This window comes from Acanthochromis polyacanthus, chromosome 2 (genome assembly GCF_021347895.1).
Source record: "Acanthochromis polyacanthus isolate Apoly-LR-REF ecotype Palm Island chromosome 2, KAUST_Apoly_ChrSc, whole genome shotgun sequence".
NCBI classification, from domain to species: Eukaryota; Metazoa; Chordata; class Actinopteri; family Pomacentridae; genus Acanthochromis; species Acanthochromis polyacanthus.
In genome coordinates, this window is record NC_067114.1 from 44,412,970 (window position 1) to 44,525,007 (window position 112,038).

At 39.5% G+C, this 112,038-nt stretch overlaps 4 protein-coding genes and 1 long non-coding RNA gene across 5 annotated transcripts; 2 read left to right on the top strand and 3 right to left on the bottom strand.

Moving 5' to 3' along the window:
• Nucleotides 1–1,867: 1,867 nt before the first annotated feature.
• Nucleotides 1,868–7,116, bottom strand: LOC110959304 (uncharacterized). Its single transcript, XR_002596219.2, has 2 exons — nucleotides 6,518–7,116; nucleotides 1,868–3,831 (listed from the first exon to the last, which is right to left on the bottom strand). It is a non-coding gene; the product is annotated as an uncharacterized LOC110959304 (long non-coding RNA).
• Nucleotides 7,117–19,854: 12,738 nt separating this feature from the next.
• Nucleotides 19,855–43,684, bottom strand: ttc17 (tetratricopeptide repeat domain 17). The gene is made up of 25 exons (XM_022206110.2): nucleotides 43,482–43,684; nucleotides 42,812–42,901; nucleotides 42,475–42,644; nucleotides 42,194–42,305; nucleotides 40,218–40,349; nucleotides 39,716–39,825; nucleotides 39,477–39,624; nucleotides 37,282–37,421; nucleotides 36,711–36,871; nucleotides 36,176–36,288; nucleotides 35,866–36,015; nucleotides 34,733–34,848; nucleotides 34,421–34,577; nucleotides 34,172–34,243; nucleotides 33,742–33,966; nucleotides 29,864–30,080; nucleotides 26,642–26,761; nucleotides 25,977–26,272; nucleotides 24,963–25,116; nucleotides 24,755–24,875; nucleotides 24,357–24,516; nucleotides 23,830–23,913; nucleotides 22,369–22,488; nucleotides 21,849–21,992; nucleotides 19,855–20,951 (listed from the first exon to the last, which is right to left on the bottom strand). The coding sequence occupies exons 1-25, from the start codon at nucleotides 43,650–43,652 to the stop codon at nucleotides 20,820–20,822; spliced, it is 3,615 nt and encodes a 1,204-aa protein (XP_022061802.1). The 5' UTR covers nucleotides 43,653–43,684; the 3' UTR covers nucleotides 19,855–20,819.
• Nucleotides 43,685–43,766: 82 nt separating this feature from the next.
• Nucleotides 43,767–57,030, top strand: traf6 (TNF receptor-associated factor 6). The gene is made up of 8 exons (XM_022206109.2): nucleotides 43,767–43,824; nucleotides 46,030–46,352; nucleotides 46,561–46,711; nucleotides 47,315–47,473; nucleotides 49,569–49,640; nucleotides 49,938–50,015; nucleotides 50,110–50,427; nucleotides 54,151–57,030. Exons 2-8 carry the CDS (start codon nucleotides 46,030–46,032, stop codon nucleotides 54,754–54,756), a joined length of 1,707 nt encoding a protein of 568 aa, XP_022061801.1. The 5' UTR covers nucleotides 43,767–43,824; the 3' UTR covers nucleotides 54,757–57,030.
• Nucleotides 57,031–57,082: 52 nt separating this feature from the next.
• Nucleotides 57,083–102,050, bottom strand: trpm5 (transient receptor potential cation channel, subfamily M, member 5). The gene is given in 28 exon segments (XM_022206108.2): nucleotides 57,083–57,307; nucleotides 58,860–58,950; nucleotides 59,061–59,133; nucleotides 60,297–60,414; nucleotides 60,417–60,428; nucleotides 60,660–60,838; nucleotides 62,016–62,184; nucleotides 62,346–62,520; nucleotides 62,607–62,739; nucleotides 63,505–63,623; nucleotides 68,326–68,584; nucleotides 69,686–69,787; nucleotides 71,487–71,599; nucleotides 72,307–72,452; nucleotides 72,644–72,767; nucleotides 75,037–75,180; nucleotides 78,265–78,612; nucleotides 80,110–80,228; nucleotides 80,391–80,490; nucleotides 82,108–82,293; nucleotides 83,462–83,526; nucleotides 85,095–85,272; nucleotides 86,697–86,863; nucleotides 88,878–89,058; nucleotides 89,131–89,284; nucleotides 92,359–92,426; nucleotides 96,400–98,451; nucleotides 101,930–102,050. Coding segments are annotated over 27 exon segments (3,690 nt in total). The 5' UTR covers nucleotides 96,427–98,451; nucleotides 101,930–102,050; the 3' UTR covers nucleotides 57,083–57,167.
• Nucleotides 102,051–102,060: 10 nt separating this feature from the next.
• On the top strand, nucleotides 102,061–103,265 carry cdkn1ca (cyclin-dependent kinase inhibitor 1Ca). The gene is made up of 2 exons (XM_022206112.2): nucleotides 102,061–102,585; nucleotides 102,676–103,265. Exons 1-2 carry the CDS (start codon nucleotides 102,189–102,191, stop codon nucleotides 102,768–102,770), a joined length of 492 nt encoding a protein of 163 aa, XP_022061804.1. The 5' UTR covers nucleotides 102,061–102,188; the 3' UTR covers nucleotides 102,771–103,265.
• Nucleotides 103,266–112,038: the final 8,773 nt, after the last annotated feature.

Below are 112,038 nucleotides of genomic sequence, written 5' to 3' on the forward strand. Positions count from 1 at the left end.
GTGCCATGAAAATAGCTTCAATTCACCTTTGTATGGATAATTTAAATCTGTAGAACACACCTGGAGGAGATAACACCATTCTACTGAAGGATAATTCCTCATTTGGTGCTTAGATGATGATAATTGAGATTTTGTAACATGTCAATTGAAAATTGTATACCACTCCTATCATTCTCATTCTCATTAAACCATTCAGTGACACCAGGACAGATGCATTGTTATTATAGGACAGGAATATTTTATTATAAATAAAAGCAATCATTCAGGACAACCTTACATTGATCTTTTCTCAAAGTAGATCCATAAAATGGCAGAAAAAACATCTCCCACACCATAAGAGAACCACCAAATCCCCTCACTAGGGATGCTAAAGGTTTCTAGCTGTGCAACAATAATACTTTAATTGATCATTGATGGTGTATTGATGCTGCAGCCCGTTGATTTGATCCCACTGATGTGAGCAGCTTTGTAGACTGTTAATGATTAACCTTGCAGCCTTTTCTTTCCAATCAGTTTCTTTAAATTTGGTTAAAACATCTTACTGTAAAATGCAACTGAAAAAATTCAATAAAAAATTCCAGATTTTAGGGTTTTTGTTGTAATTTAATCCCACTTAATTTCCTATAACTGCGATGGAGGTTTTCTCTACATCTTACACTCACTCTTTATTTGACTTTACACCTGTGCTTTGTATTTGTGGATTCTGTATTTATAATTCTAAAAACCTGGCATTAAATTTAACTATTAATCTTGAAATTCTTCATGTTATTCATCTTAATACTGCTTTTAATGGAAACAGTGCATGCAGTGCAGGACACACATTGTAGGAAATGTATGTTTTGGTTTAATAATCATGCATATTCTGAAAATATACCTACAGAATGAGGAGAAAGCTGCTAACACAACACACTGGGAATTTGTAGGAATTATACTGAATATGTAGGCACGTTTTTAAGTTCCTGGATGGATCTGAAAACAGATCTGTGCAGGATTTTTGCATTTTGTGACGCAAAATGTTGGAATAATTTCACTTTTCACTCGACTGCATGTACGAAAGGTGCTTTTAATCGACTATATGTTGTTTTGTTTCTGTCATTTTTACTTCTTGTTGCATCATAGAAGACTCAAGACGTAATTAAATCCAACTTAGCATCCACACACACACATCAACACACACTCGCATACGGAGAACACGATTCAGCCAAGTGGAGCAGACAGCAGTGGTCCATAATGTGAGTGTGAGTGTTACATAAGAGCATTGCATCTAAAAATAGAAATGCAGCAATTGTAAACAGGAGTCTAAACTGTTGGCTCTAAGCTTTCAAAGGAACCTGAATGAACTTTAGATCAAAGCGGCTGCTCGGACGTGAATGGACCGGCAGCTGATCGAGAACCACGAGAGCCTGCAGGCGGAACACGGCCGGCCTGGAGTCCATGTGAGCTGAATGAGGCGGAGGAACGGGCAGAACTGCTCACCCAGGAACGGTCTTGTGGAAAAACGTGCAGAAAATGTTGCTTCAGACATCTGCATTAAAAGCATATGGATGTTTTTTGTGATCATTAAAACGTGTTGCACTAAAAGCAGCAGCTCTTTTCAGGATGTTTTTATTTTTCTGTCATTTTGGTGAATGGATTTTACTGAAAAACAGACGTAAAGTTGAACATTCTTTCACAGTGAGAGGAACCTGTCAAAACACACACATGTATGAAAGTGTTGCATGAATGTGCACAAAAATTCATGCAGCACGTGTGATACGTTCATTATAATTTACACATATTAAGCTCTTCTCTTAGTGGATTCTGCAGGAAAACTTTATTCAGCATCTGTTACATTTAACTCACACTCACAAAGGAAAACAACAACACGTCATCTTTGCAGGCTTTTATTCATATTTATTTCCATGAGCTATTTTACAGCAAAACCATCACAGAGCTGACAAGCAGTTCTTTAAAAATTACACACAAGGAGGACACACGATATAAGATTTCACAGGGCTTTTATTAGATCAGAGCAAAAGCATCATTAATATTAAAACACGCAGCACCTTCAGAAGGAAAACAGCAAAAAACAAACCAGATATTCACTCATAATCTGAGGAAATGAGGTGAAGTTAGGATAAAGACTGAGATTTTATGAGACATTTAACAAATCTGAGACGCAAAACAAGGCAAAAGTGAGACAAAATGTGAAATTAAGTGAAAATAATTGTAAGAAATTGACAGATCAGAGAGCAGAAATGGAAAAAAAAAAGAAATAAAAATATAAAAGGAAATGCAACACAGGGACACATACACACATCAGCATCTCACGACAATAAAGACGCAGACTGACTCCGTGCACACAGCTGAGAGAAAAAAAAAAACAAATCCAACAGCAAAATGAAAGTTGAGCTAAATGAGTCATTCAGGGGAGTTTTATATTTTAATAATTCTGCTTTTCGAAGAGTTTAGAAGTCGACGTGTGTCTGATTTACTCCAGGTCAAGATTCATTCATTCATTCAACCTTCAGGTTCACTCCAGAGATCACTGATCATCTGGATAGTTTCACTCTTTTTCCTGGAGAAGAAACGTTTAATGTGTGTTTTTCTAGTGCTTGATTATTTTGCGTAAAACGTTTCTCTCTGATGCAAACGCAGGAGCTGAACCTGGGGCTTTCTGCTGTTTGGTGACACTTTAAGATCTCAGCAAATAAACACACACTCATGACACATGCTGCACATTTACACTGCAGCATGTAAATGATAAAAACAAATGATTGCACACACGTCTGCAAAACTCACACTAATGCACACTGACTGCAGCTGCAAAACTTGCTCTCTGTGTCTTAAAATAAAGATTTAAACGAGTCAGTGCCACAACTAAACAGTGAAACTATTGTTAGAGAGATGCCTCAGCATATTTAGAAGCATTATTTCTGTGTAATTTCTTCGTCTTTGTCCAAACAAATCATGTGTTGATTTGCAATCAAAGGACGAACATGACGGCAATGACACGCAGCATCTTTGCTCTGTGAATCTAAACTCTACATGCATTTTCCTTTAAGACGTTTTAAATCTGACTGTTTTTCAGTTTATCTTTTCACTATTTCTGTCTCTTTACTATGTTTTTGTCACCATTTGCACAAATCACAAAGCAGGGAACCACAGAAACTAGATTTTACGTCTCCTTTAAGATAAACTGACTAAAAAGTTGGGAATTACAGGAAAAAGGAGGTTTTAAACATCTTAGAGTTGCTGGACCAGAGCTGAAGGAGGGTTCCAGACCTCAGTAACAACAAAATGTTTAAGACAAAAGCCGGTTTCAGTCGATCACATTTCAAAAGAAGCCATGATTTATCACCACGGGTTTTGCAAAGAATCTCTGATTCTGTGCAACAATCTGAGGACAGATGTGTGGAAGTTAGCAGCTGATGTTCACAAGTCTGCTCCGAATGTTTGATGTGACGTCGTGTTGTGACACTTTTTATTGTTTCAGTGCTGAACGTGAGTCAGCGGTGGTGATTTGGGCTCATAAACAGCTTGGAAAAAAGAGTAAATAAAATGAATTCAGCTTGTTTTGGAATTCTAATAAAGTGCTGTGACTGAGAACAATAAGAAAGAGGAAGAAAGATGAAGGAAAGAAGAGTTTAAATACAACAAATCTCAGGATGAAACATGAGATGTGAGTTTGTCCACACTGAACGTACACATCAGCAGCTGTTGTTATTAAATATGACGTAAAGCCACATTTACTTTCCTTTTTACAGACTTGTCCACTCACTCAGTGACTTCCACCGCTGACCTCGCTGTGTCTCTGTCACTGCTGCGTCTCCCAGTTTGTGACGTAGAAACCTGAGAGTTCAAAAGACACAGGCACACACAGAAAAGAAAGGAAAAACAACATGAGAAAAGCTGAAGCAAACTTAATACTACAGCAGAGAGAGATTATTTTTTATTTTCTTTCTACGTCGTGCCTCAGAAGGATCTGAGCTTACTGGTGGTATTTGGTGAGTGTGATGGAGAAATGTTGCAAATAGAAAATACAAGGAATAAACGAGACAAAGCATGACGGAAATCTACATGTTGCAAGAATAGAAACAGGAATTCTTCATTTTCCAGCTTGCACTAAGTTCACAGAAGCAAAAAAAAAAAGAGAAAAAATGTGCATTTTTAAAAAAGCAAGCGACTGAAGTTGAACAAAACGTCGAGCTGAGCACACATCAGCACAATTATTTCTAGCTTCTGATTTCATATCAGGCGTCTTTGCAGAAATCTCAAAATCCTCATTTAAGGCTGCACATTTGAGTGAATTTTCAAAATAAATTAAATCTGTGATGGAGATGAACAAAAATCTTGGAAAATATTCAACAGGAGCTACTTTTATAACAGGAATCCCCCAGAACTGATTCAGTATTTCTCACTGACACGACTGCGTCCAATATTCAGAGTACGTCACTGATGTTTACTCAGCAGAGAATCACAAGAACCCAGACCAGAGCTGCTAGGATTTTAGCAGCATTTTGCAATTTAAAAGAAAAAAAAAAAGTAGAAATAGATTGAATCACAGATTAAATAAAGGATGATGCTAAATGATGGTGGTGCAGAAGAACTGAATAATCGATGCAAAACTCTCCCTGTAGATTGTAACTAAGACGTGTGTACAGTGTCATTAGAAGCCCTACACATGTTTATTTATAGCACAAACACAATGAGATTATTGCACAAACAACCTGCTGGATGAGTGAACTCTGCCATGTGTGAAGAAGATGCACATGTGTGTGTTCACTTCATGATGCACCACAGCTGGAGACGCTTAATGATTCATATGTAAATCCATTTAAACGTGTTACATCATGTGTGTGTGTGTGTGTGTGTGTGTGTGTGTGTGTGTGTGTGTGTGTGTGTGTGTGTGTGTGTGTGTGTGTGTGTGTGTATGGACACTTGTACACTTTGTGGGTGCAGACCTTCGGTGGTGGAACAACACTCCTCAGACCGAACGTCGTGTTTTATCCTCCACAAATGCTTTTTGGGGTAAGGGCTTCCCAGATTCATGTATGCACAGCAAGCCCAGACCGCAAAAAGATTCGTGACGGACAAGCTCCCCAAATCCACTCCGCTCCACGACTTCCTCGGGGGGTCTTCATCCTCAAAGTGTTTTCACGTCTATTTCAAAGAAACGACGCTCGGGAGGGTGCTTTTACCTTTTCTTTCTTTTCGTATTCTTAAATTTCTTTTCTGGTTGCTCGGGCTGTTTGGAGACGCAGCTAAAGCAGAAGTGAAACGCTCAGGATTTTGGCATTGCTTTGCAGCAACACGCAGCCTTGTTATTAAAAAGAGCGGCGGTGAGGAGAGGCGGCATCTCATCGCCGTTACAGACTTTAACACGCAGCAGAGGGATGGACGCGATCTGATTGGACGGCACGAGGCGTCATCCGCCAATAGCGACGCGAAGGAAAAGAGCACCTAAGCAGGAGGCCGAAGCACCTGACAGCTTCATGACATCCGCCGTGGACAGCAGCGACTCCGAATTAACCCACGGCAGCTGGAAACACCCGAGAAAACATCGCGATCGGTGCGTTTTTTCCCGGTTCCATAAACCCGTGGATGCGCTTTTACGCACGGGGGAAATTACGCATCGGAGCCGGTTTCCATTAATAATAAAGTTTTTCTTTATTTGCAAAGGGTTAATTTGGCTCCAAACCTCCAGCTGCCGAAGCAAAAGGGGGCCCCACCCTCCGCTCCGTTTTCGCTGGGCCGTCCAGCCTCTCATTGGCTGGACGCGTCTCCCAGCCGGTCACGATTCCCCCCATCTGTCTCGAGCGCACCGGAGCCAGACGCCACTGACGCAGCACGCGCCTTACTCACTTTTAGCAGTCACGACTCGAGACTCATCGTGCAACAAAAGGAGGAAGAACAAAAAGGACAAAAACCTGCAAACAAGAAGCATCGAATCGTTAAAAAAGACAGAAAGAAAAAAAAATCTCCACAAGCAGCTGAATGTACCGGAGCTGCTCGCCCTTCAGCGTCTGCACGACAACAAAAAAACACCGAAATGTGCAGATTCTGAAACCCCGAAGCATTAAATGTGGAATATAGTGCAATTAAAGTGAGCAGAAAAGCCCACAGTGGGGATGTGAGGGTGTAGAATAAAGGAAAAGAGCATCTTGAGACACTTCAGCACCACAACAAGAGGACAGCTCCTCCTTCGCTCCACAAAAACCACCTTCAGCTGCAAAGAATCCCACAAAACCTGCCTGAATGTGAACAAAACCACCACAAACCACCAATCTGTGCACACAGGCAACATCCACCCTTCTTAACCGGGGTGATCCCCGCGTAGCTGCACCGGTTCCCTCCAAGCATGGTGCAAAAAAAAAAAAAAAAAAACAGCAGAAATCCACACAAAACACTCATGACATCGCGTTTTCTCCCCCCTCCTCTCTGTCCATATCTGCAGATACAGTTTTATAAAAGCATTTCAAGCAAAAGAGCAGAAAAGAGGAGAAACAGGTGCAGCTGGAGGGAAGCTTTAACTCACCGTTTGTGGCAGCGGAGCCTCCTTTTCTTTAAAAAAACAAAAAAAGCAAAAAACACGCAAAGTGGCAGGAAAAAAAGGCTCTTTCTCGTATAAATTCTGCTCCGGCTTGCCGCTTTTCTTCACTGTACTCTTGAATGGTGTGCCTTTTATAGGAGTGATGCCCCCTATCTATTTCTGGATCACGATCCAACCCCGTTTCTATTTTTAGCCGCCGCGCGTGATGAAAAAAGAAAAGCTCGCAGAGGTTCCTTGGAGGAATTTCGAGCGTGCGGCGTTTGAGAACCGGCTCCCGCCTCTCCCCTTCCTCCCTCTCTTACTTCCCTCTCTCTTGCTCTCTCTGTCTCTCATGCGCGTGCACGACAGCATCTCCCCCCTTTCTTTAAAAATAAAATAAGGACGCTGTGGAAAGAAGAATTTTTTTTTTTAAAGTGCACGGATATATTTAAAACGGAGCGATGAAAGTGTGCAGAATTGGGCTTTTTATTAATTCATGATTTGCTGCTGCTGCTGCTGCTGCTGCGCGCACTCACGCACGCATTTACGCGCCCCCTCCCACCCCTCACCCCTTGTCAGAATGTAAATGTCTTAAAAACGCGCACACTGGAGTATAATTCTACACCTCACTGGCACATGATGGTATTTTTACCCGCCCTGGATGCGTTTTTTCCCTCCAAACGACAAAAAAAAAAACACACACACACACACAAATGGAAAAATAAAACCCACTTCCTTCTCCTGCGGGCTGCGTCAGTCACCAGGCATTGACGTCAGGTGGAGAATCTCCCACTTTGAAGGTGGAAGCAGGAGCCTCCGTTGCCTATAATTTGACTTTAAAAAAAGAAAAAAACACCACAAGACCCAATGAAACATGATTGGGGATGTAAAAAAACAAGGACAGGCTTCAACAAACTGGACATAATATAGCTTTGCAGCTGTTTCATGTCATTGGGAGTAAAGAAACGGTCACCATTAGACAAAAGCAGATTTTTTACGCATTTTCCACCCCCTTTGTGAAGCACATTTCTAAGCTTAAGGTTTTGCAAAACGTGCGTAAAAGTGGCTCCGGGTTTGGGTCAGAGCGGAACCACCGGCGGTGCGCCGCTGCAGAGGTGGAAGGCTGCAGCGGTCGGGCTCAGTCCTGCAGACTCCCCCTGCACAGGGCAGAATGCTGAAACGCGTAGTAACGGAGCGGCGCTTGGCCGACCGATGATGCTATTTTTAACTCCCATACTCAACATGCCTGGCGCTGCGGGTTTCTCTGCTCAAGGTAGCTTTACTACTGTACGGGAGGCAAAATACAAACACAGGACGGCTTCCAGGCGCAGAGACGGAGGGCTGGAGGTGGATTCCCTGCACACACACAAAAAAGAACACACAACACAGACAGAAATAATCCTCCTCTAATGATCAGATGTGTCTTATTTATGCCCTCATCGGTGCATCTGTTGAAGAATGAGGCTGGCTCATTCATTAAACCCGCAACCTGTAGGATTTTCACGGCATTACATGTGCAGCAGATTCAATTTTTATTCCATTTTTCACGTGTTTTATTTAAATATTTCGTATTTTTAAAAAAGAAAATTATTTCCCATCCATGCAGATGTGGTTTCTCATGAAAACAAACTATCAGGTCCATTTAAAAGCCATAATTCAGATACATCCTGTACACCAGTGTGATCTGTTCAGGCTGCAGAGAATCTTCTGTGGTAGTAGATAGAAGGAAAATGTAATATTAATCTCTGATATAGTCATTTTTTGTTGTAAATATCAAACATTTGCTGATTCTTGCAGCTGAAATGTGAACATGTGCTGCTGTATTTCAAACAGAAAGAGGAGTTACAATGTCTGTTTTGTCTATTTTAGACTAAATGATGGCTCAAATCAGAAAACCATCAACTAATTTATCTAGGCTGATAATATTTGTTAGATGCTGCACTAACAGTAAGGAATGTCTGATTAATGAAAAGGTCATTTGAATGATGTAGGTACGTAGAGGGCCACACCAGGCAGATTCAGGGAATTTAGGGTTGTTTTTCCTCTCCAGCTTCATAAAAGTCTCAATGAAGGACAGCGACCTGTCAAAAAATGGATCAGAACCACAGTCCACCTGTGTTCTAACAGGATTTTGACTGGAACATAGAAACAAAATCACATCACTCCTGTTTCAGCTTCTTTACACTGGCTCCTGGTATGGTTTTGGAGACATTTTAGGATTTCACTGGTCAGTTTTAAGGTCCTTCGTGGCCTCTAAGCTTTATATGCTTCAGTACACACTTTGAGATTCTCAGGGGGTCATGAGGTCATACGTTTGTTCAAGGGGCCAAAAGGAGACAAAACGATTGCAGTCGAAGCCTAGAGGCTCTCTAAGTCTCTTCCTCAAATGTATTTTAATCTAAAAGTCTTTCATGTATTTGAGCTTTAACTTCCTTTGAGCCGTTTTTCTTTACATTTTCCAACACCATGATGTTTTAATTAATAACTTATGACTTACGGGTTTTATTGTGCTGCTTGGTGAAGCATGTTGCATTTTGAAATTTGAAAGGAAATGACCTGTCCTGTAAATAAAGATCAGATTTGATTGTTTCTTTGGTCGAGTGATGCTTGAAGCGTCAGGTTTTGCTGTGCTGACTGAATTATTTGCTCCAAAGTTTATGGCCCTGGACTAGCTAAAGCTACTGGACGGGTGAATCTGCAGCTCTCTGATTGATAACAGACGGTTTATAGTGATGAGGTGATTGTACACAAGTTCAGCAAACAACAACTGCTGCCATTGTAGCTTCATCTTCTGTGATAAAATGATCAGTTGTTTGGTCGATATGATGTCTGAAAATGGAAAAGTGTTTCCCAAAGCCCAAGATGTCATCTTCAAATGTTTTTTTTCTCCACAACTCAAAGATACTCAGTTACTGTCAAAGAGGAATAAAGAAATCAAAATCAAAACAAACTCACATTTTAGAAGGCCAATTTAGAGAATTTTGACTTTTTCTTCTTAAAACACAACTCAAACTGATTGATCAATTGTCAGAATAGTTGCAGAATAAATTAATAGTTGAAAACATACAAAACCAATAATCATACTTACGGTTTTCAATTGTAAATTAACCTAATGTCTGCATAAAAGAGCACACAGACAAAAGGTTTAAATTATGCAGTTTTAAATCCAGAACCTGAAGCAGTTATTGAAGAAAGTTTCAGAAAATTACACTGAGAGGAAAAAGAGAAATGCTGCAAAATTTAAAAATGACTAGAACTATGATTTAAATTGTTTTAGAGTCAGCAAGACAAAACAGAGGAGGGAAATCAAACTTGGCTTCACTTAAACTCACAACTGCACATGGCAAGGGCAAGATATATTTCCTGTATATTTACAGGAACTGGGGGAAACTTGCTTGTTTTGATCTCATATTAGACATGGAAACCACACGCAGATATCAGCAGGTTTCATGTTGACCTACATGTGAAAAACACTCACCTTTGTAAAGTTCTTTATGTTGTTTTTTCTATCCGTCATTCACCTGTATGAACAGAACTGCAGGTTTAGAGCAGCATGTTGAGGAAAAAGTTCATCGCCTGTGTAGATTCTCAGTCATCCAGGTCATTTTAGCTTCTTGGAGATGTCTGAAGAACGTCGTCTTCAAGGACCTAAAACAGAAGTCCAGCCGCTTTAAACTGAAGCTTCTCAGGAAGACTGATGGAACCTCAGTGGAGCTGTCCGTGGTTCTGAAGGAACCAGCCAATAGAAACAGGAGGCTCAGTCAGTGTCAGTTCAGGAAATACCTTGCTCCACCATCTCAGATTTGTTCACTTATGTGTTAAGACCCAAAACTGACTTCTGTAATACAATCTGGCTGAATCTGGAAAGTTCTTACCAATGAGTCCACATCATCGTTTCATCAAAACAGAGAAAAACTGGATCCAGGTCTTGTCAAACTTTCCACACATCAAATTGTACTGATGCTAGAGCCTTATAAGTTGAAGAAATGTCGACCAAAGACTATTTTTAGTAGGAAATCTTATCCAAAACATCCATATGTGGACAAAATTGTTGGTACCCCTCAGTTAAAGAAGGAAAAACCCACAATTCTCACTGAAATCACTTGAAACTCACAAAAGTAACAATAAATAAAAATTTATTGAAAATTAAATAATCAAAATCAGCCATCACTTTTGAATTGTTGATTAACATAATTATTTAAAAAAACAAACTAATGAAATAGGGCTGGACAAAAATGATGGTACCCATAACTTAATATTTTGTTGCACAACCTTTTGAGGCAATCACTGCAATTAAACGATTTCTGTATTTGTCAATGAGCGTTCTGCAGCTGTCAACAGGTATTTTGGCCCACTCCTCATGAGCAAACAGCTCCAGTTGTCTCAGGTTTGATGGGTGTCTTCTCCAAATGGCATGTTTCAGCTCCTTCCACATATGTTCAATGGGATTCAGATCTGGGCTCATAGAAGGCCACTTTAGAATAGTCCAACGCTTTTCTCTCAGCCATTCTTGGGTGTTTTTGGCTGTGTGTTTTGGATCGTTGTCCTGTTGGAAGACCCATGACCTGCGACTGAGACCAAGCTTTCTGACACTAGGCAGCACATTTCTCTCCAGAATGCCTTGATAGTCTTCAGATTTCATCGTACCTTGCACACTTTCAAGACACCCTGTGCCAGATGCAGCAAAGCAGCCCCAAAACATTACTGAGCCTCCTCCATGTTTCACCGTAGGGACAGTGTTCTTTTCTTCGTATGCTTGGTTTTTGAGTCTATGAACATAGAGTTGATGTGCCTTACCAAAAAGCTCCAGTTTGGTCTCATCTGTCCAAAGGACATTCTCCCAGAAGCTTTGTGGCTTGTCAACATGCATTTTTGCAAATTCCAGTCTCACTTTTTTATGAGTTTTTTTCAGCAGTGGTGTCCTCCTTGGTCGTCTCCCATGAAGTCCACTTTGGCTCAAACAACGACGAATGGTGCGATCTGACACTGATGTACCTTGGCCTTGGAGTTCACCTTTAATTTCTTTGGAGGTTGCTCTGGGCTCTTTGGATGCAATTCGAACGATCCGTCTCTTCAATTTGTCATCAATTTTCCTCTTGCGGCCACGTCCAGGGAGGTTGGCTACTGTCCCGTGGGTCTTGAACTTCTGAATAATATGAGCCACTGTTGTCACAGGAACTTCAAGCTGTTTAGAGATGGTCTTATAGCCTTTACCTTTAAGATGTTTGTCTATCATTTTTTTTCGGATGTCCTGGGACAATTCTCTCCTTCGCTTTCTGTTGTCCATGTTCAGTGTGGTACACACCTTTTCACCAAACAGCAGGGTGACTACTTGTCTCCCTTTAAATAGGCAGACTGACTGATTATGAGTTTGGAAACACCTGTGATGTCAATTAAATGACACACCTGAGTTAATCATGTCACTCTGGTCAAATAGTTTTCAATCTTTTATAGAGGTACCATCATTTTTGTCCAGCCCTATTTCATTAGTTTGTTTTTTAAAATAATTATGTTAATCAACAATTCAAAAGTAATGGCTGTTTTTGATTATTTAATTTTCAATAAATTTTTATTTATTGTTACTTTTGTGAGTTTCAAGTGATTTCAGTGAGAATTGTGGGTTTTTCCTTCTTTAACTGAGGGGTACCAACAATTTTGTCCACGTGTGTATATAGTGCCTTGTGAAAGTATTCGGCCCCCTTGAACTTTTCAACCTTTCGCCACATTTCAGGCTTCAAACATAAAGATATAAAATTTTATTTTTTTGTCAAGAATCAACAACAATTGGGACACAATCGTGAAGTGGAATGAAATTTATTGGATATTTTAAACTTTTTTAACAAATAAAAACCTGAAAAGTGGGGTGTGCAATATTATTGGGCCCCTTTACTTTCAGTGAAGCAAACTCACTCCAGAAGTTCAGTGAGGATCTCTGAATGATCCAATGTTGTCCTAAATGACTGATGATGATAAATAGAATCCACCTGTGTGTAATCAAGTCTCCGTATAAATGCACCTGCTCTGTGATAGTCTCAGGGTTCTGTTTAAAGTGCAGAGAGCATCATGAAGACCAAGGAACACACCAGGCAGGTCCCAGATACTGTTGTGGAGAAGTTTAAAGCCGGATTTGGATACAAAAAGATTTCCCAAGCTTTAAACATCTCAAGGAGCACTGTGCAAGCAATCATATTGAAATGGAAGGAGTATCAGACCACTGCAAATCTACCAAGACCCGGCCGTCCCTCTAAACTTTCACCTGGAACAAGGAGAAGACTGATCAGAGATGCAGCCAAGAGGCCCATGATCACTCTGGATGAACTGCAGAGATCTACAGCTGAGGTGGGAGAGTCTGTCCATAGGACAACAATCAGTCGTACACTGCACAAATCTGGCCTTTATGGAAAGGTGGCAAGAAGAAAGTCATTTCTCAAAGATATCCATAAAAAGTCTCGTTTGAAGTTTGCCACAAGCCACCTGGGAGACACACCAAACATGTGGAAGAAGGTGCTCTGGTCAGATGAAACCAAAATCCAACTTTTTGGCCACAATGCAAAACAATGATTGGCGTAAAAGCAACACAGCTCATCACCCTGAACACACCATCCCCACTGTCAAACATGGTGGTGGCAGCCTCATGGTTTGGGCCTGCTTTTCTTCAGCAGGGACAGGGAAGATGGTTCAAATTGATGGGAAGATGAATGGAGCCAAATACAGGACCATTCTGGAAGAAAACCTGTTGGAGTCTGCAAAAGATCTGAGACTGGGACGGAGATTTATCTTCCAACAGGACAATGATCCAAAACATAAAGCCAAATCTACAATGGAATGGTTCACAAATAAACGTATCCAGGTGTTAGAATGGCCAAGTCAAAGTCCAGACCTGAATCCAATCGAGAATCTGTGGGCAGAGCTGAAGACTGCTGTTCACAAACGCTCTCCATCCAACCTCACTGAGCTCGAGCTGTTTTGCAAGGAAGAATGGGCAAGAATTTCAGTCTCTCGATGTACAAAACTGATAGAGACATACCCCAAGTGACTTGCAGCTGTAATTGCAGCAAAAGGTGGCGCTACAAAGTATTAATGCAAGGGGGCCGAATAATATTACACGCCCCACTTTTCAGGTTTTTATTTGTTAAAAAAGTTTAAAATATCCAATAAATTTCGTTCCACTTCACGATTGTGTCCCACTTGTTGTTGATTCTTGACAAAAAATTAAAATTTTATATCTTTATGTTTGAAGCCTGAAATGTGGCGAAAGGTTGAAAAGTTCAAGGGGGCCGAATACTTTCACAAGGCACTATATATGTATATATATATATATATATATATATATGTACACACACTTTGAGGAACTTTCTGGGGACACAATATCATTGTTGGAAAATTCTGTAATTTCTTCCATTTTCAAGTGCCAATAATTATTCATTATTGATATTTTGGACAACTGAGTAATTCTGAACAGTTTTCAAGTCACAGTGGACATTCTCTCTTATTTTGGACAAAACTGTAATAAATTTGGACAAATATACATTTTTGCATATCTTTTGAGTAATTTCGGACAAATTTAAAGTCAGAATATCCTTAAAAAAAATGGAACCTTGTCTTGTCATATTTGCCAAACATCAAATTCTACTGACATTAGAGCCACAAAAGTTGGTGAAATGTCAACCAATGGCTGTATTTGAGTAGGAAATATGGATCCATCCACTTATATACTGTGAGAGGAACTTTCTGGGGCTCCAATATCAGCCTCGGTTGAAAAATTGATACTTTCTTCTATTTTCAAGGCCACTAATTTAAAAATTAGCATGCATGTGGAAGCTGCCATGCAAGGCGCTAACCACGACCCATCAGGAGCAATTAGGGATTCAGTATCTTGCTCAGAGGATCAAACCAGGAACCGTCCAGTTACAAGACGGCCACTCTACCCACTGAGCCATGCCGCCCTTCCCAGGTGAGATGCTTTTCGATGGTGAAAATGAAAGAACTTCCAGGACTGAAAACACATAAAATTCTCAAAATTCAGCAAACAATATGCCAAAGAGCTTAGGTTTGTGTTCCAGATAACAAGTATGGAAATTCTGAACAAAATCTGTGATGGTGGAGCAAAACTGCTGACTGACCCAGGACTGAGAAACATAATTTAAAGCAAAAATATCAAACATCTGCTAGTTCCAGCTTCTCACATGTGCAGATTTGCAGCTGTTCTTTGTCAGTCGTATAGACTGGGATATTCCAATATGATTTTTGTCTCTATTTTTAAACTAAATGATGAATTATTTGGGAAAATCATCAACAAATTAACCTACAAAGTAAATAACTGTTGGTTCCACAGTTAAAAACAGTAACTTCATTAACTAAAACTGGCTCACACTGCAGGAAACGTAAAAGTAAAGAGAACATGGGGCATGTTGAAGAGACTTTGGTGTTAATTTCAGTGAAAATTATGGTCCCCATACGTCAGAAACCTTCTTATCATACTAAAGTGGAATAAAGACACCGAGAAAACCTCTTGTGAATACAGTAAAGCAGAACATAACAGAAGTTCTATGACTGAAGTCAACCAGTGCAGATGAATTCCAGCCAAAACATAAAGAGGAAAATGGTGGAGAAAACAGTTTTTTCCCGCCTCACCATTGACCTTTCCTCGCTTTCACTTTGGACTTTCAGATCTGAAGATAAACATCTTCAAACACCCAGAGACCGACACTTTATTCTGCATATAAAAACCACTACAATGATGTTTTCTGATCTATGGAGACCTAATACATACGTTTCACACATAAAATATCAGTGTAAAATAATATCCGTACTGTTTACTTAACATGCTTTATTTTGTAAATGTGTTCTATTGACTTAGTTTTTGGAACATCGCTTAAATGAGAAATTATTCAAAATTGCCTCACTTAGGGTGAAAACTTACATTTAGATAGACTGCATTAAAAATGTAGGCATCACAGTGGGAACTCAATGCATCAAAAGTCAGTATTTAGATTGATATCTAATATATTTTTCACGATTTCTATGTTAGCCTTCATTTGTGATCATTCAGTCCTTCTTTACATGGAAAAAAACGCTAATTTCTGGAGTGATTTTCAGTTTTATTGCTGCTCTCGAAGGGCTGTGTTGCTCCGTTAAAACACCTCAAAAGTGTTCTCACTTTTTCCTTCTTTAGAGACTTGTGATTTCATGCTCTGGATGTTTCCCATGCTGGGATATTCCTCTTTTGCACTCATGCAGCCCCATATCATCACATTCTGTGGTGGCTCTAGTCAGGTTTAAAGCAGTCATGCTGGACTCCATCTGATCTGAACTAATTTACCTTCACCTGACCAAAGAATGTGCTCACATTGCTCATCAGGTTTCTCTTCTTTAATAAGCGCCGTTTTGTAGTTTTGCTCTGAACCAAAAGCAAAGTTCTGTTTCTTGGATGCAGTCCATGAAATGATGACATTTTAGCATCTCAGCTGCAAGAGAAACTCAGATTTCTGTTGATACACCAACCCTGAGACACCGTTGTTGAGCTAGATTGTGAAAGCAGTGCACTTTTCGTGGCACCCATTTTAGGATGCAGCCCTGATTAGTGGCACTACGTTTGTTTTTCACCTCCTGATTACTACTGCAACTGTGTTTTAATGATTTTTAGTTTCTCGCTGATCTTCCTGTATCCTTTTCCGTCTTTGTGAAATCTTACAATCAGATTTTTCTTCTGGCAATTCTTTGCGGTGCCATGATGTAAGCATGCAGGTAGACACAATCATCAGTCAAAATCTGAGGAAGTTTCACTCATTTTTAGTTTCTCGCTGATCTTCTCGTATCCTTTTCTGTCTTTGTTAAGCTACAGAGTCACAATTTTTTGGTTCTTCTGGTGATTCTTGTCCTTGTAGAGCCATGATGTAAGCATTCAGACACAATCCATCGGTCCAAATATGAGGAAGTTTCACTTTTTTTCATTTCTCACTGATCTTCCTGTATCCTTTTCCATCTCTGTTAAGTCTCACAGTCAGATTTTTTTCAGTTCTTCTGGTGATTCTTTTATTGTGGAGTGATGATGTAAGCATGCAAACAGAAGAAAGTTCTGAAAATCACATTTTCCAGTTTTCTTTCTTTTGCTGCATTTAGTATCTTCATGGGGCATAAATTTTCCAATGTAATATTTGTAAAGTGTTTGCTTTTGATTGCTCATAGACTGAAATACTGCAGGTGTAAACTTAGAAACTACAGTTATTAGCCGGTGCTGCAATTTTGAATCATCTGACAATAAAACTACATTGCACAGAGGTACATTTGCTTCTATTTGATCTGCCTAATTATGTGCTATTACATTTGTTGAATCAATCAATCAGTGCAGGTGTGTTTTTTTCACATCCTACGATAACACAACACACACAAACGTTCAAAGGAATCATTCTTGCCCCCGTGTGCTGAAATCTTGATCCACTCTTAAGTCTCTGCGCCTTTAAAACAGTCATCTCCTTTCATGTCCGTGTGGGAAATTCACTATTATTATGTAATATCTTGCAGCAACATCCATTCAGTGTTACTATATTCAGCTGTGGCGAGCCAAATATATCCACATACTGCGAGAACAGTTTTCAACGTGGAAACGGGCATCAAAAGTTTAGCAGGCAGAACAAATGTCCCGCTTGTCCGGGCGTCTCAAAATCAAACGTAAAGAACTTTCCAACATCTGTTTGGCAACAAGTTTGGGTTGCACACGAAGGAATATCACTCTGAAGAACATGCTTTTGCACATTTTCAGTCTAATCTGAGCTTACATGCAACTGAAATAGAAGACTGCAAGTTAGCAGCTCTATATCAATTTTAGTGGCATCTCTGTGATGTAGCTCAACCATCATGGATGCTGTAAGTTCAAGCGTGGATACATGGGATGGAAAATGTTCAATCGATATTTAACATGGATGCTCGACTGCAGATTTATTATGTATAAACGTTTGCCTTAAATGGAGCGCATTATTCAGAAGCGTGAAAAAGGTGCACAGAAGTTTAGCTAATGCAACAACAAAATTAGCCGCCGCCGCCGCAGCTGCAGCAGACTTGACAAAGGACTCCCAGCGAGTATACTATGGCTCTGGAAACGCTCAATGGGAACGGAGCATCACACACACCCCATTCAATGCAGTGTCTCTGTGGTGTGCCAACTCACATGCCTATTACATAACAGGGCTCCTACTCCCAGGCCTGACGCCCCTGACAAATCCATGCACGCTTTGCTGCACATGAGCTATTTATACACCGCGCCCAAGACGGGGCTGGTCAAAAATACCACTTCAGTCAATTATTCATTGAGAAACATTCCAAAACAGAGCAAGGGGGGAATGGGTTTGGCTGCACAGGAATAGACAGAGCAAAGGAGGGGGCTAACAATAAATAGCATCCATTAGCGATGCAGCAGCAGCAGCTCGTTTGTCCTCAGCGGTTGCAGAGCGCGAAGGAGATGGGCGGGAAAATGCCCTCTCATGTGTTGTATTTATAGGAGTGTGTGCATACACTCCAGCTCCTCTGCAACCATCTTGTTCCTTTACAGGAGGCTAAAAATAGCAGGCTGCACTGTGCTGGAGCCATTTTTAGATCGTGTAATTTAAAGGGTGGGGGGGAGAAAAAAGACAAGAAAAAAAAACGCTGTTTCACACGGATACTATGACGATGCGCCGTTCCATCGCTGCTCAGCGCTGCATTCACTAAATTATAGATTGATAAACAGCTCTGAATTGAAAGGATTTAATTTGTCACTCAAATGCATTGCTTTTTTTTAAGAAGGCTAATTATTATCAATTTCAGGTTTACGGTTAGCAAACTGTACAAGCTTCTAATAAAATGATTCAATTTTGTTTCCGTCTACAATCACAAACATTAACCGTTAGCTCCAGTTATTTCTGTAGATGGAGAGAAGTTTTTGCAGCTAATTTTTATTTAAAAAAGAAATCTGGCAGCAATTTTGGTCCATAATTATTCATCAAAGTTCTTTTTTAAGCCAAAATTTACATTAAATGTGAGTATTTTCCTCAATGCTTCAGTTAAATGTAAGTTCTCAGGAAAAAAGAAAAATAATCAAGGATTGGACGCCTTAAAGCACCTTTAACTGAAGCATTTTTGAATATTTCCTCCTTATATATGATCACAAACTCAACATTTTACCACAGAAACAAATACAGGTGCACCTCTTACCTTGTGTTTTTATGTTTTCTTCTTTCTTCCCGCTGCTGCCAAACGCTTTCTTGAAAGGAATCCAGGATTTGTCGGGTTTCTCTGCAGAATTTTGTAAGTTTTTGACTTATTATGTGAATTATGGAGTAATGACAGCCATTTCTCATCATTTTATCAGCAAAACAAGCAATCTACTTGCAAAAAAACATGACGATTAAACCTACTGATTGTGAAATAATAGATGAAGGGACAACAGAGTGAAATTAAGCTGAATTAAAATGATTTACAAAGAGGTTTTTTTGGTAATATATGCTGAACTTCATCACTCATTTTATTTCAGTAATATGCACTCACTAAAGAAATCTACACTGTTGTCACTTTCTGTGCAGTCTAAGATCCAAAACTGTTCATTAATTATCTTAAGGAGGACTTGTTTGTGTAGTTTTTGGTGACTTGAGCAAAATAGAAAATGTATTCACTCAAAAAATTGCGAAATTATTTTGCTTTCGGTATCTTAAATGTAATGTGACGACTTGCAACAACTAAAATTGACTCTTATTTGATTCCCCCTGGCTCTGAGCTGCTGTTACTGTGCCTCACATCGACATTAAGGTGCATTTAAAGCAAAACAACAACACGGATTATTCCAGAAACACTGCGGAGAAGAGGCATTTATCTCACCGAGTCAAATGTGCAAATGTTAAAACGTCATATTTGATGTAAAATATATGATCTTAACGACAAATATCACAAATATCTGCACTCGTTTTAGAAAATATCAAGCTAGAATGACAAAATACGTAGAAAATATATGAATATTTATGTGTTTGGGCTGGATAATGGAGCTACAGCATTAAATATACAAGCCATAAATCATTTATTACAGATAAGATGGCGTGGCTGTTTGTCCTAAATATGTGAAATATTCTAAGCTATGCTGAAAGTTTTGTCTTTAATCATCAAATCTGCATTCAACAGGGGCCATTATACAGAGAAGGCTGATAAAAAGTCAGACAGTGCCACCTGTAGGCCAGTTTGAAAATGTTTACCTATAAAAAAAACATGCAGTGAGTTTATGATAGTAATATTATTATTATACAGAATACTAGAACGTCTACGGTTTAATTTCGTCTCCAGGATCCAAACACACAAAGAAGTGATGCAGAGAAACAAAGTGAAATCCACACACTGCCTTTAATACTGTACATTTAATACAGATTCCTCTTTAGATTTATTATTTTTTTCTTATAGATGGTCAATGGTAAATCCATTTTTTCTGCCTCATGATTTCCATAAGTTAAGAAGCAAATGTAATAGCATATTTTTCATTTTACTCTCTTTCGTATTTAAATTAGCGTGGCGCAAAAACAAAACAAAAATCAAACAGTTTGCAGGTCCCATATAAATAGGAATGATATAGAAAAACAAAACAAAATAAAAGTGCAATATCTGAGAATTCCCATCCGTTTTAAGAAGCAGAAATATCGTTTGTTGCTCAATTCAAACTCGTTTAACCTCCGAGTTGAGAAGCTCATTCCTTACCATCTCAGCAAAAAAAATAAAAACAGTAAATACTGTTTATCGCGTCCTTTTTAATTAAAATCCCCTGATTAAGTTACATTAAAACATGGCACCGCTTCAGTCTGTTACCGTCCTTGAGAACAATGTCCTGCTTTTATTTTGAAAGCCACCTACTCAAAGCAGAATGTTAAAATGTCTTCAAGAGCAGAAGAGATTCTTCCAATTACCAGAAACTGAAATTAAAACATTGCTTTAGAATTAGCAGAAACTTGAGAACATTTCTCAGTTTTTCACTTCCCCTTCCCTTTTTTTGTTTTTGCAAGTTATGCAAACCGTGACTGTTCTTAACTGTTCGATAACAAAAGGTCCAGCGTTTGAAACACAAGCTTCTGGGCGAGATCATCTACAGTTGTAGCCTAATTTCTTGGGGGTGGGTTAGACCTCGAAGAAATGAAATACAAAGGACCTAGATTGAGCTAGATATGAACCTTGACACCTCACCACGTTCAAGTTTCTTACACCTTTACCTTGCTGCTGTGTGTGGTATTGAGATGAGTGTGCGCGTGTCTGAGCGTTTATCTGATGTGTGCGTGGTCGCCGGGCGCTCTGGTCGAGTGTTTCAGGGCTGACGGCGTTCCCTCTTGGTGAGCAGGTAACACTGGATGGTTCTCAGTCGGTCTTTGGCGGGGGCGAACTCCGGCTGCAGCTTCAGGGTGGACTCGTACCAGCGCATGGCTTTCTCAAACTCCTCCTGTCGACGGGACAAAAATAAAGACACTTGGATCACTCTTTCATGGAGAAGATGGCTGGTTCACGCTCCTGAATTCCTGGGATCTTTCTGCATGGAGTTTGCATGTTCTCCCTGTGCATGTGTGGGTTTTCTACGGGTTCTCGGTCTTCCTCCCACAATCCGAAAACATGCTCAAATTAATTGGAAATTCTATTGGGGCTTTTCCACTAGCACCTACTCGGCTCGACTTGGTTTGTGAGGTTCACCATTAGGACGTAGCATCTGGTACCAGCTACTATTTTAGCACCTACTCTGCTGGGGTTCCAAGAGAGCTGAGTGGAGCCAATAATGTGACGTCTACAGAGTGCAGGCCTCTGATTGGACAGGGAGTGACGACACACGAGAGAGACTCCTTCACGAAAACCAAACACGTCACTTAAAAAAAAAAACTGGCAACAGCAACGGTGCACATTGCTCTTCATGGCAAACAAAAAGCCATAGACTGAGCAGCAAGTACACCATTCATGTCTGATGTGCTGCGTTTGTGCCGCACACAAAAGACGTTAAGGGACTTCCAGGCCACCGTGCTATGACGACTCCACCCACAATGAGGTGAACTAACTGTAAAGGTAAATGACCTAAACCGAGTCGAGTCGAGGCAGGTCCTGTCATAAAGAGCTTGTAGTAAAAGTGCCTGATTTTCTCAGTGTTTACAAGTTGGATTGTTAATCAGCCATGCCTTACACTGTCTCCTAAAACAGACAAAGATGAAGCTTTCTCTGATAGCTGTAAGTAAAGTATTCCAGTTCATGCAACCTTTAACAGACAAGGCATGCTGTGCAAAGGAGGACTTCCTAAATTTTACTAAACAATCCCCCCTGGTGGCTGAAGACACAACGACTGAGCGTGTTGTCGTACCATCGCTATGTAGACGTTGGCGAGGGTGAAGTGGTTCACCACGAAGTGCGGGGCGATTTCTACGGCCATGCGGGCAACTGTGAGGGCGTCCTCCCAGAGCCGGGCGTTCTGGAAGATGTTGGCCAGGCTGATGAGCGGCACGTCCTACGTTCAAGAGGGAAAAAAATACTCGGAATCAGAAAAAGATAGGTCAAGGAAGAAGTCCTGTATGAAGACATAAAAACAAGCTTCAGCCATACTGCATGTGTTACAGGTGATCTATGAACATAAATTGTAATACTGTACATGAGTATAAAGAAGTGCACATTATACGTTTTCAAATTACAAAACACAACCAGATATGTTAATAGAAAAGAATATCCTTTACAGCAGCAAAGTGACAGTAAGAAAGCAAGAAAACACAACTATAAATTACATAGGTGAGGTAAACACACTGAATATACAACAAAAATAACACAAGGATACAGAGAACACAGATCAAAGATTATTTCCACGTGTTAAGTGTTGGTGTCTGACTTACCTTCATGTGATGGGGGGCGTAGTTGAGCGCCTGTCGCAGGCAGTCGATGGCTCTCTTGCCCTGACCTTTCACCCTCCAGTACAGAGCGGCCATGCTGGATAACACCCAGGACGTCTGATTCTGCAGGTTTGGAGGGTAGAAAAGAGAGGAATGAAAGGTGGAACTAAGACTTAACAGGCAGAGTGTTACTAGTGTGGCAGCCAGGTGTGAAAACAGCTGGGTGTTAATGACACACTCTGAAGCTGTGTCGTCGTTTTACTATTTCATCAATTTTAATTAAAAAAAAAGATAATATAACCCTTTACGAGTCCCACAGTGTGAAGATTTGCAGTGTTACAGCAGCAAAGACAACGCAAAGCAGCAGAAAAATAATATTACTGGACAAATCAGTGGTATTTCAACAGATTGTACGCAAGTAGAAAACTAACAAAATAGCATATATTCTAGTGGATACACAAAAAATGCTCACAGGGTTTTTAAAGAGGCTGTGGTATTTCAGAACATCTATTGCAAATGTATTGAACACCACTGTTATGAGAACAGATCAAGGTTTGGTTCGCTAATGCTACACAGGCTAACGTGAAACAGCTGTCTCCCACATCAATCCAACCTTGTTGAATAGACATAAAAGTCTAAAAGGTGCTCTTGCCTTCACTTTGTCTTTATTGTTTGTGATTATTCAAAGAAAGCCTGAAGAGATACTTCGTAAAGCTCAGACAAGGCAGACTGAACCAGCAGGAGTGATTAAATTGTGGCTTCAGAACAGCTTCACAGAGTTGGCTAATGAGCAAATGCTTGCAAAACTTAACGTATTTCTAAACAAGACGACATGGTCATCAATATCCCCCGCCACACGTGATGTCTATATCCAAAATAGTGATCAAGGGCCATAACTCTGTTAAATATTATCGCACAGGTCTCATTTTCGAACTTGATCAAGGTGTCCATGGTGTGAAGCTACACACTAAATTTGGTCATCCTAGCTGTAATAGTTTCTGCGAAAAGCTGCCCCCTTCATGTCGGACGGACGGACGGACAGACGGAGGCATGGACGGATACACGGACGGACGGACGGACACATGGACGCACGGACGCATGCACGGAAGCACGCACGCACGGACGGACGGACGGACGGAAGCACGGACGGAGGCACGGAAGCACGGACGGACGGACGGCGGTCAAACCAATATCCCCCTTTTCCACTTTGTGGAGGCGGGGGATAATAAAGTGTGACGCAATCTGCAAACATGTACTGTACATAAACATTGATATTATAATTGCAGTTCACTGGTGCATGGTGAGCAGCTGCTGCAAAAAAATACAACAAAAAATTGGATCTACACTCCAAGTGGGAAATAGATCTGCCTGGATCGAGAATATACAAAAATTCTTTGCTGCAGTGCATTCCAGACTAATTGTTTTAACGGAAACATTTCTCTTAAACTGTCGGGAACCACGTACCTTCTCTAGAACTTTAGCAATCCGTGTGCCAACCTGCTCAAAGGACTGGGGGGAGAACTTATCTTTACCGAGGTTCTGCAGAACCTGTGGGTTAGAAAAAGAAGAAACACTGTTAGCTAAAAGGTGGAGTTGTGCTGATTATCGAATAAAAATAATAATAGCAGCCTCAGAGTCAAATAGAACATTTTTTCTGTAAAACAAAACAGTGATTTTCAAATCAAAATCAAACCAAATCCTGTTCTTGAGCATGCATCATCTACATTTGTTACAAGTTCTTAACCTCTGATTCTGCACTCTATTAAATTTAACTACTTGTTTTGTAGTTCTAATTTAAGTTCTTACTTTTAAAATTTAACAGGCATCCTTTATGGAAGTGCATGTATGGAGCTGAAACTCTTCTGAATGAGAACAATACCCTTCCACATTAGTTCTGACGTGATTCTGCGTATTTTTGCTGCAATCCCGTTACTGGAATCCCACATTCTGCATTTGAATTCTGGTAATCTGTTGCTCCCGCCTCGGCCTACCTCACGCAGTTGGCTCTCCCCGGTGTAGTGGATGGCGCCACGGTTGGCCACCCCAGCCAGGTGGTCCAGGGTGTGCATGCTGGCAGCGAGGTTGGCGTTGCATAAAGGTTCGGCCGCTGGCTCCTGGAGCGGAGTGGCGAAGTCTATGTGCTCTGTGATGCTGAAAGAAAGCAGCGATGGGAACATAAAAGACCAGAAACTATCTTCACTGAATTTCAGTTGTTGGTACGCTCGGTAATGAGGCAGCAATGCTTTCTTTTTTCCTTTTGTTTTTTACTGTTCCCGATGTTTATTGTTTACCTTGCAGGAATTTAATTGATTCAGCAATAAGAGGCACAGACACACTTTTAACTTGGATTTGTTAGATGTAAGATAACAAAAATGCCTGACAGACTTACTCAATGTTCTTGGCAGAAACAGCCAACCAGGTGCTAGCTACAGTGGTGAGGTCCACCCTCCGGGTCCGCTGACACTCCTCTGGTCCTGGCCAACCTAGACTTGTGTAGTCTCTCCAGCGACCTGCCCAAAAAAACACAAACACGTCTCACTCAGCCGCTCGTTCTCTGTTCATGCTGTCAGGAAGTAAACTGTAGGAGTGTGTGGTACCTGAAGGACCTGGTGACGGGATAGTCGGACCGCTGATCTCCAGCACAGAATGACCTGCAGACAGCGACTCCCCGTTCTGGCCGTCGTCAGAGATGGAAACACTTTCTGACCCGTCCACCTTCGCCTTCCTGACCCGCTTCACCTGGAAAGTGATCTGGAGACGACGACAAGAAGCACTTCAGCCCCACAGTCCTACCCACGTACGACAAGGTTTGGTGATTATTACCGAGTCGTCCGAACCCCGAACGGTTTCTGCTCCATTTTTATGGCAATTCAAGTCCTGCATCTTTACAGAAACGCCACAACTACGGCTAGAAGTAAAGGGAACTCAAAATATTCCAAGAAATTCAGCTTTCACTTTCTTTTGTGTACTGCAAGAAAATAAAAGCTGAATTTATTGGATTATATGTTTGACAAAAATATGTAACAATCTGGAATCAACATGCACAACAGTTATGAAGTCCCTACAGTTAATACCAATACTAGGGGGGGGGGGGGACTGTAGCTCTACATAACAGAGATATTTTACTGCTAACATTTCTATGTGCTCTATGAAAGCACAGCCTTTAGTTCAGCCGAAAAGTCCTTAAACGTGTTTATAAGTCCACTGATCATCAGTCATTGCTTCTCAAATGTCTTGAGGAGTGCAGGATTTTTAATTTTTATAGAATCTGGTCAGAAAAAGCTCTTTATTCTGGGCATTTTTTGTCAGTGAGACATGTAGACTAAAGTGATTTAGATGAAAGATCACACTGTTTGGCTTTGGCATGTCACAGATGCATAGTTAGGATAAGATGTACGTATAAACACAGAATGCTAAATAAAGTATAAGTAGTTCAAGGGGCCACTTGAAAGTTGAAAAATTTGACCTGTAAGCTGTTAAAAAGTCTCAACGATTCTTCCCATTCTGCAGCTTCTTTCCTGACATATGAGGTAGTTTTAGCAGCAGTTTGTTTTGGGGATCAGAGGGTTGAACTCATTTCTGTTATCAGAATAATGAGCTTCCACACTCACCCACTCTGCTCCCTCGTCGTCCTCACAGTTTCCAAAACAAGGCCCGCTGCCGGCTCGGGCCCCCATCACCCGGTCGTTCTTCAGCACCCGGATGCCTCTCAGGTCCCCTCGCTTCCCTCCGACGTCCAGCGCTCCCTCGAATGCTCCCATCAGGTCCTCCTTCAGCTGCCACTCCTCCTCCTTCTCCACTCCTCCTTCTCCGAAGGAAGCCGTCATCTTAGGAGCTCCGGAGGCGGACGGAGACGCCTGCTGCTGTCCAGCTGCCTCACCGGAGCCATTACTGTCCAAGATCACCTCTGCAGGGTGGGAAGAAGAGATAGGAAGTGAGTAAGTTTAAAGCGAGGCTGAGCGACTGGAGCAACCTGATCAGACTCATTTTATTAGAGTAGAAATTAAGTCAACTGACACATGAGACTCATGCAGATAGTTGTTAATTACATTTTGAGAGAAAATATTATGTTATACTATTACAGGACATCACTGAGTTAATAAAGTAGATTCAGCTCCAGACACCGAGGAAAAAGTAGGAAGTATTTCATTATCGTGTGCGTTTGTGGTGGATAGAGCACACATTTTTTTGAATTTCTGAATGATTTCTTTGGATCTTAACTATTTCGTGACTGTTTTTTATTGCCAATGAGGGCGTCATTAATTCTGATTCTTACTCTCAAAGAGCAGGGTGTCCTCCATGGCAGACAGGGCTGGTGCATCCTGCTTCTCTTCACTGCCCTCCCATTCCTCCAGCTGTATGCCAAGCTCATCCTCAGCCACGCAGGCGGCGCCGTCTGGTTTCAACACAAATTTAGGTTCAATTATTGCTGCTCATGCATTCAGAGAAACGCACTCACGCTCAAATGATCGATAAAAAAAAAAAAAAAAATCACACGAATACAAATCATTTTTAAAAAAAGACATTTGACAGAAATGTTAACCAAGAAAAAAAGAAAATCCACACTTTCTTCACACATACTCGTAATTTCATTGTAGATAAGTTACTGGGGAAGGTTGGATAGTAAAGTTAAAGTCCCTGATATAGAGGCTGAGTCAACACCTGAAGATGATATTTATGATGCTCTGATCAAATAATTACAGAAATACAGCAACGAGTGCAGCAACTTGCCACCTTAACGGTCAGAAAACTTAATTTTCCAGCTGGAATATCTGACTAGACAAAGATTGGTTCTTCTTTATTGAATTAAGCATTAATTGGCTCCTACAGTTCCACTCTGGTCATTAATTAAACCTTGAAAAACTCATCTCTGTGTATTTAAGTTACACTTTTAGAGAAAAATCCCTCTTCACTTTAAAATAACAGACAGAACTGTCTAAATTAGCATGAATGTGACCGAAGCATGACAGATTTTGCAATTCCTTCCAGGACAGAAAGTTTCATTTGGTATTTAATTAGATAACTGTGTTTGTTTCTTGAAACAAGCAAATCAGTCCTTTCCGTTTTGATGTCTTTACACTCTGCTGACTCCACGGACTGACTCTGGCAAACCTCAGATCTTCTTCAACTTGGAAACTCATGCGATTGTTGCAGCAGTGTATGGTCCTTTTTGATGCACTGGTGCGTTTATTGCAATTGTTTACGCATTAATTATAAAAATCACAATAAGCCTGAGGTGTGGATTTCTTGTGGAAGGTCACTTTCCGTTACATATTTCACATTAAGCCGGTCCTACTGTGTAGATGCTCATTTTGACGGTGTGTTTAAGTGTTTACATGCTGGGCTCGCTTCGCATGTAGCACAGCTTGGACACATCAAACAGAAGAAGCAAAAGGAGGCAATAAATGTCATTTTTCATATTTGAGCAAGACTGTTAATCTATGTGATATGTTCCTCTACAACCACTAAAAAGATATTATTGCCACATATTTTACTGCAGTAAACCCCGAAAAGATCAAGAATGTGGGCACAGCTGCAGCCATCACAGAATCCAATATGCTAAAAGTTTATTGTGTGTGTGTGTATTTCAACCTTTGCCCAAACTTAAGGTGGGAGTGTGTGTGTGTTTTGTAAGTGCTCATGACCTCATGTACTTGGTGTACTTTATGGGAGCAATATTTAGCTTTACAGAGTAAAAATATAGTCCCTTCTAAATTTGGCATCAGCTATTTTCTGCTGCTTAAATTATTGAGTGGCAAAATTTCTCCACTTCAAAGCACTTTTCTCTTCTCTCCCACTCATATGAATAAAGGAAAGGTGCAGTTTTCTGTGTTCACATCTGAAGGATACGGCTCGTTTTTTTCACAGCAGCTCTTGCAGCTTCGAGGGGACAATGTGGAGGTTTTGTGAGTGTAGGGACCGTGGCTAATTATCCGTTTAGTCGGACAACACAAAAATAAATATTAGCAGGCTTTGAAAAATTGGCTTGAGAGGTGACTAAAAAAAGACAGCAGAGGAATAATTTAGAGGCATCAATTACTAATAAATGATATGCAGTAAATCATACCATAATGGTACATATCCATACATATATATATATATATATATATATATATATTCATCTTGCTTTGCATATTGTCTTTATTATACATTTATTATACTTTAGTAATTCTCGTCCTGTTCTTACAGCCTCATCTGTATCTAACTGCTAGCCTTGCCGTGCTAGACCCAGCTCTGAAGACACAAGGGTCTAGGAACTCTCGACAGGGAGGGAGGCGGGCTAAAAGGTTGTCTTTAAAATCACTCTGCAGCAATTGGGTAGGTATACAACCAATCAGCGCAACGAATAGGCTGACGTAGTTCCTAGAGCGCCGGAAATCAGAGGATGCGGGAGTTCGGTGAAGCCTTCTTTATACAGTCAATGGGTGAAGCTCAAGTATATTACTGACATGTTAACAGAAAGATTATTCAGAGTTGGTGTTAATGGAGCTCAACGACTGTTGTCGTTTTTGTTGTCGACCCTGGCAGAGAATTAAATTTGTTGCCGTGGGTTGTCTAGCACGGCTAGGCTAGTTGTTTCCGGTTGTTTCTGTCAGAATCGTCGCGCCTCTGTCGTCACTTAGTTACGCCCGCCTTCTGACTCTACACTTCATGGTGATTCGTCCACCAGTTTTAGGAGAATCCAACCTCGAGCCTTATGGAGGGTAACTAGACCCTTGTGTCTTCAGAGCTGGGCTAGGCTATCTAACTGCTGTAACATGTAAATTTCCCAGAGAAGAATCACTAAAGCTTATCTTATCTTATTTGCAGAGTAGAACAAACATTCTTTCATTAAACATGAGTGGAAATTCTTAATGTTTTCGATAAAATTCAACTAATTTATAGGGTGACAGATTCGGCTTAATTGCATTTTGGTGTATTATGAACAACACTGAAATCATAAAAGCAAATTAAAATGGAAAACAGCAAACTTACATAGTGTTTTTTTTTTTTTTTACTTTACGTTGTGCTTTTCAGTGCCCGATGGTAGCAGAATTACTAAAAAGATGCTCTCCTGCAGTCAGGAGCAAATTGGGGTTTAGTGTATTGACCAAGGACACCTTGACTGAGTAGCTGCCCACAAATTCGCCAATATATAATATGAAATACATCAAATGTGAACTGCTTTATGGAGCAAATATAGGCCAAGGAGTCGTTCTTCCATTCTGTCAACCTGTGTGACAAACAGCTCAGATTTCAGTTTTTGTTTAAGATGGAGAGATTAACCGATTATTAGAAGCTATTAGAAAGCTTCAGAAGACTTCAATCTCTCCCTGTGTAGAATTTTGGACCCCAAAACATGACATCTTATTTTTAATGCAAATCCTTCTTTAAATAACCTCACTGCTGGTGTTCTGAATCAGCTCAGGTAGCAATACTATCTGAAATCTCAAAAAATAACCTACAAATGGACACAAATATGCAGTAAATTCATCCTGTGTGCGTTTGATTTACTCACCTGAGCAGGGCTGTCGCTGCGACAGATTGTACAGGAAGGGGTAGAACTGGAGGCAACGCAGCAGAGGGAGGCTGGCGCGACACTGTTGGCAGCCGGCGAAGGAGGCGAAGGAGGAGGAGGAAAGGGCCGTCCCCAGGATGTGGCGGAACAAGGCCAGAGCGCCCGTCACGTTGCCCTGGGCCAAGTGCACGCTGACCAGGCTGAGCAGGGCGTGAGGCTGGGGGAGGAAGACCAAACAAAGCAGCACAGGTGAGCTTTACCAGATAAAAGAACAAAGCATTTCTGCAGTTTGTGGTAAATGAAGGGAGGCAAATATTAATATATTGTCATTACTTAGACCAGCGGTGTCAAACATGTGAACCGTGGGCCAAAACCGGCCCTCCAGAGGGTCCAATACGGCCCGCAGGACGACTTTGTAAAGGGTAAAATTTACAGAGACGACATTAACTGCAAACTGTAAATTATAAACTTAAAATAATTTCTAGACAAGGTGTTTTGATCATAAAGAAAAATACTTTATTGTTGAATGTTCTTTTGTCATTTTGTGTCTTGTTTTTGTTGTTTTTTGCCTTTTCTTGTCTGATTTTTGTCGTTCGTCTCATGTTTTTGTCATTTTGTGGGGTTTTTTGTCTCGCTTGTGTTGTTTGGCTATTTTTGTCTTTTTGTTTCCTTTTTTGTCTTTTTTTGTCTTGTTTTTGTCGCTTTATTAGTTTTTTGATCAATCTTTTTGTCCCTTTGTTTTGTTTCGTGTTGTTCATCTCATTTTTTGTCATTTTGTTTCTCATTTTTGTCATTTTATGCGTTCTTTTCGTTTCCTTTTTTAATTTTTTGGTGTCATTTGTGTAATATTTTGTTTTGTTTTTGTCTATTTATTGTCGCTTTATTAGTTAACCCTTTAAGCTTCAGTCAATTCCAGCCGTTTTCAGTACAAAAAATCGCTAATATTCTATTTTTAAATAAAAAAAATTACGAAAAATACGGGGAATATTGGACGCGCATCGGGAGGTGCATTTCCTTGAAAACGACCGATTCGGGGATTTTATACCGACTTCAGGACATGTTTTGGACAAAATAGTTTACTGGCTTGTGTCATCTGATGTAAAAGGTTGGATTATGGCCGTTTTTTGTGGAATCTTTTTTTTTGTGTGTAATAATAAACCCGGAAATGTGAGTCGCGCTGTGTGCTTTGAAGCCGTGTATAGAGAACGGATGGATGAATATTTGTTTTTGTCGGACAAATGTGTTTTTCTCACCCGCTGTGGTAATCGCATCTGAAAGTGGTTTATACCGGCGGATTCATGAGAATCTAAGCTTTCCATCGGCGTATAGTGTTTGTATAATCGTGTTTGCAGCCGTCGGACATTCCTGAAATTCCTATGCAAATTAGTAGGTGTACCGCCGGCAGTACACTGAAGCTTAAAGGGTTAAATTATCAATCTTTTTGTCCCTTTTGTTTTGTTTCGTGTTGTTCATCTCATTTTTTGTCATTTTGTTTCTCATTTTTGTCATTTCGTGCGTTCTTTTCGTTTCCTTTTTTAATTTTTTGGTGTCATTTGTGTAATATTTTGTTTTTGTCTATTTATTGTTGCTTTATTAGTTAATTTATCAATCTTTGTCTCTTTTGTTTTGTTTCGTGTTGTTCATCTCATTTTTTGTCATTTTGTTTCTTACTTTTGTCATTTTGTGCGTTCTTTTCATTTCCTTTTTTAATTTTTTGGTGTCATTTGTGTAATATTTTGTCTTGTTTTTGTCTATTGTTGCTTTATTAGTTTTTTTATCAATCTTTTGATTTGTTTCATGTTGTTCATCTCATTTTTTGTCATTTTGTTTCTCACTTTTGTCTTTTTGTGTCTCATTTTTGCAATTTTGTCTCTTTTTTGTAATCTTTTGTCTTGCTTTTGTTGCTTTTTGTCTGACTTGTTGTTTTGATCATAAAGGAAAACACTATATCATTTGGATCCAAGTACCTGTGACTAAACATTTTTTGTCTTTTTGCAGATAAACTGTGATCTGTAAGTTGCATAATGTTGTTGAAATTGAACTTTTTTTCTTAAGACATTTCAGGTTGTTCATGATCTTTAGTAAAAAGATAATTTCTTAAATGTGAACATTTTCAGAAAGTTTTTGAACTAAATCAACGGAAAAAAACTGGAGTTGTGGTTATTATGCTGTGATTTACTGTTCCGGCCCACTTGACATCAACTTGGAACCTGAACTAAGATAAGTTTGACATCCCTGACTAGACACTTTACCAGGTTATTCTACCTGTGGTTCCCGGATCGGTGCATCATCAGCATTCACTGCATGCACACACCCCCTTTTAGCTCTACGACTCCCTGTTTTGTTCGAGGCTTGATTTAACAAGATGTTGGAAATGTTCCTTATTGATTTTAGTCCATGCTGACTCGATCGCATCTTGCAGATCCTGCACTTTTTTTTTTTTTTGGGCACACATTCTTGCTTTAAATTTTCCCAAGGTGCTATTTGTGGAGGGACGTGCAGGCCACAGGAGAAGGCTGAATTCATATGTTCCTGGAAGCACCAAGAGATGATGAATGCTTCTGTGAGACAGTGCAATATACCGCTGGAAAGTGTACGTGTGGCCATTAAAAATCGCATTTAGTCAGCAAGGTTTGTGCATGACGAGGCATTAAAATGTTGCTTAACTAGTATTATCTGAACTAGAACAGCTGATAATGACTTTAGACCTTTAATTTAGTGTAATATTTTGTGGTAAAATGGTAGAAATAGAAATGTTTTTCATTCATTCTCAGGCATAAGTTTCTATTTTTGCATCCAGGAAGAGCACAAGAAGAGTAAGATGACCCCACTGGCCTTATTAGATCATAACTGATGCAAGTACATTAGGATCAAGTTTGTTAATGAGTGTTGACATGCTAGTTATTCGTGTCAACTAATACAAGTTTAAAGCACAGGTAAACTTACTGTACGCTGTAGAATCATTACAGTTCAACTCTAAAATGATAAAACCCTGCAGGTTTGTGTCTTTACTAGTGGTGGATGTGATTAAAAATTAATCTAATTAATTAGAGATTCACAATTAATTAATCGCATTGTCAAATTTATTATTGATTTAACCAGGCAAATTAGTTGAGAACTAGTTCTCATTTTCGATAACGACCTGGTCAAGAGGCAAATAGCAACATTTGACACAATAAGCAAAGTTTTTCAGTTTAAATATATTTTGTTTGATGACTGAATTACTGAATAGACATATACATGAACTTAAACAACAAAATTTTTTGTTTCATTTCTATTTATCTGCATTTTTCATCTGTCTGCTACATTCACAGATTACTGCAAACTCAAAGTGCAATTACAGTGATTATATTCAACATTTTAAGACTTTCTGAAAACTCAGGCACTTTCAATGTCTTCTAAAATGGTCTATTATGGGATGGCTGCACTGTTTGTCGGTACCAGGACTGTTGTAGCTACATTAGCTCTGGAGCTAACAGCAACATGTTTTGCATTGAGGCGATACCGTCGGCTTGAAGTGCTGCAGTGATAACAAAACTCTTGTGCAACTTGCACACAACCACGCATTCATCTAAGCTGACATTGGGAAGATTTTTAAGGGAAAACCTTCTGCCCAACAAGCTCGATGTGGTCTCGTCTTCCTTCACCGTTCACCAAACTTTCTTTACATTACTCAGTGTCTTCTGTGCATCTTCTTCACAGCTGGCAAACAGACTTTAGGTTCATTACCGCCACCTACTGGGCTGCTGTAGTGTGTGCATCAGTGTTACCAGTGTGTCAGAAATTAGGGAAGTGAGAAAGGTGTGATTACTTTTTACTGCGTAATTTGTTCTGGAATCAATTCATCGAAAAGACGGCGTTAAAGTCCCAGTCTTTACCTCTGATGCATTGACTGCCAACGCGTGCTCCAGCAGCGTTTGTGCGTTGGTGGTCAAGCCGTGGTGCAGCAGCAGGTTAGCAGCATTGGTGAGGGGCAGATGGCGATGGGAAGGCGGAGTCAAGCTCAACGCTTGGCGTAGGAACTGCAGGGCTCGGCTGCCGTTGCCTTTGGCCCTCCAAAATAAAGCAGCCTCGTTGTAGACCTGCCAGCGTGGCATAGAGTCCTGCGTATGGAAACAAATATCTCTTACCTCTACAAACAAATGGCTTGAGAGAGAATGATAGAAATCAAATTTGAGATGCGTAAAACTTAAAGAAGGTCAGAGAGTGTCAGCTCTCGTGTTCCATTTGGGCTTTTCAGTATTTTTACACCGGGTAGTGAGATAGATTACAGCGCTACAAAAGCAGAGGAGTGAGCATCTCTCTTACTTGTTTCACAGCTTCAGCTATTCTGTGGCCGATTTGCTCCAGAGTCCATCCTCCGCTGCGTAACTGCAGTATCTGCAAACAAACACAGCGACATTCATGATTTCATTTTCTCCTGCACGCACACAAACACACCGAGTAAAAGTATGTTTACAGCTGCAAACAGACTGCACATGGAATTCATTCATGGTTCTCATTTTCTTATGCAAATATCTGTTCCTCACGCACATAAATAAACAGGAAGACAGGTACCTGGGAGGCAAATGGGTCTGGCAGCTCCTTTTCTTCCAGTGGCCAGTCTAGTGAGGCCGGCAGCAGGGCTGGATATGGCTGGGGGACGGGACTACAGTCTGGTAAAGCTGCTGTCAGGGAAGGAGAGCTGCTTCCATAGAGGAGAGCTGCCACTGGGCTGAGGAAACACGGTTAGATAGGTTGAACAAGTCAGTTTCTGGAAGTATAAGCGTTCACATTTACCCTCAAATTTATACTCTCTGCTTTTAGGTATTCTGCAGTTCAGAGGATAATTCTGAAGAACATATATGTACCCACAAAATGCACACTGACCTGAGGCCCTGTGTTTCAGGCGGAAGGTAGTAAGTTGGTAGCAGGTGAGCAGCAGGAACACTTGGATATTCGCGGTCACAGTCGGCCCTCTGAGGCCACAACACCCTCTGGATGTCCTGAAGCAAAAACACACTCAGAGTTAGTAACTCTGATTCTTCAAAACAACCCCATGGTCTAATATTCAGGTTATCGTGAGTTTACAGGTAAGCGAGACACTTTCCAGGAATTAGAGAGCTTTCAATTACTATACAGCTCTGGAAATAATTACTGGACTGCTGTGACCTCAGTTTTCTGCCTGTTCCTTCATGTGTGTTGTAATGAAAAGCTGTTTTGCGAATTTAAAGGTGGTTGGCCAGTCCCTCTCTCACAGGGAACATTGGACGCGCATTGCGAGGTGTATTTCCTTGAAAACGACCGATTCGTGGATTTTATACCGACTTCAGGACAAGTTTTGGACAAAATAGTTTACTGGCTTGTGTCATCTGGATGTAAAAGGTTGGATTATGGCCGTTTTTGTGAATTATTTTCATCTGTGTGTAATAATGAACCCGGAAATGTGAGTCGCGCTGTGTGCGTTGAAGCCGTGTATAGAGAACGGATGGATGAATATTCGTTTTTGTCGGACAAATGTGTTTATATTACCCGCTGTGGTAATCACATCTGAAAGTGGTTTATACCGGCGGATTCATGAGAATCTAAGCGTTCCATCGGCGTATAGTGTTTGTATAATCGCGTTTGCAGTTTCAGACATTTAGCAAATTGCTTATGCAGATCTCAAAGTGTACCGCGGGCGGGACACTGAAGCGCGACGGGTTAAATTATTATTTGTTATGTGCGCAATGACCAGTCTGTAGAAAATTGTCTTGCTTGAAACCGGTCCGTGATGCAAAGAAAGGTTGCTCAACTACAATGAAACTGAATAAACTAAATAAAATGAATAAACTAAAATTCAAACTAAATTCCCAAAGTTGACGGTCTGTTGTGTAGACAGCAGGTCTAATAATCGTTTCCAAAACTGTAATTATGGCTACTTAATTGGTAAAATACTTTTGTGTTCTTCATTGTTTTCAGTTGTAATGCAGCAGTTTCTCTACAGTTGCTGTACAATGTGAATTACTGCTTCGGTTTCTTGCCTGTGTGTAATCCTGGTTGCCCCACAGGGCAGCAGCAGGGTCCTGGTCCCCGGACACAGAGGGATGGAGCTGGGGGTTCGCTGCTGTCTGGTTGGAGTTGCGCTCTGATACGAGTGCCACACTGGTTGCCACTGACACCTCCTCTCCAAACTATAAAAAAGCAGGAACAGAGGAAGTGAAACCGAAGCGAGATGCAGCGTTGCCTTGGAGGAAAGAAAAGAACGCGGTAGAAATAAAGAAAACCCCTTCATTGAGTAGACGTGTCCAAATACTTGGCTGGTACCGTTTGTCCTGCATTGAAGAAACTCACTTGGACGTAGTGGACGTGTTCAAACAGATCGCCCCGGTGATAGCGCACCGGCAGGTCAAAGGGGCAGTAGAGGCTACGCTGCTGTTGACCCAGCCGACACATCTGATGGTTCCCTGAAACACACATCACCCACAACACTCAGCTGCTGAACAACGCTGCAGAATCAACCAAAACGCATGAAGATTAAAGCTAGAATAAGAAGACAGCATCTTGTGCAAAACCTCGCTTCCTCACAAGTTCCATTCAGTCACATTTACCTCCACAGCAATGCAACTTCTGCTTTGTGTAGCCAATATATAAACTTCTTGGAACTGATAGACATCCCTTCACGCTCTCGTCTAGTATAGAATATCACAACCAGCACAAGTCGCCAAGTTACTTCTCGAGCAGCTAAACCAATTAACTTCAGGAAAGAATTTAATATACTGTAGAAACAATCCTAGAAGACAGAAGCAATCAGCTGAATTATGGGATTACACTACTTGCACAATTGTCCCATCATGTTCTGGTCTAGCTACTGTGCGTGGCATCCTACCAAGTTGGGCTTCTTTGGCCATCTGGGTTTCGTGGATAATGTTGCGCAGGATCTGCTCCTCCTGCAGCAGCTTGTGTTTGTCCAGTGCCTCCTGCTGGCGAAGGTAGTGGTCGTGCTGCTTCTGGTACTCCTTCAGCTCATTCAGAGTCCGCTGCAGGGATCTATAAATACAGGAAAAAGATGAGGAAGGGAAATAAAGGACAGCTGGCAGACGTGCATAGCTGGATATCTGCAAAAAAAGAAAAAAATCCTGTCTGTGCTGTGTCAGCTCTGGGTATCTTTCTCCTTACTTCTATACTGTTTGCACCATTTCTCTTCATGAAAACCGAAGCTAGCCAATCACAGCTCCAGGTATTCTAAACTGCTTATCAGCTTACAAGCCCATTTGTGAAGAAAAAGAAAGAGAAAACAGCAGCTCACAGTTTCTTATTTGCGTCTCCCAGCTTGGTGAGGTCTTGGTACGACAGTGAATCTTACCTTTATGTAATATTTTGATTTTGTGTGCACTACAGGGTAACTCCCGGGGAAAAAAATTGAAGCGCAGGAGCGTGTGTTTCGAGTGCTTGCCTACCTGTGCTGGGCTTCCAGGCGCTGCTCCAGCTTTTGCTGACAGAGCACAGCGTGTTTCCTCCTCAGGGCCTGCTCAAAGCCTGGCTGGGCCTGCAGTGCCTGCTCGTAGCACAGCACCGAGTGGTTGTATTCCCCAAGCATCTGCTCGGACAGCAACAGAAGAGGAGGAGAATAAAGAGCACGGACACGGCAGAGGTCAAACTCTCATTTGTTTCATGTAGAAATCAAGCTGTGACAACACCACAAACAATAAACAGACTAAAAATATGCACAAAGCAGTACACATTGGCATAAAGCTCTGGGGACTCCAACAGAAGAGCTATATATAAACGAGCTTGGTAAAATGCTGGTGATTTAATTAAGTCCCCTGGCAACCAGAGCAGTTCTTTTACAAGTCTTGGCTGGCGATGCGCTGAACAATCGAAACAGCATTTTCCTTAAATATTGACCAATAAGAAGAGATGTTGCTGATGGCTCCGTCTCTCTCTGAAACTCAACCGCACATTGAGATAGCAAAAACTTTCACCGATAAACACGTTTCTCCTCTGAGCTACTGCCTCAACAGGAGATACAGCAGCAGAAAGTTGGAGTAGGTCAGTGTTTCCCACACACAGACTTGACTTAGGCAGGCTGCCCAGGTAGATTAACAGTTGCCAAAGTATATCTGGCAGCCCATTTTATCGTTTATTATTTTTACTTTTCACGAGTCCAAAGGGACAATCCTGGACGTATTTGTGGTGGTGGGTCATGACAGCCATCGATATGGATTTTTAAAGGATTTCATAGTTGAGTTGCTCTCTCTCTCTCTCTCTCTCAAAAACACTGATAGTAAATTTTAAAAAGTCAGTAACACTCCCTGCTCTCTGTGCACACTCGCAATCAGAGCATGTACAGGAGGAAGGACTATTTTTGGCTTTTCCCCATAGAAAGCATGGCTGGCTGAACCTCTAAACAGAATCAAACTCATGATTTTTTTGTAACATAAATGCCTCTGCACAGATTCAAGTTAACTGTGATAAGTCTGTCTATCTATGCTCTTCACACTGCTGTCAATCTCAGGACCCAACTCTTATTAGGTTATTAGCAAACATGGAAGACTCTTTGTGCTGCTCTTTTCAGATTTATAGTCTTGCTTGTTGCATTCTGCAGAATTAGAGAATGGTCTGCTGCACTTCATTATCATTCTGCTATAGAGGGAAAAACACCGTGGGTTGTTTTATTTCTTTAAGTCAATCACAGACAAACTTACTGAAAAACAGCCAAGCCACTGAACTGCACGATCCAAATTCTCCGCAAAACTTGAAATTTTCAGTGCGATAAACTGCACTAAAAGAAGTGGCTGTTGGTATTTCCCGTAGTCTGGTGGATTATTTTGAAAACAAGAAGGGAAATATGAAAAAAGCTTACACTCAAAGCTGAATCAGACTAAAGAAGGCCTCACTGTGGTATGAAAAACGTGTTTATACTACCCAACCCTGGCTTGTAGCTGCTAACTAGCCTTTATTGTCTGGACCAAAGGTACAGAGAAGCCGTCTTAATGTGGCGTGAACCTGGCCTATTTGTTTTCTCTGGAACAACAAACATGCATATCATTTGGATTATTGCTACACTGGAATTTGGGCTCATCTACGGACTCTTTATGGCTGATTTGTGCTAACTCGATCATCCCTGCTGGCACATATTTAACAGTGGCCGCCTGTTAGCATTACTTCCTTATAGACGGCATTTGCATTATTTAATAATTAATTCGAGAAAGCCTGGGTGTTCCTCGTTCTGCATGCAAATACCCACCGCACCCTATTAGCTACTGAAAGCACAAGAACTTCATTCTGTAGGAAACACTGGTGGTAGTAGAGAGACAACAGGAACAAAAACTCTGTACTAGTCTCCTAATTACCTATTTTTTTTTTCTTACCAACATCTAGGAGTTTGAATTTGTTTGTAAGAACAAGTTGACAGTAAAAAAAAGAGGATAAACATTTCTCTTAAAATGAATCTATTTGACAGTGAAGTTCACTGGATAATTTTGCTTCAAACTGTTTTCAATAATAGACCCTAAAAGTCAAAGAAAATAATTCTATTTGTAGAGTGTACAGTACAGCTAAAATCAGAAAACAAAACCTATCGACTAGATGTTAAGCCTGAGGTGTAAAGACACAAGTTTCACCGCATTGGAAAGACTTCTTTTCAACTCACAGCATAAATGTTGCCTAAGGTGTAGTGGCTGGTGAAGAGGTCTGAGGTAAGGTCGAGGGCGGCGTGGGCGAGGATGGCAGCGTCTGCTGAGAAATGGGCGCGGTGCAGGATGTTGGCCATGTTGACCAGAGCTACATCCTTATGCTGCCTGTGAGAACACACAAGCACACCTGTGAGGGAACTCGCGCAATAAAAACAGGACAATAGTGCAGAAAGCCTCCCGACCGGGCTGACCGTACCTCGGGGAGAAATGTAGTGCACGAACCACACAGTCCACCGCCCTCTGAGGCTCGTTCTTCATACGCCAGTAAAACGACGCCATGTTGTACAGCACCCAGGATGACGAATTCTGCAACACAGAACCGTAAAGTCATGTTTTCTTATGTCTTCGAAAGATTAATTGCTGATCATTAGGCCTCTGTGGAACGCAGTGGAAAAGGAGCTCACTCGCTGAAGCGCTGAATGTGTCTGGGCTTGTACTGACAGTGACAAATACTTTGTTGTCATAAACCCATCAGAAATGTGTGCAGTTTTAAATATAGGTGTATTAGCTGCACACATTTCTGATGCTGACTGACAAGTAGATAAATACACCCACATGCATATGTACACAAAACTCCAAAGACACAGCTCTGCACTAGTAATTATTTCTATAAAATAAAAACCCTCTTCTCGTTTTTTCTTCTGCACACATTCCACAGAACACACCACAGCTATTTGTACAGTTTACAGGGACCTTACCCTCAGTAAGCCTTGATGGATGCGATGGCCCACTTCGTCGACACTGTGACCCAGCTTATGAGACAATGAACTAAAAATGGGATCCTCCTTAGAAAGAATCGGAGAGGTCAAGTTTGCCCTCTCCTGCACACCCTAGAATAGACAAAAGGTGGGAGTTAACCACATGGAAATTCAGCAGGTCAAACACAAAGGCTGAAATCTATGTTGTGCACGCAAAAAGCAGCACACAAGCACCAAGACTGAGGGAAATACTCAACTAGACAAACACCATACCAAATTCCAAAGCACATACTGTCTTCTGTCGCTGCATAGAAAACAAATATGATGCGGCGGTGACCACCCACACTGAGCTAACCCGACAGGCAATTCGTGCATGGCTCAAAGAAATGCAGTGAAGGAATCTGGGCATCCCAAAATATCAACTTTATTCATTTATTTCTTGCCCCATAAAACAACAATTCCTTTTAATCTTTCCCCGAGGGCCCCGTTTCTAAAATCATGTTGTTGTACTCGAACTGAACCCTTAAGAGAAAAGCTGTTCTCGAGATCCAGAGACACAGATTACAGCCGCTTGCAGATCTCCATAGAGACATTTTCTATTGCTAAAATGGTCACTGAATACATATGTCTGGATATATGGCTCTGAGGGAAATGTACCTTTAAATATCATACAATATCTAAGGTTGAAAAACTGCAACAAAAAGGAAGGATAGTTCTGAGCTATTCAGATTAAATGTATTGACGCGCAGCTGATTACACTCTGGGTCTTTAGATTGCCTTTTCCATTAAGCTCTTGGGGTCATTACAAAGGATAATTACAACACTTGCTTTACTTGCTCTTGATGCTTCGGTAACCATGTAACCGAAACTGATCTAGATGCGACTGCTTTAGCCGTTAGTGCGCTAATTAACAGGACAAATCTGCACAGGCGCTAACAAATGATGACAGTTACATCCATACTGTGCAAGTACATCTTGATAATCAGTACATGTAAGCTTGTGACTACTTTATGTGAGCCACATATTTATTTTCCAGTGAAATTGTAAACAGCGCACTGCTGCAGAAAAGCATGTCAGCTCTGCCAAACTAAAGATTAAATTCAACAGTATGCTTATATTTGATGAATAAAAATGGCTGAAAGCATATTTAAACAAGAACTGTACTGCAGCACGTTTAGAAATAAAACTAAGGGCACCCAGGTAGCTCATCTGGTTAAGAAGGCAACCCATAAACAGGGGCTGTAGTCCCCAATGCAGCGGCCTGGATTCGATTCCAGCTCATGGCCCTTTGCTGCAGATTTCCCCCCATTCTTCTCCCTACTTTCCTGTCTGCCTCTCTACATTAACTGTCTAATAAAACCAACAACAGGCCAAAACATACCTTGAAAGAAAAGAAACAATATTAAGGCCAACTCATAGTCTTTGCATTCAAACAAAGGGCACTCGTGGATGTTTTTTAAAAGCTGGCTGTGGCTTTTTACAGGATACAGCAGCTTGTTACAGATTCAGCTGTAGCACCGCGCAAGTAATAACTCCTGAGGTGTGCCAAATGCTATGCAAAAGTCTGCAGGTGGAATTTATTGCCTTCCTGTCCCAAAGCTCACTTGGGCAGACGTAGCGCAAGGATTTCTGGAAAATTTAGAACTTCGCACAGTGTGTGGGTGCCACTAAACAAATCAAAGTAATTCAATTACAGCTCTTTAAAAGATGAATTATAAAAGGCAAATGTCCTTGCACAGCCTCTGCTTAAAAAGAGCAGTAATTTTATGTGTGTTTTCATTGCATACAGTCAGTACAGATGACAAAATTTACATCACGCTTATGGACACGTGAAAAATAAACCTTCCCATCTTAAATACATACACTTACATCAGATTCATTTTAACAAAACTTTCAATTACTGATGAAAAAGAGAGCTAGATGCACCTCATTATTGTGAATCACCCCATCAATTGACAAATTCAGCCTCTACTCACCCTGAGATGCTGGAAAGCATGGATACTATAAGGTAGCTCAAACAATTTGGCACAGTCAGGCTTTTCTAGATCTGGAGGCAAAGCAGACCGAGAATCCACGTAGTCTTCAGGGCTGCAAGGAGGAGAAAAAAATTACTTTAACGTGGCAATTATATCACAAATCTGCACAAAAATCTTGTCGAAAGACACCTGCAGGAACTGGAACAGAGTGTATAGCGTGTGCTCTCACAACAACATATAAATTAAAACAAAAATGTTGGCATGTTTTATTTACAGCTCACCTGATGTCTTTGCTTTCCAAGGAGATATAAGTGCCGTCGTACAGATCCAGGTCTCCCAGTGGAACCTTCGCCATTACACAGTCTGCATCCTCTTTGTAATGTCTCTGCTCCAGACCTGTATCTCTGTCCTCATTCTCCTCAATATGGATCTTCTGGGCCACTAGCTGCTTCTGCTCAACAATTACCAGGGACAGAAAAACAGTGAGGACTGGGAAAAACAAGAGTTTGACACTTGACAGAGCATGTAACGCAAAGTAATGAATACTGCAGTGACAGGATGTGTTACTGCTAACGGTTGTTTGTCAAAATTCAAACGGAACAAGTGTAATCTACACACCTCCAGCTTCTTGAGGTAGTTAACACGGGTCTCTTGTCTCATAAAGATTACAACATCGTGTGGATGTTTCAGATTCAAAGGAGAGTCCACCTGAAACGAAAACAGTGGCATGCTTTTCTAGTCTCACTCAATGCAAAACAGATTCAGGCGGCAGTCTAATCAACAGACGTGATAGCATCTTAAAGCTCGATTTATCTAACTTTACTATTTCAGATGTGCAGCTTTTTCTAGTCAAGCACTGACACATAAACACGGGGTTTCTTCATTAAAGAGAGCAGCAGTTTGTTGGCAGCTGGCACTAACCGACACTGACGTTACACCTGGCTTATTTATTTATTATAATTTTGAGGCAGACGTTTACAAAGGACTGAAATTATTTGCTCATTTTGAACTCGACCTGTCAAACACATAGATAAGGCAGCGTTAAGTTAACTAGTTTGATTAGGCTAGGAGCTTTAGCCAAACAAAATGCACCTTAATGCCAACAGTAGTTTCTCTTTATGCGCAACGCTACCGACGACTGCAAAACGAGCAGTGTTGAGTTGGAATAAACACAACAATCACGTTAGTAAACAACGAAACATACTGGTTAATGCTAAGGAAAATTGTTAGCTTCCCGAGCTAGCCACCTCACGTACGCGTTAGCAGGTCAATGAGCTAACTGTCATACTTGTTGTTGGATCTTCCCATCCTCCGTGACAACCCAGTGTGTCGTAGCTCCGCCGGAGTCCACTATAAGTATGCAGAGAAGGATGAAAAGCTTCCCCTGAAACGCCGTTTTTCGCGAATAGTTGACACGGCAGGGCAAAGACTCAGGACAGATTTTCCTGAGATCCGCCATCTTTTTCTGTCTGTTCTCGGCTCCCGCGGTAGTGACGCACTCCGGCAGGAAGGCGGCGCTGCGGCCCTGCGGCGAAACTGCATCTTCACCGAGACAACTTCAGTGACGTATGGAAAAAAAAAAACAGGAAACGTTACAGAAACGAAAAGTTGGGGACGTTTTCAAGGCAAAGGTGGGTATATTACGAGAATAATTTCTACTTTAACAGCCACGGACACACTTAAAAGTTATTTTTTCTTGACGGACACCTGTGTTTTCTACTTGCTTTTGGTTAGTATATTTCTTTTTTTAAACAGATTTTCAGTGCAGCCAGGCTCGAAGTTACAGTTCCGCATCCAGGGGCATGACTGCTCCATCAAGTGACAACATTAGAACACTTCTGTATGCAGGAGGTTAGCTAGCTGTAATTTCTCTAATATTTAATATTTTTCATAACATGTCAGTCATAGATGTTTAGTCAGAACATCTAAGAGTAATGTGAATTAGGAAAACTTAAAGAGTTAAAGGTTCCCAAGTTGGTGTAATGTCAGCTTTTAGGTTTAGTGCTAATGCTAATAGCTAGTAATCTGTTGTACTACACTGTATTAGATTAAATTTTACTGTCTTTGCAGTAAGTACAAGTACACAGACACATCTAGGAGCAGAAAAGAAGTAGTAAAAGTGCAGTACAATTGGAAATTAGCAGTTTGAATGTGCTAAGATGCATAAAATATGAACAGATGTGTGAATATCCAAGATGAATGGGTAATGTATGATACAGTAATAACAGAATGGACAATCACAAAGTCAGTGGATAGCAGTATTATTATTAGTATTTTATGTCAGCAGCTGGATGTAGTTAATAAATTAACATTAGCTGCTTTGTTTTTGTGAGTTGTGCCAAGCCGCTGTTATTTCAATGATAGTTTAAATTAGCAGCCGCTGAGAGAAATGTGCCTTCCAGTGGAGATATATTAAGGTTAACATCACACAGTGGGTTTTTCTGCATTAAATATAATAGTAAAATAGATGAATTGAAAAGTAGTGGTGATATTTTACAGATGTTCGTGTAAATATAGTTCTGAACCCTCAGTGTGTATGCATATGTGTTCTTTTATTTTTATTATTCTTACTATTATTATAGTTATTATTTTTTACCATCATGATCAAGTTCAAAATTCAGGATTCAAGATTCAACACTGCGTTGTTATGTAGTTCATCGGAATTAGCTCTTGTGACTTCACAAGAGAAACAAAACAGAAACCTTGGTATCCTGTAACTCAGGGATGTGATTTTTCCGCGAATTCGCGGAATTCCGCTTTTTTCAGTGATGGGAATTTACCGCGGATCCGCGGATTTCATTTATTTGAATGCTGATTTCACAAGTTTGAACACTTTATTGTCGCTGATACTCCCGCGCGATGGTAACGACGTTAACGATAGCTTGTTAACGACGATTGTAAACGGCCCAGCGATTGGAAGTCGCTGCGCCGCCGCCGCACCCCCACCCCCGGCCACCCCCCGGCGTCAACAACTTTCTGCTAAAATCAGAACTTGCTAATCCCATCCCTGGTAACCTCTCCCCACTGAGACACAAGTCAACTGTTCAGAGATTAATAAACACAGTGGAACAATATGACCTTTATGCATTAAACGAGAAAGTGAATGTCGTTGTAGAGCTTCTTTTAAGTCACATTTTAAGCAAAAGAACCACATATTCGTACGTCACAGGCTGTCATTTGTGAAGATTTCCTGATTTATTTGTCTTATAAAATGGAAAACCTGATATGCTTGGGTTCTTGCCTGTTGACCAGACAAAGCAAGCCTTTCGGAGACATCGCCTTGGATAATTTTTTTCCAATCTGTTCTGTTGGATGAAATAGGCATTTGACAAATGAATTGGCTAATTACAGTTTAGGTGTATAACATTCCCAAAAGGAATGCTGTCATAAACCAGTTAGCTACTGTTAGTTATCATTTTGGTATTTGTTTATTTAAACAAGGGAGGAAGTTGAAAAGGTGTTCATTTGACGGGAGGAAGTTTTAACGTTATTACTGGGGGGAGAAGAATATCTATAAAATCCTTCATCCGTTTTTAGTGTAACCTATTAGTGTGAATTGAAGTAAGTTATGGTTGTTTTTGCTCTGTGATTTTTGATGAGACACCACTTCTTTCCGGCTGTTTCGTTGAACTTGAGCGTCACACAGTTATCTAGAAGTTAGGATGTTTCCAACACCTGCGTGAGTCACACTAACGCTGAAAACGTTTTAGAAATTTAAGGCCTGACTCAGTTGGTTTTTTTTCAATGATGCACCGTTGTTGGAAGGACGTTAGAGATGAATTACTGCTGAATGTTTTTTGAAAACTAATAAATCTTGTGCTTTTTTGCCTCTACAGATGGCTTGCTTTGAAAGCAATAAGGGGAGTTTGGAGGAGGACAGCTATGAGGGAGCGGTCGGCGGAGGGCTGTCCAGCTGCGCCTTGATGATGAAGAAGGAAGAAGAATCCCTCCTCAGCCCTTCAGAGAGCCCCGGCACCTTCATCAGCAGCTCCTCCAATAGCCTCCAGGCTGCTGCCCCTCTTCAGGGCTACGACGTGGAGTTTGACCCACCCTTAGAGAGCAAATACGAGTGCCCCATCTGCCTCATGGCCCTGAGGAATGCCATCCAAACGCGCTGTGGTCACCGTTTCTGCAAGAGCTGCATCGAGAAGTCTATTCGGTACGATGCAGATTTATAATATAATTACAAACACCGGCTTTATGGTGCATTCTTGTTACTTCTGTTAAGTTGCTGAGTCATAATTAAAGAAATAAATCCCCTCTTTGTCTAAATGATGCAACATTTCGCCGACACTAGTTTCACTGCCCAAATGGAAAGCACCACGCATCAGCTGATTAATCTTAATGTTCTGTCTCTTGCTAAACAGCGACACGGGACAGAGGTGCCCTGTGGACAACGAAATGCTGTCAGAAGATCAGCTTTTTCCTGATAACTTTGCCAAAAGGGAGATCCTATCGCTAACTGTTCGCTGTCCAAACTCTGGCTGCGCCGAGAAAATGGAGCTCCGACATTTAGAGGTTAGAATTCTAACAGTGTGACAACAGACGGCTGTGATTTGGAATGCAGCTCCACCAGGAACAAGGAAAAGTTAATCAGCCACTGTTAGAAAATGACCCCAGGTTGTTTGTTTTAAATGATATTCAAGTCCTTGTAATTACTTAGATGTGTTTACGATAGCGTATGAATCCCTAAATTATCACAAAACTAATTATAATTACTGCATTGTTGACCTGCTGAACATATAATTAAATGCACAATTAAATTTCCTGCAATGATAAGAGATGTCAACAAAAACTGAACTTCCTCAATTCAATGACTTCCAAAGAAAACTAGTAACAATTCTTTTGACTGTTCCAACTTTTCCTCACATAGTTGGCTCTTAGTCATGAATGTTTTAGCTTTATTTCTAGTGACAAGTGGGAACATGTTGTGCTTCATCTACCTTCAGTAGAACTAAGGAGATTGTTGGTGACAAATCATTGCAGAATCTGACAAACTCACTTCCCAAATGTGAAGCAAGAAACCAGGCATTTCTGTGGCTGTCTCGTTTGTTTTCCTTGCGGCTGATGCGTCTAAAACTGCATCGACTGCATTGTTTTCATACATTGTTTTCCTTCCAGATTCATTTGGAGCAGTGTCAGTTCGCCACGGCGCCTTGCTCACAGTGCCAGCAGTCGGTGAGAAAGAGCCACCTAGAGGAGCACACAACTGTTGAGTGCCAGAGAAGACCTGTGTCGTGCCCAGATTGTGTGGCGTCTTTTGTTTATGAGGAGAGAGAGGTACTGCTGTTTTCTCCCTCGCTTACGTAACTCACCTTCCTGGCATTTTCAGGATAGTTCCCAAAGCAAAATTGCATAACGGCATTGTGCATGAGTGAGGGTTAGCCTCCTAAGAATCTGCACTGAAATATAAAAGCGCTTGCAATTTGTGCTTTTTGTCTGACTTGGAGAAAAGGTTTAAAAAAAAAAAATCGCATTTCTGTTGTTATGTTTAGAGAAGGGTTGACAACTCTCAAGCACTGAGTTAGACCCAAGTCAAGTCAGATGTGGTTCTAAAGCACAATGACCAGTAAACAGACACTCCTTTAACTCCCTGAAATGCAGCTTTATTCAAATGCCACAGCAACAAAAGAAATAAGAGAATGGGCTGTTGGCTGCCACCTAAAGCTGTAGACCAGGGCTGTCAAACATACGGCCCACAGGGCAAAAGCGCCTCACCAGAATGTTCAATCAGGCCCACAGGACAACTTTACAACAACATAGAAGAAGACCACAGTATTTTCCAATAGCATGATGAAACAAAGCAATATGATTTGGTTGCTACAGAACCATAAAAACCATAAAAACCATGAATCCATAATGCAGCACAGATGAATCAGTAACATTTGAATAAGGCATTTTGGAACAACGGGAAAATAAAACAGTGCTAGGAGTCAAAGGCTCGTCTGAATAAGTGAGTTTTTAGCCTGGACTTGAACAGCAACGGGTCGGTGAGAATGCGACGTTCCAGTGGAAGTGCGTTCCAGAGTCTCGGAGTGGCAACAGCAAATGATCGATCACCCTATTGCTTGTACCAGGACCTTGGCACGTCCAGCACCATCTGAGGGAGGGCTCTGCTGGGGCGGTGGATGGTTTAAAGCTCAGATAAATATGAAGGAGCAAGACCATGAAGAGCTTTGAAAACAAATGTTAAAATCTTAAACTCAATGCAATGATTGACCGGGAGCCAATGTAGGGCAGAGAGGATGGGCGTGATGTGATGACTGTGTGATACCGAAATAAAATGCATTAAAGTAGAACTGATAACAGCGTGAATGGCTTTGGCCAGGTCGTGTTGGGAAAGAAAGGCTTGACTTTAGTGAGGAGACGCAGCTGGGAAAAGCTCACCTCGACAACAGAAGCAATATGTAAAGTGTAAAAATTACAGAAATTCTTTCACTAAAAGTAGCTGCTGTTTTAAATTTGTCCACTGTAGTGCCACAGCTTTTATGTATTTTTATGTATAAATTTTATACAATTGCAAGGCAGGGGGACAACATAGCCTTCTGCCTTAATAGCTCCCATTTAGCTTGTTTGGTGTGATGGTCAGGATCAGTACACAGATGTAGAAATTAATGTAAATTCATTTCTAGAGCTTGACAAGCTGGTTTGATCATAAAGTAAAATATTGTATTGTTCAGATCCAGATACCTGAGACTGAATATTTTGTGACTTTGTAGAAAAACTGATCTGTAAGTCGTAACGTGTAACTGATAAAGTGAGGCATAATGTTAATTTCACTGTTTTTCTTTTAAAATTTCAGTTTGGTTATAATGTTGTGCAAAAAGATGGTTTCAGAATTGTACTTTTTAACACTTTAATACAAAAAAAAATGGAGTTGTGGGTTTTTATGCTGTGACTTTACTGGTCTGACCCACTTGAGATCAAATCGGGCTGAATGTGACCCCTGAACTGAAATGAGTTTGACTCCCCTGCCGTAGACAGACGTTTGAGCGTCCACGACTCCACCGTTTGTCAGCTGACAAGTCATATCAGACTGACAATCTGTACATGATGCTTTGGAGGTTGAGCAACAGGATCTTGTCTCTCTTTATGACCTTTAACTTCTGTAAGTCCTTCTAAAAGATTAGGAAAATGTTCCAAAAGCAGCATCAACAAGCTCATTAACTCTGTTACAGATGTGTGATTCATTACAGATTTGTTATTTCCCGTTTACGACCCCACTCTCCATCTGGACAGCATTATTTCCTATATACTCAGATGTTTCACAACCTCTATCCTGCAGCAACAAATACTGACAGAATGTACAGGATTTAATAAACCGTGACCTGCTGCGTTTATACTTTTATTCAGTATAGTTTTGTTGCTTTTTCAGCTTCACGAGCAGCAGTGTCCCTTTGCCAGCGTGAAGTGCCAGTACTGTGAGATGGATCTCATCAGAGACCAGGTGAGGAATCAGTGTTTTTATTGCTCTGAACTGATACTCAGTTAAGCTAACTTCTGTCCACAAGAACTTCTCTTTTGTTGAACCAATAGGGAACCGTTCCACACTCGATCAGAGCACATACCACGTAGCTGATGTGGACAAAAACAAGCACAAACGCTGCTATTTTCATGATTTTCTGTTGAGATTCCCTTATGTTTGTCCACCATTATATAGCAACAACTAACATAGAAATAATGTTTAAAACCTGATTTGATGCGTTTTGTTTCATTTTTCTGTTTTGTTTCATTTTTCTTTCAGATGGAGTCTCACTGTGACACAGATTGCCCAAAAGCACCCATCGCCTGTAACTTTAGCATCTTTGGATGTAAAGAAAGGGTAGGTGGACAGGCTCAAAGATGTTATACACTGCTTTACTGATGACCTGGTTTGCTGTAACGGTGTTTTAAAGAAAGCCGTTTTCCCCGTGCAGATGCAGCGCCACAACCTGGCTCAGCACATGCAGGAGTTCACTCAGATGCACATGCGCTACATGGCGGAGTTTTTGCGCGGCCTCAGCCTCAACGGCACCACACCCAAGCCGCTGTGGCCGCTCGGACCTGCCGTTTCCGCCGAGGATCAGGGCGCCGCTGCACCGGTATCGGCCTGCGGCGGACCCAGAGGGCCCACGAGCTGCAGCAGCAACTGCACTCAGCCCAGCGAGGAGATGCAGAGGCTCCGAGAGATGGACGGACGGCTGGTGAAGCAGGACCACCAGCTGCGGGAGCTCATCATCCTAAAGGAAACACAGGTAAGCTGTGGCCAAGTGCATCAAAGAAATAAGACGTGTATTTGTGTGTAAATTTGCCAGAAGAGTCGGCATCTTTTGTAGCCACATGATCCTGTCCTAACCTTTAGCTTTGATGATGTAATACACAAATGGATCTGTATTCTCACAGCAGATTAGTCATTTTCTCAAGACACTGGGATTAAATGAGGAGCTGAAGTCTTGCTTTTAAATGTCAGATGCAAACAAGAGAATACAACCTTAATGCTTTCGCTCAGTTTGTATCACACATAAAGGAATGCTCCTATAGTGCTGCTTTAGTTGTCTGTATTTGTAAAATTTGAGGAGTTTCCAAAGTTAAGGGGGATCAGGGGGTGGAATGTAAAACTTGGCTTGTAGAAACACATACTGTAGTTCTGTTAACACGTTCAGATATTTTTCTACAGAGCAACAGTTGTGTCTTTTTTAAAATTATTTCCCTGAGGCCTGTACTACAACGCAAGTTCACCATGCCCAGCATATTGTTTCATTTTATGGCTGCTCTAAACCGAACAACCACAGTCGGGCTAAGCGGTCACACAGAGCTTATGGGTTTCTTAACCTGGATAGAAGTGCATTTACATTAAAGTGCACCTATAATGGTAAAAAAAATATGAGGAATTTCCAAATACAATACTGACTACAAGCTATGAAATGTAGCACAGATGTAGCCCCCAAAGCAGGATGGAGAACATGTGGAGAAATTATTAGATCTGACCAGAATTATAACTATATTCTATTGTTGCTCAATTTTGTTTAAATATTCTAGCTCGTAAGAGACCCTTTAAGCTTCAGTCAATTCCAGCCATTTTCAGTACAAAAAAATCGCTAATATTCTATTTGTAAATAAAAAATATGACGAGAAATACAGGGAATATTGGACGCGCATTGCAAGGTGCATTTCCTTGAAAACGACCGATTTGTGGATTTTATACCGACTTCAAGACATGTTTTGGACAAAATATTTTACTGGCTTGTTTCGTCTGGATGTCCAAGGTTGGATTATGGCCGTTTTTTGTGAAATATTTTCATCTGTGTGTAATAATGAACCCGGAAATGTCAGTCGCACTGTGTACGTTGAAGCCGTGTATAGAGAACGGATGGATGGATATTTGTTGTTTGTCGGACAAATGTGTTTATATTACCCGCTGTGGTAATCACATCTGAAAGTGGTTTATACCGGCGGATTCATGAGAATCTAAGCTTTCCATCGGTGTATAGTGTTTGTATAATCGCGTTTGCAGCCTTCGGACATTCTTTAAATTCCTATGCAAATTAATAAGTGTACCGCCGGCGGTACACTGAAGTTTAACGGGTTAAATTTATTCTTTCAGCTGCAAACCGGCGGTGTTAGACAGTCTTGTGAGCAAGTAAAATATTAACATGAAAACATAATTCAAAGCACTAAGAAACTTGATTAGCTTCTTGTGTAAAAGGCAAAGTGTGTCCAACTTTCCATAGTTCTCAAGAAGAATAAACAACCAACATATGTATTTTAAGTTATAATACAGGCCTTTAAAGAGCACAACTGCTGCAGCCAAAGTCAGAAAGGAAAGCTGCAAAAAACAGCAGACTGTGAGTATATGCTGATCAATATCACTGTCCTACTGTGCATAAGTAGCTCAGATATCGTTTGGGTTAATTCTGTAAAAATCAACAGTTTCATGGTGATGGATGAATTTCTTAATCTCACATCGAAGTGGTTTTTTTAGCTTTTTTCCTTCAGCGGCAACCTTGACGGTGGTAAACGGATATGGCAGCGAGTGGAGAACAAATATAAAAAGATAATTCAAATCGATAAGTGGGCTTAGTGCAGATCTTCTGAGGTCAACAAGCAGGCTGTAAGGCTTTAGTGTCTTAATCAGTTTCTGTTTTAGGATTATGTCGTTCCATAAAGGCATGTAGAACAATGAAATGGTTTTAAAATCGCTTGCAGCGCTGACCTTCCACTTTCACTGTCTGAGCTCCAGGGAATCTTCTCGGAATGTTGATGTTATTTTCCAAGGAATGAATTGATCAGTAGGTGGGGTTTTATTGATGTTGAACAGGAGGTCTGTACTATGAAGCAGGATTAGTGATGCACGGTGAGCCTAAAGTCAGAGTTTCAGTCTCACAAAGGTGGATTTTTACCTTTCAGCTGTGGAGCTAACCTGGTCAGGAGCAGGTTATGCTCAGAGTTTTGGGTTTGAATCAGCTGGAAGAAGCATCTCCTATTTTCCTTATGATGTATGAGTGATAGATTCTCAGCTGTGGGAATATTTCATGACTGTAAATACCGTACATTAGGGATTCCACTGAATGAAGCCGTGCGGTTCCACGTATTCACTGATGCAGAAACTGGTCCTGATCTACTGTCCAGTCCGTTTACATGCTGGTGCTGCAGCAAATGGAACACTGATTAGAAAATTAAGTATTCCATTGCCGTTTATTACAGAGAATATTCAGTGAGTTACATTAGTTTCACTTTGATTTGACTAAAAAGGAAAGTGATATCCTGCATTATGAGACCGTGTCAGAACTAAATGGACTTCAGCACAATATTTGATGCTGAATGTTTGATTATAATAAATTTGGCAGCTATAATGGGCCGCTTTCCTAAATAAGCGGCTGCATCAATCGGTAAACTAAACATATTAACAGTTTTCTACCAGCATTTCTGTCTTGTACGTCATCATTTTTTATATTCCTCATTGCTCTCCATTAAAACAACCTGTTGACTGAAGCAGCCGAACACAATCTTTTATTTTGTGCAGAATAGTGTGAAATGCTTCCTTTTATGCAAACAGAGTTAAAGAAAGTTAAAGCCCACCTTCATGATACCGGTTAACTGTGGCTGCAAATTTTTGGAGTTTTTTTTTTTTTAATCAAGCTCAGTTATACAAAGAAAACAGGATTTGTCAATTTTGTGTACTTGCCTCCGTATTTTTCATAGTACATCCCTCTGAAGTACACCTGAAGTTACCTCACTAACTTTAAACCCTGATTTGTAGTAGAAGCCTACAATATCCTGTTTGTTGAGAGAAGCTTTTCTCTACATCAGGGTGTCCAACTCATTTTAGTTCAACACAGTCCGATTTGATCTCAGGTGGGCCCAACCAGTAAAATTATAACCAATAGATAACCACAACTTAGTGCAAAAAGAGCAAAATTCTGTACACGTTCACATTTAATGAACCATCTTTTTGCAAAAAATTGTGAACAAACTGAAATTTCTTAAGAAAAGTAAGTTCAATGTCAACAACATTGTGCCTCAGTTTATCATTTACACATCACAACTGAAAGATCAGTGTCTACAAAGACAGAACATTCAATCACAGGAATCTGGAACGGAATGTAGTATTCTAGTGTGTGAACAAAACAACTTTTCAAGATCCAGAAATAGTTTTAAATTTACATTGATTTCCACAACTGGAGGAATCCTGATTACCACTCGAAAACAGATAAATGGGAACTATGAAGGAAGAAGTTTGAGTTATCCTCCTGCTTTGTAAATGTGTCAGATTTATCCATGAAAAATACATAAAGTTGTGGCATTGCAGTGGACAAATTTAAAAGCAATTACTCTTATCGAAAGATTGCAGTTAATGTCCTATCTGTAATTTTTACACTTTGGCCGTATGTTTGACACCCCTCCTCTACATTTTAGATCTTTCCAGTACATTCTTGAAGGCAGTGTTTTGACATTATCACACCCTTTCTTTTTCCCAGGCTGGCCAGCTTGCAGAGCTCAGGCGCAGGGTTTCCATGCTGGAGGAGACGGTGAAGGAGCTGGAGGCCCAGCAGTGTCACGGCATCTTCATCTGGCGCCTCCGAGGCTTCTCTGCCCACCTGAGGAACCAAGAAGCGGGCCTCCCCGTGGTCGAGCACAGCCCCGGCTTCTACACCGGCCGCCCCGGCTACAAGCTGTGCCTCCGTTTGCACCTGCAGACCCCCAACGCCCCGCGCTGCTCCAACTACATCTCCCTCTTCGTCCACACCATGCAGGGGGCGTTCGACGGGCAGCTGACGTGGCCGTTTCAAGGGACCATCCGGCTGGCCATCCTGGACCAGGGCCCCGAGTGTCTGCATCACATGGAGGTGATGGAGACGAAGCCGGACCTGCAGGCCTTCCAGAAACCCACCAACCAGCGCAACCCCAAAGGATTCGGCTACGTCACCTTCATGCACCTGCACCAGCTGAGTCAGAGGGCGTTCGTTAAAGACGACACGCTGCTCATCCGCTGTGAGGTGACGCCGCGTTTTGACAGTACGGTTCACCGCGACGGGCCGACGGTGCAGCCTCGAGGACCCGAAGCGTCGCTTTCAAGGGACTAACGTCAAAGTCATTTCTCTGGACGCCTCGTCACACGTACAGTCTTCTGGAGCTTCAGTTCATTTTGGAGGAGGAAAACTGACTAAACCATTTACTTTTTGGAAATTGCAATAGTAGTATTTATTTGTTTTCCAGACTTTTAAATATCAGTCATTTTTTTATTTTTGATGTAAACAGCTTTGGAAATAATTATTAGACCACTTTTTTTTTTTTGCACTTTTTGGTGACATTATTAAATCGCCATCTTGCAATTCTCTTCTATTCAGCATAGCTGATTATTTAGTTTATCTGTTGACTTTACATATGCAGCTCATGCACAGAATGTTCTATCACATTTTAAACATTTTTATTGTATGTATTGAATTATTTCAAGATATTTTTATGTCTTGATGATCCTGCAATTAGTTACCTGCTAGTATAAAATTCTAAAGAAAACAGCAGGTGGTCTAGTAATCATTTCCAAAGCAGCTCAATGTTTTTAATTTTTCCAATCTATGTACTCTCCCACACGGTACCATCAATCACCAAAGCCTCGTATGTTCAAAATATGTAAATATTCAGTGTTTAATCAGCTCAGCAGACTGAAAATCACTACAAGAATTTGCTCTCTTGTTGTGGTTGTTGGAGACAGCGTAGAATGTCGTAAGGTACCCTGAGGAGTTTTTGTCCACTGGGGGCGCCGTGTAGCAACGTTTTAAAGAGCAGATCGCATTGTATGCCATTTTATCTCATCTTGTACAAGCATGCACAAGGAGACGGAGACGTGGGGATGTGCAGGAATGGTAGCGTAGGTTGAAAGTGAATTGCTTGATGATGCTGTAGACATGCTGCTAAACAAGGCCGCTCATTCCTCCATATGGCACTGCCAGAAATGCAGCCTTGTTTATTAGATATTGATGATCAGAAAACACGGCAACATAGAATGTCGCCATTATAGATGCACCCACAAACAAAATGACCTCGTGCTAAGCACAGGCATGTGCATGACCTAAATATGTAGTGGGCGGCAAGAATTGATGAAACACCCCCACAATTTAATCAATTGTTTCTTGTATCATTTCTGATGGATAAGTCCTGATAAGTCCACAGTGGTGGATTTGTAGTAGGATTTAAATCATGTGATCGTCAACAGGCAGCTGATGTAGTGTTCACTTGTTGTCATGGTTACACTGACATTGTGCCGCTACGTTGCAATGATACAGTAATCTTTAAAAACATCCATGGATCCAGACTATAAGCCGCATCACTGCCAAAATATAATCAGGTGGTCCTTGTGTCATTTCTGACCTTCACTGAAAATTTCATCCAAATCCGTTTGTCCGCTTTTGAGTAATGTTGCTGACAGACAGATGTCGATCGTTGCATAACTCCGCCACTTTCCTTGGCAGCATAATTATGTTATTAAATCACAATTTAAGACCATATAAAGACCAGATGGAACAAAAACCTGCGGAAAAGCTGTAATTTTAGCATTCCACTCCTGTGTGAGGAGTTTCCATGTGCAAAAAACACGGAAGCCTGAAGAACCCGTTTTCCCTGCAGCAGAATCAACTGAAGGTCCATCAGAAGCGATCGGACATTCTTTGGTTTCGCTGTTTGACACTGGACTCATGGAGGCAAACAACCTTCTAATATTACAGCAACAAGGTGAAGAATGAGATGAGAAGTTGATTTAGAGTTTTTGGAACGTTTCAGTGCATTCGTTGGGCGTCTTGTTGGGAAACACTGACTTACCAGTTTACTCAAAAACTCCCCAGGATATCTCTTCAGAAAGGTCATTGTGATGAATAGAATTAGTAAAATTTTGTGTGCTGTTTCTACTCAGTGTTTCATGCTTAACTACTTCTGACTGGATTGCTCTTCAAGCATCACTGTGGCTAATGTAGCAAAAAATAGTCTTGTAAACATGGAGGACACTCTGCTTACCGGGTTTGATTTTTACCAGATAAAGACTCATCACCGAGTTGCTGTTGAAACTTTTGTGCCTTTTAGACAAATTCCTGCTAAATGTGACCAATATTCTCAACATAAATGTCATTGTCACTTGTCTGTACTTCTAAGCAAAATGCTGCCTTTGTGTAATTAATATGCTGTATTTCTTAGTCTGATTTTGCCATTTGTCACATTGGATTGTTGTGAGGCCATTTAAAGAGATTTGATTGTGTAAAGCATGTCACACTGAATGCAGTTAAAGGTAATGACTGTATGGATCGTTGTTTTTAATCACGTGATCATGAAAAAAAGGCTGAAATTAAAGCTAAGATCTTTTAATCTCAGCCACTGTAGCGTTTTGTGACACTGAAAATGAAAACAATCTGCCAAAATACATAAATACAACACAGTTTTTATTCATTTAAATTAAATGTCAAACCTCTACCATTAGCTGTCTGTGTGCTACTGGCTATCATCGCTTTTATTCATCGATATAAGGAAACTTTTTGCTAGCTCCGTATCCTGGGTGACCTGGTTTGTCCTCGTCCTCTTCTTGTTTGGCTTCTGCTTGACTCTGAGGTGCATCTGAGCTGCCGGCCGCCTTCAAGCCCGTCAGAGATGCTGAAATTTGAAGCCGTGTTGAGGTTAAATTAGAAACACATGCAGCAGCAGAAGCTTGTACAGGGGGTCCTCAAACTACGGCATTTCGTCGTTACGTCGGAATTGATTACGGACAGGTCCTCTGTTTACGACGTCCTCAAACTACGGCATTTCGTCTTTACGTCGGAATCGATTACGGACAGGTTCTCTGTTTACGACGTCCTCAAACTACGGCATTTCGTCTTTACGTCGGAATCGATTACGGACAGGTTCTCTGTTTACGACGTCCTCAAACTACGGCATTTCGTCTTTACGTCGGAATCGATTACGGACAGGTTCTCTGTTTACGACGTCCTCAAACTACGGCATTTCGTCTTTACGTCGGAATCGATTACGGACAGGTCCTCTGTTTACGACGTCCTCAAACTACGGCATTTCGTCTTTACGTCGGAATCGATTACGGACAGGTCCTTTGTTTACAACGTACGGTGTTTCGTCGTTACATCAGAACTGGTTACGTGGAACTAGTTGACAAACAGAATGGATGAATACGTCGTCACGCGGCGCTATAAGATGGCTTTGTTTCCATTCTCCGGTTGTAGCCACCTTGGATTGTGCTACCTTCGCTAACTTTCTGGCCTTCATTATGGCTCCCAAACATAAGTCGGACTCTTCTGATGCTTCAAAGAAAAGAAAAGCCATCTTCATGGAACTGAAATTAGATATAATAAAACACTCGGAACAGGGTGAAACGCCGACGAGCATCAGCCGGTTGCAAAGGGACATTATTAGATCAAGTTGTAAAAACAGTAGGGCTGATTGGAATAGCAATTTCTGGGCTCCGGGTATTTGGGCACAATTATGACAAATATCCGGTTCATTCTAGGGGAGGGAGGGATGTAGAGGAGGGACGGCAAGGTGTTCATTGTGGAAGTCCGACAGCGTTAGCATGGCTATCTCCGTCTTCGCATTTTGTCTTCTGTTTACAAACACGGGCAAACTGAAATGTGACGTCAGAGTTGGTAGGTCTACGCGGTACAGCCGGCTATTTGGCAAATCCAAAGTAACGCAGACCCCAGAGGTCATTGCATTCCACAAGACTGTGATAGACTAATGCTTAATGACAGGAAAGCAGCTACTCGGAGGCAGCGACGGCGACACGGGGTTTCCAAGTATTCAGATCTCAAAATTAATATTCGAATACCAACAGAGTGACCGAATGTTCAGACATTTGAGTCCAGCCCTAAAAAATAGTGCAATATATTCAGTTATTCTGTTGTTACTGTTGTCATAGTATGTTCTGTTGTCTTCTTGTAAAATGACTTATACATGAAAGTCGTTGGTATTCATGACTTCCCCAAAGAACTGATCGATAGATATTGTGATGCACATAACGGCTTTGTTTACATTTTCGCCAAAGTTCCCACTTGCGGTGAAAATCTACTTACATCAGGATGCAGGAACGGAACTCCGATGTAAGTTGAGGACCCCCTGTAGATTCAGTATCTACTGTGTTTATGTCTGTTGTGTTTTTGGTTTATTTAGGCTTTACTGTTGGCGATTTTTGACTCACTTGGAGCTCTTGGGGCGTCTTTTCCACATTTGAGCGTGCTCTGAGCGAAGCACTCCGCCATCCAGGACAGCACCTCTCCACAGTACCTCACCTGGAGACAAAGCCGGAAATAACTCATGCAAATTGTCAGGTTACTTGCACATGAGGTTTTTATCTCGAAATAGACTTAAGGGAAGGTTGAGGACATTTTTCCGGTTTTACCTGAGCTTCCATCGCTGCCAGTCGCCTCTCTTGGTCCTTGAATCCACCGACAATCTTCAGCAGGCTCTGGACCCTTGATTAGAAAAAGAAATCATGTTCAACCATGCAATAGTATGTACTTTTAAAATTATATGTGGCATAAGAGGTGTAGGGCTGGAACGATTCCTGGAGTTACTCCAATACTTCCATTATTAAAATTCCTCGAGGCAAAATTCTCTGAATCAAGGCTTCGTTTCGTTTATTCCACTACATAGGTCACTGAATGGACCCAGACTTCATCCTAGACAGACCTATAGTCAATAAATAAGGGGATTTTAAATGTGACAGACGCTTCTATTTTAACCGGTGCAGCTTTTCTACTGTTTATGGTGCTGGTTTATCAGATCAGAGGCTGAACTACGAAGACAGTTTGACATAATCAGACCTTTTTGTGGGAGTCAACTTGACAAAAACTAAAACCTCAGAGTTAATAGCTATAAAGATGTTTTTTAACTTTCAAGGTTAATTCAGAATTTCTGCTTCAAACTCGTCACACAATCAGGAGCGTTTAACATCATTTTGCTTGTTTCCCAATAAATGAATCGATCATCAACAGGCTGTTTTAATGGAGAACAATGAGAAAAACAAAAATGTTTGATAAAAAGCTGCGACTGGAAATTATGTCAGACAAGAATGCTGGTAGAAAAAACTTTACTGATCAATGCAGCTGATTATTGATAACAGACAGCTGCACAATAAACCTATCAGCCTTCATATATTCAAACATGATATTGTGTTAAAGTGCATGTAGGTCTGACACCGTCTCATAATGAAGGAAATCACTTTAGTTACTGATTGCATATTCTCTAATAAATACTAGTAAACGGATCAGTTTTCTTATTTGTCTTCTATCAGCTGCAGTAGCAGCAGTTTAAACAGACCAAACATAAAAACAGATTTATGGGATTTCTGCATCACCAACTAGATACATGTGGGGTTCTCATGGATTTAATTTTATTTAAATACTCCTGTACTATACTATATATGTAGAAAAGCCTTGTACTATAATACTATATATGTACTATACACTAATCGATTGAATGCTCAGTTACTAAAGGAATCAATAGCTACAGCCCTACAGAGGTGTAAACATGCTGTGTGCTGGTTCTGGGCCCCTTGTGTGCACTGAGATTGTAGCCAACTGTGATTCTAATCTGAATATGTGAGGATTTTTAGGAAATATTTCTGATTGATTACTTGGAAGAGGTGCTCTTGAGCCTCTCCTCGCTGCTCTCCCAGTGCTGGCGCTCCAGCTTGGCCAGGTAGTTCTCTTTCTGCACCGTCTCCCAGGTTATCAGCCTCTGGTCCAGCCCACCGGCAGCTCCCTCTCTGGCAACACACACACAAGGAGGCAGTCCAATCTCAATAAAGCTAACAGGCAATTTCCATGGAGAGAGTAGGTGAGGGGCAGAGATAAGCTCGCTGTGTGTTTGCCTGCGTTTCATTTCATTTTAATTCACCCAGACAAGCTGCAGGGAACTATTGCAGTGTCTGCTTGAGATGGAATAGAACATCTTAACAGTGGAAATATGGTGAAACATGCGAGTGGAAGCTTCAGACCGAGATGCTCCTGCTTGGACTCGGGCTGTTTGACGAGGCTGAGGAGGATCTGGGAGAGGTGGCTGATGATGATGAAGGGTGGAGCCAGCGCTGGTCTGCTGTGGTATTCCACGATCAGGTTGTATCTCTGGAACTTCCAGAAGATGTCCGTGTTGCCCTGAACTACCTGGAAGGTGTAGCTGCAGGTAAGAGGGGGAAATCGGTTTGTGCATTTACATTTTACACTGAAGAAAAAGCCTCAACAGCCTCATCAGTGTGACAGAATTAGTGTGTTTGAGAGAGACTTAAAACAACCCCAATCTAATTTTATTTGGCTTTTTGTTGTCAACATTTTCTGATGCTGCCTGTATCTTTAGTGTAAACGTGGACTTTGTCTGAATGCAGCTGTGTGGCGTCTTCCACTGTGCACCTCTTCTGCATCTATTTATATAAGCTTTGTTTTCTTACAAAAAATGAATAAAACAACCTGCTAATAATAGCACTTTTCTGTAGGATTAAACTTGATTTGTATTATAACATTATTCAAACGCATTTATCCGTGCTTTCATAATTTTTAAGCTTCATTAAACATTAAAATGCCAATAAATGCTGGAAAAAAAATGGGGAAAAAATAGCAAATATCTGCAAAAGAATGAGATTTCTAGCTAAATTAAACACAATTACAAAAACTAAAAATGGTTACGAGTTGTAAAAAAAAAAAATATTCAGAAGTGTTCACAACAAACACTTTTCATCCGTTTGATTTCTAACACTGAAGACGTAAACACATTTTTTCTGTGATTTTACAAGATATCTGTAACTTAAACAGACGTTCCCTGTATAATATGTAAAATAGCAGAAAAAAAACGTTTTGAAGCCTTCATTTACATGATTTTTACTTCAAATAATGGAAAATATTAATTTTTTTATCAATTATTAATAAGTAATTTAATGCTGAACTATTTGAAAAATCATTCACCATTTGTAAAAACAGACTTGATGTAGATGTTATTTTTGGAGCCGTTTTTTTTTTTAGGTTTAACACATGAATTAGTTTTTTTTCTGTGATTTTACTCGATATCTATATAAAAGGGGAAAAAATTGTAAAATATCTGTTAAAAATGATTTACCACTTTTTTAAAAAAATTAATAGACATATTTCTTATTTCAAACAGCTGTAAAAACCCATAAAATTATAATTAAAAAATACTAGTCATCTGTAATTTAACAAAACTGGGGAAATCTGTAGAAATTAAATAAATGAAATAGTAAATAATTCTAAAGTTAATTTTAAAAAAGCACTTTAACAAATCATTCCAGTTTTTTTACAGCACAGACATACAGTATGTCCGGTTTCGTGGACGGTCAGCCTCTGACCTGAACATGGCGATGAGGAGGTTGAGCAGCAGGACGTTGGTGACGAGGAGGAAGATGACCAGCAGCAGGATGACCAGCCAGTTGGCGTAGACGTTGGGACACGGCGGCCGCAGGCCCATGATAATCTCCTCTGAGTCATCGGTGCAGTTAATTTCAGGCATGCGAGCAGCTGCGCTCCATTTAGAGAAAGAATAAGATCAGAAGAAGCAGCATTCGGGTCAATAGAGAGCCATCCCTCAAACAACATTATGCATGACAATTACACTGTTTTTACACAGCTTAAAGGTTCCATCTTCTGCACATGATGTAAATACAGATATTCATGTTCACCATCTATCTCTTCCAGGGGGATCTGTCCAAAAATGTGCAGGTATGGTCGGTACAGAGCTCTACGAAACACCCAGTCGATCCTCGGGTCATTGGGGTGGAGAAGAGCCTGGGTGGCGACTCCGTAAGCGATGAGCCAAACGCTCAGGAAGAAGAGGAAGAAGAACACGTCTTTCATCTGTAAAACATGAGGTTCTCTTCATCTTTAGCCATCGACACGTGTAAAATCTCCTGAATCTGAATGTTTAGGATTCAGTTTGTCACCATTCTTTCCACTATGATGATCTTGGGTCCGAGCTGCTTGTTGATGGCGAAGATGTGGATGAGACGTAGAGTAAAAACCATGAAATCTATCGCCAGAACCGTCCTTCCTGCCTCGTAGGTGTCATCAACCATCCTGGAATTTATTAGCATTATTTCACTCCATTACTTTGTTAGCCCTTTACACTATCAAGCCATTCCAAGTCAGAATCACCAAATTTTTGAGCAATTTCTGCTTTAAGATCTCTAATTTTCCTGATTTCTGTTTTTTAAATCATAAACTATGCATATGTATGAAGATATTTGTGAAATGTTAGCTTTACATGTCAAATACTTTCGGGGGGAGGGTTTCCGCGTAGACCAATTGTTTTACATGTTTTTCGACAATATTTCAGGAACTATTAAAGATAAAACCCTGAATTCTTTACTGTTATTTCTCATCATACTACTGACTCAGCATGTGCATATTGGACAAGTGGCTAAATAAATTATCTCCGATTCTGGGCGAGTTGAAATACGGGGGGAAAAAAAAAAAAAAAAAAAAACACGTTAGGCTGTCAAGAAAAGTCTAATCTTTGAAAACAAAGTCAGACTTCAGCCCACTCATATTCAGAGAATGTTTGATCTATCCATCTAATATTGCAGATTCTGAATTAGTGGTGCAATGAGAAAAAAACCTGAAAATTTCAGGCTTTTGTCTTTAATAGTTCCTGAGTTATTGTAGTTCAAATAACCTTAAATTTTTACGGAAACTTTAAATCAATCCAAAACTTCAGATGCCATTTTAAAAGTCTATAGATTATGATTTTAAAAAGTTTGAAGCAAATCAGAGATGTTAGAGCAGAACGGCCTTGAAGATTGAAGATGTACAGAAATATTTGTGTCGTTTAGTAATAATTACCTGCATGAAACCCCGACAACAAACAGCGAGATTGCGACCATGTCACACTTGTTCCAGTTGTCCTCGACGTAGAGTTTGAATTTTTTCAAGATGCTAATCTCTTCATCGGTGAAGAAGCTCTGTGTCACAAAAATATTCAGTGCGTTACGATAACAGACTTATTTTGACACTTTTAAATAATCTAATAGAAAATCTGTCATTTCCTGTGTTTACCAGCCCTCTGCCTGACAAATGACAGATGCAAAATGACTGAAATCAGAGAATGTCCAAAATGTGACAGAAAAATGACCAAATTGGGACAAAAACAACAAGGTGACATCAAATGACCACAAAGATATAAAATTAATCTGAGGTACAAAACGACCAAAATCAAACACAAAGAGAAAATGGCAACAAAAACATGCAAAATAAACAGTATGAGACAAAAAAAGCCACATTTGGACAAAAATACCCATAAAATGGCAACAAAGAGCTGCAAAATGACTATAATCGGATGCAAAATGTTCCAAAGTTGCGCCAAGCAACCAAAATGAAACTAAAAGCAATATAAAAAATGCAAAATGATGACAAAGACTGACCCAGTGGCAACAAAGAGCTGCAAAATGACCAAAATGTGACAGAAAATGAATATAATGGAACAAAAACAAACAATAAAGTGACATGAAATGACCACAAAAGTAACAGTGTGAGACACAAAATGGGACCAAAATCAACCACAAAGAGACAAAATGACAACAAAAACATGCAAAATTAGCAATATGACACAAAAAAGCCAAATTCGGACAAAAACATCCATAAAGACATGTAAAATGACAACAGAGATGCAAAATGACCAAAATGTGACAGAAAACGACCAGAGGCAGAATGGCAACAAAAACATGCAAAATAGTACGAGACACAAAAAAGCCAAACTTGGATAAAAACACCCATGAAGACATGTAGAATCACAACAAAGAGGTGCAAAATGTCTCAAATCGGATGCAAAATGTTCAAAAGTTGCCACAAAACAACCAAAATGGAACTAAAAGCAACTATAAAAAGATGCAAAATGAGGACAAAGACTGACCAAATGGAAACAAAGATGCAAAATGACTAAAGTCAGACACAAAATGTGACAGAAAGTTTGTACACTGGAGCTCTGTTCACATGCAGGGCTGAAAGCACGCCGCTGTAGAGGCAACGCTCCAACCCTCAGCGCTGTGAAACGTCTCCTACGGCTCCAGTGGAAGGTCGAGCCATCTCCTGATGAACGGGGCACCTGTAAGTGCATCAAGGACCGGAGCTCCGTCCCTCGGTGGCACCGTTGGCCTGACAACAAGCCGAGGGCAGCGTGGCGCTCTCAGAAAGTGGCAGACTGCTGCGTAAGCCTCGGCTGCCTTTCTACAAATGCCAACATGACAAGCAAATACTCTCTACTGTAAATAAGCAGCGACCTACACGGCCTCCACCTGGGATCACACAGTCCTCTGAATACAGCGCATAAATCAGCTCTTTCACAGCCAGCGTGACAGCAGTAGAGAGTTTGAGGCAGACTTTAAACAGCCCAGATCTAATTTTATTTGGCTTTTTGCATTTTCAGCATTAAAACTGAAAAGCCTGATTTTGTTTTTAATGGACCACTGTGCACCTTTCTGCATCCATTTATAGAGGAAACGTCTTAAGTTAAGGAAAAGAGAAATTTCCGGTATTATGAGTAAATGTATTTTCTTAAAAGATAGATGGATTCTTTTAAAAAGATCCAGAATTTTATAGAATTTTTCCTAGTCAGTTATTTTTAAACCAATTAACTTACAGAAATAGACCAAATTAACACCGAACATAAAATCACAAAAAAATAAAGTAGAAATAATAAATAAAATAGTACATGTTTTTTTAAAGACGGATGGATTCTTTTTTTTTTTAATCTTTAAAAATTGTTATCATTTTTAATCAGTAAACTACAGAAAGACTAAATTAGCACTTTTAATAAATAACAGAAATATAAAATAAAACAAAATAAAAGTAAAAACTCAAAATTCAGGTTTGATGAGTAAATGTTTTTTGAAAGATGATTCTTTTAAAAAAATCTATAATTTTAAATAATTGTTTCCTTTAAAATAGTTTTGCTTAACCAATAAATGTACAAAAATAGACTAAATTAACACTAACAAAAAACTAAAATAAAATAGCAAAATAAAATAAAATATAAAATAACTCAAATTTCAGGTATTATGAGTAAATTTCTTTTAAGACAGAAAAAAAATCTGTAATTTCATGGAATTTTTAATTAATGCACATTTTTATGATTTTGTAATGCATAAAAATATCAATTAACTTACACAAATAGACCAAATTAACACATTCAACATTAAAAAATGAAGATCTCTACAAGGCCTTACTGTTTATTTATGTTACTGTTTCTAATCGTAATTATAATCTTTAGTATTTGCTGAATAACTGCCGTTTCACATTTTTTCCCCAAACGTAAATGTGAATATTTTATAGCTCGGCACACTAACATTACAGATCTGTCAAATATGTAAGATTTTCTGCAATTTTTTATATAAACTGATCTTTGAAGTAGATATTTGCAATTTGAACTAGAATTACTGATTTTACAACTGTATTTTGACCTTTAACACACATTTTTTGTTGTTTTTTTGGCACTTTTCTATAGTATTTAACTTGATTGTTTGCATTGTAACATTATTCAACCACATTTATCAATTTTCATAATTTTTAAGCTTCATTAAACATTCAAATGTCTAAAAAAATACCCATCATGCAAAATTAATGTTACTAACTAGCACTTTTTTAAATGAGATGATTATTTTCTGGTATTTAACAGTAGTTTTTGGTACTTTAGCCACTGGAATATGACCATTTTTTCCTGTTTCTTTAAAAAAAATGTGGCTTGACAGATGGCCTCTTCTACTGTCATAACTTTGTGAGCATCTTCTCCATCCCATCTCCCATCTCATCTATCAGGAGTAAAAAGCTGGTAAAGCTGCAGCCTCTACAGGAACGGGGCCCCTGTGTCATCGTCTTCCTTCAGGCCGATTCAAACGCCCTGAAGCGATGCCTTTGAAGGCTCAGGGCCTCGCTGGGCTTGGGAACACGCCAGAGCCGCCTGTAGCACTGAGCTGCTTTTTCCGGAAACCTGTGCCACAGTTCTGCTCAGCTCAGGGACTTTCTAAAACAGCGAGCGGAGGGAAAACGGCGGCGAGGGCCCGTCTCATCTGGGGGCTTTGGTGCCCAGGGGAGGAAAGGCTCAACGGGATCAGTCCAACGAGGGATCATGCTAATCATGGCTGACCTGGCTCAATGGGAGGGAGTCAGGCAGACGAGTGGAGGGCTCCTGCATCCTCAAAACCCCAGAGAGAAGCAGCTCTGTGCAGGAATTCACATCCCACTCAAATGTGTCTGAGTTGTCAGGCCTGGAACGCTTCTAATAAAAGTGCCACCGCTTCAGAGTAAGTGTCAGCATGTGTAGATGCAGAGATGTGGATTCTTAATGAGGAAGTCAAATAGCTGGCATGACAACTTCAACAAGAAAATCTCTAAAGAAAACTGGAGCGTGCCAATGCTGTAACCCACACAAAATCCACACTGAGCTTTGTATCATTTCTGGAATATTTTACGGTCTACATTTTAGTGTCAAAGTGGTCTAACCCACAATCCAAGCATAGCGTTTTATTGTTAGACGATTCTTGAGAACACAAAACTTTGATCCCATTTTTCTCATAAACTACAGGAAGTGGGTCAGACCTCTCCGCTTCCAAACCCTTCAACTATACTTAAGGTATAGTCTATATCAGTAAATTTTATTTTAAAAATCCAGCATGTTTCACAAACACTGATTTTAACATTCATGAGCTTTTAATTTGAAAGTGCATCAATCAGCCAATCAGCTGTGAGTCACCGGTTGGTCGCAGTCAGCAGACTAAGGATTAGACTCTCAAACACACTGTCACAGCTCAAAAACTATAAGTTGTTTCGAAATAATTCTTTCACTGTGTGAAGCACAATCTTGTTCAGCGTAAGCAGGTATATTTTCAAGTCCATACGGTGTATTATGCAGATTTGGTGGCAGGTTAAAGAGACCTTCCATTTCTGATTTTTGAGCTCCAATTTAATGGGAGTCAATGAGAGTTTTGGTTGCATACTCTGGGCTCTAAGGTGATTAACTAAAGAAAAAGAAGTCTCACAGCAATGAGACTCACACTGGGTAAAAGAGGACAAAAATACCTACATTTCTATGTACAAGTTGTTCATGTAGAGTAGAAATTGAAAGGAGGAGATAAAATCAATATCAATTTTTTTAAAAATGTGGTTGGTCACTTTAGCTCAAGAAAACTTCTGGATTCTCCACAAAAAAACAAAAAACAAACTGCGACTGCATAAAATCTGTAAAAGATATCAAAACATGGATTTAGTGGCATATATTTTACAGCCTCATGAACCATTTAAAGTTCAAATGAAGTTTTTAGTGTAAAACATGCCGGCGCTACAGGGTTCCAAAGATGGCTGCGTTTTGGCAGTTGTCTGTCTACTCCCTATTCATTTCAACAGAAAATTTTAACATAGTTTTGCGTAAAAATCGTCCAACAAATAAAAAGAAGACATAGGACACCATTCCTGATCGAGCTGCATGTTTTCATAAGTAACTTATACGGGTTTTGTCAAAGCTGTGGGACGAGTCAAAAATTGTGTCGGAAGAACCTAAAATAAGAATAAGCCCCTTAATAAGTAAGCAAAATAAATGTGCTTCGATGCTTATGCATTGGTTTACTTAATTATGTTAAAAACAAGAAGGGAGTCAGTAAGAACAGACGCTTCCACCTGTCGAAGTTCCTCCAGCACCAAGGTGAAGACCCAGAAGTAGAGCATGATCTCTGCGGCTCCGGGGCCGAAGGGCGGCGGCGGGCGGAAGTCCAGCAGGAGGACGTAGGTGAAGAGGCAGAGGAAGGCGAAGTACATGATGACGTTACCGAGGAAGACGGTGACGGGAGCGCTCCAGAAACGACGCCAGCGACGGAGCAAGAAACGCCACCAGACCGAGGCACAGCTCTGAGCTGCTGGGCCTCCAGGAGGAGAATCCCTGGAAAACAAAGAGCAGAAAACACACTCAGACTGTTTTTAAACACAAAATATAACTAGAATGATGGAGATTACAGACCAGGTTCTTTAATGCAGCACTTTTTATTCATATTATAGAACAGAATTAATTTATTGTCATTGCACAGTTAAATTATTCAGCTATCCTGTCAGTGCATTCACACAAGATATCTGCATATCTAAAATATAACATTTGGTTGAAACATAGAAAATATGAAAAGTGTCCGTAAAAGCAGGCTATTCTTTTAAATACAGCTTATCTGATATATTAGGAATTATTACATTTTTTTTTTAAAGTGATGTGGAACTTCTGAATGTTGCACATTGCTAATTATGTACAAATATATGGCTTAAGCAGTGCAAAAATTACATACAAGGTGCAAAATTCTACCCATTTATTTATCTTGTTTATAGATATATACTATTACAATTCTTTTGTCATCGCACAGTTTAGAACCAAATTATTCAGCAATCCTGCATTCACACAGACATTTTTAAAAGTACAATAAGAAATGTCCAAATAATTGTAACATCTAGTCGAAAAAATGTATGAGTAAGTGTGTCTATGAAAGCAGCAAGATAGTTTATTCTTTTAAATACAGCTTCTTTTTTATATTAGGAAGTATAAAAACAGTCAAACTGACATTTCACTTTTAGATGTTGCACATTGCTGAACATGTATGAAAACACATGGCTTAAGTAGTGAAAAAATTACATACAAAGTGCAAAATGTTATCTATTTTTATTTTATACATATTATTTATATGTTGCAATATATTTTTTAAAGTTTCTGTGTTTGTTTCCAGTGTCTCTCAGTCTAGAAGTCAAATTCCCCTGGAGGACAATAAAACTGAGGCTGCAATTAAAATCTAAATCACCGAAACGGGTCTGACTTTTACACTTCAGTTGAGTTTATCAGAGGACAGCTTTATTGTCAGTATACGCTGCTCAGTAATGGCGTACTATATATTTAAGAGAAGATAATGAGAAGCAGAGATTTCGCAGTAAAACAAATAAAAGAATGAAATGGACTGAAGTGAATTGAACTATAATTTAACCAAGACAGTTTTGATGGTAAACTCACAGAGGGTCGTCGTCGTCAGTTAGCAGCAAAGCCTTTTCTGTATCCAGACTGTCCAGTTCTGCAAACTGCTGGTTACTGTTTCGATTATCATGCTCCTCGTCACTGAAAAACACATTAAAGTGTCAGTACACAGCAAGAAGATATAGAGTAAACTGGGGTGACACACCTTCTATACCATAATTCCCTTCCTGAACAATTACATTTAATTCTAGATCTTTTCTTGGATGACAGTGGCCTTGCAAATCTTTAAATAGCAGTGAATCAAGTACTAAGACATAAAAGATGTTTTTTAAGTATGTTAATCTAAAATTTTGACAAAACAAGCCTGTGTGATTATGAAAATAAGAATATACATACACAACCTGCTGTTTACTCTTTCTGTAAAGGTAGACCTTTTGAAGGAAGATGCCCTCTGTGGACATCAATGAAATAGAATACTCTAGCCGTGCTAATGATAGAGTTTTGATAAATTGTGTGCACTCTTTTTTTTTTTTTTCTCTGCAAATCCACTCAAAAATGACACCAACCACCCATGGCGTCACTACTTAAGCTTCATGCAATTTTTTTTTTTGCACTCTCAAATAATGCAATAACGTAATCGCTAACCAGCAATTTTTTTTTTTAAAAAAAGCGTCATCTGTCTAAAAGGCAAACTAGGCAACTTTATGTCCATTTTTATGCTATATTAACTTGATGTATAACTAGCTAATTGGCTAACTTTATGTTAAACAAATCACATTATGCCATATTAGCTTGCTGTAACACTAGCTAACTTTATGTTAAGCTATTGATGTTCTGCTATATTTTACTGTAACACTAGCTAACTACCTGATTAAGTTACATTAGCTTGCTGTAGCACCAACTAAGCTGCTGACTTCATGTTGAACTAACAAAGATATGCTATATTTGCTTGAGTTAGCATTAGCCAACTTCCTGAGTTTATGTTTTATGAATACCTTTTTGAATGAAATTACCTTGTTTTAGCACTAGCTGACTTTGTGTGAAACTAATTACCTTATGCTATATACTATTGTTGCAGCCTTAGTTAACTATATGATGTCATTTTAAAGTAATAATGTTTTGCTACATTAGCTTGCTGTAGCCCCAGAAAGCTAGCTAAATTTATGTTAAACTGACAACCTTATGTTATATTAGCTTGCTGGATTACTTGCTGTATAGCTGCCATTTTTAAACCAACAGCATTGTGTTACATTAGCTTGCTGTAGCACTAGGTAACTAGCTGACTTCATGGTAAACAAATATTATGCTATATTAGCTTTCTGTAACACTAGCTAACTACCTATATTAGCTTGCTGTAGCACCAGCTAGCTAGCTTGAATTCCTGGAGTAGGCTAAGCATCCTACATGTTATGTTCAACATGCATAATGAAGTTGCAAGTTTTCTCCAAGGCTGTACAATTCTAAAGTAATTGGCAAAGAAAATAAATACAAAAATTTCTATAAGTGTAATTTCATATTTTTGCAGTAAGAGCAACATCAAAGTTTGCGATTACGTTAATCAAAATGCACACGAAACAAGCCAGTATTTCCCAAAATGATCATCAAAATTGCATCTTCCCTGGACATGGTGGAAGATTTGACATTTAGTTCAAAAATAATAAAGTTGTAGTCCATTATGATTTAATTATCTTGTAACTTATCATACTTCCTGTGTAGTAACTAACCAAAAATCTACATTTTTGACCAAAAAACTACTGTTGGATCAAGAACTTTTGCTATAGTGTAATAATATTGTGAAAGCAAATAGGGATTGTTCTTTAGGGGACATTTATCAGATCACCTGAACTTTATGAGGTTGGTCCAGATCAGTGGTGGACAGAAGAAGGACACCACCAGTTTTGAGATGGCTGTGTCTGTCGTCATGGCTCCCCACCAGATCTTTGTGAGCAGAGCCTGCAGGAAAAATGTAGTTGTGCATCATTTTCCAGACAAGAGTTTGACAACACCAGCAAACTAACCTAACATCTGAATGACGTTCACCACAAGGGGACACCAGAGGCCTTAGAATATTTCTGCCTTACTGTCTTCAGGCCACATTGATGGGAGGAACACATAAAGAGTTGCCTCAGTGAGATAACAGAAAAGAAATCTTATTTTACATAACATGTGGCCGTGTTTTTCTGTTTTGACTGCAGTCTGGGAGGAGATTTCTTACATGAAATGAAACCTGATGCTTAATCAGAGGCCTGTTAGTGGAATCCACATTACGCATGTACTGAATCCTAATTACCAATTCCCCGTTTTTTTTTTAAACAAAAGGCACATTATTCAAAATATGTGCTTTAAATAAAATATTACTCCTCTGTGTGCTAACTGTCCCCACTGACACTGAATACTAATTAACTCAGCGATGACTTTGTAATGACAAGGACGTCTGTTCTGTCGGAGGGATATTTCCGCAGAATTGTGCACTGAATGGAGTTTAATGGTGTACTTTTTAATAACCGCAGGGTGACATGGCGGCTCAGTGAAGTAGGCGGCAGGAATAATATCTCTATGTGGAGTTCGCAGTGAATTTAATGCGGCCGCTCCAAATTAAACGTCTGAGATAATCTGTGAATTGGAGCCAAAGCGAGCATATGGACGTGTCTCCTTGTTACCTGAACTCCATCGTGGGCAAAGAAAGATTTGGCATCTGCTTCGGTTGCCAAGTTGAGGACCGTAGATTTGCTCCAGCAGTGTGTTCTCCTCACTAACAAAGCATAAGCCCTGTCTTCGCTGTTGGAGTAACACTCTCCGAAGACATCTGCCGCAATAAGAACAGTAGGTTGCACGGAGTCAGCCGCTTGGCCAAGAATTCTTACACTCACATTTTATTCCCTTCCAGTGGCTCTGCTCAAGAAAGAGCTGATTCGAGATTAGCAGATGCACCTCTTGTTATGTTTGACCTTTACTTTTCTTACTTTTCTCTCGCCATCCAACGGTTTATGTACTCACCAAGGGCGAACTGCTCATACTTGGCCTCCTTCATGCTGCGTGCAGACTCGGCCTCAGATTCCAGTCGTGCCATCTCTTTCAGAATCTTACAACCCGCCAGTGCTGCCGCAACCGCCTCGGGGCCCTGAAGGATTAAAAGAAAGCTGTAGCCAAGAAATGGGCCTGAAAGAGGGATCTAGCTCAGAATTTTAGAGAGCTGCATCTTTTGCATCTAAATGTCTCCACTGTGAGCATCAGAGTGCAGGAGACATATTCCTTCCCTGCAAGTATCTAAAGGCCAGGTGTTGACAGTATATATCTTACATCTTTTGCGCAGTGTGCAACAAATGTCTGATGATTGTGTGAATGCACAGTCAGACAAACCATTAGCTTTAAAGGTACACTGAGAAATGTGCAAAAATATATGTTGTATATGTTTATATGCTGATTTTACAGATGTTTTTCCTTGCATTTTTGAAATTCCCGCACAAATACACGATCAAGTTGCACATCTAATGTAAAATAACTTAAAACAGATATCAGGAATACACAAGATTTTTATGCAATGTTGCATAGAAAAACAAAATTTAACTGTTTATTTTTGTCACTACAGTCATCACTATTTGTTTAATAATGATGGCTCGACTTTTTTCCCCAAACAATGAAAAATTAACACTCAGCTCTTGCAACTGAAATACTAGTTTCACAACATTATTTTGGCTTTTTTTTTTTTTTTTTACATAAAAGATAATAAACTACCAATGGAGCTTGACTTGTATGCGGTATTACCCATTATGCAACACTGGGGCAAAACTGTACTTTAACTGTGGATTATTTACTAATTATTGTTTTACTGGGACTTGGTGTCCCAGTCAATGTATTATTTTCCATTTTTTACAGTGTACCCTGTCAAATAAAACACCTATCGGTCAACTGGAGTATGTTAACAGGGTATAAACTAATATTCGTTTTGGTGAAACTGGCTTTTACCATCGAGGTGGAAAAAAACTTCTCATCTCTCGGAGTTTTTGATTCCAGTCTCATTTACCAGTTAATTTAGGCCTACAAGGTATTTTGCCGTTATTCCTCCCAGACTCCATTTTCAGTTCATTTCAATATCATATGAAAAATAGGAGATAATTTATGACTTTTACTTTGGGGCACATTCTGTGCTGCATGGATTTTGAATATTAATCATTGGTGGCTCCATTTATGATAGTTTTGATCACTGTTGTATTCTTTGCATTGGTCAGAGCTAATTTCAAATCGCTATAGTTCCAAAAGTTTTGCATTTTTGTCTTGGAGAATGAAAAAAAAAATTGAGTTCACAGGAGCCTAATACATCCAATATAGTCTTATTTCATACTGGTATATGATTATACCACATTATGTTGATTATATGGCACCATCATGTTCTACAGCCACTAGATGAGGCCTAGTTATTGGTTCTATACCTGATATCAGACCTTCATTGCACCGACATGATGAATGTATTTGAAGAGCAGCATACTGATGCACAAAGCTCTCCATGTGAAGTTTCCCTCTCTGCAGACCTCTCTGGTGTAAATCATTAGTGATTTGTGTCCATCACTCTGTATAATGTCACTCCTGGATCCCTCTCTTTATATGTACATATCAAGTATGTGAGATCTCTCCATCTTTCACATACAGTCGGAGGATTCTGCTAGCATAAGCTAGCCCGTGAGGATCATTTGTGACGAGTGCTTCGGCGTGAGAGACACTTCAAACAATCAAATTATGAATCCAGATACCAGGGCTGGAGTCAGAGCACTGAAACAATTTGCAGTAGTGAGATGCACACACACTGAATGCAATTACCATAATTTCAGATAATGTTTGAAATAAGACGCAGGAGAAGGAAGGTGGCCGCTCGTCAGATTGCAGTAATTGGCTGCCTTAGGTCAGAGAAGGGCAATAAAAAAAAAAAATCTGAAAAAGGTGCCTTGAAAAGATGTCGAAAACAAAGAGCAATTATCACTGATTGGTGTCATTTTAAACTAGCCCTGGTGCAGGAAGCCTCATCTCAGGGTACATTTCTCATTAACTTTCTCAGGACTTTACAGCTGGACTGCCTCACTGCCTCGGCGAGTAGCATGACCTTCATTTGAATAATGTTCTTGGAGATAAGATAGTTCACCTCGGTTCTTGATAAATATGCCGTTTGCTGAGCTCTTTTATCTGGAGTGACATTTTCATGTGGCAGGACTGGCCTGCTCTCACACCGAATCCAGAATACAAACTATCACATCATAGAATTCAGCTCTTTCCAGTTGGGTTTCTTTTCTTTTTTTTTTCCACCCATTTCCAGGCGCATGTAGATTGTTGCCGACTGAAGCGCACGATGCTGTGGGAGTGTACGAGCTGGACCAACTAAAGAAGCTGACATGACTGACCATGGCCCAGAAGTAGTTGGCCATCTGCTGTCGGTTCTGAAGGACGGCCCAGAGGAATAAATCTCTCCAAGGATGTTCGCAGCGCTCCTCTAACTCAGCCAAGTTCTTCTGGTTGTGGAACAATCGACCCTTTGCTGGCTTCTCCTGGAGGACACAGATAACACACTGAATGTATACCGAACAAAAAGTCTCATTTTACCACAGGGGAATGTAAGCATTCGTTGTTCAAACATCTTTTCCAGAAGAAGATGCCGTGTGAGTTGGTGGAAATTATTAGAAAACCGGTGGAGGTGTGGACATTTCACTGAAAGGCCAACATCCAGCATGCAAACAGACAGTTCTTGTCTTTTTCTTGTCATCTGTGGCATCGTGTCATTTGAATAAATCTGCATTTCAACAAGACTTTCTAGTGTCTGTGTCACGCCGTCTGATCATAGTGATTAGCTTGCACATTAACTCAGAGGTTCAGAACTTCTCACCAGTCGAACAGCTCTAAAATCTTTCACGCACAATTGACTAAACGTCTACCAGCACCATTTGCACATTATTTTGGATGCAATTCACAAAACATGTGTGAGCTACTGGATACCTTAAATTTCCCCAAGAATAACAAATAAAAATATGTTTTCAAATTGTTTATATCAAATTAAAAGTGTAAGATGCATCCCGTTATATGAATAAATGTGCTTTTTAATGAGACTTTCTAGTGTCTGTTTCACGCCGTCTGATCATTGTGATTAGCTGGTACATTAACTCAGGGGTCGACATTTTGTCACCAGTTGAATGAGTCAAAAATCTTTCATGCACAATTGAGTAAATACCTTCTATCAGCACAGTGTGCACATTATTTTACATGTTTTTTTTAAAAATCTTAAACACAACATGTCTGCTATTGGATACCTTAAAATTCCCCAAGAATAATGCATCAGCAAAAATACGTTTATATCAATTTGAAAGTGTAAAAATGCATCGTGTCATTTGAATAAATCTGCATTTTAACTACATTTTCTAGTGTCTGAACGGGTAGCACTATGTGATCATCATGATTAGCTGCTACATTAATTCATCACCAGTGAAACATTTTGTGCACAATTAAAAGTTCTTCTACCTGCACGATTTGCACATTATTTTGCATAATTCTTCCCCTATATTTCTTAATGTTAACATGTCTGAGCTACTGTATGCCTTGAATTTCCCCAATAATAAAGCATAAGTAAAAACATTGTAAAAGAATGTTTTCAATTTGTTTCTATCAAATTGAAAATGTCAGAATGCATCATGTCATTTCAATAAATTCCATTTTAGTGAGACTTTCTAGTGTACTGGTAATGTTATCTGATTATTTTCCCTAAAAGCGACCCCTGATTAGCTGGTACAATTGGCTAAACGTCCTCTACTAGCATATGTTGCATATTATTTTTCCTAAATATAACGTGTGAAATACACGCCTTGAATTTCCCCAGAATTGCATATCAGTAAAAATATGAATAAACCTTTTACTTCTCACCTTTTCAATCTGGTTCCATCATATTGAAAATATAAGAACACTCATGTTATTTAAATAAACCTGCATTTTAATGACACTTTTTAATGTGTGTGCACTGGTCATACTATACTATCAGTATGACCAGTGGAAAAAAGCATTTTAGTGCACATTTTTCACATTACTTTCCCTATTTTTCTTAATTCTAACATGTATGAGCTACCATATTTGAATTGAATTTCCCCCAAGAATAACACGTTTTCAATTTGTTTCCATCAAATTGAAAATGTAAAAAGTCATCTGTCATTTGAATAAGTCTACATTTTAACCAGACTTTCTCTTGTCTGTGCTCTGGTCACACCTATCTGATCATAGTGATTAGCTGGTACATTAACCCAGCGGTTCAGAATTTGCCACCAGTTGAACAGCTCTAAAGCACATTATTTTGCATGCTATTTTTTTTTTTTTAAAAAGCAACATGTATGAGCTACAAGATACTTCAGATCCCCCCACCAGAATAAAGTGTCAGTAAAAATATTGGAAATGTTTTACTACTTACATTTTCATTTTGTTTCCATCCTTGTCTCCTATTTGGTCTGTATAAACACAGCCTGCAGTTCAGCTGAAATTAACACGGATTTTTGTTACACGACTGTTGTTTGCAGCAGAATTTTATTTATTTATTTAGATTTTTGTCATTTTTTAAAATCGAGACATCTAGAATAATGTTATTTTAAAGAAAAATCATGGTTTTGTGTTTGGATTCAGTTAATATTCCTAAAAACAACAAAGAGCACACCACAGACAAATAGCCTAAGACAGCTGGAAAGTTTAAAATCAGACGGTTGTGATCGTTTTTATCTGCATTGATTTGGTAAATGGTTTAATTTAAACCCCTCCATCCATCTATCCGCATATCTAAATTTAACCTTTCTAGCAACACAAATGACCATCTGCATGCTGTGTTCATATTTTTGTTCAGCGTATTAGACATGTGTAGGTTATTGGGGTTGTTGCACACAGTCTAGAGAACATGCAAACCTTACATGAGTCACAAAATTTATGGCGGTCATTACTGCAAAAGCAATTACTTCCTCTGCCAAGGAAGCCGTTTTTGTGATTGTCTGTCCATCAGACGGAATATGCAACCGAGCAGACCTTCAGCCAAAAGCAATTTGATTGTCAGGATGATCACTTTTTCCCAGCTTCGCCACATGATACGAAGAAAACACACTGCGCTACATGTAATGTCATTTCTTAGGATGGAACAGCAGGTTTGTTTTCTCATGATAATCCATCTTTTACTTTCGTTAATTACGGGGAGAAACAGTGACATGATCGGAGAGACAGAAGGGCGGCGTTACCTAAAAAATGTGGCTTTACTGGTTAGAAGTTATGTCTTACTTCGACTAGTGCAGGATCCAGTGCCATTAAAGTCACCATTAAGGATTCACTGTCTACCAGAAAGTGAGTTCACCATGAAGTCTTGTCACTTTGCTGCATCTTTCAGGCCTTTAACTGTTTCAAACGTAACAGTCAGAGAAAAGAGAATGTTCTGTGTTCACAACACAGTCAGATTCTAAGACTGTGACAAGCCTGGGTCACAAACAGACGTTTCTTCATTTTAAAGTGCCGAGACTAAAGGAACGAGAGTGACAGCGAGAGACAACACAAGGTGGAACTCGTTTTGTTCCGAGCGGCATTTATGATTTAAAGGAGCATTTGAGGCAGCATCTGTCACTCACTGTAGGAATCTTCTGGTAGAAGCCTTTGCAGGAGTCATGGAGGAAGTCTTTCAGCACTTTGGCGACTTCGTAGAGGGTGAATCGGGGTTTTCGGTCCCCCGTCTCGGGAGGATGGTGACCCGGTGGACCTGGAGTCCTGGCGGCTCCGAGAAGAAGCTGCTTCTCCTCGTACTTCTTGAGGAGCAGGTTGTGAAGGAGGCTTTTCTCCGACACCGACCAGTACAGCTCCTGAAGGCGGCCGTAGGTGAGGAACTCGCCCAGGTTCACACCGTTGTCCACGAAGAGACGCACAAAGTCTGGTTTGTCGTTGATCAGAGCATCCATCATCACCTCTTCAAGGTCACACGCCTGCAAGGATCATAGTAGTTAAATTACCTTTCTAATTTTCAGAGATAGATTAGATAGTTCATTTCAAGGTATCCAGTAGCTGAATGTGGTGCATCTAAGAAAAATAAGGAAACTAATGCGATTGTGCTGGTCCATGAAATATGGTGCAAAAACTGCTGGCATTTACAATAAAAAACAAAGCATATTAATGGAATTCTTTAGTACTACTGCATGCACTCTGGCTTGTAACTCTTGTTTTTATGCCGCCTACTGAGTCATGACAGGTCAATAAGTCCCTTTCATACTCAGTGAATACAAATGTTGAAAGATTTACAGCCACAGCAGCTGCAGGATGACTGCAATAAGAATAGATAGCACAGAGAGCGAGATAGCACATCTAACTGGATAGCTAGCTAGATAGCATAGTAAGACAGTATGGAGAGGTAGCTAGATAGATTGCGTAGATGGATAGCACAGACAGCTGGGAAGCTAGATAGCATAGATAACTGGATAGAGAGCTAGATAGATAGCATAGACAGATAGCTACATAGATAGCACAGAAAGCTAGTCAGCATAGATAACTGGATAGCTAGCTAGCTAGATAGCATAGTATACATAGGTAGCCAGACAGATAGCATAGATGGATAGCACAGATAACTAGATAGATAGCACAGAAAGCCAGAGAGCATAGACAGATAGCAAAGAGATATCATAGATAGTATAGACAGCTTAGATAGCACAGAAAGCTAGACAGCAAGCATAAAAAGCCAGCTAGGTAGCATAGATAGATAGCATAGATAGATAAATAGCATAGGTAGCACAGACAGACACTTTATTTATCCCCTATAAGAAATTAAAAATATCCAGTAGCTCTCACATTAAATAAGGAATCTAATCTGAGGAGCAAAATTGCTGGTTTTTACAATTAAAAAAAGGACAATTAAAAAGTTAAAGTGAAGTATATAAATGGAAATCTGTTTAGTACTATTGCAAGCACTCTGGCTTGCAACTCTTGTTTTTATGCTGCCTACCGAGTCATGACAGGTCAATAAGTCCCTTTCATACTCACTGAATACAAATGTTGAAAAAGATTTACAGCCACAGTAGCTGCAGGATGACTACTGTGTTGATACCAGTGAAGTTTTATGCAGATAACCACATTGCTCTGAGCATAAATCCCACATCTAGAGCCCTGAGGTTGACATTAATTGATAAATGCATATTAATTAGCAGCCTGTTAGCAGGCTTTCATTAAGCTACTACCACTTGAATTTGGCTTTAAACCAATTAATGCATGAATCTGACTTTAAATTATGTTAAATATGAAGCTGATGCAACACCATTATGTCACTAAATAATGTTTGCAGCTTCAGAGGTTTGTCTACATCAGTAAATCAAAGTTTTTACCTTCCAGTTATGCTTCTAATTAAGTGTTAGAGTGAACTGCTGACATGATTGTCAGGTTTGTTAACTAGAGTCTGACAAACCTCTAATCATATTACAGCGGATTTCACTCACCTTCCACTCCACGTCTCCATTAAAGATGTCACTCTTGGCGATGTCCGCTCTGTTCCAGGCCACAGCCAGCTTTAATTCATCTAAGAAGTCCTGAGCTTCCTGACTTTGGCTCTTACAAGCTGATAAACACACAAAATGTCAACAGGTTCACCCCCTACAAAGTGCTCCAAATGTCAAGGCTCTCCCTCATTGAGGCTGTCTGGTTGGAGAACCTGTAATTGCACAACCTTGAGGGTGGAAATTGCAAGTTTCGACCACATCTCTGACAAGAAGTACTTTACCCTTAACTAAAGCCTTGAGGATGACGGTGTCCAGCTCGGAGCTCTCCTGCTCAGGGTCGTGGACGGTGAGGAGGTGTCCATGGTCGAGTATCTTCTGGATCTGATCAGCGGGATGACAACACGTGAAAATTTTAATCAGTAATGCTGTGCTTTGTACAATAAAAATAACTTGGCTGTGCACGTCAGCTCGATTAAAACACGTTTCATTACTGGTATCTTTCCCTCCTCCTTCCCAGCCTTAATTAGGCCATCACATACACAGTATTTTTTGAAGATAACACTGGAAAAAATTCCCACATTAGCTTCCCCTCACAATCTTTCCCAGTGTGCCCCATTTTTCTGGCAAAGCCCTGCGATGTGCATATCTGTGCACGTGCTGCCTCCATGCTGTGCACATCGCTCTCACCAGCTTGACCCAGTTACTGATGTCTGTGCTGTGGTGGGCGTTTGGAAAGGTGTCCAGCAGCAGCTCACCGGGTCTGCTGGGATATGCTGTCGGTATCCCAGCAGCCCCGGTCCATCAGCGTGACCAGGATGTCGGCCACGCCTGTTTCCCTTCTACTTATCAGTTAGACATCAATAAAGAATTATATCGATCAATGAGAGCCTGTAATCTCCTCAGTTATGGCTCCGCTTATGCAAATAAATCAGAGACTTTGATGAGCAGAGATCAGTTTTGAAAGAAAATTGTTTCTCTGTGTAAATAAATTTGACTCGAGTCGAATTCTTCGGCTTTAGCCAGAAATTTTTAAGGTGACGATCAAAAACAAAATAATTTTGTTGCTTCAAGTAGGTTTTCTGTTGCTTTGTTCATGTTTTGGCTCTTTAGGAATATTTATTACTTAAAGATTTGTAGCATAAACAATCAATAACCTAATAACCTATAATAACCTATAATTCTTTTTAAAAATTCTCCACGTTAAACAGATTTTTTTGTCTTGTGCTGAATTATTGTAATTAAGAATGATTTTCAACTGACATTTTTTTATTGAAATTTGGTTGCTCTTTATTTTTCATGTTTTTCAAAAAAAAAAACTCCACATTATTTAACAGAGTTTTTATCTTATGCGATTTATTATTGTAATTTGGAACAGATATTTATAAACCGACAAATTATAACAACATTTTGCTGCTCTTTATATATTTTTTCACTTTTTAAAAACATTTTTCTACACTATTTAGGAGAATTTCGTGTTACATGTTTAATTATAATTAGGAACACATTTTTCAATTGGCAGTTTTTTTATTAAAATTTGGTTGATCTTTATGCATTTATTGTTTCAGTTTCTAAAAAATATTTTTTTTCCACATTATTTAACAGAATTTTGTCTTGTCTGCTTAATTATAATTAAAATTTGGTTGCTCTTTATTTCTTCATTTTTTAAAAACATGCTTTCCACATTAATTAAGAGAATTTTTGTGTGCTTAATTATGATCACAAAGACATTTTTTCAGTTGATAATTTTAAAAAAAAAAAGGTAGCTCCAGTTACATTACCTTTCATATTACAACTTCTTTCCCTAGAACAATTAATTAAAGAACAACATTTCTGGTAGTTAACTTTCCCCCTAGAGAAGTAATTGTACATTTCAAAGCAAATACAGCACAGATGCATTATTTAAATTTAATTCTGAACTGAAAAGCTGTTATACATACTGGTCTCTTCACTTTATTTAAAATGAATTTTTTTCTATCTGTGCTGCCTCCATGCTCTCACCAGCTTGACCCAGCTACTGATGTCTGTGCTGTGGTGGGCGTTTGGAAAGGTGTCCAGCAGCAGCTCGTGGACGCTGTCGGTATCCCAGCAGCCCCGGTCCATCAGCGTGACCAGGATGTCGGCCACGCCTCCGGAGCCCGCCAGGATCAGCCACGGAGTCGAATTGCCGATGCCTTTGTACATCCTCTGCAGGAAGGAGACACCATGTTCAGATGGATTCTCTGCTCGAGTTTAGCTGAAAAGTTTCCCTTCAACTTCTCAACTAAACATCAACAGAGAATTGTATTGATCAGTGACAGCTGCAGCCTGTAATCTCCTCAGTTATGGCTCCGCTTGATGATCGAAGATTAGCTTTGAAAGAAAATTGTTTCTCTGTGTACACTGCCGTTCAAGAGTTTGGGGTTGCTTGAAAATTTCATTTTTGAAAGAGAAGCAGCTTTTTTCAATGAAGATGACATTGGATTAATCTGAAATCCAGTCTAGACATTGTTAATGTGGTAAATGACTATTGGAGCTGGAAACAGCTGTACTTTAATGGAACTCAAACTGCTTTACATGAAGAGACAAAAAGAGTCTGAAAAAAGACATTAAAAATGCAGAACTCAAATCTGACTAAATGCTAGCATCAATAAATCTCAGACTCATTTGTGTCATTCTGTCTGATTTTGAAATTTTAAAAAAAATCCCCAAAAGATGCAAAATTACCACAAAAACATGTAAAATCACCTCAAAAAGATGCAAAATCACTACAAAAAGATGCAAAATCACCTCAAAAAGATGTAAAACTACCATAGAAAGATGCAAAATCACCTCAAAAAGATGCAAAATCACCTCAAAAAGATGCAAAATCACCTCAAAAAGATGCAAAATCACCTCAAAAAGATGCAAAATCACTACAAAAAGATGCAAAATCACTACAAAAAGATGCAAAACTACCATAGAAAGATGCAAAGTGACTAAAAAGTTGACAAATTAAGATAGAAAGATGCAAAATTACCACATAAAAGGACATAAATCAACAAAAACTCAAACAAAAATTAATTTTACATCCATCCAGGTGTCACAATCTAAACTCTAAATGTGGAACATCTCCATAGGGGTACAGAGGAACATTTCCAGCAACCATCACTTCTGTGTTCTAATGCTACATTGTGTTAGCTAATGGTGATGAAAGGCTCATTGATGATTAGAAAACTTTTGAGCAGTTATGTTAGCACATGAATAAAAGCGTGAGTTTTCATGGAAAACATGAAATTGTCTGGATGACCTCAAACTTTTGAAAAGTACTGTAAATAAGTTCAAAAGTGCATTTCAAAGGTCTTTCTCAGTTTATTTATAGCAAAATAAAGTCTACCTTTAGTATCCGGGGTTCTCCGTGGCACAGCAGACACAAAACGGGGATCTCGAAACTTCCTGAGCCTGCAAGCAGCAAAAAGTATGGTCACAATAATAATAATAGATAGCGTTAACATGCCACATTATCATCACTCTGGCATTATATCATCGTGTGAATAGTGCTTCAGGTGATTATTGAAAAAAAATGTCATTTTTCACAGGTTGCTTTTGCTTCCGACTCGTGAAAAACTGTAGTGTGATGTTATAGTTTCATAAAACCACACAGTTTAACAAATTAACTACACGGAAAAAATGAAAAAAAATAACATGCATGGTGTTGTTCCCTTGTTTTCCTCACACGTGTTAATGAGTCCATTAAAAGTGAGAAACTTTGCACATTGGTGGCTTTAAAAAGCACAAAGACACAAACTGCAAAGAGGATTCTGAACAAAGGTGGAGATTCTGATAACCAGTAATTTAACTCTGTGGAATCCATTTGTCAGAAATGAGATTTTAATTCTTAGTGCACTTTGCTGTCACATTTATTTCATTTTAAATGCAGGAGTTTAACATTTAATTTAATAACTTTAAACTATGTTACTGGTGTTGCTACTTAAGCAAAGACCACTGTAGCAGAACACAATTTTTTTTAAATTAAACTTAAATTAAACCTCGCAGTTTAGTCAGAAGAGAGCGCCCCCTGTAGAAAGTTCTAAAGTATACCTCCAACAACTGTACAGTTCATCTTGAGTTATATTTGATTATTAACAACATGATGATGAAAAATGTGATGCCACGTGTACCAAATTTTAAAATATGGTTTTGTTATTACTGCTTGAGTAAATCCCTCTGTAGCTGAACATAGTTTTCAGATAAAACTTTAGCTTTTAATGGTGCAACACCAGATTTCACTGCTGATATGCACCATTTGATTGTTTTCTGAAAATGCTTAATAGATAAGGTTGGAAAGAAATAAAGAAAATTCAAGTTGTTAAGCCAATTCCATTAAGTTACTGCAAGTTCAATTTAGTTTTAATCAATTAATGCATGCATTTGAGGTGAAACTAGACACAATATTAAGTTGATGCAACATTATTTTGTCACCGAACCCATAAAAACACTTGCAGCTTTATATGAATCCTAATTTAGTGAATTTTTATCTTGCAATTATGCATTTTGCATATATGCAATTATGCAAACATGCATTTTGCATTTATTTTGCACAAACAATTACCAAATTTAGTTGCAAATCACAAAACCTATTCTATTCTGTTCAGTGATGCATTTAAAGAAAACAGAAAGCTGATTTGTAGTAAACAATAATAACTTATGATTTTCTTCACCTTGAACTCAAGACAAAGAAAAATGTCAGTGTTAAATCAATTTCAATAAATTACAACTTAAATTTAGTTTTAAATCTACTAATACATTTGAGTTGAAATTATACACAACATTAAGCTGATGCAACATTATTTTGTGATTTAACCCATCAACATAACATCTGCAGATCAGAAAATCTGAATTTTTATCTCGCAATAACGCTTTTAATAAAGTTTTAGAGTGACTACTGACATGAACTAAACCTGTAAAGCAGTGAAATGTTTAGGAGTCATATTTCATTATTATCTACATGATGATAAAAGATGTTTTACCTCCATATCCGGTGCGCTGCAGAGAGATGTGCTTGAGCAGCTTCACCCTCATCTCGCTGGTGGCCCCGGGTCTGTTGGGATCCTCCTCCACCAGAACAAAGTGAGAGTGGTGGCTGTCCAGGGAGTAGACCGAGCCATGGGGCAGGTCCTGGGGCTTGTACACCGCCGGCTCGTCCACCTGGAAGAAAAAGAACATGTGAGAGACATTTGCTCATAGACGAGTCACTCCAGGATTGGAGGATATTTAACATCCCGACCATCAAATTTCAAATAATCCATGTACAAAATGAGCCTGTCCTCATTGAAAAAACGACCACATAGGTCGTCTGTACATGCCCGTATTACGACCGAGTGTTACGTTTTGACGTTAAGTGACCTCTAGCGGTTGAGTAAATATCGACACTCTGGTGTCTCAGCTGAAACATCACCATGAACAAACTTTTATCTAACACTAACCCTAACTTAAACCATAACTCTAAACCAGTGTTGGGAAAGTGAGGAAAAAGCCGTTTTGCGAGGAAAAAGCCGTTTCGTGAATTAAATCCCGTAATGCCTTCCTATCTCCCATAGGGGCGCTAACGTAAATACGCTCTCGTGTCGTATTCCGGGGCACGTTACATACGACCTGTGTGGTCGCATGAGTTCGAGGACTTGTACAAAATTCTAAAACATGCAGTTGTGTAAATGTACTTGTCCTGAGACCAAACCGGGGGGGGGGGGGGGGGGGGGGACTATGAGAAAAGAATGTTTGAAAATATTTTTAATAATACCAAATAAGTCTGCAGTTCCCCCTCAAATGCCATTTTTCTCTTGTCCCACACCCCGATGACCAAATTGAATCTCAAATAAAACAGTTAAAACAGAATTTAAATCTCCTTATTTTGGCTTTTTTTTTCCCCACTGATGTCTCTTGTAATTGTGGGAGCATTTTTTAAAATCAAGATCTTTTGATAAAACTCGGTAGCCACCTAAAAATTCAAGATGGCGGCCATTTTTCAAGATGGCCGCCACTGAATAAACAGATGCTGCAATTCACAACAAAATCGCAAAGAATTGTCCTATTTGAATGATCTTAGTGTTAAAACAAGCATTTGACTATGTAGAATGCAAATTTGGAACCATGTACGTACCTACCGAGGAAGAAACATCATCAAACAGTTTTCCTAAAGAATGGGTAGAGCAAAGCTAAGTCCTCTTCTATTTTCCATCTTTTCATCACATTGTCAGCCTTGATTGAACGTCTCACTCTACCTCATATTATCAGGATCAGACTCATTCTTTGGACTGTTTTCCATCAGTCAGTTTGTCCTCTTGGTCAGCAGTAACAGCTAGCTAAATATCTAGCTTCTACTGCTGACAAAAAGCTAACATTAGCATGGATTAGCAACCCTGTTACTGTGATTAGAGTAGGGTTAGCAAACCGCAAATAAAATATGGAATAAAAATGCTACTAATGATGCATAAGCTGAGCCAATCAAGCCTTTGATAGTTTATTATCCATTATTGATGAATGTATGCAGCAGGAAATTGTAAAGGAGTTTATTTTTCACACTTTGAAGCCCAAATGTCCTCCAGTTCTTTGTTGTCGGCTTGAGAACAAACCTTGGCAGTGAGCAGCGCCTCTCGGTTGTGGATCATGTTCCAGGGGGCGATGCCAATGGCCACGACGCGAACCTTTGAGGAGGTGCTGGCCAGCGAGTGATCTCGCACCGCCTGGCCCAAGTGTTTGGTGATGCCAAACCGAAGGCCGTTGGTTAGAATCCAGGCCCCTGCAGACGTATAGGAGAGTGTACATTAAAGTGTGCATGAACTGGGAGGGACTTTCTACATTTAAAAACAAGTAATGCAGCAGTTAGTTTCAATCTTTAAGTTAAAGCAACTTTTAATACAATTATGTTCAACCAACAAGCTACACTAAGTTAGCTGAATTAGCTTGTCCTCTTTAACCAAAGGAGTCTTAAATTTAATCAAGCATACACACAAGTCTTCAAGTTAAATATTCATAAAACTAAGTTATTTACACAAGTCTTTCCATGTTATTTACATGTTAAGATTTTTAAGATGCCAAAAAATAAATAAAAATGAAGTTGCTCCAATTAGATTTTCTGTTTTTGTTTGTTTTAGTTGTTTGTGTTTTAATTATTTAATGATTAGTAGCATAAACACAGTCTTTAGGTTGAAAATGAAAGTTTTCCCCACATTATCTAATAGAACTTTCACGCATTGTATGTTTAATTATAATCCTGGACATATATTGTTAAGTTGAGAAATTAATTAGAAATTTGGTTGCTTTTTCTTATTTCCATGTTTTGGTTCATGTAATTGGTTTAAAGAAGAATTTTTCCACCTTATGTCTTAAAAGCAAAACCACCACAAACTGAACGTGCCCCACAGATGTACATGGTTATATTTTTGACTTTTCTACTTGCGTTTTAGCAAATATTTTTGTTCTAATTTTATAGATTTTGTAACTGTAACATCAGCAATATCCTCTCTGGATCAATAAAATATTTTTAATTTTGATTCTGATATTTTAAATAAACATCTCAAAAAGCCTGTAGCTGTGCACATTTGACATTTGAAACTATCATTTTTAAACTGAAGGATAGAGCAGCAAATTTCACTACTAAATATGAGTATATTATTGGTAACATTACATTTGAAAATGTTCCCAGATTAACTGCTGTCTGAAATTGCCCAGGTTCCGTACATTCAGTAGGCGGGACTTGAACTCTTGCACGTGAAGTAAGGAAACATTTTCTGCTATTTTAATTTTGTTCTAAATCAATTAGTGGATAAATCTGAGTTCAAATTGCACAAAATAATAAGTGGATGCAACATCATAATGTCATCTAACCCATAACAACACAGCATTACAGTTTTAAATAACTCAATTTGAATTTTTGTCTTCAGATTTTGCAAATATGCAATTATGCAAATGTTCATTGTATTTTGCATTAAAGGGTCGCCAAATTTTGTTGCAAACATTCTACTCAGTTATGCATTTAAATAAGCATTAAAATGCATCACTGATATGTGTTGAGCTGAAGCTGTGAGAGTTATTTTTGATGATAAATATGTTACAAATCAGCACAAACACCAAGAAAAGGCTAAATTCTGACCCTCTTCTCTGGGTCACATGCTTCTAGTAATTCTGTCTCCAGCCAGCAGAGGGCAGCAGTGAGTTCCTCCCTTTGATTAAAAAGCACTGAGGCCTGTTTCACCCAGGCGGGAACTAACCGTGAAGTCACCCGTTGGTTTCAATGCTGAGAAAATGAAGCCCGGATTTTGCTACTTCCTGGTCGCTATTTTGGATTTTTTGGAGCCAGTGACGTAAAAAGCGTCAAACAGGCTGGACCGGAGAACAACTAGGGGCAGGACCAGTCTATGGGCGGGCCAGACTGAAGACAGACTGATGAGAGCCCTAAAGGATCTGTCAATCATTCCAGACAAGACTGTCTATCAAGTATAGCCACGCCCCCTGGCTCCGCCAACTTTAACGATTTATTTAAAATTCGGTATTGATTTATTTTAAGATCGGCCACCTGATCTCTCATTTTGACCATGAAAACTAACGGGAAAAAAATCCTGAGCTGTAGAACATCAGTCTATCAAATTTTATTTTTTTATTTTTTTATTTTTTAAATTTTTTATTTTTTTGGAGCCAACCCTAGCGGACGGCGTGATATTGCAAGTTTTTGACACTTCGGGTGAGCTTCATTTTTGGAGCCAGATGCTACCATCTTTATATACAGTCTATGGTTTCACCGTCTTGTCTCTGACCTGTGCTCTGTGCCGCCTTCACCAGCCCTTTCCTCAGAGTGTCCCTGAGCCACGGCTTCATCTGGGCCAGCTCGTCTCCGCCCACCACCGCCACCACCAGGTGAGGAGGCGCCAGGCCCCACTCCTCCGTCAGCATCTGGTAGATCAGCACCGGATCCGTGTTGCTGCGAACCCTCATGAACTGAAACCAAATCCAGACAAGTGTCAGAGTTCTTCTGTAACCTCCTGTCTTCATTCTGCCTCTCACTCTCACCTTTCCTCTGGTCTTGGTGGAACCCAGGAAGTCGATGTCTCCGACTCGCCCGGCCGCCCAGTGGCTCTTCTCCTTCATCCTGCTGGCCAGACCTCTGGCTACGTTCTCCAGAGTCTCGTCCACCGTGGAGCAGCACGAACATCCCAGCAGGACGCTAAAATTAGCACATATAAAGTTTCTCATCAGAAGATCACCTGGAGCGTCACAGTAACAAACTTCCTGCTTCTTCTTGCTCTCCTGTAGAGCAGCAAACATGTTTGTGGACATTTTATGCTGCATTTTTACAGTTTCTACATTTAAATTAACTAAAGCAACAGTTAAAGTATCTTCTGCTGAAATTATGTCCAACAAACAAGCTACATTGAGTTACCTGAGCTGGCTTTTCCTCGACAATCAAAAGTTTAATTATTTTTTAATGACTATAACACAAGTCTTCAAGTTGATTACTCATAAAAATTTGGTTATTCAAACTAATCTTGTTACATTTTTTTAAAGGATTTTTAGGAGTCATGTACCTAATTAACACAATTATGGGCAAAAGTTTTTAAGATGATTTTTTTTTTAATTAATCTGCTCCAATTAAACTTTCTAGAATTTTTTTGATTATTATTTGTTTTTAAATATATTTTTCTTGTCTGTTTTTGCTCTTTAGGTATTTTTTAATTTTATATGAACACAAGTTTAGATGTCAAATAAAAGTATCAATTCAAATTAAGTTACCCCAATTAGGTTTTCTTCATTTTTTTAACTAAATTGGCTTATTAATAATTGATTGATGACAAACTCACATCCTTTAATTACTGTTTGTGTTTTAGCTCTTTATATATTCTTAATTATTTAATAATTGGTAACATATCCTAAAGTTAATTACCAATTTCTTTTTTAAAAACTCACATTTAAAATTATTTGTGTGCTACTTGCTTAATAATGGTGATCATAAGTTTATACGCTGACAAAAATGTAAATATTCGGTTGCTCCAGTTACAATATCTTCCATAGTTTTTTTTTTTTCTCCACATTTTCATTCATTTAATAGATTTGAAGAAGAATTAATTCAAAAACAAAATTTTGGAGACCTAATTTTTGCTTTAGAGCTGCAAATGTGTATTCCAAAGCAGAAACACCACAATTTCCATTTTCCTACAAATTATAAATGAACATGAAAAGTCCTCTAGCAGCCAGATGGGACTGTGCAGAAATAGGAGCTTATATCTGCCAAAATTCATTGTTTTCTTCTGCTTGCTTATTTTGTTTGCTTATTATTTAGTGAGAATTTTCAAAGCCCAGTGAAGAAAAAATGAACAAGACTGACTAAAGTCCCCACATGGATGTTTCTAAATCCATTTAGATCCAAACTCCTGACCCCTGAGGCGTGAAATTATTCCATGCAAACTTCCCCAAACACCACACCCATTTCTGTGTACACGACTGGCCACCTGGTTTGCACTTTCAGAGCATTTTTTTTGCCTTCAATTGTAAAAATATTTCCTCATGACAGACATTTAGCTTAGCTGAAAGTTACAAAAACATTATTTTTTATCTTTAGACACACACCAGGGCACACCTCATTCATTTATTATATACTATGGGTCTAATTTTTATCTTCAATTAGGTAAATCCCTGATTTCTGCAGCATCGTGATGAATATTGTGTTTTTGTTGTGTACTTCATTTTCATGATCACAAACACGTTTTTAAGTTAACAGGCATTTTACAACTTTAATTCCTGCAGTTTTTGCACAAACATTTTACAATAATTGACAATCAGTAGCTGAGAGTTTGAAAAACAATTATTTTGTCTTTTGACACACATTAGGGCACAATTCATTCATTTATTCTGTAACTGAAGTCTAACTTTTATCTTCAGTTGGATAATTCCTGATCTTTGCTCCGTCATGATGAATAATGTGTTGAAGCAGATCTGGACACAGAGATGGTCTTTAAGTTGATTACTCAAAAATTAACTATTATTTCCACATTCAAAAGGCATTTCTTGTGCGTTATGCATTTAATTTTGATAATCAAATACAAGTTTTTAAGTTAAACATTTATAACTAATTCCTGCATTTTTTTGAACCTTTTTTGGTAGAAATGTTTCCCCATAATTAACAATTAGAAAGTTCCAAAAACACTATTTTTCTTTCTTTTGACACACATCTGGGCACCCCTCATTTATTTATTCTATATTAGAACTTGGATTAAATCCTCAACAGGGTAAATCTCTAATTTCTGCACTACCATGACGGATACGTTGAAGCTGTTCCTGATGCAGAGATGGTCTCCAACTTGATTACCGTACTCAAAAAATTAATGATTATTTCCACATTTAAAAGACTTTGTTCTTAATTAGCATTATTGCAAACAAGTATTTAAGTTAACATGTTAGAGCTTCAATTCCTACAGTTTGTGCTTTTTGAGCCTTTTTTTTGCCTTGATTTGTACAAATATTTCCTGATAATTGACATTTATCATAACTAAAAGTTCTAAAAACACCATTTTTCATTCTTTTGACACACATTAGGGCACAACTCATTCATTTATTCGTTAAAAGAACTCCGATTTTTATCTTTAATTGGGTAAATCTCTTCTGTATCACAATGGATGTTGAAATGATCTCCAAGTTGATTTCTACACCTAAAATTCATTTTTGTTTGTTAGATGCTTATGTATTTTGATGGTGAAAAGCAAACATTTAAGTTGCTGCAGTTTTTGCCTTGATTTGTATTAATATTTACCTATATTTGACATTTAGCATCGCTGAAAGTTCCAAAAAACATTATTCTATATTTTGACACACACCAAAGCACAAGTCATTCATTTATTCTACACTATAACTTTGATCTTTAATAGGGGAAATCCCTGATCTCTGCAGCATCACAATGAATCTTACATTTAGGTAGATCCAGATTTAGACATGGATTAAACATTTAGCAATAATTTATCATTAAAGTAAGCAGACTTTTGCCTCTTTGGAGGTATCCTAAATGCTTCATGAAGCAGCTGCTTGGTCCGTAACCTTCCACATTATTGTATTGAACATGAATATTTTATTCTGCAGCTAAGAACTGAATCATTTCAGCTTCTCCTGTTCTGACCTCCTAATTACCGGGCTTGTAAATGTCAGTTTTCAGATGATTTCTTTATCATGTGGGGAGCAATGAACCGGCCTGTCGTTCGTTTCCGATCCTGAATGTTTTTCTTTCTGTTCATATCGACTCGTTCTCCACACCTGTGCTCCTCGGACCACTCCAGCACGTCTCCACACCGCAGGCATCTCGTCTGCGGCTGTAATGTCGCCTGTAGGGAAATGAATCGGCAGACATGATGTCAGTCTACCTCTAAACCCATTAGGACTCTCTCACCACCCTTTTTACACACACAGAGGTTCTCAGAAGCACTTGTGGTCGATGCAAAACTGCCCGAATTTTCATTCTCGCTTCATATGCAAAGCCCTTCCTGCCTGATGTTTGAAGCAGAGACGCACAAAAACACTCCCAGACACGACAGCAGGAAGACTGGGCTGCAGACGTAATGCGGAATAAAAATCATGTCCTGCACTTCAGCTAGTTAGATCCTCATCCACACAGCACAGCAGCGAGGCGTTGACTCAGGCCCACGTTCATTCTCCACACAACACGTCTTTAGTGACTAGAAGAAGAGTCCTGCAGCAGATGGTCGGCCCCCACAGAGCACTGATTTTAAAACCAGGGAGTCTGTTTAGGATTACAGTATGAGGAGGATGAGGCAACAGATACCAAACAAATCCACACAACTGTGGCCATTCCTCCAAGACGCTGCATGTACTCATGAGAAACAGAGCCGTTTGAACCCTCTGAAGCTGCTTTTATTGCTCCTGTCACATTTTCCCCCTCACTGTGGAATCATCTTTTACTGAAATATAGAGTTCTGCACCTCTATAGCAAGAAGTAGAAACAACTCAAACCTTCTTTTTTTGGGCATTATGACACAGAGTGCCACAAATTATAAAAGTAATGGTACAGTATATATACTATAGTAGTAATAGTACGGTTGTTGCTAGAGGTACGGACCCGTATCCGTAGCCTGTGGACTACGGATACGGCACTTGCCATTTGCCAATCAGATACGCGAGATCTGGTCACGTGACTCCCGGTAGACGCTAGCTGTACGGACCCGTAGCATTGGTACGACAGGTACGGACCCTAAACCTGACCCTAACACTAACCCTAACCTTAACCTTTGCTTACCTTTCAACAGTTTGCAGTGGTTAGCAGCTTTATGACTCGCGAGACTCGCGTACGGGTCCGTATCTGTCTGGCAAATGGAAAGTGCCGTACCCGTAGCCTGTGGGCTACAGATACGGACCCGTATCCGTAGACACTACCTAATAGTACAGACATCGTCTTCTATCTACTGTGTAAACTCTGAATGCAGTTCAACTAAAAAAGTCCCTGAATTCTTGTCATGAGTTTTTGGTGCGGTTGGTTCATCCATAACTTCTTGGCTGCACTGAGTTGTGCTGATTTTTTAGTTTGACTGTTTGGAGCAAACATTTTATATTTGCTGAATTTTTAAACAACATGTAGGAAAAAAATAACTTTGATTAAATTTTCTGGCAGAACAACTGTCTGTTTTTACAAAGTTGTGGGAACATCCTAACAACAACAAGAAAAAAAAACTTAAAATTTGTGTTTCCTAGAGCATTAGCTCTACAAAAAGTGGAACCAATCTGAAACATCTCTGCAAGTGTTCCCAAGAAGTTAATACTGGAACAAACTGATTCTAAGCACTGCAGATCTTTCACTGCTATTTATTTTCACATTAGTCGCCCATTTACTGCCTGCAGTTCAACCAAAAAGTCCCTGAATTATGGCCATGAGACTTTTGGCGTCGTTGAGTCACTCGTGACTTCCTGGTTGCACAAGGCAGAATTGTTTTTGCTTTTGACTGAATCTGTTCAGAGCAAACACTATTTTTGGCAAATTTTCAAATGACAAAAGTAGAATAAAGGGATTTTGATTAAATGTCTTAATTTTAAGGAGACATTTGATCAAGTTTCCAACAATTGTTTTTACAGTCATGATGCCATTATTTTTTTTAAAAAAAATTAAAAAGTGGGAAAGATGAAAAAGAAAAACCTTAATTTTGAACTTTTTTATGAATTTATTCAATAAAAAAAATCAACCTGTACAATATTTTTGTACATTTTTGTCCACAGGTCTTACAAATTCTGGGAAATATTTGGCAGACTCACTGCTTACTTTTAAAATTATTTTTTTATATTTCTCATCACCAGCACTGCCTGCAGCTCATCCAAAAAGTCTGAATTTGTGTCATGTGACTGTTGGTCATTAATGGCTTTACAGTTGTGCTGCAGAGCCCCAAATTTTCATTTATTCATTTACTCTTTAGTGAATCCCGTTACAGCAAACGGTCTATTTTTACTAAATTCTTTAATGAGGCACATAAAATATAGTGATTTGAAAGGCATGTTAGGATTTCAAGATTAGATTTGGATCATTTCTCCAACAGAGCAGCTGAGTAGTAGTTCAAGGCCTGCAATTAAACTGAAAATCCAGTGATTTTTTTCTGTTTTTACAATTTCTGGCTCTGATAAATGGTCAAAATTGAGCAATTTTGAAAAATATAACATCTTTTAAACCTGAAATTGGGTTTTAGGGTTCAGGTGGTGAAAGAGAAACCGTATTTAAGCAATTTTGAAAAACATAACATCTCTTAAACCTAATAAATGGTCAAATTTGAGAGATTTTTCAAAAATATAACACGAGTTTTAAACCTTAATTTGGGTTCAGAGGTTAAAGAGAAACTGTGTTCAGGCTAAATATTGATAAAATCTTTTCACTTCACTTCATCTGAAGCTGTTAATGGAGTTTTTAAAAGCTCTCAACCTTCTGCACCGTGCTGTTTTTTGGTTTTATTATAATTATTAAAATTACACTGATGACATTTTGACTTTGTGTCTAGTTATTGTTTTACAACCACAACAGCCACATCCTGTTTGTCTCCAAACGCCGCTTTTCATAGAAATGAACGCGTTCACAGAGGAAACTCATTCATTATTGATAAGATTATCCATTTGCCTCGGTAAACACGGACTTTTATCAGCAGCCTTATTTGCATAGACACTTGAGCTGCTTGTGAAAGATGATTAAAACTAAAAAAAATGCAACAGAAGTGCACAGTCCTTTGACAGAAAAAGCAGCAGCCTTTGAATTAAGAGAGACGTCTCGGCTGAAGATTCGGTGGCGGCGGTTTGACCGGGAGTCAATTTGTGTCCGGCCATCTGTTTTAATGTGACCGAGCAGCTTGTTCTGGAAGGTTTTATTTGACTACAGGTCAGGGTCTGGGAGGAGGGGAGACTACTGGGCATGCAAACTGGACGATTTGCATGCAAAGGTAGAGGGAAGGACGTCCAGCTGTGCAGGTGTGTTCCCAGCCAGCGTCAAGCCAGGAATAAGCAACTTTGCTGCCGTTTGAGTGAAACCATCCGACCCAGCAACCCTCCTTTGAACCCATGTAGAGATGTAAATATGTGCTCGAGGAAAGGAAGAGATATAAAGCTTCAAAACGCATATTTATATTTTATATGACTGCAAAAACTCAAACTTCAACAGCAGCTGTGATGATTCAATAAACACCAGTATATGGAGGATTTTTAGTACTAGCAATAATAAAAAACAATATTGTCGAAAGTCAGGAAGCAAACTGGCCACCTGGGTCTCTAATCTTTCAAAAAACAAAATAAAATAATCAGTCTCAGGTTATTAGAAACAGAGAGGGGTAAAATATTGCACAAAATGTGTTTATAAAGCGGTAGAATGATGACTGTTCTAATTTTCCGTTGTTTTTAAAGAACCATTCTTCATTATCTGCTTGTTATTGCAGAGCCTCCAGGTGTAGCCGCTTTGCATTTCACTGCACATACTTGAAAACCTTGAAAAGTGTCTCTATAGTTGTATTACTGTGAAAATACTCCTATAAAACCACATACATTAAATGATTTTACCCGATTATGAGCATTTTGAACCAGTTTTAACAGATATATGCTTTATATAGCTGCCAGAATCACTTTATTCAAACAGAAAGTTTACAGCAATGCACTTTACACCCACTGCTACAGATTTCTGAGTTTTTCTTAACTCGTCTCTTATTGAAGAGCATAACTGCCTGGTTGTCTGAATGTGACCATAAACTTCATGTTTGACCAGTAAGCAGGTTTTTACGTCCAGATTTCGACGTCCCAGCGGCAATAAACAGCAGAAATACTTACCAGAGGTGTGTCTTGTCGCTCCTGCATGGCTGAAAAGTGCCTTCCTCTGCTCCTGCTGAGCCGCACCGGTCCGGTTTTCCTTCCACAAGCCTCAGGTGAGCCATTAGGAAGCGGTGCAAAGGTGGGGCTCGTCCTGCAGCCAATCAGAGAGGCCGCTGTGCACCTTTAGTTTGCATGTTGGTCAGCAGATTAGTCTCATCAGGACCACACCTTTACTGTTAACGTGGACAGTTTCTGCACACACAGCTGAAGAAATACACCAAAAACAACATCGAAGTGTCGATCAGTCGGGTTGGAGCTTCGTAATATTTAGAATAATAAACCCAGAGTGAAGAACAATGAGCCCACAGTGAGGAAAAATGGAGGGAAAATGAGGCCAGAAAGGAAAAATGAGCAAAAAGGGAGGACAGATGAGCCCACAGTGAGGAAACACGAGTAAACAGTGAAGGAAAGAAGAAGTATGGGCCCAGATGGATTCAAAGAGCCCACAGTGAGGAAAAATGAGGTCAGAATGAGGAAAAATTAGCAAATTGTTAGGGCAAATCAGCAAAAAGTGAAGAAATTTGAGGCCAGAGTGAGGGAAAGTGATGCCAGAGTGAGGAAATTGGACTTCAGTGAGTAAAAATGAGCGCACACTGACGTAAAATGAGACCTCAGTGAGGAAAATTAGGTCAGAGTGAGGAAAAAAGGGCAAACAGTGAGGGGAAAATGAACCCAAAGTGAAGAAATTTGAGGTTAGAGTGAATAAAAATTAGGCCAGAGAGATTGTAAATGATGCCACATAAATGATGCCACAGGGAGAAAAATAAAGCCTACAGTGAGGAAAAATTAACACAAAGTGAGCAAACTGGAGGCTAGAGTGAGTAAAAATGAGCCTTGAGTGAGGGGAAATTAGCCAACAGTGAGTAAAAATGAGTGTACAATAAGGTAAAATGACGTCAGTGTGGGAAATTATGTGAGGGTGAGGAAATATGGGCAAACATTGAGGGAAAATGAACCCAAAGTGAGGAAATTTGAAGTCAGAGTGAATAAAAATTAGGCTAAAGTGAGCGTAAATGAGGCCACAGTGAAGAAAAATGAACACAAAGTGAGCAAACTGAAGGCCAGAGTGAATTAAATTTGTCTAGACTGAGGGAAAATTTGCTAAAAGAAGGGGAAAATAAGAATAGAGTGAAGAAAATCAACAAACAGTGAGGATATCTGAGGTCAAAGTGAATAAAACTGAGTTTAGAATGAGGGAAAATTAGCCAACAGTGAGTGAAAATGAGCACAGTAAGGTAAAATAAAACCTCAGCCCAAAGTGAGGAAATTTGAGGTCAGAGTGAATAAAAATCAGCCTAGAGTGATTGAAAATTGACCAACAGTGAGCAAGAATTAGACCAGTGAGGACATTGGAGGCCAGAGTGAGTAAAATTAGTGCAGACTGAGGGAAAAGTTGCTAACAGAGATGGAAAATAAGGACAGAGCGAGGAAAAATGAGCACACAGTGAGGAAAAATGAATCAAGAGCAAGAAAACACCCAGAAACTGCTTTGAGTCAGACGCACACAGCCGTAGAGAAACACCAAAAACAGCATCGATCAGCAGGTCAGAGCTGTGAAATATTTAACACCGCCTGAATGGAGACAAACATGAAATCCACATTTTATACAAAAATACATGATTGAGCAATAAATCTTGCATTAGTTTTGTTCTCCATCAGGACAGTCGAAACCGTAAACTTCCTTTCTTTGTGGTCCAGCACGGAGAACATTTGTCAGGTTGTAACTCAATATGCCTGCCATGTATTCACAGCATTAGTATTAGCAGCGGAGCGTCAGTCCAGTCAGCGGTGGCCTGGAGCTCAGAGAAGGAGGGCTTGAAGGTCACCGAGCTGATCAGCCAAACCGTGGTGGGGAAGCTGAATACTTCTACCTTCATTACTGCTGCTAAAGGCCCAAAACTTCCTTTTTTCTCCACCTCAGGGGCCGGAAAATCAGAGCGGTGCTGGTTTGACTGGCGGCCATGTGACGCCTTCCTCGACAGCTTGATCAAAGACGTGAAGAGAATCAGTCTGTTGGAGTAGAAATGATGATTAAAAGAGCTTAATTGATTTGTTTTTCCATCTTTAACCTGCTGGGAACAATCTCCTCCTTCACTGTGTTAAAGGTAATTAAAATAATCTTATTTTAACTACTGTTTGTAGCCTAAGTTAACCCCCAAACCCACCAGCAGGTGTGGAAGGCTTATCCATTTTAAAAAATAAACAAGAAAAATAGACTATTGATCCAAAGAGAATCATCACATTTATCTGCTATGTGCTGCAACGTTAAAATGGAGACATTCTCATTTAAAAAAATTCCAAAAAATAAAGTGTTTACTCCAAGCAGAATCTGTAAAAAACTAAAAATTCTGCACTTCTCTTTGCAACCGTGAAGCTCTGAATGACTCAGCTGAAACCAACGGTGACACAGCAAAAATTCATGGACTTTTTGCACCAAACAGAGAGAAGACAAGTGGTAAAATATCTGTCGTTTATGGTGTCAACATTTATTTATTTTACAGTACTAGTAAGATCTGCAAGCATTTGGAACAGTGTTGTGCATGGTGATGTAAGTTTTTCATGTTTTAGGAGGAGTTTAAAGGAAAATCTATTTCCGTTTATCTTTTTTATGATTTATGACGCAACTGTCATACCACACAGACATTTCTGAGTTTTTTCCTTCCAGTTGTGGTTGTTCTGTTTCCATAGAGGTGCAGGTTTATACTGGGGTGCAAAATGAGTCCACAGTGAGTAGAAATGAGCAAACTGAGGAAATTTGAGGCCAGAGTGAAGAAAAATGAGCCTATACTCGGGAAAAATCAGCTCAGAGTAAAGAAAAATGAGGTCACAATGAGGAAAAATGAGCAAATATTGAAGAAAAAAAAAATCAGTTTAGTGATGGAAAATGATCCAGCAAAGACAGAAAATGAGCCCAGAATGTGGGAAAGTGAGGTCACAGCGAGGGAAAATGAGAACAGTGAGAAAACAAAGCCTAGAAGAAGGGAAAGTGAGATCAGAGTGAGGAACAAATGTGCAAATATGAGGGAAAATTAGTCCAAAGTGAGGAAATTTTAGGCCAAAATAAGTAAAAAAAATGGACCTAGATTGAGGGAAAATTAGCCAACAGTGAGGAAAAGTCAGCCTTGACTGAACGAAAATGACACCACAGTGGGAAAATAAAACCTATAGTGAAGGGAAATTACATCAAAGTGAGGAAAAATGAGTCCACAGTGACAAAATGTTATCCCACAGTGAAGAAAAATGAGGTCACAGTGGAGAAAGATTTGTTTCGCGAGGAAAAAATAACCCCAGTGGAGGAAAAATAAGGTTAGATGGGGAAAAATGAGCACACAGTGAGAGAAAATGAGTACATAGTGTGGAAAAAATAGCCAACAGTGAGGAAAATGCAGCCACACTGAGGGAAAATGAGTCCAAAGTGAGGAAATTTGAAGCCAGAGTGAATAAAAATAAGCCCGGAGTGAAGGAAAATAAGGCCAGAGTGGGGAAATATGAGCTGACAACGAAGAGAAATGAGCCCAGAGTGATGGAAAAGGAATAAACAGTGAAGAGTAACGAGTCCAGTGAGAGAGAAAAAAAAAAAAAAAAGAGCCAAAAGTGAAGAAAAATGAGCCAACAGTGAGACAATAAAGCCCTATAGTGAAGGAAAATGAAGTCACAGGGAGGAAAAAAAATAAGCACACAGTGAAGAAAAATAAGTCCAGAGTCCTGAAATGTTATCCTACAGTGAAGAAAAGTCAGGAAAAAGTAGGAAACGGTAAGGAAATGAGCACAAAATGAGGAGATTTGAGGCCAGAGTGAGTAAAATTAGCCTACGGATTGAAGGAAAACTGGCTAACAGAGAGGGAAAACAAGGATAGAGTGAAGAAAACTAACCAAGAGCTTAATAAAAGAAAAAAAAACTTCCATAAACAGTTTGGAGTCACTGTCAAACTAAATGCCATCTCTTCATTTGTGCCAGTTTTGGACCTTTAATTTACTTTCAATCTCACTTTGACATGAAAACTTTTGGCTTTTGTTTCTCCTGTAGGCTCCATTCATATTCATCTGGATGCTAAACTGCTCTATGTTTGGACTTCAAACATTTGTGGGTTTTTTGTAGTTTTTGGTCTAAACAGCAGGCTGTCATGCAAATGAAAAGTGTGGTGGACGAACAAAGAGTCTGATTTAAATGTGAAGGAATGAAGCCTTTGTCATGTTAAAGTCTGTTGTTCAGACACGCTGAAAAAGAAAGTTTGGCCTCAACAGCAACACAAATTCAATCAGTATTCTAATGAAACCATGTTCAACCAGTAAACTGTAATTACAGATATTGTTTAATCTAATGTTTGGCCGCATAAACACCAGTTTGTAAAGTTGATGACTCATTTAAATTAGGATTTTCCAACTAGTATCTCCATGTTTTAATGAGAGTTAAGTACTTAATCACCATAATTAAAAGAAGAGCTGTTGGATCAACTTAACCTTCAAATGTACTCACATCTTTTATCCTTGGGGTCAGTTTGACTTCAGCAATTTAAACCCCCAGAAAATGATTAGAATTAACTTTGTTCCCCAGGTTTATGCGTCAGGCTGTTTGTTCAGGGCCCTGAAACCTTCTGAAGATTATAAAACTGCACGCTTTAGTGACCATCCAAAACAGCCCAAACTAAACTGTAAAATACTGACATTAGCTAACTTCATGCTAACACTTTAGCCTCACATTGTAGCTTTGGAGAGCAGTCTAAAACCCAAACCATTTCTGTAACACTAACTCCATCATTTCTGACCAATTTCAAGTCATTTCTAACCATTTGAAAGTCATTTTAAACAGGTTTCAAGTAATTTCTGAGTTGATTTGGATAGTTTCTGTCATTTTGGACAAATTTTGAGTAATTCTGAACCATTTTTTAGTCATTTTGGATCGTTTTGAACAATTCTTGTCATTTTGGGCAAGTTTGAGCTATTCTGGGCAATTTTTAAAATAATTTTGGACCAATTTTGTGTAATTTTAGACCACTTTTAGTCATTTGACAAATTTTGAGTCAAGAAATTTTGGACAGGTTTTGTCATTTGGACAAATTTTCAACCAATTTTTAGTCATGTTGAACATTATTTTGTAATTTTGTTCAAGTTTGAATCATTTTGGGCAAATTTCAAACCATTTTGGACCACTTTGTCTTTTTGAATAAATTTTGAGTAATTTTGGGCAACTTTAAACCATTTTATCACTTTTTAATCGTTTTGGATCATTTTTGAGTTGATTGATCACATCTGAGGATGTTAAACATGTAATGAACAAAGTTTACATTTTATTCAGATAAAAGCGTGGGGCCAAACTGACTCATGTTATTTTATGAGTTTTTTAATGTTATGCTATTTTTAAATGTCATTTCATGTTTTTCTGTTATTTTATGCGTTTTTAATCTTATTTTAGTTTATGTTTTATTTAAATAAAAACTGAAATTCTTCAAAATCAGGCTTGAAAAATTGACTTATCTTGCAGACCTACTTAAGGCGGGAATAGACCTCCTGGGTGACTTTTCTTTTTAAATCTCGGTCTTCTCCATCCCATCATGAAAGCTTCCCTCCTCCAATTCAGACAGCTGCAGCCAATCAGAAGCCTGGATTCATTGTTCAGACTCCAAACAAAACACGGTGCAGCCTTTAAACGCAGCTCTGATGTTCAGATCGGACCAGAAGCAGACACCACCGGCAGCAGCAGATCCTCATCTTTCCCTCCTCCAGTCTGATCCAGAAACCTGAGCAGAATGACCCACTTCAGGCGCACAGACTCGGTGCGCAGGAGCCTCTTCGGCCCGGTGGACCACGAGCAGCTGCGGCGGGACCTGAAGCTCAAACTTCAGCAGATCATGGAGCAGGACACCCGGCGCTGGAACTTTAACTTCCAGGCTGAGACGCCGCTTCCCGGCCGGTTCCAGTGGGAGGAGATCCCCGCTGCGCCATTTTACGCGCAGAGGAACGACGCAGCCTCCAAACCCGAGCATGGAGACGAGCCCAGCGAGGAGCAGAGCGCACGGACGGACCAGGAGAACCGGTCCAGCATCTCCAACACGCACCAGAGTCCTGCCGAAGTGACGCCTGTCCGGAGGAAGAGGACGCACTCCAGAGCCGCAGCCAAACCCAGAAATGACGCACGGATCACCGGTAAGACGCAGCCAAGGTTTCAGGATGGCCCCGATGGAAAGCCAGAACAAGTGATTAAACAACTTCTTCTCTCCTCATTTTTCTCTGCAGATTTCTTCTCTAAAAGAAGGAGGTCGACAGAAACCAAGAGCATCCAGAATCCTTTCAGCTCCACTGAAGCAGCTCCGTGCAGAACAATAAGATGAACACACAGCTGGACGTTTCTGCAGACATGTTCAGGAACTGCACCAAAGACTGTTACTGCACCAGAGGACTTCATGTTTTTAAATCCTATTTCATGTTATTTTATGTTTTTATATTATTTTAAGCTGTTTTTAATTATTTCATGGTATTTCATGCTATTTTATTTATTTCATGTTATTTTATATTGATGCTCAAGCTTAAATTCTGCATTTTTGTTTATTTTATTTATGGACATGTTTATTTAAAGTTATTTTTCTCTGTTGATTGCTCACTTCAAGATGTTATTTTTCAGTTTCACTGGTTTGTTATGATTTTTTTTAAAGACTTGAATTCATTTGTTGTTTTTCATCTTCGTCCACACTGCTGCTGAATTTGCGGCTTCTTATCCATATAGAAAAGAACTATTTTCTTCTCATCTTCATCCAAAATGAACAGAGGATGAAAAATTTTGTACATTCCTAAATACTGTAATTTTAATAAACTGTCAGAAACATTAATTCTACTTCTGATTTTTGTTGTAAAACAAAGAAACTTGCATCATTTAAGTCAAACCTTTACAAAACATCTTCACTTTATTCTCCAATAATTCATCCAGATGAAAATGTCGTGAATCAATAGGTTGGGATGCAAAACTACTGACTTAATACGTGAAATAATCAACTTTTCAGTCTGACAGTTTGAAGCAAATCTGTTGGTTTGTTCCCAAGGGAAAAAAAAAAGAAAAAAAAAAGACTTCAGGAACTTTGGTTTCTGTCATTGATCTTTGTCCACCTTGTTGTTCAGCTTTTCTGCTTCTGTAAAACTCTGCTTCTTACATCTACAGAAAAGCACTATTTTTTCTCAAAAGAACTTAAAATATCAAAAGAAACTTAACATTTCAATTTAAGGAAACTTCTGATTTTATGCAATAAAAAGGTATTTGCAATGTCTTTGTGCAAGAGGTGACAGAGCAGCATCAGAGAGAGGAAAATAGTGGAAAATGTAAAAAAAAAAAAAAAGGATGTTGGCATTCTCCGCTTTTGTTCTGCGTGAAAATATTTTTCAATGTTCAAAATCTGCTATAAAGTGAACGATAAACACATTTTAAACAAGAAAAGCATTTGTTGTATGATTTCTGATGGATGAAATCTTTAAAAACTTGTGGTCTGCTGCGGTGGCTTTGTAGGCAGATCAATGTGATCAGCAGGCAGCTGATAGTGTTCACTTGTGACGCTATCTCAGTGACAAATCTGTAACAAATCCACAGATCCAGACTATAAGCCACATCACTGCCAAAATCTAATCACTTGGTCCTTGAGTCATTTCTGACCTTCCCTGAACATTTCATTTAAATCCATTTGCAACATTACTCAAAAACAGACCAAGACAGATGGAGCAAAAATAAAAAAAATGCAAAAAAGGCTATTTATCAGAACAAACCACTGGAAAAAATGAACATTCATCAGGTTTTTAACTTTGTGACTCTTAAGTTAAAAAGAAATGAAAAATGTACCTACAATTGTAATATTTCATCAAAATAACTTGCCATATTTAAAAACAATCAGCATAAATAAAGCATTTACATTTGGCGGACTCTGGAAAAAATAAAGTAATGTTGCCAACAGACGGAAAAATCAACGTTGATCATTGCAGAATTCTGACACATTCCTTCTTGTGTGGACAAAAAAAAAAATGCAAACAATAATACAGATTATTCTTAACCAAAACGACAAAAGTGGAATAAAAACAGTGAGTCTCATACGGTCATTCTGACTCACTTCTGGAGGAGTTCAGGGTCCAACCACTCATTATCTAGGGGTTAAAGGTGACTTCAGATACTAAAGACTAAAGGTGCAGAAAACTAATAAAAATGATGAATGCTTTATCTAAAAGCTCCCATGTCACACACTGGCATTAACAGTTTTATAGTTGAATACATTTAAAAGTTAGCGCTTCTGCGACATGAGTTCAGACGTATGAGCAGTGTTTGGTTTCAGCCACAGACGAGTAGATTCATAACAAACGTAGGAAAAAAAGCAATCCAAGTTTGGCAATCGACAGGAGAAGATTGCTTGGAGTAATTGCATTTTCTGGCTTTCGTATTATGAGACATTTCATAATCAGTTATAACTGTCAGGCTTAAAATGACATCCATTAATATGGACTGTAATTGGCAAATTAGCCCATTAGGAGAGGCCAAATCCTGCAGAAACGTGCTTGCTCCAGCAGGGTTTAAAAGAATTTCAAGGGGCCATCTGGCTGCAGAGTGGGACAACGGCACCACAAAGCAAAGTGTGCCGTCCATTTCACCTGCAAATCAGCCGTCAGAGCTCCTCGACCCCCCCACCGTTTCCTCTTTTCACTTTGTCCCCTTTTCAGAGTCAAAGCGGCTTTTATCAGCGACATGTGCCCAAACCAAACCCACCCATGTTTATTCTTTGCTCTGGCTCCCGTTTGCTCACCATATTTGCACACAAGCAGGAAAGAAAAGAGCAAATAATCACGCTTTAAATGAGGAAAGGAAACACAGAGCAGCTTCCAAATTAGGAACTGATGATGCTTCGCTTTGTTCCAGTGGAGTTATTTTTAGACAAATCAATAATCAAACTCTCCCATGGGTTCCCACTGCTAGAATTAAATTCCCTTAAAGATGTGGACGACAAACAGCTCAGCGCATCATCAGTGAGGGAAGCTGTCACTAATAACACGACTGTTTCATTTACTGCAAATATGCTGCTAAATTTATTAGATCTTTGTTTACCTTTAGTATACTTTTTGCATTTCTTGTCCTGCTTCTTCCAGGTCTCATCTGTATCCAGCTGCTCTAACATGCAAATTTCCCCTGTGAGGGGTCAAAGTTCATTTTATCTTTTATTAGAAGCATACCCTCATGGCTACACAAACCCTGTGCTTTCAATTTTACACTCAGGCTACGTTTACACGAGGACCATCTTAACAGAAAACGCAAAAGTGGCGTCTTGTCATTTCACGTTTAGATGAGCGGTTTTGAAGGAAATCTGCGTATATACGGTGACTATAGTGTGTGGAATTCAATTGGATATGCATGCCAGGCAGCTGGGTGGTGCTGTGATAAAACTCCGCCATGTCTACGCGCATGCTTACTATCTCCCTTTTCGGATCTCCGCCGCGGTAAATGTTCATGAATGGAATCTGTACAGATTCTGTACGTTTGTTGGTACGACTCCTGTAGTGTACATAGAGCTGCCAGAGTTGCTTGAAGGTATGAAGGATGGAAATAATCACACATCTTTGTTTACGTCCTTGTACCGGCCGGCAAACCAAAGCACTGGCGCACGTATGTGACGTAATCGCGTACACGACGTGGTCAGATCTCGGCAAAGTTTTGCGTTTTGCTGTTTAGACGGAAACGTAACGGCGGAGCGTTTTCTACTTTTCCACTCTGGAGGCCGGTTTCAAATTTTTGCGTTTTCAAGCCCCCAAAACGCCGTCCTCATAAACGATAGGGTGTTTTGTTGAAATATTTTGAAGGCTTTATCTGCAAGCGTCCTCGTGTAAACGGCCCCTCAGATTGTGTTAATCTGCCTGATGTCTGATCACGCCAAGATGCTAAATGGAAAAAAGCTGCAAAAGCTGAAAGTCTGTCCAATGACAGTTGAGCCACTCCAGACGTCTGGCAAAACTGCTGTCAAAAGTCCTGTTAAAAACACTGCCAGAAGTCTGGGAAAAGTCCAAAGCTCTGCCAAAAGTCTGGCACAACTGCACAAAATCTGGCAAAACTCAGCCAAAAAGTCTCAGTATTGTTGCCAAAACTCCATCAAAACAATTAGTAACAAATGATTATTTAATTACAAGCATGTTGCCAACTTCATTATTTTTGTTTTTTAAGCTTTATTGTACTCTTTGCATTGATTGTCCTGCTTCTTTCAGGTCTCATCTGTGTCCAGCTGCTCCAATACATAAATTTTCCCAGTGAGGGATCAGCGAAGTTCATTTCATCTTTTATTAGAAATATATTCAAGGTTACATAAACAGTAAAATAAAACCTGTGCTTTCAGTTTCACACTGAAATTTGCATGATGTCTGATCAGAGTTTATCCAAATTAGAAGACAAAGCAGGAAAAAAAAGCTGCCGAACTGAGCAGTGTTTCCTTTAACCTATTAACCTTTAACTTTGCCGTCTAAAAGGTTGTATACATTCACCAAAACATGCAATTTTAAAGTCAAATCATTTTGCAATGCCTTTCACAGTGTAATTGGATGCTTTAACTAATAGCACGATAGGAGCATTTATGCAAATATGCTTTTATATTTGCATTATTTACTGCAGCAATTGACCAAATGAGCATTTGAGTGTTCTCATTGCTGTTTTCTAGTGTTTTAATGCATTTTCTGAACCACTCTTACATGGAATATGCTCTCCAAATGAACTCACTCTGCTTTGCCAAAGCAGCGGCTCACATAAAAGGCAATTTAAATTTTTTATGTATTTTTGGATCCTCTATATTGTTGAAGTGTTTGCGGCCACAGCACTAATTACAGGGACTTATAAAACACACAACAAAAAAAAGAAAAGAAAAGAGCCTTAAAACCTCCCTGGCAGGACACTCTCCCCTCACCCACCTCTCTGCTCGGCACAAAGGCCAAACCACCGTCAGCACGCTTCAGGAGGCTGCAGCCCATTGTTGCCACACCAGAGGCAGATGGTCATTTGGGCCTTTTCTCCACAGGGCCACTTGTGTGAAGGAATGCCTGGACGCCCCGCCGACGGCCAGCGGGGGAAAAGGTCACCATCTGCCGCCCAAAGGTCACCTGTGCAAAGAGCTCGGTGTTAGTCGAGCTTTTGGCCATTTCCATAAGTCAATGAGGACACGACTCGGACTCCCCCACCACGAAGCGCTGAAGGAAGCTCCGCTGCCAACACGACTGATGCACGACTTTTAAGGAAACAGACTTGGACGGAGCCTCAGAAGTGGATTATTCATTTGATATGCGTGTGAGTCACATTTTTTAGTCATTTAATCGAGGATAAAACGGATATTTGTGTAACAAAGAGAAGAGAGCTGGTGCTGATATCACAAGTTTAAGCTCCTGAGCTCACCTGAAATCACGACTCTGAACTCTGAACAGCAGTCATTCTGAGCACACCCACACTGTAAAACAAACAAACAAACATAAACAGTTAAAATCAGACTGAAGAGGTGCCGAAAAAGAAACCAAATGTTCTAAAATAAAGCAACATTAATATAAATGTGGCAAACATCTACAAGCTAATGTTTTAATTATTAGCTGACTTAGATTCAATAAACACACTATAAAAAATATGGAGTAGTATTTGCAAAAACACATATTTGATGTGGACATGGTGTACAATTTTCAGCAGCTGTGACTGGAAAAAAGTGTAAACTATTGTTTCCCAGTGCTCAAAGCACTGAAACCTGTGAAGGAAACCATGCTGGCAAAGCACCACCAAAACTCAGCCAAAAGTCTGAATATCCTGTGAAAAGTAAAGTCAAAATTCCTGTCAATATCTGGTAAAACTCAACCAAAAGTCCTGCCAAAACAACACAAGGACTGCTGAAACAAAGCATAAAAACAATTATTAAAAACAACCTGTTTCCCTGCACGTCATCACTGAGGTGTAGCACTGCCCTCACTGAGGTGTAGCACTGCCCTCCCTGGCTCTTAACAGGGAATTCTAATGAATGTCAGCTTAGCTTTCAGGGAGGGCTGGTGATGGTCACAGGCATGCAGTAAAGAATAAAATATTTGGCTGCAAGACTAAAATATGCATTAATCTCATAAAATGTTGACACCCCTTCCGTGGAGTTAAACAATGAGAATGAATGCAGACAAAGGAAAAAAACAACAACAACTATTGGGCCATTCTAGAAGTCTGAGAAAAGTCCCACCAAAAGTTTGTTAAAATTTATCAAAAATCTCATGAAAGGTCTGGCAAAAGTCCTGTTAAAATGCTACAAGTCCACCAAGGGTCCAGCAAAAGTCTGTCAAAACTCCTAGCAAACATCTGCCAACACTCAACCAAAGTCTGCCAAAAGTCAGCTAAATGCATGCCAAAAGTCTGCCAAACTTCAGCCAAAGGTTAGCAGAAGTCTGCTAGAAGTCCTGTCAAAAATCATCTAAATGTGTTCCAAAAATCTGGCAAAAGTCCTGCCAAAACTCAGTTAAAACTCCAGCAAAAGCCTGGAAAAACTCTTGCTCAAACTTCTGCCAAAATTCTCCCAAAACTCCTGCCAAAAACTCCACCAAAACTTTGGCAATGTCACCCAAACGCAGAGCACCATTTGCAAACAGACAGGTAATGAAGCACACAGGAAACTATGAAAGCAAAGCAGCTCGGTGTGCTTTTCTTCACTGTGTGCAGAAAATTAACCAAACCTTCAGACAAACCAACATTTCAACAATCTTTACTCACATATTAGGCTCCACAATGAAACGATGAACAGGTGTTTCAAATCCTCTCAGGTAGAGTCGTGGGAGGAGTCGACCCACTTCCACCGCGGTGTGTTCAAGAGCTATCGGGAAATACTAAATTCACGTCCGAGTGTTTTTCTGCTGCAAAAACAAAGCAGACCTCTGCACTCCTGAACTCTTCCAGTGAGTTACAGAAGAGATTCTAAAGTGCTGCTGCTAGTAAATAAATAAATACTAAATCGGTGGATGGCTGAGGCCCAGAAAACATCTCAGAGACGTTTAGAGAATAAGAACCGAGCGGAGCCTCTAACTCCGTGGACCGAGGCCAGAAAACAAAGAGTCCAAAACCAGATAAAGTGAAGCGGTGTTTAGCTACAACTGGAACAAACTGCCAGCAGGACTTAGCCATGGCTATTTTTAAATCCAGGTTAAAACACATTTTCTCTTTTCATGTGCCAACGACTGAGCTCCAAAACTTCTATTTTTACTCCCACTATTACATGTACTTTGAAGCTTCACATTTTTGTCTTCTATTAATATTTGAATCTTCCATTGTTTTCACTCATTTGCAGTTTATTTTTACTTATTTATTGCTTTTTCTTTTAATTATGTAAAACACAGTGAGCTGCCTCTGCGTGTTAAATGTGCTGTATAAATAAACCAGCTTTGATTGATGACTTAAGAGCAAAACATTAGAAAAAAAAATCACTTTTTAATGCGAAAACATAACTTTCAGACTACATATTTCAAAAAGGGGAAAAACTAAAGTGTTGAGCTCATTTGTTTTTGTCAGAGATGCCCCTGAAGGCACAATAAATAGACACTTGATAATAATTACCACCATTTTTTTTTTTACTTCTGCAGAAGAATCTTCCTCAACTTTCACAAAAGAAGTGAACCGATATGAAGAAGGTAATAACGGCCTTTGATTCAACGGAACCTGTTCAGGAGAGGAATTTAAATGTGAGGCATCTTCCCTGAGATGAACGCAATTACATTTATTATTTCAAATGAATACAGGATATTAAATCAGAACTCATGATGCTGCGGTGGCGGTTGAATCTCTGACATCAACCTGAATGAATGTAAAGAAGGGAAATAATGAATCCTTTAGGGAAATAATGAATCCTTTAGGGAAATAAAAACGTCACACATCAAGGTTATGGAATTAAATATCATGAAACTAGATAGATGGATAGATAGATCTGTTGGCTCACATTCAGCAGATTGGTTTGCACAACTTTGATTAAATTTGAAGTTGTCTGAATGACAATATCTCAGGAACTGTTAAAGATAAAAGCCTGAAATTTTCATTTTTTGTTCATTGTGTCATTGATTCAGAATCTGAAATACTGGACAAGTAGATCAATGAATGTCCAATTGTGCAGGAACTGAAACATGAAAAAAAGAGTTAAATTAACAACAAAGTTGATGTCGCAGAAATCAATTGGCAATATTTTCTGGACTTAATGTAGCTTCATGTCACAACAACACAAAACAAAACAGACTTTTAAATATCAATATATGGTCACAAAAATGAAAAAAAAGAGATGTTTTCGTTTCATTACTGTTTGACAAGGTTTGACAAGTTGTACCACAAAAACAAAAGTAATTGTAGATTTGGCCTGATTAAATCCATAGGTTCTGGAGTTAAAATATAACTAAGAAAATGATTGAAATGATTTGATCTACTTGTTCAGTATTGCAGATTCTGAATCAGTGCCACAGTGAGAAATATCAGTGAAAGTTTCAGGTTTTTATCTTTATTTTTGTTTAAACTGCCTCAAATTGCAACGTGTGATAAAACTTGATGAAAGTACGTCAATTGAAAACGTTATTATTTTTTATTTTACTTGATGTATCACTATAAAACTTCACATAAGTAATATCAAATATCCACAGTTTATAATAGAAACGTCTCATGCAAATTTAGAAGTGGTCGAGCAGAAGGATCCTGATGATTTGAGATGGAATGGACCCATATTACACACGTGGACAAAATTGTTGGTACCCCTCAGTTAAAGAAGGAAAAACCCACAATTCTCACTGAAATCACTTGAAACTCACAAAAGTAACAATAAATAAAAATTTATTGAAAATTAAATAATCAAAATCAGCCATCACTTTTGAATTGTTGATTAACATAATTATTTAAAAAAACAAACTAATGAAACAGGCCTGGACAAAAATGATGGTACCTCTATAAAAGATTGAAAACTATTTGACCAGAGTGACATGATTAACTCAGGTGTGTCATTTAATTGACATCACAGGTGTTTCCAAACTCATAATCAGTCAGTCTGCCTATTTAAAGGGAGACAAGTAGTCACCCTGCTGTTTGGTGAAAAGGTGTGTACCACACTGAACATGGACAACAGAAAGCGAAGGAGAGAATTGTCCCAGGACATCCGAAAAAAATGATAGACAAACATCTTAAAGGTAAAGGCTATAAGACCATCTCTAAACAGCTTGAAGTTCCTGTGACAACAGTGGCTCATATTATTCAGAAGTTCAAGACCCACGGGACAGTAGCCAACCTCCCTGGACGTGGCCGCAAGAGGAAAATTGATGACAAATTGAAGAGACGGATCGTTGGAATTGTATCCAAAGAGCCCAGAGCAACCTCCAAAGAAATTAAAGGTGAACTCCAAGGCCAAGGTACATCAGTGTCAGATCGCACCATTCGTCGTTGTTTGAGCCAAAGTGGACTTCATGGGAGACGACCAAGGAGGACACCACTGCTGAAAAAAACTCATAAAAAAGCCAGACTGGAATTTGCAAAAATGCATGTTGACAAGCCACAAAGCTTCTGGGAGAATGTCCTTTGGACAGATGAGACCAAACTGGAGCTTTTTGGTAAGGCACATCAACTCTATG

Excerpts from the sequence above, each read along its gene's own strand:
- traf6 (XM_022206109.2), top strand. The coding sequence starts at position 46,030 with ATGGCTTGCTTTGAAAGCAATAAGGGGAGTTTGGAGGAGGACAGCTAT. Across the intron at positions 50,016-50,109 it reads TCTTTGGATGTAAAGAAAGG|ATGCAGCGCCACAACCTGGC; the intron begins GTAGGTGGACAG and ends TTCCCCGTGCAG. Across the intron at positions 50,428-54,150 it reads TCATCCTAAAGGAAACACAG|GCTGGCCAGCTTGCAGAGCT; the intron begins GTAAGCTGTGGC and ends TCTTTTTCCCAG.
- cdkn1ca (XM_022206112.2), top strand. The coding sequence starts at position 102,189 with ATGACCCACTTCAGGCGCACAGACTCGGTGCGCAGGAGCCTCTTCGGC. Across the intron at positions 102,586-102,675 it reads AAATGACGCACGGATCACCG|ATTTCTTCTCTAAAAGAAGG; the intron begins GTAAGACGCAGC and ends TTTTCTCTGCAG.
- ttc17 (XM_022206110.2), bottom strand. The coding sequence starts at position 43,652 with ATGGCGGATCTCAGGAAAATCTGTCCTGAGTCTTTGCCCTGCCGTGTC. Across the intron at positions 36,016-36,175 it reads AACACGTCCACTACGTCCAA|TTTGGAGAGGAGGTGTCAGT; the intron begins GTGAGTTTCTTC and ends GCTTTTTTATAG. Across the intron at positions 21,993-22,368 it reads ACGCCCCCCATCACATGAAG|GACGTGCCGCTCATCAGCCT; the intron begins GTAAGTCAGACA and ends TCTTGAACGTAG.